Source organism: Acomys minous (assembly GCF_964271855.1).
Source record: "Acomys minous genome assembly, chromosome: 16".
NCBI classification, from domain to species: domain Eukaryota; kingdom Metazoa; phylum Chordata; class Mammalia; order Rodentia; family Muridae; genus Acomys; species Acomys minous.
In genome coordinates, this window is record NC_140498.1 from 68,385,247 (window position 1) to 68,498,891 (window position 113,645).

General features: G+C 52.0%; 3 protein-coding genes across 25 annotated transcripts; 1 reads left to right on the plus strand and 2 right to left on the minus strand.

The window, feature by feature from the left end:
- Positions 1–9,303: 9,303 nt before the first annotated feature.
- AMZ1 (archaelysin family metallopeptidase 1) lies at positions 9,304–46,741 on the minus strand. Of its 5 annotated transcripts, none has more exons than XM_084763920.1 (8): positions 40,026–46,741; positions 39,723–39,819; positions 21,205–21,725; positions 17,485–17,652; positions 13,227–13,355; positions 12,771–12,937; positions 12,244–12,420; positions 9,304–10,645 (listed from the first exon to the last, which is right to left on the minus strand). In XM_084763920.1, exons 3-8 carry the CDS (start codon positions 21,506–21,508, stop codon positions 10,088–10,090), a joined length of 1,503 nt encoding a protein of 500 aa, XP_084620046.1. In that variant the 5' UTR covers positions 21,509–21,725; positions 39,723–39,819; positions 40,026–46,741; the 3' UTR covers positions 9,304–10,087. The 5 variants fall into 5 exon arrangements, with proteins under 5 accessions (XP_084620046.1, XP_084620042.1, XP_084620044.1 ...); XM_084763916.1 differs by having other exon boundaries at positions 12,771–12,940; XM_084763918.1 differs by lacking the exons at positions 39,723–39,819; positions 40,026–46,741 and adding exons at positions 26,883–27,260; positions 29,162–29,182 and having other exon boundaries at positions 12,771–12,940.
- A 134-nt stretch (positions 46,742–46,875) lies between these two features.
- Positions 46,876–63,360, minus strand: BRAT1 (BRCA1 associated ATM activator 1). Of its 3 annotated transcripts, none has more exons than XM_084763906.1 (14): positions 63,103–63,360; positions 62,345–62,488; positions 55,931–56,085; positions 54,397–54,541; positions 53,410–53,782; positions 53,117–53,236; positions 51,441–51,532; positions 51,138–51,256; positions 50,876–51,062; positions 50,636–50,709; positions 49,631–49,733; positions 49,409–49,507; positions 49,104–49,279; positions 46,876–48,303 (listed from the first exon to the last, which is right to left on the minus strand). In XM_084763906.1, the coding sequence occupies exons 2-14, from the start codon at positions 62,469–62,471 to the stop codon at positions 47,608–47,610; spliced, it is 2,466 nt and encodes an 821-aa protein (XP_084620032.1). In that variant the 5' UTR covers positions 62,472–62,488; positions 63,103–63,360; the 3' UTR covers positions 46,876–47,607. The 3 variants fall into 3 exon arrangements, with proteins under 3 accessions (XP_084620032.1, XP_084620031.1, XP_084620033.1); XM_084763905.1 differs by having other exon boundaries at positions 54,397–54,544; positions 63,103–63,359; XM_084763907.1 differs by lacking the exons at positions 54,397–54,541; positions 62,345–62,488; positions 63,103–63,360 and having other exon boundaries at positions 55,931–56,057.
- A 1,804-nt stretch (positions 63,361–65,164) lies between these two features.
- Positions 65,165–107,665, plus strand: IQCE (IQ motif containing E). 17 transcript variants are annotated; one of them, XM_084764241.1, is made up of 27 exons: positions 65,440–65,567; positions 68,130–68,177; positions 70,991–71,036; positions 71,899–71,983; positions 75,055–75,183; positions 75,709–75,843; positions 77,063–77,133; positions 78,468–78,599; positions 78,696–78,746; positions 80,733–80,803; positions 82,876–82,948; positions 83,180–83,229; positions 86,251–86,414; positions 87,414–87,469; positions 89,198–89,409; positions 91,854–91,958; positions 92,191–92,283; positions 92,902–92,992; positions 94,593–94,760; positions 95,330–95,518; positions 96,915–96,938; positions 99,656–99,775; positions 100,119–100,246; positions 100,886–100,986; positions 102,351–102,434; positions 104,874–105,122; positions 105,680–107,665. In XM_084764241.1, the coding sequence occupies exons 5-27, from the start codon at positions 75,120–75,122 to the stop codon at positions 105,811–105,813; spliced, it is 2,565 nt and encodes an 854-aa protein (XP_084620367.1). In that variant the 5' UTR covers positions 65,440–65,567; positions 68,130–68,177; positions 70,991–71,036; positions 71,899–71,983; positions 75,055–75,119; the 3' UTR covers positions 105,814–107,665. The 17 variants fall into 17 exon arrangements, with proteins under 17 accessions (XP_084620362.1, XP_084620351.1, XP_084620361.1 ...); XM_084764225.1 differs by lacking the exons at positions 65,440–65,567; positions 71,899–71,983 and adding an exon at positions 65,166–65,334; XM_084764234.1 differs by lacking the exons at positions 65,440–65,567; positions 71,899–71,983 and adding an exon at positions 65,167–65,334 and having other exon boundaries at positions 78,486–78,599.
- Positions 107,666–113,645: the final 5,980 nt, after the last annotated feature.

The following is a 113,645-nucleotide window of genomic DNA, read 5'->3' on the forward strand; positions in this document are numbered from 1 at the left end:
GCCCCAGTAAGACAACTTGTCTCAGTAAACATGGTGGACCATGCCTGGGGAAAAGCCCCCAAGGATAACCTCCACATGCACATACTCATACAGAGATAATAATAATAGCAAGCCAAGCTGATGGCTTGCAAGTGGTGGGCTCAGGGTCTGGAACTACTTTGGTTTGTCAGGGTTTCACTGAGGCAATAGCCCAGGGCCAGCTGCTCTCCCACATCACACCTTGTTGGCACTGACGGTCTGGCTTGAGGATTTGAGCCAACATCTCTCGATGTTGGTCAAAAATGAGTCCTTGGTGTTTTTTTGCTTAGTGTAAAACATAGGTTACCACTCAGAGTTAGTACTCACTTTCTCATTTTTCCATCCCAAAGACACGGCCTTGAGGATTCACTCTGTTTGCTTATTTTATTTATGTTTGGTTTTTCGAGACAGGATTTCTCTATGTAGCTTTGACTGTCCTGGACTCGCTTTGTAGACCCAGTTGGCCTCAAACTCAAATGATCCACCTGCCTCGGCCTTCCTGAGTGCTGGGATTACAGGCTTGCACTACTGTGCATGGCCAGTTACAAATTTGAATTCCACATACCTGAGCCTGGCAGGTCAGAGAGCCATCATCAATGCCTATTTTTAAATGAAAGTCCCCAAAACACATGTGATGTAATCTGGTATATACAATTAAAATGCACCCCTATGCAGGTACAGTGTCATACACCTCGGGAGGTTGTAGGCTTTTCCAAACCTACTTTGAGGTTCTTTAATGCTTATACCTCCCTTCCAACCCACCTACCCTAGATAGAGAAAAGAGGTTAATAGGAACAGGAGAAGTAGACCTTTTTGGACTCAGATCCTGGAAGCGATTCCCCTGGCATAGTCGGCAGGATTTCAGCAGACCAGCAATACAGCCAGCATTGCTGCTGGAACCTGGAGCAGCAACCGGAACCCAGAACCCTGAAGTGTTCTCTGCAGCGGTTTAGGGGCGTCTCAAAGTGGAGCAATAAACAGCCAAACAATACCAAGACTCAAAAAAACCCCGCCTCCTGTTTTGGGCTTATATGTATATAATCTCTCAGAGTCTGTACTAAGATGTGTTTCAGCTGGCAAAAAACCAAGCCCCCACACTAGGTGGTTCATCTACTGGATAAACATCTGATCTCTCACAAGTCTGTTCCCTATCCCAACACTTGAGATTAAAACTTGTTTACATCCATTACATATCCCACACTTGGGATCAAAACAAAAACATGAGCACATCCACTACATATCCCCCTTTCTATTAAAAATAATAATAAACTATATACAATAAAAATAATTATGAAAATTAAAAGGGCCAGTCCATTTGTATTTGACAATCTTGGAGAAGTTATTCCTCTATCCTATCCTATCCTACTGAGTCTTACAGTGTCCAAAGTTTTTCTAAATCATTTTATTATAATTTACACTTATCAGCCTCTAAACATGTTTTTAGCTCTTAAACTAACACTTATAGTAATACTGTAGCTTTCTAGTCTTCAACCCAATCAGAGGCTTACGGAGCAAACATCTAACATGAAGGAAGTGCAGGCAAGCAACTTTCCAGAAGTTATAGCCAGAGCAGAGAGAACTGACTACAGTCACAGGCTTTCTCTATCATTGGGGCATCCAGTCTTCAGCCTGCTAACCAAAAATATCTGTCAGATTGTTCTGTGAAGCAGGAATTGTCTTTGGGATTGTGGGAATGTTAATTTGAGTGCCTCATTGTTATAAAAGATCCCTTTCCCATAAATTTATGGGTATGTCAGCCACATAGGGTCTCAGCTTCCCTGTTTGCACTTGTCCACCGTATACCTTGTCTTATTTGAGACAATTTACCAATTCCTATAAATTGTCTATAAACCAATACTTTTGAGAAAGGATTGTGACGTCTGCTCTTCTATCCACCAAACCTTCTATTTCAATGCCATTCATTTGTACCATTAGTTTAGGTCTCTAATCATTAACCATTATTTGCCAGAACACAGTCTTCCAGTACTCCCAAATGCACCTGCTCTTTCTACCGGAGTAGCTTTGCCCTTGATATAAGGAAACAGTAGCAGCTGAGCAATTCTATCCCCTACATCAATTTGCATCTCTTAATTTACACGTGCCATGATTTTATTTCTTCCTTACAACCCCCATCTATAATACCAGGATGCATAATAAAGCCTTGAGAAGTTAACCCACTTCTTCCCAAGATTATTCCCACTGTCCCTGAAGGAAAAGGACCATAAACACCAGTGATTATTTGTAACATTCAACCTGTGGGGATAGTGTAAGATTATCTGAGGCCAGATCCAAAGCTGCACTGCCTTCAGTAGCATGCATTAAATCTTCCCTACCTAGTCTTCATTTTCCTGCAAGTTTGTTACCTCCTGGCTGACCAAGAAAGCTAGTATTGTTTGCTGCAGGGCCTCAAGCTAACAGGCCCCTCCACTAGTTTCCCAATGGCAAGAGATTACCTTGTACACCTCTCTTGGATTGACAACCCCTAGACCAATGTTTTCCCTTCCCACAGTGGCTACAATGTCCTGGAAGTCTTGGCACATCATCACCATCATGGCCAGAAGCTCCTTGTACTCTTCTATGGGTACCATTTACTCCAAGTTAGTGCACCTGTTATTTTGAAATCCAGAACTTTTAACCTTACAGATTCTTTGTAAATGGCCTAATTTAACACAGAGCACCACATGTTTACATATCTGAGACCTCTAGCTATAGCTTGGCCTATGATATTGTTTTGATGCTCCAGAGAGCTAATATCAACTCTCTCATCCGCTCATCTAGTGGGGCTCCTCAGGCTTTTAATGGTCTAATTGCTCTCTGACATTCAGTATTTGCATTCTCATACGCCATGGTCAGTGTCAATGCCTGTCTGGTCTCAGGATCTGGTAGGGCTCTACCTACAGCTGAACCCAATCTCTGTAGAATTCTGTGAAGGCTTCTCCAGGGCCTTGAAATACCTTAGTAAACGAAGTGGTTGTCTTACCAGGCTCCTCAGCCATGTCCCAAGCTCTCAAGGACGCAACATGACACTGTTCAGTTACTACATCTTCAGATCGGGTTTGTTCTCTTAAATCAGCATAACGCCCTTCACCAAGCAATTTATCTTTAACATTTATCCCCCTTGTCATGTTTTGTTGTTCTGTTCTCCTGGCTTCATTTCTCTACCATGATAGCCACTGTAACTGTTGAACAGCTTCTAACACAGCTGACACCAATCCCTTCCAATCTTGAGGAATAAGTTTATGCTGCGTAGCCCAGTTACTTAACATTTTTTTTTAACATACTGTACAATCGCCTCTTTAAAATGCTTTAAACCTAGCATATCTACGGGACGCCATGCCATCTCATCATAAGCCTCACCACCATCATTAGCAGGGATATGTCGCACAAAGACTGGAAAAGCTGATGGTGTCTGTGTAGCCCTAGAGAATTCCTCCACTGGAGCACTCGTCTCCAAGGCCCTTTTGGCCTGTCTGCTTTCCCATTCCTCTAGAATCTTTACAGCCTCTCCGGCTTCACATTTTTCTCTGCCCCCTTCAGCACACTTGGACACCTGGCACATGGAGCCGGGTGGGGCGGCTATTGTGGGAAACACTGGCTCTCAGTTACCAGGTGTTTTCCCTTTACCAATGGCGCTTTTTGCTTTCCAAATGAAGCTTTTTGCTTCAACCTCTACCTGCAAATTCTCTACTTGTACAGCCAACTCTGCAATGCTTTCCAGAATGATAGAATTTACTGACTCTTCCAGTTTTCATCTCTTATCCATCTTTCTTCCAATCTTTTTTTAAAATGTAATACAGGGCTGGAGAGATGGCTCAGAGGTTAAGAGCACTGACCGCTCTTCCAAAGGTCATGAGTTCAATTCCCAGCAACCACATGGTGGCTCACAACCACCTATAACGAAATCTGTACACAAAATAAAAAATCTTTTTTTAAAAAATGTAATACAGTAAAAAGACAAAAAACAAAAAATTCCCTCTGGGTATAAAGCAGGAAAGAACTTTGCAACAGCAGCTGCTGTTTTGCTGACACCCTTAAAAAAAAGCATCTGTGTATCTTCAAACCCTGCATCAGCCTCCACAACATTAAAAGTTGTTACCCATTATGCCCAAAGCACCCCGGGCGCCACCTGTAGGCTTTGACCTTTTCCAAACCTACTTTATTTGAGGCTCTTTAATGCTTATACCTCCCTTCCAACCCTCCAACCCTAGATAGGAGAGAAAAGAGGTTAATGGGAACAGGAGAAGTAGACCTTTTTGGACTCAGATCCTGGGAGCGATTCCCCTGGTGTAGCCGGCAGGATTTCAGCAAAGCAGCAATTCAACCAACATTGCTGCTGGAACCTGGAACAGCAGCGGGAACCCAAAGCCCCAAAACGTTCTCTGGCGTGGTTCTCTTGAGGAGCGTCTCAAAGCGGAGCAATCAACAGGCAAACAATACCAAGACTCAGAAAGCCCTGCCTCCTGTTTTGGGCTTATATATATAATCTCTTCTCAGAGTCTATACTAAGATGTGTTTCAGCTGGCAAAAACCAAGCCCCCACATGAGGTGATTTGCCTTCTACTGAATAAACATCACCTGATCTCTCACAAGTCTGTTCCCCATCCCACAGTTGGGATCACAACAAAACCATGTTTACATCCATTACAGATCCCACACTTGGGATCAAAACAAAAATGTGTACATCCACTACAGGAGGTAGAGGCCAAAGGAGCAGAAGTTGAAGGCCATCTATTGCTGATTACACACTCAAATCCAGCCTGGGGTGCATGAGACCCTACCTCAACAATAACACACCTAAAGGCCAGAGACATGGCTCAACAGGTTAAAAGCACTTACAAACGTTAGGACCCAAGTTCAAATCCCCAGCACCCACATAAAATGTTAGCTGTGTATCCCACAGCGCTAAGGTTGCAGTCACATGCTTCTGTAACCCCAGCACTGTGGAGGACAGAGACATGAGTCACCAGTGCTTTCTGGCCCGCCCAGTGTAGCTCCTGGTGAGAGAGCCTGCCGTGTCCATCGTCTGGCCTCTTGCTCAGGCAAGTGGACATATGCGCCCCCCCCAACTAAATACCAAAGGAGTTGCTCACTTCACAGCAACACCAAGTACCATCCAAAGTGCTCCATGAGCTTACTGTAGCAGAGACATCTGCCACACCAGGTGGATTGGTGGGAAAAAAAAAAAAAACACTGGCTCCAGCCTCTGCCAGGTAGCATGGTGGTTAGGGGCTTCCTGGCAGAGCTGCCCCACAGGGCTGACGGTCTCAGTAACTGGCTTGCTCCTTTTTACTCAGTCCTTGGTGTGGTGATGGTTAGTTTTAACTGTCAACTGCACGAATCTTCGAGTCACTTAGAAAGAGTCTCAAGGGACTGTCTAGATGAAGTTGGCCTGTGGGCACTCTATTGGGAGATAAGGTCTCTACTGAACCAGGAGCTGGGCTTACAGGTATAACTGACCATGCATGGCTTTTTATGTGGGCTCGCAGGGATTTGAACTCAGGCCCTCATACTTGAGTAAACAGGGTCTCATGAGTCCCACAGACAGGCCTCTAGTTTTACGTTACTGTATAGCTGAGGATGACCTTGAAACTGCTGCTGGTCCTCTTGTCTCCATCTCCTGGGTGCTGGGATTATAGCTGGGTACCACCAGGCCTGGTTTTGTAGAACCCCAGCACTGAAAATGGAACCCAGGCCCTCCTGAGTGCTAGGCAAGCACTCTGCCAACTGAGCTACATCCCAGGCCCAAGAACCCAGCTTTTGAAATCTGCTACAAGAAACACCAAGGACCAGTGTGGATGGCGGATGGCCGCCCTTCCCTAGCTCAGTGTTCCCCAGCATCACCTCTCTTCGCCGGCTGCAGCCCAAAATAACTCAGGTTTATTTTTGAGCTCGGCTTCTTGGGTAAGAGGCAAATGAAAACAAGTTTTAAGTCAAGAGGCTTGTTTTAAAAAGGCAATTTCCAAGAAACATCTGGGGTCACCGAGGGTTCAAGCCCCTCCCGGCATGCCGCGTTCCCTGTGATAGCTGGCAGGCTACAAGCCCCCTGCTTTAGGCTGCAGAGGGAGTGATTCCCACGGGGGGGTCTTTGTTTTATTAGTATTAATTTATTATTGCATGCGTGTGCAAGTGTGCCACTGCATGTGTGTGGAGGTCAGAGGGCAGTTTTGCAGAATGGATTTTCCATATTTATGTGGGCTTGGAGGATGAAACTTGGGTTGTCAGGCTCCCACAGAAAGCCCTGTTACCCACTGAGCCCTCTCATTGCCCTGGTTTTGTTCTGCTTAAATGTTTTCACCCGAGTGTGCCTCCAGCTTCCCACCCTGTGGAAAGGGGAGTGTATGGAATCTTCCAGAAACTTCAGCAGAGCTGAGTCTGGTACAAGTCCCCAGGCATCTGTGCATCTCCTTATTCTGCCTATTTCCCCCCGCCCCGCCCCCCCGCATAAAGCATGGTGAGCAAGGTGGGGAGGGGGTGCCGGTTCAGCGCAAACAGCCTGCATTTCACTCAGCTCCGTGTTGTCGCACCTCGAGGGGTTACCACCTCGGCTTCTGCAGTCATGAAACAGGAGATGGATGGAGTGTGTGCGGCGCACACTGGCTTTCAGAAGTGAGGCTGGGCTGGCAAGATGGCCGAACAGGTGAAAGCGATTGTCACACAGGCCTGACTACCTGAGTTCAATTCCCGACTGACTTACAAGTAAACTGACTTCCAAGGTTTGTCTTCTGACATCCACACACGTAGTGGAGTACATACATGTCCCTTCAGTCACCTGCATTACACACACACACACACACACACACACACACACACACACTAAGATTCTCGTAAGAGAAGTGAGCTAGTGGACGTAACATATTCTCCTGCATTTAGAGGCTCAGGCAGGATGTGGTGTTGGAGACCTACAGTTCCTGCTCATGGGAGGCTGAGCAAGATGGCAAGTTCCAATTCAGCAAGGGGATAGATCGATACCAACTCAGGCAGTAAAGATGCTTGGGACCCAAGTTAAAAAGCTGGGGGTAGGGACTGGAGAGATGGCTCGGCAGAGGACACTTGCCAACACCTACGTGGAAGCTCACAACTGTCTGTAACCCCAGTTCCAGGGGATCCATGGCACCGGGCATGCATGTACCATGTATAGCATAGTACCTGTGCATGTAGCAAAGTATACATATGCATAAAATAAATAAATCTTGCCAGGGCAGTGGTGGCGCATACCTTTAATCCTAGCACTCAGGAGACAGAGGCTCGCAGCTCTCTGTGAGTCCAAAGCCAGCCCGCTCTACATGCCAAGTTCTAGGACAGCCAGGGTTACCCTGTCTTGGGGGGGTGGGGGTGGGACACTGGGCATGGTGGCACAGCTTGTAACCCCAGCTTCAGAGAAGTGGAAACAGGCAACTCCCTAAGGATGCACTAGCCAGCCAGTCTAGCCTACATTGCTAGTGAGAGACCCTGTCTCCAAATATCACAATGGGCACTCTTGAAAGATGTTTTGTTTTGTTTTGTTTTTCAAGACAGAATTTCTCTGTGTAGCCCTGGCTGTTCTGGACTCACTTTGTAGACCAGGCTGGCCTCGAACTCACAGCGATCCGCCTGCCTCTGCCTCCCGAGTGCTGGGATTACAGGCGTGCGCCACCACCGCCTGGCTCTTAAAGGATTTTTTAAAATTACTTTTAAAATAGAAAGGTGGGCCAGGCATGGTAGCTAGCGCACTCCTTTAATTTCAACACTGGGGAAGCACAGGCAGCTGGATCTCTGTGAATTCTAGACCAGACTGGTCTACACAGTGAGTCCCAAGAGAGCCAAGGGTATGTAGAGAGACACTGAGGCCTGCACACACAGGTATGCACACAGATACAAATGTGTTCCTTTCCCAGCCCTGTCCTTCCAGGCCATCTTGGACACAGCTGCCTGGCCCTCCAAAAGACAGGCTGTCTCAGCCTGCTGGAGCCACAGAGTGGTTCACCTTGGCGCTGCTCACAGACCTTCTGTATGTGGACATATCCTTGGGATGCTATGGCATCCCCTTCAGCCTCTGCGCAATGGAAATTTGGACTTTAGCTTTACACTGCCCCCAACTCCCCAGCTAACCCACTACATGTCTGTGTCTTTAAATATGTTGGAGGGTCTCCCCGCCCACAAAGGTCTGTGTCCCAGGGGACAGCATTCACAGGACAGCAGCCCCTCCCTGCTCATGCCCTGGCCACGGGGTGAAACTCCTTCTATCCCCAACAGAAACAGAATGCTGGCCTGCCTTCCCCTCTGATGGGAGCCTGGGCTCTGGCTAGAAGAGAGGGCATCACGGTGGCTGCAGAGGCATCCGTGGGCATGGTCCAGGCTCAGCTCTTCTCCCAATAAAGCCGGAAAGGGGAAGGAAGCACATTCTGGGTGTCCTGGCATCACAGGGCACATGGGGGACACTGCAGTAGGATGCTGAGGAGGCAGGAGGACCAGAAACTCAAGGTTGTCCTTGGCTACATAGTGAATTAGAGACCAACTTGGGCTCTATGCGATCTTATCTCAAAAAGGAAAACAAATAAACAAGCCAAAAAAAAAAAGAGGGGGAGTACTGACATGTCTTGGAGGCAGAACCTGGCTAGAAGTGATCAGCAGGAATGTTGCCTTCAAGGGTAGATAGTTCACTGCACCTTCCACTTGGCTTCCTGGCCTGTGTGAGGTGGGAAGGCATCACTGCTTCACATGCATTTCCTACACCATGACGTTCACTACAGCCTAAAAGCCATGGAGCCAGACCACCACCCGTGAGACCTCAGCTGCCACGAGCCAAGACAACCCTTCCCTTTTTAAGGTTGATTTGCTCCAGTGTTTTGTCACAGCAATGAAAAAGAAAAAAACAAAAACAAAAAAAACTGCGATCCCAGCACTCGGGAGGCAGAGGCAGGAGGATCGCTGTGAGTTCAAGGCCAGCCTGGTCTACCAAACAAGCCCAGGATAGCCAAGGCTACACAGAGAAACCCTGTCTCAAAAAAACAAAAAAACAAAAAACAAAAACAAAACAAAAAGGAAACTAACACAGCCACTCACCTACAAGACACACATTGTCCTCTGTACTTGCCTCTGTCCACAACGGAAAGAGCCGAGAGCCTGCCTCCTCCCTCCTCAGGACTGTGAGACTGGCATTGCTAACCAGCTGGGACATTCGAGAACAATGACAGTCACTTCAGGAAAACATCGTGTGTGTGTGTGTGTGTGTGTGTGTGTGTGTGTGTGTGTGTGTAAGAGCTTCAACAATACGTGACGCAGAAACAAAGAGGAAAACAGCACAGCTGTGGATAGATACTTTTAACACCCTCTGCCAGGAGTTTGTATAGAAAGACACAGGAAAAAACGTCATCGAAGACAGACGAGCTAAACCCCCACCACCACGCTGGCCTAAATGGTAGTCACAGTACGGGCAACAGCCTCGAGGTTGGAGAAGTAGCCTCTGCCCTCCACGGCCAAACCCATGAACCTGCACCCCATCACCCCCCACTTCTGTCAGAAGAAATGGGTGACCTCCTGGGACACCGATTTCTTCAGAAGCTCTCAAAGACCTGTGCCAGCCCTGATGAGCAGAAAGTCTAGCCGCAGAAAAGATCCCTCTGTGAGTGACACGAGGTCGAAATGAAACGGCACTGGAGACATGGCTCAAATATTAAAGGTGTGCTCCGCACTTAACGAGGACCTGAGTTCAATTGCAAGCACACACTTCGGGTGGCTCAGGACTTCCTGTAACGGCAGCCAGAGGTTCCTGCGCCCTCTTCTGGCCTGTGTGGGCAGCTGCATTCATGTGCGTAGACACACACACACACACACACACACACACACACACACACACACACACACACACCCCTCCTGCCTCTCAGCTTTGGCTGCAGGCCACACAACATGGGGACCCTGTGGTCAAGTACCCAAGGAGCATTTCTTCAGCTTCTGGGGAACTGTTGTTTTAACCCTGCAGACACCAGAGTACCCTCAGTCACTGGACACCCATGGTTGGTTGGTATCCTCAGTTTAAAAAAAAAAAAATGCCAGGAGCTAACCTCTGCATTAGATGGTCCATCTTACTGCCTTAGTTCTCCGCCCCCCGGCAGGAGGGGGAAGAACTGGCCTTGGCAAATCTTCTCGAGCTCAGCCTCTGCCTCAGGGAAAGGAGCTTGTCCCCCAGGACCCTGCGCAGCCCCACGTTATCCTTGCTGCAGGGCACGTGCTGCCTGGTCACCGGGAGCTGCCCTGTGAACATCTCCCACCGGCCCAGGGCATCCACGGCTGCATCCACCTGGACCAGCTCCTCTTCAGCCACCTCCCTCTCCAGGGCGTGGATGCACGCATCCAGCCACTGTCCATACTCCTCGATGGCCTGCACGGAACCTCCAAGTTTCAGCAACACTTCCGAGGCCACCAGAGAGCTCGGTCCATCCTCAGACTCCGCTTCAGGCCCATCGGGGAAGGCATGACTCCATGCATCGGGGGTGACAGGCTCTGATGGGCTGGTGACAGGCTCCGTGTCACTCTCGCAGCCCATGCCTGAGTCAGCACTGAAGGGCAGGGTGTCCTCCGACACAGATGGCTCTCCAGCCTCTTGACCAGACCACAGCTCCACCATCACCCGGGTCCAAGAGTGAAGTCTCTGTGGGAATAACCATAGGCTGAGGTTGCCGTGTTTAACCAGGGAGCTGCTGGACTTCATAAACTGGGAGGGGTGGGGCTGGGGGGAGGGGAGCAGTCGGGCGTAGTGCTGCACACCTTTAATCCCAGCACTTGGGAGGCAGAGGCAGGCGGATCGCTGTGAGTTCGAGGCCAGCCTGGTCTACAAAGCGAGTCCAGGATAGCCAAGGCTACACAGAGAAACCATGTCTCAGAAACAAAACAAAAGCCGGGCATGGTGGCGCACGCCTTTAATCCCAGCACTCAGGAGGCCGAGGCAGGTGGATCGCTGTGAGTTTGAGGCCAGCCTGGTCTACAAGGCTACACAGAGAAACCCTGTCTTGAAAAAAAACAAAACAAAAAACAAAAAACAAAACCTGGAGAAGCTGGAGCAATGGCTCGCCAGTCAAGAGCACTAGCTGTTCTTCCAAAGGCCCCAGGTTTGATTCTCAGCATCTATGTGGCAGCTGACAACCATCTGTCACTCCAGTCTCAAGAGATCTGACACCCTCTTCTGGCCTACATGGGCACCAGGCACACACATGGTGCACAGACATACATGTAGGCAAAATACCCATACACATAAAAACGAAAATATCTTTTTTCTTTTTTCTCTTTTTCCAAGACAGGGTCTCATTATGTAGCCCTGGCTGTCCTGGAACTCACTCTGTCGACCAGGCTGGCCTTGAACTCAGAGCTCCACCTGCCTTTGCCTCCGTGAATGCTGGGATTAAAGGTGTGTGCCGCCACCGCAAAATTAAATTAAAAACAAACAAACAAAACAAACCCTGGGGGGTGGGGAAAGAGAGGCTTCCCACACCGAATAAGTTGGGCCTGATACTAATTTTTATACAGACAAGAATAGCTCCTCCCTGCATTGAAAACTGTAACTTGATTCCAACCAAAGGTGGATTTCAAGAAAGAAAGGAAGGAAGAAAGGAAGAAAGAAAGAAAAAGAAAGAAAGAAAGAAAGAAAGAAAGAAAGAAAGAAAGAAAGAAAGAAAGAAAGAAAGAAAGAAAGAAAGCAGTGTGGTGTGCCTGCTTTCCCTGAGCCAAGTATTTGCAGGCAAGGCAAGCAGTTTGCAGGCAAGCCTTCCCACAGGGATAAAGATTGGGGTTTGGCTGCAGCAATACTGAATCCTGACAGCAGAGGGCGACATCCCCTCAGCCAAGCGAGGCTCCGCGGCTGGTTGCCCTTCTGGACACCAACGTTACACGCTTCCCACTTTGTCCTAGTGGCTGTACTGCCTCTGGGTACAGGATCCTCACTGTCTACCACGGACCAAAGGAGAGAAAAGAGGACATGAGGCGGCTCGGTGGCGGAGATGGGGGTAGGGTGGGGTGGACATCTGCACTTGCCCTCCCCCGCCCACCGCAGCCTGAGGTCACTGCCCCTGCCACCAGCTTGTGTGTTGTTCCATCTGCCCCAAAGGCCTGCCACGCCCCCCCTCGCCCCCATGATGGTACACACATGTCCTTTGCCTCCCTCTACCCGCCCCCCCCCCCACATACACACACAGGTCCAGCAACCTGCCCCCTCCCACTACCTCGGTGTGGCTGCCCTGTGCCCCACACACTCACCTTGTACCTCTCCAGGAGCCTGAAGCCCAGGAGGTGTTGCAGTTTCCGCAGGCATATGGGACAGAGGTCCAGGGGCCTCCGGAGCACCTCATCAAGGCTGAGAGCCCCCTGCAGGAGGCAGCGGAGCCAGCGACAGCTCCCCAGGCCCAGGAGGTGGCAAAGCTCATGGCAGGTGACCTGAAGGAAAATGGCACCGTGGTGGCCTTGCCTCACAGTCTCAGGACCCGGTAACCCCCACCCAGGGATCCCCGAGCCTGCCGGGTAACCCTAAAAGTCCAACACCGTGGTTGTGAAAGATCCCTGGACAATGATAGAGACATCCCTGTCACCTCATTCTCCCTAATGGCTCCAAGAAGCCCACACAGCATGCGGAGGCTCAGAAGTCAGCCATAGCCCAGAACCCTGCTGGGAGGGTCATGTCTTTGAGCCTTGACTTACTCATTCTGTGAAGATGGAGGCCATCCTCCCTCTACCACTGTCTGTACGGGGGACTCACATCTCTCATCCTCCCTTTACCCCGTGCTTACCTTGCAACACTGAACCATGCCCAGGGCGCTGAAGCACAGGGACTGGGCTCCCTCGTGTGGCAGCGTCTCAGGGCCATCTGCCGCTGCCTCCAGCACAGCTGGATCGGGAACACCGGGTCCGGCCTGCAGGAACTCCCCAGAGAAGCGAGCGAAGCTGCACACACCTACTTCTGGGAAGAGGCCAGAAGAAGTGGTCCAAGGGACAGCTGTAGCTCAGGGGGACCCAAGGTTCAAACCACCCCAGTACTTCCCGCAGCCCGGGGCAGTTAGAAGAGGAACAGGTCCCCTGGCCCTGCTGTGTGCAGTCGGCTCTCAGACCAGTCACTTGCCCAGGCCCAAGTTCCTGCACACACATCACCCCTCTGGGAGAGAAGGTGTACGCCATGCCCTGCGCTGGTGGGTGGGGAACCGCACCACTCTGCCTCCTAGGCAACAGTTGCTAAGACCTCGGCTCACCATGCCCCGGAAGGAACCGGCCAAAGGTGAAAGTCCAAGCATCATGGGGGTACAGGTCAGCCAGCGTGAGGCCAAGCACGCACAGTGCGTCCCCCGGCTTGTTGTTCTTCAAGAAAGACAGGATGCCGTCTGCGGGAGGAAGGCTTGGGGTCAGGGTGGGCGAACCAGCCTCCCATTCTGGCTCTTGGTCTGGGACCAGACCCTCTCAAAGCTGGATGCAGACAAGGCACATCCATGGTGAGACCCAGAACAGTTATATGATGACCAAGGACCATGGGCCTGGCCTGAGAGTCAGGCCATGGATGACCAGGGCCAGTCATTTCCTGAGTCTCTGTCTCCTGGGTGATGAGAGGCTGTCATCTTCCATGTGGGGGGGCTCAGGGGGCGGTCAGGGGCTGAGAAGATGCTACGGCAAGTAAAGTGCATGCTGTGCCAACATAGAGCCCGAGTCCGGTTCCCAGGACCCATATAAAGAGCCAGTCCCGGTGACTTATAATCCCGGCACTGGGAAGGCAGAGACAGGTAGACCCCTGGGGCTCCCTGGCCAGCCTGCCTGGCCAAATTAGTGAGTGCCGTGGCAGTGAGGGACCTGTCTCAAAAAAAACAAGGTGACTGAGGAAGACCTAATTGAGGTATTGACCTCTGGCCTACACACACACACACACACACACACATACACACACACATTCACACACACACATGCTCACATTTGCGCACTCGCACACCTACACACACACACAGATACATACACACACATGCTCACATTTGCACACTCGCACACATACACATACTCACATGCATACACACACACACACACACACACACACACACACACACACACTGCAACAAGAGCCCAGGAGGCAACGGGCAGCTGAACTAAAAAACACCCACATCCAGGTCCCTAGGCCCTGGGAACACTCCGTCAAACAACTAGAAGGGCCACACAGCTGTTGTGATTACAGGCGGGAGGGGGTGGGGGACGGACAATGGCTATGGCTCTGCCTTGTCCAGACAGTCAAGGTCAGAGCAGGGAGTCTGAACCTCTGAGGGCAGCAGGAGGGGGGATGGGGAGACCCAGGCAGTCAGTGAGGCCCAGGAAAGCCAGAAGAATGGCTGCGAAGGGTGACGGGGAAGGACACTAGAGACAAAAGAGCTGCCCAAGAGTTAGCCTGCTGTGGGAGCTGCAAGCACCTCCATGAAGACCAAGGTGGAGAAGTACACAAAACAGGGAAACAGCTGTGTCAGGGTCTGCCAGCCACTGCTAAAGAGGCATGAAGAAGAGCCTCTCCATAACCGTCACCCAGTACAGGGAGGGCGGAACAAGCAGAATGCAGGCCAGAAAGAGAGGGTGCTCTACCACTGAACCACACCCCAGCCCCTCACTGGAGGATTCTAGGCAGGCGCTCTACCACTGAGCCACACCCCAGCCCCTCACTGGGGGATTCTAGGCAGGGGCTCTACCACTGAGCCACACCCCAGCCCCTCACTGGGGGATTCTAGGCAGGGGCTCTACCACTGAGCCACACCCCAGCCCCTCACTGGGGGATTCTAGGCAGGGGCTCTACCACTGAGCCACACCCCAGCCCCTCACTGGGGGATTCTAGGCAGGGGCTCTACCACTGAGCCACACCCCAGCCCCTCACTGGGGGATTCTAGGCAGGGGCTCTACCACTGAGCCACACACCAACCCCTCACTGGGGGATTCTAGGCAGGTGCTCTACCACTGAGCCACACCCCAGCCCCTCACTGGGGGATTCTAGGCAGGGGCTCTACCACTGAGCCACACACCAACCCCTCACTGGGGGATTCTAGGCAGGGGCTCTACCACTGAGCCACACCCCAGCCCCTCACTGGGGGATTCTAGGCAGGGGCTCTACCACTGAGCCACACCCCAGCCCCTCACTGGGGGATTCTAGGCAGGGGCTCTACCACTGAGCCACACCCCAGCCCCTCACTGGGGGATTCTAGGCAGGGGCTCTACCACTGAGCCACACACCAACCCCTCACTGGGGGATTCTAGGCAGGGGCTCTACCACTGAGCCACACTCCAGCCCTCTTTATATTTGTTTTGGTTTTTTTGTTTTGTTTTGTTTTGTTTTTCCCTCTTTATTTAAAACAAGGTCTATGTAGCCTAAACTGGTCTCAAACTCACTTTGTAGCCCAGGCGTCCTAAAGCTTTAAACCCTCCAGCCTTAGCCTCTGAGGTAAGTAGGTTATGAGTCCTATACTACCTTAGCTGACCTAAGTGAACTCACCTGAACCTGCTGAGAAAGCAGCGCCAGAAGAAGATCAGCCACAATGAGATGAAGCTGAGCTGTTCCTCAAGACAGGAAACAGACTGTCAGATCTCCTTGCTGCCTTAGGGTTCTACACCCAACACAGGATGCAGACTACCCCCAAGGGTCACAGAACAGCCCAGGGGAAAAAAAATCATGCCTTTGTAGTGCATGGCTGTGCAGGGGGAAAGAAAGTCCCTCTGAAGGAAAAGTACCCCAAGACCAAGATTCTCCTGGGAAGGTTTTTCACTTTTCTTTTCTTTTCTTTCTTTATTTCTGTTTTCTTTCCCCTTTCTTTATTTCTGTTTTCACACTTTCCTGGCTCAGCAAACAGCGTGAGGGCAGCGCAGCACGTGAGGACCTGTCACAGGAACCCCAAGAACAGCTACCGGAAGTGCCCGAGTGGGTGTGGGGAACGGGGGACTGTAGGGGGAGACAGGGCTCAGGCCGGATACCCGCACCCCTGCCTTCCACACCGGGGATGGAGAGGCGCGGGGACCACTGGCAGAAGGAGAAGAGCCGCCGACATTCGCCCTGGCGCGGCTTAGACCTCCCCGCCTTGAAGAGAGCAGGAGAGCACCAATTGATCCCGCGCCCAGCCAGATGCTTTTTCAAAAAAAGCAATGGATGAATGATCAGACCTAGGACGTCTTGGGCATTGTGGTGTGAGCTCTTAATCTCAGCACTCACTCAGGAAGCAAGCTGAGGCAGGAGGATTGCAAGGTGAAAGCCAGCCTGGGCTACGTGAGCTCCTGCCTTTAAAATCTACAGAAGAGGGAGGCGCAGAAGATGTGGCTGAGTCCTGGCACCCTCATGAGTCTCCCAACCTTCCTGTAACTCCAATTCCAGAGGATGTAGTGTCCTCTGACCTCTGGCACCTGCATGCATGGGAACCACATCAGCTCACACAAGCACAAACATATACATAAAATAACTTTTATTTTTAATTTTGTTCTTTTCTTTTTTTCAGAGCTGAGGACCGAACCCAGGGCCTTGTGGTTGCTAGGCAAGAGCTCTACCACTGAGCTAAGTCCCCAACCCCTAAATAACTATTACTTTTTAAGCTAGTAGAGGGGATAGAGAAAAATAGAGCATTTAAGAGCACTAGCTGTACTGGGTGATAGTGACGCACACCTTTAAATCTCAGCACTCGGGAGGCAGAGGCAGGCAGGTCTCTGTGAGTTTGAGGCCAGCCTGGTCTACAGAGTGAGTTCCAGGACAGCCAGGGCTACACAGAGAAACCCTGTCTCAGAAGAGGGAGAGACAGACAGACAGACAGACACACAGACAGACAGACAGACAGACACAGACAGAGACACAGAGACAGAGACAGACAGAGAGCGCACTGGCTGCTTTTCAGAGGACCCAGGCTCAGTTCCCAGCACCCACATGGTAGCTCACACCAGTTGGAAACGCCAGGTCCAGGGAACCAAGACCCTCTTCTGACCTCGACAGGTGCCAGGCATGCATGTGGTGCACATCCTCACAGGCAAACTCATGCACATAAATGAAAGGGAGCAACTTTTAAAGCCTTAATTGCGTAAATAAATCAGTAGTGATAGTTTGTGATTTTTAATCCAAGCACTTGGGAGGTAGAGACAGTGGATCTCTGGGATTCACTGGCCAGTCAGACCTGCCTGCTTGGCAAGGTCCAAACCTGTTAGAGATCTTGTCTTAATAAAACAAGGTGGGCAGCTCCTGAGGACTGATATCGAAGGTTGTCCTCTAATTTACTCACGTGCGTGCACGTGCACGCGCGCACACACACACATAGACACACACAAGCACACACACACACACAAACACACGTGTGCTAATGTATAACACACCTGCATACACATATACACACACACAAAAACGCGCAAGCAATCAGAAACATTCCTTCCCTCTCCAGGCCTCCTTCCTCCCAAGTTTTCCATCCAAAAGGGTCTTTTGCTGCACAGTGGCGCCCCAGGCTGCCGCCCACAGCCTGCCTCACTCACCTGTGTGAAGCTGGTGCCCATCAGTGTCTCGACTGGGTCTCGAGGAGCAGTGGATGGAGGCAGCGGCCACGGAGGGCAAGCACTTGACACGAAGGCCCAGGAAGAAAGCCTCCGCGCAACTTTGAAGGTGGTCTAGCAGGGGCCATCCTGCCAGCCCCTCGCTCAGATCTAAAGGCACAGGAGCCCATCAGCCTGCTGGGAGCTCCCGCCCAGCGAGCCCCACCCACGCTGGCCCCTTGGGTGAAAAAGGCCAGTTTCCCGACAGGGTAGATATGACAGTCCTGCGTGGGGAAAGGCATCCAAGCGGAGCAGAAGAAGGCAGCTGACATGGGTAGAAACTAACAGGTCCCAGCCCAAGAGACAGGCTGCCCGGCTAGGGCGGAGGCACTCCAGCTGACAGCTTTGAGCCAGGGCACCTGGGGCAGGGAGGGCACAAGCTCATCCTAGTTGGACAGGGCACAGACCGAGGATGGAAACAAGGAGCAAGTGATTGCAGGGTCCCCAAAGAGGTTAGAAACGCAGCATCAGTTCAGGGCTAGGGGTGTGGCTCAGTCCGTAGAATGCTTACCAAGCAAGCATAAGACTCTGGATTCCGTCCCTGTCACTGCAAAAGCAGGCATGGCAGTGCACACCTCTAATCACTGCGCTCAAGAGGTGGAGGCAGGAGGATCAGGGGGGGTCGGGAGCTTAAGGTCATCTTTGGCTAAATAATAAATTCAGGGCTAGCCCAGACTACATGAGAAGCCCCCTCCCATATCATAAAATATATATAATAAGAGGGCTGGAGAGAGGGTTCAACAGTAGAGAGCACACACACTGTTCTTGAAGGAGGACCCAAGTTCAATTCCCACCACCCACCATTGGGCAGCCTACAACTGCTTCTAGCTCCAGCTCCAAGGGGATCAGACATCTCTGGCCTCTGAGGCCACATGTACTCACATGCACGAATGCATACTCAGACACAGATACACATACTAAAAACAAGAAACAGGAGGGCTGGGCGTGGTGGCGCATGCCTTTAATCCCAGCCCTCGGGAGGCAGAGGCAGGCGGATTGCTGTGAGTTTGAAGCCAGCCTGGTCTATAAAGTGAGACAAGGACAGCCAAGGCTACCCAGAGAAACCTTGTGAAAGAAAGGAAGAAAGGAAGGAAGGAAGGAAGGAAGGACGGAAGGAAGAGGGCCAGGCAGTTGTGACATATGTCTTTTTAATCCCAGCACTTTGGAGGTAAAGTCAAGTGGATCTCTGTGAGTTCGAGGCCAGCCTGGTCTACAGAATGAGTTCTAGGACAGCCAGAGATAGAACAGAGAAACCCTGTCTCAAAGAAAGAAAGAAAGAGAGAAAGAGAAAAGAAGGAAGGGAGGTGAGAAGGATAGGCAGGAGGGAGGGGGGAAGAAACAGTGGCTGTAAATCAGGCATGAGCAGTCTGCAGGCTGTGGGGCGCTGGTCCTAAGCAGCAATGAAAAACGCGGAGAAAAACGAAGCTGGCCCCTGAGGTGCCATTCTAAGGGGCAGGTTACAGCAGGATACGTCAATGTCTTGGACACTCGGTACCATCTGTCCTCCATTCTGAAGCTAATAGCCACGAGTGCCCTGTGTGTCCCTCTGCCAGGTAGGGACCCCCCCCCCCAACTGGTATACTGAGAACACAGGGGCCAAGCTAGTCCCTCCTTCCTCCCTAGCATCTGGCTGAGCCATTTTCTCAGCCCTGGTTGCCCGACCACCTCCAGTTTCTTCCTGATGAGGAGACCTGAAAGACTCATTGGGGACCCCCCATGTCCCCTCCATGCTCAGTCCGGTGACTTCTGTCGGGAGATGGTCAGGAGATGGTCTTGTACAGTGTGTGTTCAGATGCTGGTTCCCGTACCCACCCCCGCCCCACCCCCGAGAGCAGGCACAGAGTGTCCCTCCTGTATCAATGTTTTCTAAACATTTGCTCCCAGCTCTCACTGGTTAACAAAGAAGCTGAACCGCCTATAGTGGGCAGGAGAGTCAAGGCAAGACTTCCGGTCCCAGGCTGGGGGGGTGGGGTCCCAGGTTGGGGGAGGGAGAGAAAAGGGGTTGCAGGGCCATGAGAAGGTCACCAGGCCAAGAGGAGGAGGTGGCCGTGGGAGAGTTGCCACCAGGAGGACAGAGATGAAGCCGCAGGCGGCCAGGGCGAGACTGAAGGTCGGGTAACAGGCACACATGGCTGAGATCAGTTAGAATAGATGAGAATGGGTCCAGATAGTGTTTTAAGGCTTATTAATAAATGAGACAGGTCTCCATCTCATTATTTTGGGAGCTAGAGCAGCCATAGAAAAAAACCTTAGGGGTGGAGAGATGGCTCAGGGGTTAAGAGCACTGGCTGCTCTTCCAGAGGTCCTGAGTTCAATTCCCAGCAACAACATGGTGGCTCACAACCATCTATAATGTGATTTGATGTCCTCTTCTGGCCTGCAGGTGTACATGCAGAGAGTACTCATTACATTAAATAAATAAATCGTTTAAAAAAAAAAAAAGCAACAAAGAAAGAGCCGGGCGTGGTGGCAACGCCTTTAATCCCAGCACTCGGGAGGCAGAGGCAGGCGGATCGCTGTGAGTTCGAGGCCAGCCTGGTCTACAAAGTGAGTCCAGGATGGCCAGGGCTACACAGAGAAACCCTGTCTCAAAAACCAAAAAAGAAAGAAACCTTAATTCATCAATCTTCTAAGAGTAGATTTGCCTTCAAATCTTACCTCATCCAGGCAAACCAGCATCATCTCCAACCTCAGCTTCCCAGCCAGTAAAATGAGCATTCCCTGCCCTCAGCACCCAGACACCCCTGAGTACCCAGCACAGGGCCTACCAGGACCATGAGCAAACACCTCAAGAGCCGGAACAGACAGAGTGAGGGAATTCTAAAAGGGCAAGCCGCTCTCTGCCCATCTGTGTGCCTAGCTGACCCCAACCATCTCTGTCAAACCAGTTCTGCCTGAGGTTGTTTCCTACTAGGAGATTCTAGGTGAGTGTTATATCACTGAGCCATACCCCTAGCCCCTCACTGGGGGATTCTAGGCAGGTGCTCTACCACTGAGCCACACCCCAGACCTTCACTGGGGGATTCTAGGCAGGGGCTCTACCACTGAGCCACACCCCAGCCCCTCACTGGGGGATTCTAGGCAGGTGCTCTACCACTGAGTCACACCCCAGCCCCTCACTGGGGGATTCTAGGCAGGGGCTCTACCACTGAACCACACCCCAGCCCCTCACTGGGGGATTCTAGGCAGGTGCTCTACCACTGAGCCACACCCCAGCCCCTCACTGGAGGATTCTAGGCAGGGGCTCTACCACTGAGCCACACCCCAGCCCCTCACTGGGGGATTCTAGGCAGGTGCTCTACCACTGAGCCACACCCCAGCCCCTCACTGGGGGATTCTTGGCAGGTACTCTACCACTGAGCCACACCCCAGCCCCTCACTGGGGGATTCTAGGCAGGTGCTCTACCACTGAGCCACACCCCAGCCCCTCACTGGGGGATTCTAGGCAGGTGCTCTACCACTGAGCCACACCCCAGCCCCTCACTGGGGGATTCTAGGCAGGTGCTCTACCACTGAGCCACACCCCAGCCCTTCACTGGGGGATTCTAGGCAGGTGCTCTACCACTGAGCCACACCCCAGCCCCTCACTGGGGGATTCTTGGCAGGTACTCTACCACTGAGCCACATCCCCAGGACCTGATGGCTCCAGCCTAGCTCTCATACCTATGGGCTGCAGGTAAATGTGTTTCCTAGGCAGGCTCTGCTTCCGGGGCTCCAGGGAAGCATGGAAGGTCTCAAAATCCTCAGGGGCCTCTGGGCGACTCAGGAGCCAGTCAAAGGCTGAGTGGATGAGCAGTGTGCTGAAGAGCGTCCGGTGAGGGTTATAGGCCTCAGACAGGAAGAGCCGCTCCGATGGGGAGAAGGATGAGGTGTAGAGCTGCCTCAGGGCCAAATCGCAGGAGATGAGCGCATCCTTCAGGGCCCGGGGCCCGAAGCTGAGCTCCTGGGGCGGTCTGCACTGCAGCATGGTGCGCGTCTGGCTTCTGGCCCCTCCTTCGGGTTCCTTTTCAGAGCCATGAATCTCCCAGGGGACAGCCACGGTTTCTTCTAGAACCTTCCCTCAGGCTGATAGAGCAGCTGCTCAGGGCTCCCAGGAGATTGGAGACTGGACTGAGAGACTGGATGGCTCAATCCTGCCTTGTTCTGGAACTTCTCAGCAAGGTGAGCAAAAGCCTGCTGACACCCTGTGGAGGACACATGAGGCTCCATGGTCACTGTTCTCAACACATGTGGCTGTCTCTCAGACAAGAGACAGATTTCCTGTAAACTGGAATCGGAGCCCATCTACACTAGAAGGCAGCATTCCCCAAATCAAGTCAGAAGAGGTGTGCATGCACTTGTGCGTGCGTGCGTGCGTGCGTGCGTGCGTGCGTGCGTGCGTGCAGGTGTGGCATGTGCATGAGTGTGTGCATTTGTAGCATCTACATGCATGTATATGCATGCATGTGTGTGTGCAATGTGTGGCATGTGCATGTGTGCATGCATGTGTGGTATCTGCATGTTGTGTGCATTGTGTGACATGTGCATGTGTGTGCGTGCATGCATTCGTGTGTATGCACGCATGTGCGTGTGTGGTATCTGTGCACATGTGTGCATGCATGCATGTGCAATGTTTGGCATCTGCATGCGCGTGTGTGTGTGCAGGTGTATGTGCTTGTGCGTGTGTGCTTGTGCGTGTGTGTGTGTGTGTGTGTGTGTGTACACTCCAGAGGCTGACATTAAGTCTAACACTCTCCACCTTATTTTGAAAAAAGAGCCTCTCACTGAACGAGGATCTTAAACATTCAACCAGGCTAGCCGGCCATCAAGCCCACAGCCCTGCCACCTCAGTTTTCCACATGGGTGTTAGGAAGTCAAAGTCAGATCCCCATGCTTGTGTGGTAAGTGCTCTACCCACTGAGCAATCCCCCCATCCCAGGACTGAGCAAGGAGGTGTCTTTCTCCTCTCACAGAGGTATGCTTCCATAGGGCCCCCAGCTCTGCTTTGATCGCTCAGAAGCAAGGGGCATGTAAGGAGGCCTCTACCCTTCAAGGCTGGGAGTGCTCCTCCAGAGAGCCACCCAGATCCTCCTCCCTGTGTGCACCCAGGGGCTGCCCAGGCCAGTGTCTCCCAGACCCTGTTTTCTAGATTATTAACATGGCTGTAAGGTACACATCTAACAGTTAGGAGCCAGCATGCGAGCCGGCCACAGCAAATTGTAACTGGAGGCAGGCAGCTGGGCAGAGTGGCAGAGCTGTTGGAAGCTGTGGTAGTCACTGTGCGCCAGGGTCCTCCCTCCTTGGGAGTGGAGACTGCCATGTGAGTGCTTGGCTCTGGCAACAGGCAGCTCTGGACTTCATTTTGCAGCTCAGTGCACAGTGGTCAACTCAGGCAGGAACACAGAATACAGATCACAGGAGAGCACAGTGCTGCTTGCCACCGCCCCCTACCCCCGCCGCCCATGGTCCGCTCCCCGAGGGGAGGAGGTGCGCAGCCATAGAGGCCCCCCCCTGCTCCCTCCCCCAGGCAGGCTGTTAAGCACCTGACTCCTCGCACATCTCACCAACCTATTTTTGTTTCTGGCTGCCAATCACACCACCTGCTTAGACTCCTTGCTCTGCCCCAGACCTGCACACAAACCTAGCACCCCAAGCTGGAGCCAGGATCCCCGCTGTCTCACAGTGACCTCTGATTATGCTTCAAGGCGTAGCTACTTCAGCTTTTCTTTCTTTCAGTGCTATGGATGAAACCTGTGTCCTGATGCAGGCTGAGTAAAACCCTATCCCTGAGCCACACCCCAGCCCCTCACTGGGGGATTCTAGGCAGGGGCTCTACCATTGAGCCACACCCCAGTCCCTCACTGGGGGATTCTAGGCAGGGGCTCTACCACTGAGCCACACCCCAGCCCCTCACTGGGGGATTCTAGACAGGTGCTCTACCACTGAGCCACACCCCAGCCCCTCACTGGGGGATTCTAGGCAGGTGCTCTACCACTGAGCCACACCCCAGCCCCTCACTGGGGGATTCTAGGCAGGGGCTCTACCACTGAGCCACACCCCAGTCCCTCACTGGGGGATTCTAGACAGGGGCTCTACCACTGAGCCACACCCCAGCCCCTCACTGGGGGATTCTGGGCAGGGGCTCTACCACTGAGCCACACCCCAGCCCCTCACTGGGGGATTCTGAGTGGGGCAGGTGCTCTACCACTGAGCCACAATGCTAGTGCTAGAATTGCCCAGTCTGTAACTGGAACTGATCTATATGTCATATCTCTGGAGAAGTCCAGCTTCCTCCAGAGAAGAAAAAAAGGGAGACTCCTGGTATCATAGACACCCTGAACCACTCTGATTAACATCTTGCCCATTTCCTCTGCCGTTCTGAAAATCCCTTAGGAGCGAGAGGAGGTGGTGGCACACACCTTCAATTCCAGCACTTGGGAGGCAGAGGCAGGCAGGTCTCTGAGTTCCAGGACAGTCTGGTCTACACAAGAAAACCCTGTCTTGGAGGCTGGAGAGATGACTCAGAGGTTAAAACCATTGGCTGCTCTTCCAAAGGCCCTGAGTTCAATTACTACCAACCAAATGGTGGCTCACAGCCATCTATAATGAGATCTGGTGCCGTCTTCTGGTGTGCAGGCCTACATGTAGGCAAAGCACTGTATACGTAATAAATAAATCTTTTTTTAAAAAAAAGAAGAAGAAAGAAGGGGAAACTGAAGAGATAGCTTAGTGGTTAAGAGTGCTGTCTGCTCCTCCAGAGGACTTGAGTTCAATTCCCAGAAACTGCATGGTGGCTCACAACCATCTATAATGTGATCTGATGCCCTCTTCTGACCTGCAGGTGTACATGCAGGCAGAGCACTGTATACATAATAATTAATAAATAAATCTTTAAAAAGAAAGGAAGAAAAAGATAAGAAATCTGTCTTGAAAAACCAGGGGGGAGTAAAGTAATAAAAAGAAAGAAGCTGGGCATGGTGACACACGCCTTTAATCCTAGCACTCAGGGAGGCAGAGGCAGAAGCAGGCGGATCTCTGTGAGTTTGAGGCCAGCCTGGTCTCCAAAGAGAGTCCAGACCACCCAAGGCTACACAGAGAACCCCTGTCTTGAGAAAGAAAAAAAGAAAGAAAGAAAGAAGAAAATCCCTTAGGATCACTTTGTGAATAAGAGTGGGCTGTGGGTGGGTGTGCACACGCATGTATGCACAAGCGCGTGTGCCATAGGTCAATATCGGGGAATCCTCTTCAATCACAGTCCATGTTACTTTTGGAGGCAGGGTGTCTCATTGAGCCTGACCTCACTAGTTCAGCTAGATGGGGTGTCCAGTGAGCTCTGAGGATCCTCCTGTCTCTGCCTCCCCGCAGCAGTGCTGCGGTTACAGACATGGACCACTATACCTGGACCTTTTACATGGTCTAATACCCACTGAGCCATCTCCCAGGCCTAAGGCCATTTCTCTTTTTGTTTTTTTAATGTATATGAGTGCTCTGCCTGCATGTACACCTGCAGGTCAGAAGAGGGCATCAGATCACATTATAGATGGTCGTGAGCCACCATGTGGTTGCTGGGAATTGAACTCAGGACCTCTGGAGGAGCAGCCAGGGCTCTTAACTGTTGAGCCATCTCTCTAGCCCCCAAGACCTTTTTGTTTGTTTGTTTGTTTGTTCACTTTTTGTTTGTTTTGGTTTCTGTTTGTTTGTTTTGTTGTTGTTGGGTTTTGTTTTGTTTTGTTGGTTTTTCCGAGACAGGGTTTCTTTGTGTAGCCTTGGTTGTCCTGGACTTACTTTGTAGACCAGGCTTGCCTTGAACTCACGTCGATCTGCCTGCCTCTGCCTCCCGAGTGCTGGGATTAAAGGTGTGTGCCACCATGCCCGGCTCCCCGAGACCATTTTTAATCCAACACTTCATTCAGCTTCTATGACCACCTTAAAAGTGTGGTTATCAATATTTACCCATCTTTTTAAAAACAATTTATTTATTTTTCTGTTTGTTTGTTTGTTTGTTTTTGCTGGGATTGAAGGTGTGTGCCACTATGCTTGGCTATTTATTTCTATTTTTGTTCATTGGTGTTTTGCCTGAATGTATGTCTACATGAAGGTGTCAGATCTTAGAATTACAGTTGTGAGCTGCCATATACGTGCTGGGGATTGAACCTGGATGCTCTGGAAAAACAGGGCTCTTAACTGCTGAGCCAACTCTCCACCCCTATTTACCCATCTTATTGCCCAATAAACTGAGGCTCAGAAAGGCAAAGCCATTTGTCCAGAGTTGCACGGCTTGCCTGCATCCTATGTACTGATTTAGTTCCATCCCTCTATTCTTTTTTTTTTAAAGATGTACTATGTATACAATGTTCTGCCTGCATGTACACTTGCACACCAGAAGAGGGCACCAGATCTCATTATAGATGGTTATGAGCCACCATGTGGTTGCTGGGAATAGAACTAGGATCTTTGGAAGAGCAGCCAGTGCTCTTAACCTCTGAGCTATCTCTCCAGCACCTGCCATCCCTCTATTCTTGACTTGGGGAACCTCTCCTGCCCATAGGGTCTTCTTCCCTGTGAGCACCCCAATTCCTGACTTCCCCTCCACACACACATACTAGTCAGGCTCTTGGCTGCTGCCAAACACCCTCCCCCTTCCCTGCTCAGGCAAGGCCACAGGAAATGGTAAATGTTTGTTGTCAACAAGACAGTGTCTCACTAGGTAGCCCAGGCCTGGGTCGAGAGCCTCCTAAGGGCTGGGGCTACACATGTTCCGCACACCCAGTTGACAAGGCCTTGCTTTTTACCAAAAGTTCAGTGGTTCAGCCATGTGCATCCTAGTCAAAGCTGCTCAAGGACTATCCTCCCACCCCCAACCCTCCACCCCCAAATCCTACCCCAGAGAGCCGCTCGTGTACCCACAGGCAAGCTCAGAGCACCTCGCCAGGAGGAAGCCAGACCAGAGAAACACCCTGGCACCTGCTCCGTGTGGAACGCCATGGCACATCCCTTCCCCACACCCAGGGATTGGAAGAACAGGACACACCAGCTCCAGATGACACTGGGTGCTACCTGTCATGCCTGAAAATCCAATACTTGTGTGGCTGAGGCAGGAGGATCACCATGAGTTCGAGGCCAGTCTGGGCTATATAATGAAACACACACCTCTCTCTCTCTGTCTCTCTCTGTCTCTCTCTGTCTGTCTCTGTCTCTGTCTCTCTCTCTCTCTCTCACACACACACACACTCTCACACACACACACACAAAAAAAACAAAACAAAAAAACCTAGACGAAAACAAAAGCAAGACAAGTAGGAAAACAAATGGCCACCAGGCATGAGAGGATACAGGGAGGGGGGTGAGGACCAAAGACTCACCTTCCACCATGGACTGGAGGTTAGTTTAACAAGGTCTGAGTTGGGCGCCAGAGTAGGCAAGCCCCTCTGTCCCCCTCATGTCCTTCTCTGAGGTCTGGTAGCCCGGATGTCTACACAGACAGCATTTCCTCTCAGGCAGCCCTTGCGGCCATCTTCATCTTCTGGGGCTCTTAGATGGTGAGCGCCTCTATCCCCACTCTCGGCCACTATCTCAGTTTTTCCACCTTGCACGTCAAGTCTTCGCAAGACCACACTTAGTGCAGGGACGGACGCTGCAGGAGGGGAAGTGGTCCCGGCAGCCAAAGCAGCCACAGAAGAAACTGCAGGGTCTGTAAGAGCCACCCTGCCTCTCCCACCCCTTCTCTCTGCTGAGTCCTCCTCAGAAAAAAACAAAAACAAAAACAAACAAACAAACAAACAAACCAAAACTACAAGATGGCCTGCCACCATTCCCTGCTAATCCTTATGATAGTAGCCTGCCCACGCCCCACAAGCCTTGAGATCTCACAGAGCTAGAGATACTATTGTTTCATATAGGGAAACTGAGGCACAGAAACACTACTGATTGGTCATGGGTCACAGGGAGAGACAAGAGGTCCTGGTATCCCAGCCATGAACACACAGCATAATAATGACGTTCTAGGCCAGGGGTTCTCAACCAATGGGAGGTGAACCCCAAAGGGCCACATATCAGCTATCCTGCATCCTGATTCAAAACAGTAGCAGTTATGAAGCAGCAACAAAAGTAATTTTTTGGCCGGGTGTAGGGCGTGGTGGCACACGCCTTTAATCCCAGCACTTGGGAGGCAGAGGCAGACGAATTGCTGTGAGTTCAAGGCCAGCCTGGTCTACAAAGAGAGTCCAAGACAGCCAAGGCTACACAGAGAGACCCTAAAAAAAACTAATAATAATAATAAATAATAATAATAATAATAATAATAATAATAATAATAATAATAATTTATGGTTGGAGGGTCACCACAACATGAGGAGCTGTATTTAAGGATCACTGCATTAGGGAGGTTGAGAACTACAGGTCTAGACAAAAGCCAAGCACCACCCTCTCCAAAGAAACGGCTTCTCTCCTCTGCGGCTTTAACGTGATTCCCTTCCTCTGTGTTGCCTCCCCTCCATCCTCTTTTGCTCAAAGCCTGGAACAGCATGCATATACCCTTGCTCGGCCTCTAGCTCCCCAGAGGGTGAAGGCAGCCTGAATGAGGGGACCAAGATCAGGTCCCCTAAACTCCAGGATAAACATTTACCTCTCTTGTTTATATTTTTTATTACGAGGCAGGGACTTATCCCATAGCTTGGGCTGGCCTCAAACTCGCAGCAATCCTCCTGCCTCAGCCTCCCAATTGCCAGGATGACAGGTGTGCATCAGAACACCCAGCAGAAGACTGGCCTTGGAACAAGAACCAGCCTCTGTTTCTTGTTATTCTGGAGACTTAGAGAAAACGCCCAGCAGCTGCAGCGGTTGGTTCATTTACTTGGGGCCAAATCTTCAAGGTGGATTGAACAGCCCCAGGGAGATGGAAATACAAGATGAGAAAGGTTTGGGGAAGGGAAACAGGGCTTTCACGGCACAGGGAGGATCCCCCCCCCCGCGCGCGCGCGCGCCTACTCGCCGTGCAGACCCCACTCTCGCTTGTGAACCCCAAATTCCAACCCAATTTCCTTCCAGGCAGTGAAGTGGCTAAGCTTTGGAAAAGTTCGGGAGTCTCCCCTCCTTTCACCAGCTGTTTGGATTGACAGGTGGCCTGTCGCTCTAGCCCCTCCCAGACACAGGTTAGGGAGCAGCCCTGGTAGCCATAGACTTTGCTTCTCTGGGGACACCCCACAAAAACAAGCCGGTCCTAGCTGGGAAATGCGTTCCTTTGGTCGCTTTCCTCAAGCCTGACCGCTCCCCCCCCCCCCCCCCGACTCCCAAATCTGAAGATGACAAGACTGTTGCCGGCACCTGGGGAGCAGCCGCTGGAGGGGAGTGGGCACCCTGCCCCTTGGGAACCCAGCTCCGAGCTGACTGGAAATCTGACCACCAGCGTGACATATATCAAATCCCGGTCGCGCGCTCACCCAAACCTCTATCCAAGTCTACCCCGCGCATCCCCCGGTTCCCCGGCACAGGGGCACGCCGCCACCACCACCCAGACGTCCCCCTGGCTTGAGCTGGCTGGAACCCCTCAACTCCGCGCAGCCACCCGCACCCACCCCGGTCATCAGGTCCCGGTCAGATTCTTTCCTGCTCCCTGTGGCTAATGTCCGCGCGCGCCTCCTACCTCACAGCCCTCCGGAGCTGTCCCAGAGAAGCTTGGTGTGCGGTCACAGGGACCAAACCGGTCCTGGTGTGACGTCAGCGCGCGCGGCAGTGACTGGAGCGGGATCCGGTGGAAAGTGCGAGAGGGCGGCAGTAGGAAACGGTGCCACGCCCTCCCCAGTGGCTCTCAGACTTCTGATGTCTGCTCGGGAACACGTGGGACACTGACACTCTTAGCAACGAGTGCTTCAGAGCTCATCTCATGGCCGAGGAGAGGAAGCCAGTACATCCCTGGCCAGCCTAGGGGCGGGGTGGGGGACTGATGTGGGGAGGGACATTCCTGTAATCCTACAACCGATGCTAAGGCAGGAGGATTGAGGACTCCGGGGCAATCTGAGCTATGTATAGTGAGAAGCTGTCTCAAACACAGCCAAAGCCAAAGCCAACTAAACAAACACACAAGCAAAACCATAAAACAACTGCCAGGCTGTGGTGCAGGCCTTTAATCCCAGCACTCGGGAGGCAGAGGCAGGCGGATCTTTGTGAGTTCGAGGCCAGCCTGGTCTACAAAGCGAGTCCAGGACAGTCAAGGCTACACAGAGAAACCCTGTCTTGAACCCCCCCCCAAAAAAAACAACAACGACAACAACAAAACAAAAAACACACTCACAAGAACCCAGGCAAGAAGGCCCGCCTACCTACATATACAGGGACCCAGGCTGTAAGCACGCTGTGGTAGTGCACGCCTGTAACCCAAGGCCTCCAACTCACTAAGCAGCCAAGGATGACCTCGAACACCTGCCTCTACCTCCTGAGGGCTGGGGTTACAGGGTTACCCCATCACACCCATTTCTGCAGTGCTGGGGTTTGAAGCTAGGACCGGGATATATGCTGGGCAAGTATGCCACCACATCTCTAGCCCCAGGCAGCATTCCAAATGTTTCCAGAACATTCTTACCACAGTCACCTACAAACTTGTTTGTTCCCTTTCTTTTGATGAAAAACCTGAGGGGTAAGCAGGAAAAAAAAAAAAAAGAAAATGACAGAGACACGGCCTAGATGCCCAGCTAGGGGCCTCCCAAGCTCATCCGGCTCTTGTGATCTTTCTAGTTCTCTTCAAGAACATTCTTCCCCCCCCCCCAAATACATTGCTCTGACAGGGACCTCAGAAGGCTTCCTCAACCTCCTGCAGCACCTGTTACTCCTCATGGATGCTACATCAGGAGTTTGCCTCCCTCCCTCCCCCCCCACCCCCCACATGCACACTTCTTGTTTTTCAAGTCCATGCCCTGGACCAAAAAAAAAAAAGGGGGGGGCCTGGCAGAAAGCAGGCGTTGCATACATACTGGCCAAGTGCAAAGACATAACCTGCCAAAAAGATCATCTGAAGCTGGAATAGAGCATTTGTTGATGGCCTCGTGGAACTGTTTAGTCATTTACCAAACGTTGCCAATGCTGCCAAGACAGGGAGAGAGAGAGAGAAGGTTCCTATGGGAACCAAGTGTTACCCCAGGGACCAGAGGACAAGGGGAAGCTACAACCATTTTGGGGTCACATTGGATCTTGGGCTCTTCTCTGAGACGGGCCATCTAGGTTGTCCCTGGGTGTGTCCTTAAGGAGCCTCAAAGCTGCTGGCCACCCTGTGAGGTGCTAGCACATTCTAGCAGTGAGTCTCTTGTTCCCTTCCCACGGCCCAACAGCAATGTCACTGAAGCCTGGGGCCTGATGCCTGGCCTAGGCCCCACTCCCTGCTCCAAAGCCAGGCTTGGAGTTAGCTTTGTCCACTTGGCGCAGTTGATCACCTAGGATCGCCTAGGAAGAGTCTCCATGAGGGCTTGCCTACACTGAGTTGGCCTGTGGGGGGATGGTTTTATGAATTGATTGATGCAGAGGGACCTAGCCCTGTGTGGGCGGTGCCATTCCCTAGGCAGGGAGTCCTGAGCTGTGTCAGAGTTAAGGCCAAGCAAGCAAGCAAGCACCTATGTACTACCAGTGTACTGATTCCTTCTGCCCATGGCTGAGGTCAAGTAAGGTGTGACCAGCGGCTTTTAAGTTCCAACTCTGACTTTCCCTTCTATGGTATACTGTGTAACCTGGAACTGTCAACTGAGAAACACTGCCACCCCCACCCTCCAAGCTCTACACTGTGGTTTTGTTTTTTGTTTTGTTTTGCTTTGTTTTGTCAGGACATTTTATCACAGCAACAGAAACAAAACTAGAACAGAGTTTTGGGAGGGTCCCTGTTTTGTCTCCAGGCCTGGGAACTCTGATTATAAACTGGGGACGGGAGAAGGGGACTGATACTTTGTTTCTTGGAGAAGAGGACTGATATTTTGTTTCTTTGTTCCAAGACAGAGTTTCTCTATACAGCTCTGGCTGTCCTGGAAATTACGCTGTAGACCAGGCTGGTCTTTATAATAATTATTTTGTTTTAAAGATTTATTTATTTAATGTATGAATGTGATGTACACCCACAGGCCAGAGGAGGGCACCAGATCACATTATAGATGGTTGTGAGCCACCATGTGGTTGCTGGGAATTGAACTCAGGACCTTTGGAAGAGCAGCCAGTGCTCTTAACCACTGAGCCATCTCTCCAGCCCAGGCTGGTCTTGAACTCAGAGATCCACCTGCCTTTGCCTCCTGAGTGTTGGGATTAAAGTTGTGCGCAGCCACCACCTGGCTGGAAGGCTGCTGTTTATCAGATGTGTTTCGGGTGGAATTGAGGCAGAGCAGGCAGGTGGAGTGAGAAAAATACACTGGCGGGACTAGGGAGACGGCAAAAGTGCTTGCCACTAAAAGCAGGCAACCCAGGTTAGAGCTCTAGGACCCATATAAAGACGGCGAGAGTGAGCTGACTCCACAAAGGTGTTCTCTGACCTCCATACATATACTGTCTCTCATCCCCACCTCCACACACACATACCACACACACACACACACACACACTTTTAAAAATTAAAAAAAAAAGAAATATACCAGACACCCATGCCATAGGGTATAAAGCCGGATAGCCACCTCGGAGGGGACACTGACCCCGGTGCCGGAAGCCCACAGCCTCTGTTCCATTTTATCCAACCCAGGGGAGGACTCAGAAACCAAGCCCTGGGAGAATGCTCTCACAGGGGTCAAGGGTCAAAGAGGCCACCTGGAAGCAGTAGCTCTCACACCACATCTTCCTATCCTGGGCCCTCAGGGGCTGCTGACGTGCGACAAACTGAGCGTCAGTCCTGCAGTGGACTTGCTCACCCAGGGATCTCAGGGAATTCTTCCCATAAACGCAGTTCAAAGGTGCCCTCGGGTGTGTGTTCCCTAAGGTCAGGGGACCTCACATGACCTCTGAGCCTCCACTGGGTCTCCATCCCCACAGGCCTCAGTCAGGCTGGGTACCTCAGCCCCTCCCCTCCTATAAGATAGCAGATGAAACAAGCAGAGCCCAACTCAGGCAGACAGGAGCTAGAGGGATGGTCTGCAGTCAAGAGCCAGTGTTCTTGCAGAGTTTAGTTCCCAGCACCCAGCACGCACAACCTGTTAACTCCAGCTCCAGGGGAACCAACGCCCTCTTCTGGCCTCTGTGGGTACTGCATGTACTTGCACATACCCCAGCCGTACCCAACACACATACACATAAGTAAAAATAAATATTTAAAACATTAAAACACACACACACACAACAGCACCAGGTGTGGCACACGCCTTTAATCCCAGCACTCAGAAGGCAGAGGCAGGCGGATCTCTGTGAGTTTGAGGCCAGCCTGGTCTACAGTGAAAGTTCCAGGACAGCCAGGACTACATACAGAAATCCTAAGAAGAAGAAGAAGAAGAAGAAGAAGAAGAAGAAGAAGAAGAAGAAGAAGAAGAAGAAGAAGAAGAAGAAAGAGGAGGAGGAGGAGAAGAAGGAGAAGAAAGTGGGGGGAGGGGCCGCTGTTTCTCCCTCCCTAATATCATCAAGGGTTAGGCAGGCTGGTGGCACCAGCGAGAGCAGGGGAACTTGGGGAATGTGCATTTCCAGGCCTCGGATTCATGCCTACTTCCCACAGATGTTCAACGGCCTCTTATTTGTGTCCTTAGCCCCTGCCAGCCACTCCAGAGGTGGAATGACCCTAGGTGCAGGGCCAGGCCCGCCTCAGCCATGAGGTGCCCTTGTTGCTACTGTTGATGGAATTCTGCGTCTCGATTGATAGGGTCTGCGTCTGTGCTGCTTCAGCCTCCAGAGAGCAGGGCTTGCGGGCTTGCACCATCATGCCCAGCTTGGGTGTCTGCCTTTTCCCAAATTCCCCTTTCTCCTTGGGTATCTCTGGCATAACAGATTCCTTTGTGATGGGACACTGCCGGCCACCTCGGGACCTTTGCAGGCAGCCGGTCCTCTCCAGCCATATTCTTTGGAACACCTCCAGCTCTCAGCAGCCCCCATGAATGTCTGAGCCATGCATCGCTATCATTTCCACAGAGCAAAGGAATTTTCCTTAAGAAAATAATGATTAAGAAATGATTCGAGCCGGGCGTGGTGGCGCACGCCTTTAATCCCAGCACTCGGGAGGCAGAGGCAGGCAGATCTCTGTGAGTTCAAGGCCAGCCTGGTCTACAAAGTGAGTCCAGGACAGCCAAGGCTACACAGAGAGACCCTGTCTCGAAAAACCAAAAATAAAAAATAAAAAATAAAAAAATAAAAAAGAAAGAATGATTCTGGGGCTGGAGAGATGGCTCAGAGGTTAAGAGCAACTGTCTGCTCTTCCAGAGGTCCTGAGTTCCATTCCCGGCAACTACATGGTGGCTCACAACCATCTAAGGTGAGATCTACTGCCCTCTTCTGGCGGGCAGGCGCACATGCAGGCAGAATGTTGTAAACATAATAAATAAATCTTTAAAAAAAGAAAAAGAAAGAAAGAAAGAAAGATTCTGAGCTGGAGAGATAGCTCAGCGCTTAAGTGCACTGGCTGTTCCTCCAGAGGACCCAGGTTCAATTCCCAGTACCTATATGGCAGCTCATGACTGTCTGTAACGCCAAGAGCTGACACCCTCACACAGACAAGCATCAGGCAAAACACCAGTGCACATAAAAGGAAAACAAATCATTTTAAAAAAGAAATAATGACAGCCGGGTGTGGTGGCGCACGCCTTTAATCCCAGCACTCAGGAGGCAGAGGCGGGCGGATCGCTGTGAGTTTGAGGCCAGCCTGGTCTACAAAGTGAGTCCAGGACAGCCAAGGCTAACACAGAGAGACCCTGTCTCGAAAAACCAAAAAAATAAAAAAAATAAAAAAATAAATAATGATTCTACCATAAACATCCAATGTAGAAAATGTGGGAAATTCTAAAAAAAAAAAAAAAAGCAAAGGGGGACCTCATAATCCCAGAACCAATCTCCCTTCTAACTTCTGATTTATATTTTTCCCCTCAGCATTTAAAACCTCTCTCTCTCCCTCTCTCCCTCTCTCTCTCTCTCTCTCTCTCTCTCTCTCTGTTTTTCGAGACAGAGAGATGTATCTATGTATCCTTAGCTATCCTGGACTCCATCTGTAGACCAGGCTGGCTTTGAACTCACTGAGATCCACCTGCCTCTGCCTCCCGAGTGCTGGAATCAAAGTCATGCACCACCACACCCTGCTTGAATGAGGCCTTTTTTATGGAAAGGGGAAAAGGGTTTCATGGACTTCAGGGTGGTCTTAAGCTTACTATACAGCTGAAGAGGACCTTGAAATGATTATTAGTGTGGGGGGTGTGGGGGCGGGGAGGTACAAGCCTGCTATGGTGCATGTTTAGAAGTGAGAAGGCAACATGTGAAGGAGTAAGTGCTTCCCTTCACCATGTGGGTCCTGGGGATTGAACTCAGGTCCTCAGGCTTGGTGGCAAGCACCTTTATTTGCTGAGCCATGTCACTGACCCATCCCTTGAAGGTCTGATCCTCCTGCCTCCACCTCCTGAGTGCTGTGCTTGCACACACACACACACACACACACACACACACACACACACACACACCATCAGACCCACTGTTTGTGTTGCCGGGATGGGCCCCAAGGCCTCATGCATATTGGCTTAGTGCTCCACATCTCAACCAAGCCAAGGAGTCTTTGTCAGACAGGAAGTAGCAACCACAGTAACAGGAGGGAGCAAACCCTAAGTGAGGGCTAGATGCATGGCTCAGTGGTAGAATATCTCCTAGAACCCACCCCCCAGTAAGGTATTAGGGGTGTGGCTCAGTGGTAGAGCAGGTGTCACTAAACTGGTCCACTTTGTTTTCCATTTGTTTTTTATTTTATTTGGGTTTTTTGTTTGTTTGTTTGTTTGTTTTGTTTTATTTTTCGAGACAGAGTTTCTCTGTGTAGCCTTGGCTGTCCTAGACTCACTTTGTAGACCAGGCTGGCCTCGAACTCCCAGCGATCTGCCTGCCTCTGCCTCCCAAGTGCTGGGATTAAAGGTGTGCGCCACCACATCTGGCTTGATTTGTTGTTTTGTTTTGTTTTGTTTTTTGAGACAGGGTTTCTTTGTGTAATAATCCTGACTGTCCTGGAACTCACTATGTAGCCCAGGCTGGCCTCAAGCTTGCAGCAGCCCTCCTGCCTCAGCCTCCCAAATGCTGGGATTACAGATGTGAGTCACCATGCCCAGCTGAACTGGTAAGACTTTAAAAAGGAGGACTCTGTGACATGTAATCCTATCTCAATACAGCTGTTCAAAGATACAGGCATAGTGGCACACACATTTAAACGTGGCACTTGCGAGGCAGAGGCAGGCAGACCTGTGTGAGTTCAAAGCCAGCCTGGTCTACCTAGGGAGGCCAAGCCAGTCAGAGCTACACAGCTGAACTCTGCAAGACGGAGAAGGATCAGTGTGGCCACAAGCAGCTGACAGGGAGGAAGGGTCCTGCTCAGCGCCTCTGGAGCAATGCTTCTCAACCTGTGGGTCACAACCGCCTTGGGGGATCACATGTCACATGTTTTGTGCACCAGATAATTTACATTATGACTCACAACCATAGCAAAATCATAGTAGTTTTATGGTTGGGGGTCAGCACATTACGAGGAACTATATTAAAGGGTCACAGCATCAGGAAGGTTGAGAGCCACTGCAGGGAAAGCACAGTGTATCCCCTCAATTCAATCTTGGACTTCTGACACCAGAAGTGACGATAACACGGGTGCTGTTGTAAGCCAGTGACAGGATTTGGCGAAGAGGAAACTGCTTCACGCAGAGCTCTGGGAGGCTCAGCGGGAGCGAGCGCTGTTCTTGGCACAGTAGTAGTCCTCAGCTGGGCAGCCCTTTGTTCAGCAGACACGGCGCGTGCCAGGTGCTGGGCTGCAGGACAGGCTGCCCCAGATACAATGCCAACAGAGGAAAGGAAGATACAGGGGAGGACAGGTCCAAGGACAGCATTTGAGACCTGTGCCACACAGATGCACAAGCACGATGGGCCAGAACCAAGGGCAGGGAAGGGTCAGGCCCTGGACAGGAGCTGGGATGAGCAAAAGCCAGAATGTGCTGGGGCTTGGGGCAGCCGGACCCGGAGCAGGTCTCCAGAGTAGTGTGGATAAGGCACAGCGCAGGTTGGACTATCAAGGGCCCTTGCACGGAGGCCATCTGACTGTGACAGGATGGTGAGGGACAGGAGCAAACAAATGACGTCGGGACGGTGGCGATGGGGACCAGCCAGGAAGTAGCAGGAAGTAGCGTGAAGCTCTGGATTCCATCCCCAGCGTGGAATAAGGCAGCCATAGTAGTATATGCCTTCAACCCAGCACTCAGGAGGTGGAAGCGAGAGGACCGACCAGGGCTTCAAGATCATCCTCAGCTACATGGAGAATTGGAGGCCAGCCTGGGTTACATGTGACCCTATCAGAGACAGACAGACAGACAGACAGACAGAGAGATAAACAGACAGAGACACAGAGACACAGAAAGAGAGACAGAGAGACACAGAGAGAGAGAGACAGAGAGAGAAAGAGAGAGAGAGACAAACAGACAGAGACACAGAGAGACAGAGAGAGACAGAGACACAGAGAGACAGAGAAACAGAGAGAGGCAAAGAGAGATAAACAGACAGAGACACAGAGGGAGAGAGAGACAGAGAGACAGAGACACAGAGAGAGACAGAGACACAGGGACAGAGAGAGACAGAGAGAGAGACAGAGAGAGAGAGAGACTGACTTAAGGTGTGCTTAAACTATGTAGAGCAGTAGTGTCCAAGACCTCTTCAAGCCACAGGGGTTGCTTCTGTTGCCCCATGCCTCCCTACCCACCAGCTTGAGAAGAGCTCTCCCCTCTACCTGATGGGGGAAGGCATTTTCCTGGAAGCCCTTTCTAGAAGGCCAGGGTCAGCTGGGACTGGGTCCCAGGAAGTTCTGTGGGTCTCCAGTCTCCACCCTGTCCTGCAACAGCTGACAACCCTCTCCTGGCCTGTGAGAGTAACAGAAGTCCCTGGGCATTCGAAAGTGTCTTGATTCAGTGACTGGGGGTGCACAGGGCTCCAAGGCAGGCCCAGCCGGCCCTGGCCAGGGTCCAGCCGTCTGCTACTGGCCTGTGAAGCTGCCCTGTGAGCCTTCCAATTAGAATTCACACCAGGTCCTCCAGTTCTGGGAGCCCTTGTTCCCGCCCCAGACAGCAGCCAGGATGACGGAGACTCTGGGAATGGGGTCTCTGTGGAAAGTTATCCTCAACAAACAGTGAAGGCCTCTTATGCCGGGGTGCATGAGATAAGGAGCTGCCAACTACAGTATGAAGACAGATCGCTGGGGCTTTCTGAGGCTAGACCAAATCTGGGGTGCAGGAGGGGCCTGGGCATTAAGATTAGGCTCTAAGTTCTCCTCTCTCTACCTTGTCTCTGCCCAGATCTGGTTCTATTAACCTTCCCCCAACTCCACTCCTCCATTTTATGTGGTCAGGGGTTAGGAGAGAGCCCACCTATTGCTCCCCAAACAGAAAGAGTACACCCCAGGCACACAGGAGGGTTTGAGGCGTGGTACTTGTGCCCACCCCATGGCCAGCAACATCTCTGCCTGCCAAGGTTCTCCTTGACTTATGACTAAAAATATCCCCACAGCCCCCACACTGGGACACTAAGAAGATAAAATGGCAAGTTGCACCCCCAGAGCAGCCTGCAGAATGAGGGATGTCCCCCACATCAGCCCCCTTACTCATTGCAGGGCCATATCTCACCCACCCTGGCAGGGTGGCATGTGGGGATGCTGGCTGACAAGGGGTCTCAGAGCTTAGCTGTGCCCTGATATGGAGAGACTTTTTTTTTTTTTTTTTTTTGGTTTTTCGAGACAGGGTTTCTCTGTGTAGCCTTGGCTGTCCTGGACTCACTTTGTAGACCAGGCTAGCCTCGAACTCACAGTGATCCACCTGCCTCTGCCTCCCGAGTGCTAGGATAAAGCTGTGCACCACCATGCCCGCCTGAGAGACCCTTCTTTTCCCCATTCGTAGGTGGGAAACACCAACCAGGGGAGGCACAGCGCGTAGTAGGAGTGGATACTAGCGAGAGACGGGTCGCCCAGAATAGCCGTTGCTCCGGAAAGGCTTGGAAAGAGCCCAGGCCTTGGCCATGCCCAGCCTGGCAGCAGCAGACCCCTGCAGCTTTGTCTAAACAGGCAGCCTGCACCCGGGGAGCATCCAGTGCGGGGAAGACTGCTGAAGGGCCTGAGGGAAGCCAGAGTCCTCTGAATGGAAAGACTTTATGAACCAGCACCGTGGTAGTCCACACGTCCTAAGCAGGGCAGGATGGGGCACAGGCAAGTCCATTCAGGGTACCCAGGAAAATTCATTCAAGACACCACAGGTACCTGCCTGGAAGCTCATGTTAACACCCTGGCCTGGGGGCTCTAAGGTACCTGAAGGGTGGGGGTCACCAAACTAGCTTCATCCCCCACATAGATAGAAGAGCCGGGAGAGGCTACAAGAACAGAGAATCAGTAGCATCCAGAGGGCCCTTAGATCCTGGAGAGGTGGCCCTGGGGACCCGAACATCCTCTCATACGGTCTCACACCGTAGAAGTTGTGTGCCTCCCAGACACTCCTCTACCGCACCCACAGGCCTATGATCACCAAGGAACATCGGGTGGACCTCCAGATGGTCCCAACTGCCCAGCCCAGCCGGCTCCACCTGACCTCCCTCACGTAAAGTCCCAGGCCCCTGCACAACGAGATCATCAAGTACCCCTCAGTCTCTTGAGAAAGCTCCGCCTTGCCCCTGGAGTTTTCAAGCTTCCTAGGCACCTGGCTCACTCCATTGCACCCTTCACCAGCTCCGTCTGTCCCAGCCATTTGCTCTCTCATTCCACATGCCACCTCGGTGGGCGCATCCTCCGGCACCCCCGACCCCCCACCCCCAACTCTAGGAAGATGGCCTTTTTAAAACTGGAGTGAGGACCACCCTTTTCCAGGCCTGCTGGCTCTCTCCTCTTTTCCAGTCTCTCTTCATTGGCCCCAGACTCTAGGCCTTTGCCCAGGCTGTCCCTTCCACCCAGAGCACCACCTTCCTCCCCTCCACCTAGCTGACTCCCATCCAATATGCAAGCTTCAAGCCCAGAAGTTGCCTCCTCCCGGAAGCCCTCCAGTCATGCACTCCCACAGGTGCACAATTACCTGAGCAGTGGCTGTCTTTGGCCAGGGAGCTGTACGTGGAAGGTGGGGACAGCAACCACAGGCCACCTTGGTCTGGTCCCTCAGCACCTCGGGATGCCTGTAATGCATACATCCCTGCCGGTCATTTATGTCCCATTTCTGTGCACACCCAGCAGCCATCACACACAGAGCACATGCACACAAACACAGTTCCCTCTGTTGACGTGCATGCACACGTATGCGCACACAAGAGCACACACGCCCGAACCACGTCTGACATGCATCACACAAGCACCCATGTGCCTACCCCAAGCCCTCACTCACCGCACACATGCCACACACCGCCAGGCACGTTCGTGTCACTTCAACGGGTGCCGGGAGCTGGGTAGTGCGAGCAGCGGCTGCTGGCTGCCTCTGCCTGCCAGCATTTGCCAAGCAGTTTCCATGGCGACACATCTTGGCGCTGACAGGAACCGGTGTGTGGGGGGAAGAGGGTCCCACAGAGGGGGCGAGATGGGAGGTCTCTATGTCCTTGGCTCCTGGCACAAATAAGGGGGTGTCCTACAAGTGCACCTCAAGAAGGGGGTTCTGAGCTGCCTGGCCCAGGAGCAGACTTAGGTCACTCAGCCATTCAACAAACCTCCTGGCATAACCACTCTGTGCTGATGACTGGGGCTGCAACGCTGCCTATAATGTAGGCTTACCAAGGACTCAAAGTCTGAGGCTCAGTGTCCCCAAAGCCCCTCAGAAGGCCATGTCCCAAGGTCAGCTGACAGCCCCTCTGTCCATCTTCTCTGAGTAGCAGCCCTCTGTCCATCTTCTCTGAGACTAGAGACTCACTCCTCATCCTACTCTTCACCCCTCTCTGAGTCACCACATCCTGCACTGTTTTCTACCTGGAGTCTTGCCGGGCATGGTGGCTCATGCCTTTAATCCCAGCACTCAGGAGGCAGAGATAGGCTGATTGCTGTGAGTTTGAGGCCAGCCTGGTCTACAAAGCGAGTCCAGGACAGCCAAGGCTAACACAGAGACTCTGTCTCGAAAAACCAAAAAAGAAGAAGTGGAGTCTTTCCCCAGCCTTCAGCCTTCAGTCTCGGCCTACTTCCTGGCTCAAGTTGGACAATAAAAGATGACAGACGTGGCCGGGCATGGTGGCCCACACTTATAATCCCAGCACTCGGGAGGCAAGCAGATCACTGTGAGTTCGAGGCCAGCCTGGTCTACACAACGAGTCCAGGACACAGGACAACCAAGGCTAAGATGGAGAAACGCTGTCTCGAAACAAAACAAAAACAAAAAACAACAAAAACAAGAGGACAGACACGTAATTCAGTCAGAAAAATGGCTTCCACATAATCATGAGGACTCCCAGCACCCACATTAAAAGCCAGATGCAGGAGGATGCCCCTCTAACTCCAGAGCCAGGGAAGCTGGGACAGGCAAATCGCTGGGGCTTGCGAGGCAGCCTTACCTAATTATGAGCTCCAGGTTCAGTTGAGAGACCCTGCCTCAAACAATAGTGTGGAGAGGCAAGAGAGATGGCTCAGAGGCTGTGTGTACGCTGCTCCTCCAGAGGACCTAAGATTCTAGCTCCTATACATGTGGGGCGCGCGCGCGCGCGCACACACACACACACACACACACACACTTTATAAAATAAAGAGATGTGTACTGAGACGTTTGGAATTTTGGTTTCTTTTAAAACACAGAAATAACACCGGCTGTGGTGGCACACGCCTTTAATCCCATCACTCAGCCAAGCAGAGGCAGGTGGATCTATTTGAGTTCGAGGCCAGCCTGGTCTACAAAGCGAGTCCAGGACAGCCAGGACAACACAGAGAAACCCTGTCTCAAACAAAACAAACGAACCAAACAAAACCAGAAATGTTTTCATTTTATTCCCGGATATGGGGATATGGGGCTGCTTCGGAGCCGCTGGCTATGATTTGCCTCATGCTCTGTCAGGGGTGTGATTTTGCCAGGCGCAGATAGTTTTCCGGGATTGTGTGATGTTTACAATTCTGGGAAATTGTCGGAGGATATATAAATGCCCTGATATTGGGTTGTTGGTTGATACTGTTGGTCTTGGCTTGTTAAGAAAAAAGAAGAAACTAGATATCCTGGGGACGGTTGAAGACCAAACTTCCCCCAAGGAGCCAATGCCCCCTGACCAGCAGGAAGTAGTCTAAAAACAATGTCACCCCCTTTCTGACCCCTGACTTTATTCAGGGATCTCTTTCCTCTCTATCCCTTTTTTTTTTCTCTGATCTAGTGTTAGGGAGTTGAAAGGGAAGAAGAAAAGGGTGGGGAAGGGTGGAAGAAAGAAGACCCCACAAAGTAGCAAACGCTGGCTGTAAAGATGAGCAGTTGAAGGAGCTCAGTGGGAACCCAAGAGCAGGGCGGGGGCAAAGACGCGCTACTGACTTCGAGGGCATCAGTACTAGCAGATGATGCTACAGTGTGTGGTGGTTTGACTGTGTTGACCATGTCCCCCAAAGGCTAGGGTGCTGCAAGCTTGGTCCCCTTGTGATCCTGGTGCAGGGGTGGCAGAGACAGGAGGAGCTCACTGGCCAGCCAGTCTAACCGAATTGATGAACTCTAGATTCAGTGAGAGAGACCTCATCTCAGAAAACAAGGTAGGGGAGCCAGGTGGTGGTGGCGCACGCCTTTAATCCCAGCACTCACTCGGGAGGCAGAGGTAGATGGATTGCTGTCAGTTTGAGGCCAGCCTGGTCTACAAAGCGAGTCCACGGCAGCCAAGGCTAACACAAAGAAACTCTGTCTCGAAACAAACAAACAAACAAACAAACAAACAAAAACAAGGTAGGGAAACTAGTTCAGTGGTTAGAGGCACTGACTGCTTCTCCAGAGGCCCCAACTTTATTTCCAACACCCACATCAGGTGGATCACAACCACCTGGGACCCCAGTTTCATGGGATACAATGATGTCTTTTGGCTTCTGTGGGTACGCACCCAAAGATGGAGGGCAGGGGGAGAAAGAGGAAGACACAACACCTGACGTCAAACTACAACCTACACATACACACACACAAACACACACACACAGGCAGAGGAGAGTGCAAATCTGGTTTTTTGCCCATGCATACGCTTTTGTTGTTTTTATTTTTGTTTGTTTGGGTTTCTTTGTTTTTTGAGACAGAGTTTCTCTGTATAGCCTTGGCTGTCCCAGACCAGGCTGGCCTCACAGAGATCCACCTGCCTCTGCCTCCCGAGTGCTGGGATTAAAGGCGTGCACCACCACTGCCCGGCGGCTTCCATGCACACGCTCTTGAAAGAAGCTGGTTCCTCCTCGGTTGAGACTCAGGTGATCCAAGACCTTCTCAGAGGCACGATGAAGGACAAAAGGAACCCAGTTCTATGACCTTGTCTAGGCGCAGACTTCACAAGGTCCAGTCTGAGGCTGGGGCCTGGCTTTGAAGAAGTTAAGCTTTCAGTTCCTGGGAACTTAGCTTTTTTCCCCTAAAGAGACTGTAGCATCCGCCTCAAGGCTTCCATATGCTTAGGCTGACAGCCTTGACATATCTTGTCCCCTTGTACAATATTGCTTTGCTAGCCTCCTGCTGACCTTGTGCCATTGTATGATGGCTTTTTGTTGACTGTCCTATTTTCCTCATAAACAGTAAGATGCTCTTCTTCTTCCTTCTTCTTCTTCCTCCTCCACCTCCTCTTCCTCCTCCTTCTCTTCTTCTAGTTTTGGCTGCCTTGAACTCGCTTTGTAGACCAGGCTGGCCTCAAATGCACAGTGATCAGCCTGCCTCTGCATCCCTAGTGCTGCGATTGATGCTGTACTTTTAAATAAACATGCTTGGCCTAAGACATAGTTTGTGAGACCCTCCTGTTCTTTCTCTGATCCCTGGCCCTTCCTCCTCAGGACCCTGCCTCAGGACCTCCAGTCCAGGTCACTTGTCCACATCCACTCTACGTCAATCAGCTACCTACCTCAGGCAGGCCTGGAGGCCATGCTGTTTGGACCTTCCAACCACCAGAAATGCTAAGGAAACCATTTTACTTTATACATTGTCTAGAATTGGGTATTCTGCTATAGCAATGCAAGAATAGAGACCCGCAGGCTATGGAGGTGGAGGTGCAGGTTCAGGCCCCCTGGTTCTGGCCTGGTATCTCAGAGTGAGATGTGCTCAATGGGTCTCAGTCAGGCCTCCCTCTCCAAGATTGCTGTTCAGGCTGGTTTTATGATAGCTTGACACAAACTCGAGTTATTTTGGAAGCGGGAACCCTAGTTACCCCTGCCAGACTGCCTTGGAGGCCAGCCTGTGGTACGTTTTCTTGATTGGCGGTTGACGTGGGAGGGCCCAGCTCAGCGTGGGCAGCGCCACCCCTGGCCAGATGGTTCTGGGTTCTGTAAGAAAGTGCCCCAAGCACGCCATGTGACACAAGGCAATGAGCAGCACTCCTCTGCTTCAGCTCCAGCCCCCAGGCTCCTGCCCTGCTTGGGATCCTGGCCAGACTCCCTTCAATGATGGACTGTGATGTGGAAGAGTAAACCAAGTAACCCCGTCCCCCTCAAGTTGCTGTGGTCAAGGTGTTTTGTCACAGCAATGGAAACCCTAGGACATCTGATGAGAGCACTCCACTTCACAGATAAGGGAGGTTCAGCCAGGCAAAGTGAGCTGCCTGAGTGGTAGGTAGCTAGCTGGGCATTAGCACCTGGAAGGCACAAGGGTCGGCCTTCTCCCTCAGTCGGCAGCCTATACAGCAGAGGACTGGAGCTGCGGGACTTGAATAAACCAGTGGGAAGGATGGGTTGAAATATCTCTCACCTTGTGAGGAACCGGGCATCCTGAACTGCCCAGGATGTTCACAATTGACTCTGCTCCCAGAAGCCCTGATCTGTGTAAGCATGCACAAAGCATCCTGACGTGAAGGGTGAAGAGTCTTGTTCCTCCCTCCACTGAGTGCAAAGGGGCCTGCTGTGAGTGCTAATACTTGTCAACGTGGCAGGCACTGTAGTCATCTCTGGGTATGTCTGGGAGGAGGTTCCTGTATTGGCTAACTGGGGTGGAAAGATTCACCCTAAATGTGGGTGACACCATCCCATGGGCTGTTACTGGATGAAAAGGAAGAAGCAAACTGAGCCCCAGCATCCATCTCTCTCTGCTTCCTGACTCTCATGACACAGGGTGTACCCTACAACTGTGAGCCAAAAACAAACAATTCCTTCTCCAGATCACCTGTTTTTCATCCCACATCACGGTAGACCAGATCATTCTTTTGTTTTTGTTCGTTTTTTGTTTTGTTTTGCTTTGTTTTTGAGACAGGGTTTCTCTGTGTAGCCTTGGTTGCCCTGGACTCGCTTTGCAGACCAGGCTAGCCTCGAACTCACATCAACCCACCCGCCTCTGCCTCTTGAGTGCTGAGAGACCAGACCATTCATTCAGAGCACCTCTACCTATGATCTCTACAAAGGGGTATCTATACTGCAAGTGATGCCTTACTGCTCAGGACATTGTTTTCCTGCATGGTTTGTCAGTCTGTTTTATCAGGCACTGAGTCGCCTTAGGACACCTTCACTTCATCAGCACACATGTGTGAAAGGGTCCCCGTGTCTGTTTCTGATGTACCCAGGACAACCCAACCATAGCTTCAAGGATGTTTAACTGCAAAGGGGCATTCTGGCCACCAGGAGACACTGCTAGCAAGATGGGGCTGACATTGTCCTCAGTCACCTAACTTGCCTACTTGGCATCATGGTGGGACAACTGTGGTGGCTTGGATGAAAACAGCCCCCATGGGGTCGTAGGGAGTGGCCCAATTAGAACGTGTGCCCTTGTTGGAGGAAGTGTGTCATTGGGGTGTGGGCTTTGAGTGCTCAAGCGAGGTTCAGTCACTCTCTCTGTTGCCTGCTGATGTAGATCTGGATGTAGAACTATACAACTCTTGGCTCTAGTATCCTGTCTGCATCACATAGGCCCAGTCAGATGGTTTTCATTGTAAGAGTTACTATGATTATGGTGTCTCTTCACCGCAACAGAAGACAAGGAACAGAACTTGGTACCAGGAGTGGGGTATCGCTGACAGACCTGACCATGCTGTTTTGAGGACTGTAGAAGTGTGTGGAACTGCAGGCTAGGAAATCCATTGAATGTTCAAAGCCTAATGGGCTGTTATGTGGGAGCTTGTAAGATAGTGTTCAAAGAAACGTAGATGATGGGTGCGTTGCTTGTGAAGTTTTAGGAGAGCAGTAAGACTATCCGGACCAATCAAGTGATAGATTTAAATCCAGAATATCTATTTCTAAGCATCCGGGGCTGAAGACTCAGCTGTGATTAGTAAGAGACCAGCACCACTGAGGTAAATCTTATGGGAAAGAATTCCTCAGGATCAACACACAGAAGCTGTGGTCTGGAGGAAGCCAGGGCTGTCATCTCAAGCTGCCAGCTGAACTTGGTAAAAAAAAAAAAAAAAAAAAAAAAAACTCTCTGCTGTGGTACTGGTGTCTTAGTCACATAAAAGCTACAAGATTAAAGCAGTCATGAAGAGAACCACTCTCGAAGAGGAGAGGCCAGTGGAAAGGTGCAGCTTCAGCTGTAGTGGAGGGCCCACCACATGTGAGATGCCAGGACTGTGCGATGAGCAGCAGGTGTGAGGTGAAGCTGGCTCAAGTCTAGAAGACCAGCTGTATGTGCTCTAGATGGCATAACTGGAAATGGAGCTGTCCAAGCCCTCTGATCACGAGTGAGTTCTAGATGTCAGGCACTGAGATGTTTACACTGCTGGATGATGGCTTCGCTTTGATTTTTACCATGCCTTGGGTCCTCCCTCTTAATAGCTAACATTTAAAAACAAATTATTTTATTAAACCCACAGTTGTGATTTTGGACTTTTTTTTAGTTTTTGGAGACAGGGTTTCTGTGTAGTCTTGGCTGTCCTGGAACTCACTCTGTAGACCAGGCTGGCGTCCAACTCTAGAGATCTGCCTGCCTCTGCCTCTCTAAATGCTGGGATTACAGGTGTGCACCACCATGCCCTGTGTGACTTTGAAATTTTAAAGTATTTGAATTCTTTAAAGATCGTGGGACTTTTAAAACCTTGGTCAACAGGTGGAATAGAGAGAGCTGAATGGCCATGTGCAAAAAGAACACAAATTGGACTTTGTTAAACCATGTACAGAATTAACTTGAAGGCTACTACCTGTTCTGAGCAGAAAACAAGCCACTTCTTTAATAACACATGAAAAGTAGGACTTTGAGGGGCCTGGGGATATGGTTCAGTGGGTAAAGTGCTTGTCATGCAAGCATGAGGACCTGAGTTCAAATCCCAGCACCCATGTAAAAATCCAGACATGGTAATACTGTATTATAATCCCAGTGCTGAGGAGGAGAGGACAGGATCCCGAGAGCCCATCACTGGCAAGCCTTGTCAGGGAGTACCAATCCCAGTGAGGGACCTTTTCTCAAGAAATAAGGTGGACAGCACTGACCCTGGAGGCTGACCTCTGCATTTGCACACAAAAAGCAGAGGTTTTTTTTTTCTCTTTTCTTTCTTTCTTTCTTTTCTTTCTTTTTGGATTTTCAAGACAGGAATTCTCTGTGTAGCCGTGCCTGTCCTGGAACTCACTCTGTAGACCAGGCTGGCCTTGAACTCACAGAGATCCACCTGCCTCTCTCTGCCTCCCCAGTGCTGGGATTACAGGTGGGCACCACAGCCACCACCACCTGGCTCCTAAGTTTTTGTTTGATTTGATTAAAAAAAAAAAAAAAAAAACCAGGGTTGCTATCTAGTAGACTGGCCAGGAATGCTCCACTCTCCTCCCTTGGTGTGTTATCATACCCGGCTTACAATGTGGGAACTCGGAGCCGCTCCCTGGAGGAGCTGGCGTGGGCTGGGGTCCTCCTGCTGCACGGGGCGGAGGGCAGGAAGACGGCCTCAGTAGCAGTCAACTTCGTTCTCTTCTATTACACCCACCGTGGCCAGCATGTCCTGCAGCAGGGACTGGGGGCTCTTCTCCACATGGTCGCTGCTCTTGGCCAGCTTGCCCTGCAGGCCTTCCAGGTCCAGGGACCGCAAGATCGCTAGCATGGCCTCAGGCTCCAGCTCCCCTAGGGGCTGGCCCTGCTCCCCTTCCTGCCATCTCTGCAGGGCAGCCTCCACTGAGACTGAGCTGGGGTTGTCCCCGGCCTCCTGGTGACTACTGCAGGGAGCCATCTTGTCCCTCAAAAAAAGGAGCAGCTCACAGGCCTTTTGAGCCACCGGTCGGTCACAGTCAAGCAAAGCACAAAAGGCAAACTCAAAAAGCGGTAGACGGCAGAGAGTCCGCAAGAATTCCAGGTGTGGGACAGGAGAGGTGGCCCAGGGCAGGCCTACTGCATAGGGACAGGGCAGGCTGGGCTGCCCCATCGCCTGGGTGAGAAACACCCACGCCAGCTCCAAGCCTTGCACTCGCACCTCCCAGTCCAGATCCCGGCTCACTGCCTGGAGCACAGTGGCCACAAACCACTCTGTGTCTCGAACCACGTCGGCGTGGCCATCCCTCAGCCACTCAGTGAAGACCCGTAAGACAGCCCTCCGAGGGAAGCCCTCTGAGTCCGTGGACAGGATATGCATGAGGTCCAGAAGTAGGCCCTGCAGGTTGGAGAGTTCCAGAGAAGTCAGCCATGTTACTGTCAACTTGACAGGACTCCAGAGTCATCTATGAGACAGACCTCTGGGAGAGGCTGTGATGGGGTGTCTAGCTAAGGCTAAAGGAGGGAAGGGCCTAGGGTCCCAGACTGTGAAGGGGGTGGGTGGGTGGGTGGGGAGTAGGGGGGGCAGTGGGACCCGCCACCTCTCTGCTTCCTGACGACAGATGCAAATTAACCAGTTGCCTCAAGCTCTTATCACGATGGAACGCACCCTCCAACTATGAGCCCCAACATACACCCCCTTCTTTACCCTTCTTTCTTCAGGGATTCTTTGTTTGTTTGTTTTTTGAGACAGGGCTTCTCTGTGTAGCCTTGGCTGTACTGGACTCACTTGTAGACCAGGCTGGCCTCGAACTCACAGAGATCTGCCTGCCTCTGCCTCCTGTGTGTTAGGATTAAAGGCATGCGCCACCACACCTGGCCTATCTTCAAGTGTTTTGATACAGCCCAAGAAATGCAACTAATACAGTGGTGAGGCAGGAAGGCTAGGACCCAGGAGACATAGGCCCATGGCCACCTGGGCTTGGGCCATGTGCTGCTCTGGCCTCTTCCCCCAACATGTTCTGTATACACTGTCCTTCATGGCTCACAGTCTCTAAGACGGAGTGTCAGGAAGAGCACAGGCACTGTGCCCTGCTGCCCCCAACTCCTTAGTGGGTCCCTCTGACCAGCACCGCTCTCAGGAGCAGTTGTTACAGATGTGACCAGTTGTTTACTGGACAGACAACAAATGGCTCCTACCTGTTGGCCCTGCGGGTTCTCGGGGCTGGCGGAGGTGGCCTGCAGACCCCGGCTGGAGAGCTGCCCAGCAGCACTCACGGCACTTGCTCGGACGTAACTCTCAGGGTCTTGGAGAAGCTGGCAGGCAAGTGCAGGCACTTCTGAGGAATGCAGTACCTCTCTGAAGTCAGCCTGCCCTGGGGTGGGGGGTGGGGCGGTCAAATGTCACAGGGCTATGATCAAAGGCCACTTAGATAGTCTGAGAGCCCCAGAGCCAGCAGGACACATAGACATAACAGACACAGCCCTGTTCCCAAGGCACTCACCTCCCCAGTGTCGGATCAGGTGTGTTAGGAACTCCAGGGCCGAGTCCCTCACCTCCCAACAGGGGCTGCACAGGCGCTTCTGTAGTATGGGGAAGAGCTCTGTACCAGGAAGGGGTAGTCAGTGACCTCTGGGGTCACACCCTGCCTTCCCTCAGTACCACCTGGCCCAGCCCCCAACTGCCTCCAGCCCACCCCTCCAGGTCTGCAAGGAGCTAGTGTTACCTCCGAGGAACAGCAGGGCGTCGGGGCTGAGATCAGAGCAGCCGGGGGTCTTGTGTGGGTTCTGGAGCCACCTGAGTGTGGCCTGGAAGGCCTTCTTTAGGACCTGCAATGGGATAGCTAGAGGGTAGGAGTGGCAGGGACCCATGTCCCTGGTCCCTGCACCTGTGCCACCCCTGCAGAGAGTCAGAAGTGCAGGTGAGTGCAGACTACACTCGCAGCCTGTGAGGCTGTAGAGGTTGCCCTCCTCGGGAGCTTTGTGATGGGATTTCACGTGGACAGGGCACCAAAAACCTCCCAAACCTCACCAGTTTTGCTTCTTTTGTCAAGGGTCTCTGCCCCCTCACAGTCTTCCTATGTAGCACCTTGGCTGTCCTGGAACTCACTTTGTAGACCATGCTGGCCACAAACACATAGAGATCTGCCTGCCTCTGCCCCTCGAGTGCTGGAACTGGGTGTGTGCAGCCACGCCCAGCTTGTCAAGTCTCTTTATAGCCCAGATTGGCCTCGAACTCAGTATCCTCTGGTCTCTACCACATATGGGGGGATTACAGGTGCGTACCACTACACCTGGCTGAAATGGTCACTCCGGGCAGTGGCTCTGTGGCCCCTACTAAAAACTTTTTCTTTTTTTTTTTTGGAATTTTTAAGACAGGGTTTCTCTGTGTAGCCTTGGCTGTCCTGAACTCACTTTGTAGACCTGGCTAGCCTCAAACTCACAGCGATCCACCTGCCTCTGCCTCCCAAGTGCTGGGATTACAGGCATGCGCCACCATGGCCGGCCTGAAAACATTCGTTTTTTCTTTTTAACTTCTTATTTTATGTGCATTGGTGTCAGCTCCCCTGTGAGTTGTGAGCTGCCATGTGGGTGCTGGGAATTGAACCCGGGTCCTTTGGAAGAGCAAACAGTACTCTTAACCCCTGAGCTATCTCTCCAGCCCTGTGAAAACATTCCTAAGTGAGAAGGGTCCCCAGCTGTGCAGGGATCCCAGAACCCATCTGTGGTACCGTGGGGCTGGACTCCGGGCTCTCAAGGGTCTTGAGGAGGACAGCGAATACCTCCAGCACCAACTCCAGGGGGCCTGAAACAAACATGAATGGAGACAGCACCCCAACTCCTACCCATAGTTTCCCGCCTTGCAGGGAGCATGGATTCCAAACCTTGGAAGCAGGGGTAAGATGCCTGAGTATGGGGCTACATGAGGGCCCAACAGAAACCCCCGGAAGAAAAGAGAAAACAGTACTTACTTGTCCCCTGAGACAGTGTCCCCAAGAAGTCGAGGGCTGCTCGCTGGACACGAACACAGCTGCCCAGAGTCCCACAGAGCCGGCCTCCCACACTGGAGCTCGGGTCTACCGAGCCATCACAGAGCCGCAGTATGGTCACTGTAGCTTGCAGCAGGGCCACCTGTGGCCAGGGTGAGGGGCACTGGGGCTGCAGAAAGGCAAAAGGTCAGTAGAGGCCTCGGGGTTGTGTGGCTCGATGGACACAGGCCAAGGCTGCACTTACCAGCACCTGTAGCTCCTCCAGGTGAGCCAGAGTCTGGCAAAGGAGCCCCACACAGGCCGACTTAGAAGACAAGAGTGCATCCACAGTCAGTGAGCTACCCGCAGTCTCTTCCAGCCAGCCTGAGACCAGAAACAACAGCATCCCTGTAGTGGTCAGCATCCAGAGCAGGAGCCAGGTCTCAAGCTCAGGGGCCAGGGCTGGTCCGGGATGCAGGGGTGGGGGCTGAGGGGGAGTGGGGAGGTGGGGACCTGGGTAGCTCAATCTTCTTTGCCTAAGGATGGGGATTGCACCCTCCCTTCATACCTGGAGGTCCAGGAGCCTGAGTGGTGGCTTTCAGGATACAGGCCAGGGGCTGCAGGAGAACTCCAAAGGCCTGGGTCCTCAGTTCCTGGGGACTGGGGGGGACACAGCGCATGGTGAGGACAATATTCTGGCTGCAATCTAAGTGTCCCCAGCGAGTCTATGATGACTCAGCACAAGCAAAGGGGCAGGCTCCCCTGAAGCAGGTCCTCTGCAAGCTACTAGTTAGGAACCAGGAGGAGACGCCTGACCAAGGCCTGTAGGCTTGGCTCTAACGCCCTCAGAAGCAGTTGCTGGGCTTCAGGGGCCTCAGAAAGGCTGGTTACTCTCCTTGATCAGAGGGACTGGGATTTCCCAGGTTCCTAGGAACCTGGGTGCACATGTCCCAAGTGTGCATATGTTGTGTTCAATAACCTAAGATGCCCTTTTGCACACTTTGTCATGGACCACCATGATCAACTGAGCCTGCTCAGACCCTTAGTGTCTTCCTCCCAGCATCCTACATGCAGCAGCCCACACCTATGCACCCATGGAGTATGCAATGGGGCTTCAGGAGCCTGACTCAGCCATACTGGAGGTCAGAAGACAGCTACAGATAGCCTAGAAGTTAGCGGTAGCTCTGGGGAAAAACACAAAAACTTTGTTTGAAATAGTTCTATCTCTTGCTCATGTGATGTGGCACATGCTGTTTAGGAGGCTGAGGTGGAGGTATACAGTTAAAGGCCAGCTTGATCTATAGTGAGTTCAAAGACAGCCTGGGAAATTCAGTGACAACTGTCTCAAAATAAGAAGAAAAAGAGGGTTGGGGATGTAGCTCAGTGGTAGAGCCCCTGCCTAGAATCCCCCAGTGAGGGGCTGGGGTGTGGCTCAGTGGTAGAGCACCTGCCTAGAATCCCCCAGTGAGGGCCTGGGGTGTGGCTCAGCGGTAGAACATCTGCCTAGAATCCTCCAGTGAGGGGGCTGGGGTGTGGCTCAGTGGTAGAGCATCTGCCTAGAATCCTCCAGTGAGGGGCTGGGGTGTGGCTCAGTGGTAGAGCCCCTGCCTAGAATCCCCCAGTGAGGGGCTGGGGTGTGGCTCAGTGGTAGAGCATCTGCCTAGAATCCCCCAGTGAGGGGCTGGAGTGTGGCTCAGTGGTAGAGCGCCTGCCTAGAATCCCACAGTGAGGGGCTGGGGTATAGCTCAGTGGTAGAGCACCTGCCTAGAATCCCCCAGTGAGGGGCTGGGGTGTGGCTCAGTGGTAGAGCATCTGCCTAGAATCCCCCAGTGAGGGGCTGGAGTGTGGCTCAGTGGTAGAGCATCTGCCTAGAATCCTCCAGTGAGGGGGCTGGGGTGTGGCTCAGTGGTAGAGCCCCTGCCTAGAATCCCCCAGTGAGGGGCTGGAGTGTGGCTCAGCGGTAGAGCACCTGCCTAGAATCCCCCAGTGAGGGGCTAGGGTGTGGCTCAGTGGTAGAGCACCTGCCTAGAATCCCTCAGTGAGGACCTGGGGTGTGGCTCAGTGGTAGAGCATTTGACTAGCAAGTGTTGAGGAAGGGAAAGCAAGAGGAAGGTTAAGAAAAGAGAAGGGAGGAAGAGAGGGACAGAAGGAAGCAACCAGTGTTTTAATACCTGCCCATCCTACCTGGCTTCCCAGTTCCCAAAGTTCCCATAACCAATAGTTTTTTAACACTCCCAATCATACCAGTGCTGAAGTTTCAGGGTCCCCAGGGCTAGAGGCCCAGCTTGTGTGGGGCTCAGGCGGCTCAGAGTCTGGCCCAGCATCTCCCATAGGCCACAGGCTGCAAAATTCACCACAGGAGACCTGAAAGAGGAAAATAAATAAATAAACCATTCTCCATCAGTGCCTAACTGGATAGCTGCAAATGTGCCCAGCCCTGCAGATGCTCTGTCCCCTGAGGGGACAATGCCAGGGTCCTCCCTGCACAACATGAGCTGCTCTGAGATGTCACCCCCAGGCCCCTGCAGCCACCTGACCTGGCTACACTGAGGAGGAGGTCCATGAGCGAGTGCACAGCTGGAATGGGGTTCCTCTCAAACAGGCAGGCGACAGGGGGACTTAGCCGTCCCCAGAGGACCCCGGTCCAGGGGCTATGGCAGCGCCCGAAGGTGCTAGTCAGGACATTCAAGGCCTGTGTGACCTGCGGGGTGGCTTTGGAATGCAAGGACTCTTCAACATGGTTCACAATCTTCTGGGCGCACACAGGCCAGGCAACAGCTTCTGGGATGGGGGACCTTGACGCTCCGCCTTGCATGGACAGAGCCAGGATGTGTACCAGGAGCTGGCTGGCTGCAGAGGCCACAAACAGGCTGGGGTCTCCCTGCAGGGAGAAGAGAGTGTCCACAGCACCTAGAGGGGACAGCAAGAGGTCAGCCTGAACGTGGACGCACACAGAGAACGCCTGCCATCTCTGTCACGCCCTTCCAGGCCTCCAGGAAAGCACCTAGACTCCCCTCTGCTCCGAAGGAAACGGAGCTGGAACCCAACACGAGCTTCAAGCATGCCGGCTTTAAAAGCAATGCTTCTTTTTTTTCGGTGGCAGGGGCGGCTTTCCGAGGCAGGGTTTTCACTGTGTAGCAGCCATGGCTGTCCTAGAACTCACTCTCTAGACCAGGCTGACTTTGAACTCACAGAGCCCTGCCTGCCTCTGTCTCCCCGGTGCTGGAATTAAAGGCGTGCGCTGCCACTGCCTGGCGCCAATGCAGTGTCTAACCAGTTCTGATTTGTCTCAGGACAAACTCCCAAGTGCCTGACAACGCACATAACCACAAGACCCACCCCAGACTACAGAGGAATCAAAGACAACGATATCCTTACAGGTACTGTGTACTTAACCTGACAACCACGATCACCAACCACCACTTCCCCAGCCGAGAAGACGGGACTTAGAGAGGTTCCCACCGCACAGGCAGAGGCAGGAAGCCCCTATAGGTGAACTGGGGCAGGGCATGGGCTACACTCACCACCGTCAGCCAGGAAATGCAGGGCACTAGGGTGTTGTGCCAGGGAGCAGAGGCCCTGGATCCAGCCGCTGCGCACACTGGGCACGCTCCAGGCTGCCCAGCTGAGGGCACCTGTCTCCCCAAAAAGCCCCAGCAACAACTCCCCCTGCTAAGAAGCAGAGAAAACATCAGGGATGCAGAGGGAGAAGGGGTGTTTTTGTTTGTTTGTTTTTCAGGACCGGTGGAGCCAGGCGTGGTGGTGCACGGCTTTCATCCCAGCACTTGGAGGCAGAAGCAGGTGGGTGCCGGAATTCTAGGTCAGCCTGGGATACATGGTGAGGCCTTCTCTCCAAAGTGAAAACAAGGGGCTGGAGAGATGGCAGCTCCGGCAGAGGAACCTGGCTCAGTCCCAGCATCTACATGATGGCCCATTTACTGTATGAATCCCAGTTCCTACAGATCTGATGCCCCCTGCTGACCTCCACAGGTACTGCATGCATGTGGTCCACAGACACACACGTAGGCAAACCGCCTGCAGTTAAAAAATAAAAGTAAACACCAGGTTTGGTGGTGCATGCCTTTAATGCCAGTACCAGGGAGGCAGAGGTGAATTCAAGGCCAGCCTGGTCTACAAAGTGAGTTTCAGGAAAGCTAAGGCTACACAGAGAGACAATCTCAGAGAATATAAACAAAATGTCTTTTTTCTCCTTTTTGTATAAGATTTTTTTTTTTTTTTGAAGACAGGGTCCCTTTGTGCAGCCTTGGCTGTCCCGGGACTCACTCTGTAGACCAGGCTGGCCTTGAACTCACAGAGATCTGCCTGCCTCTGCCTCCCAAGTGCTGGGATTAAAGGTGAGCCTACCACTGCTGGGCTTATTTTTAAATTCTTTAATCATGTGTCTGTGTACGTAAGTCTAAGTGTCTGTGGGAGCCAGAAGATGGCTTCAGGTGCCCTGGAGCTGGGTATCCTGCGTAGGGCAGGGAGTCACTTCATGCAGCCCACTCTGTTCTTCCCCCTACATGGGATCCTGCGTGATCCAAGACTGGAATAGAGAGACAAATCATCTGGGGCGCCCGAGGGTCCTCACTGCCCCTTCAGAAACAGAGGCTCAGAACGGGGAAGGGTCGCACAGCAGGTGGGATAGGGAAGCCGCCAACATCCTCCCTGGCAGTGTCCCCAAGGAGGAGCCATGTGGAATGACTCTGGAGTTAAGAATGCTAGTGCACTGGGCTGGAGAGACAGCTCAGAAGTTAAACGTACTGATTACTTCCTGCTCAGAGGTCCTGAGCTCAATTCCCAAAAACCGCATGGTGGCTCACAACCATCTACAATGTTATCTGGTGCCCTCTTCTGGCCTGGCCTGCAGGTGTACATGCAGGCAGAGCATTGTAGACATAATAAATTAATTAATTTTTAAAAAAGAAAGAAGAAGAAGAAAAAAAAAAGAATCCTGGTGCACAGACCAGACTCAGGAACAGGGCCAGCCATTGAGACCCAGGCACTAAAATGGTCCCTAATCCTCAGGGGACAAGGCCGTGGGACACAAAAGCTCACCTGGAGGTACTGGAAGCAGTCTTCCTGGGCCGCAAAGATCCCAACAAGGCGCAGAGCAAAGGAGAAGACCCTGGGGCTCACGTCCTGTGGCTTCAGCACATGGGACAGTAACTCCATTAAGCAGGGGTGGTCCTGTAGCAGCCGCAGGCTGGACTCTGTGGAGAAAGGACATCCCAAGAGAGCAGTGACCAGGGACAGCCTCTCCAGCAGTGGCTCCCACAGCCCCTTCGTTCCGGATTGAGTAGTCCGAAGAGGGAGGGGGACTCACAACAAACAGCTCCTAACTTGAGTTCATTAAGGAGCCTCTGCAAGGCAGTGACTCGATAGTCGGTAAAAGAGACAGACAAGAACAATAAAAGAGAAAAACCAGTAAAGAGCGGGGGCTAGCCGGAGAGGTGGTGACGCAACATCTTTAATCTCAGCGCTCCTGAGGCAGAGGCAGGCAGATTGATCGATCGATGTGCATTCAAGGCCAGCCTGGTCTACAAAGTAAGCCCAGGACAGCCAAGGTTACACAGAGAAACCCTGTCTCGAAAAACCAAAAAATAACTAAATAAATAAAATAATAATTAAATTAAATTTAAAAAAAAAAGAGCTAGGGCTATATAACTCCACACAAAGCACCTACCTAGAATCCCCCAGTGAGGTTCTGGGGCGCGGCTCAGTGGTAGAGCCCCTGCCTAGAATCCCCCGGTGAGGAGCTGGGGTGTGGTGGCTCAGTGGTAGAGCACCTGCCTAGAATCCCACAGTGAGGGGCTGGAGTGTGGCTCAGTGGTAGAGCCCCTGCCTAGAGTCCCCCAGTGAGGGGATAGGGTGTGGCTCAGTGGTAGAGCCCCTGCCTAGAATCCCCCAGTGAGGGGCTAGGGTGTGGTGGCTCAGTGGTAGAGCACCTGCCTAGAATCCCCCAGTGAGGGGCTGGGGTGTGGCTCAGTGATAGAGCACCTGCCTAGAATCCCCCAGTGAGGGGCTGGGGTGTGGCTCAGTGATAGAGCACCTGCCTAGAATCCCCCAGTGAGGTGCAGATGGCCTGGCTCAGCAATAAAATATTTGTCTACCTCTAGTACCGTTGAAGGAAGGGAGGGAAGGAAGGAGAGAGAGGCAGGAAGAGAAAAGACAGACAGAAAAGAAATGAAGTAAATAAGGAGCCATTAAAGACAACAGTGCAAACAAACAAAAAAAAAATCTCAGGGCAAGATTTTTACATACTTGAGAAACAATTACACGGACAGATTGCCCGAGAACACAGCACATGTGAATGGTGAAAGTCAATCTAATGAACAAGTGTGAAAACTGTTCCTTCCACCATGTGGAATGTTTTTGTTTTTTTGAGGCAGGGTCTCCTATAACCTGTTATCCTTGAATTTACGTACCTGAGGATAGCCTTGAAGTCCCGAACCTCCTGTCTCTACCTTCTAAATGCTGGGATTCTAGGCAATGTTGTACCACGTCTGGCTTTCTTTCTTTCTTTCTTTTTTTTAAAGATTTATTTTTAAAAAGATTTATTTATTTTTGTTTATTTATTGATATGAGTGCTCTATCTGCAGAAGAGGGCATCAGATCACATTATATAGATGGTTGTGACTGCTGGGAATTGAACTCAGGACCTCTGGAAGAACAGGTGGTGCTCTTAATCACTGAGCCATCTCTCCAGCCCCATGTCTGGCTTTTTTCTCTTCCCTTTCTTTCTTTTCGTTTGTTTTTGTTTGTCAGGGTTTCTCCATGTAGCCTTGATTGTTGAGGAACTCGCTCTGTACACCAGGGTGGGCCTTGAATTCACAGAGATCCATCTGACGCTGCCTCCTAAGTGCTGGGATTAAAGGTATGTAGCACTACTGTTTGGCCTTGCCTTTTTTCTTTTTAAATATTTATTTCTTTATTATATATATATATATAGTGTTCTGCCGGCAGGCCAGATCCCATAGATGGTTTGAGCCACCATGTGGTTGCTGGGAATTGAACTCTGGACCTTTGAAAGAGCAGCCAGTGTTCTAAATCTCTGAGCCATCTCTCCAGCCTGCCTTTTTTTTTTTCTTTTGGTGTGGGAAGCAGGGCCTGTGCTAAGGTTTCATGCACAGTAGGCAAGTACTCTCCCACTCAGACACACCCCAGCCCTTCTTTTTGGTTGCTGTTTTTGTTTTTTGAAACAAGGTCCAGGTTAGCCTTGAATTTGCCACGTGGCCGAGGCTGACCACGAACTCCTGATCGTCCTGCCTTTGCCTCCCAAGTGCTCTGCCACATCTGGCTGCCACCCCAATTTTCTAATAGGCTCTTACTAAGTTGCCTTGAACTCACTGTGTAGCTGGGACCATACACTCACAATCCTCCTGCCTCAGCCCCGAGTAGCTGGGCTAACAGGCTTGCGCCAACAGTCACGGCGCCATTACATCATGTAGGACATTTTTTAAATGGCTTGAGGGACTAGAGAGATGGCTCAGTGGTTAAAAGCACTGACTATTCTTCCAGAGGACCCGGGGTTCAACTGCTAGCACCCACATGGCAGCTCACAACTGTCTATAACTCCAACATCCTCACAGAGATATAGATGTAAGCTAAACACCAATACACATACAATTAAGATAAATAAATAAACATTTTTTTTGTTTTTCGTGACAGGGTTTCTCTGTGTAGCCTTGGTTGTCCTGGACTCACTTTGTAGACCAGGCTGGCCTCGAACTTACAGCGATCTACCTGCCTCTGCCTCCCAAGTGCTGGGATTAAAGGCGTGCACCACCATACCCAGTGTTAAAATGAATAAAAATTTAAAGCTAGCTTAAAAATGGCTTGAAACTGGGAGAGAGGTGGAAGGAGTACCTACCCAAAACCACCTAGCTATGGGGGAGTGGGCAAAAGTTACAAGGAGAGACTGCATGCCCGCCCCCCAAACCAACTAGAACCCACTGAATTGACACACATCCATTTATTTTATTCTATATACATTTTCGAGATAGGGCATCCTTCTGTAACCCCGGCTGGCCCTCAACTCACTATGTAGCCCAGGCTGGCCTCAAGCTTGCAGCAGCCCTCCCGCCTCAGCCTCCCAAATGCTGGAATTACAGATGTGAGTCACCATGCCCAGCTGAACTGGTAAGACTTTAAAAGGAAGGACTCTGTGGCATGTAATCGTATCTCAATACAGCTGTTTTAAAATACCTGCAAGTCAGGCATAGTGGTACACGCATTTAAACACGGCACTTGCGAGACAGAGGCAGGCAGACCTGTGCGAGTTCAAAGCCAGCCTGGTCTACATAAGGAGGCCAGGCCAGCCAGGGCTAAATGGACAATAATAAACCAAACTGGTGAACCAGGCTGGGGAGATGGTTCAGTGGGTAAGGGTGCCTGTTCAGCAAGCATGAGGACCTGAGTTCAAATCCCGAGCACTCACATAAAAGACAGGGCATGGTTGCGCAGGCTTCTAATCCTAGAGTTGGGGAGGGGTGGGGAACAGCTGATCCCAAGAGCTTCCTGGGCAGCCCTTTCTCCTCTCAGGTCAGGTTCAGTAATAACAAGGTTCAGGCAATAACAAGGAGACTGATGGAAGAAGATGGCTAATATCCTGCTCTAATCTTTATGTGTAGATGCCGGACAGACAGACAGACAGACACACACACACACAATTCTGTAAAGCTACTTGCCAACACTTGACTGAAAACTAAACCTAAAGGGCTGGGGAACGGCTTGAAGGGTAAAGCTTTCTCTGCAGGACTAGAATTCAGCTCCCTAGAAGCAACATGAATGCAGGGCAGGCAGCACCCCAGAGGCACAGATGAAGGGCCCATAGCTGTCCTGCTGGATAGCCAAGTTGGCAAGCTCTGAGTTCAAGTGAAAGAGACCTCGCTTCAATATGTAAGGTAGAAAGTGATTGAAAAGACACCCAGTGAGTCAGGCGTGGTGGTGCACATCCGTAATCCCAGCACTCGGGAGGCAGAGGCAGGCGGATTTCTGTGAGTTAGAGGCCAGCCTGGTCTACAAAGCCAGGGCAGCCAGGGTTCTTGTTACAGAGGGGAAGAAGAAGAAAAGACACTCAGTGTCAACCTTTGACCTCCACACTCCTGAGCAATTTTGGGTACATATAAACACACATGTATGTCACACATATACAAAGAACTAGGCCAGGCATACTTACGCATGGCTTTACTCATAGCACTCAAGAGGCAGAGGCAGGCGGATCTCTTGAGTTTGAGGTTTTGAGGCCAGCCAGGTCTACAGAGAGAGAGAGCCTGAACAGCCAGGGCTAAACAGAGAAATACTGTCTTAGAACCAAACCAAACCAAACCAACCAAACAAAAAACCCTAAATGGCAAACGTGCCATGCAGAAAAACTCGTGGGATTCAACTAACGTGTTGCTTTCACAGGCTCCATCCATCCTTAGCATCCAACAAGAACAGGGTGTGAGAGTACACACCTATGATCTCGGGGGCTCAGACCAGAGGCTCAAGGTCAGCCTTGCCTCAAAAGAAAACAACAGAGTAAAACAAGGAAGAAATGAACGTAAGTATTTGTAGCTGGTCTTTGCTACTTTGTGGGTTTTCCTACGCTTTATCTGCCCCTCCCCCTGCCCCATTTTCACCCCCTAACACTAGATAGAAGAGAAACAAAGATAGAGGGGAAAGAGGAGTTAGGAAAAAAACCCTGAATGTAATTTATTTCCTTTTACTGCTGCTGCTTTCTTCTTCTTCTCCTCCTCCTTCTTCTTCTGGAGTTTTTCGAGACAGGGTTTCTCTGTGTAGCCTTGGCTGTCCTGGACTCACTTGGTAGACTAGGCTGGCCTTGAACTCAGAGATCCGCCTGCCTCTGCCTCCCAAGTGCTGGGATTAAAGGCGTGCACCACCACCGCCTGGCCTCTTGTTTCTTCTTTCACCATGGCTACTAACAAATCACAATCAACCTCCCTAAGTGACCAACAACACCACACCCCGCTCAGGGCCCTCACACTTATGTATCCTCTGAAAAGTTCCCAGAATTCCAAACATCACACAATCGCAGAAACTATCTGCAGCTGGCAAAAAACCACGCTTCTGCTAGAGCACGAGGCAAAGAATAGCTGGCTGTTGCCGACAGTCCGAAGCAGCCCCGTGTCCCCACACCTGGGATTAAAATGGAAGTACATTCTTATAATACGTCTGTGTTTTGTTTGTATTTTTGTTTTTTGTTTTGTTTTTTTTCTGAGACAGGGTATCTCTGTGTATCCTTCGCTGTCCCGGATTTGCTTTGTTGACCAAGTTAGCCTCAAACTCACAGCAATCCGCCTGACTCTTGACTCTTGGCAATATTTCTGTTATTTAACAAAACCAAAATTCTCACAAATTAGTGGGTCAGATATATTGGGCCAGAAGGCTGAAGATGATGCTCCAACGTTACAGAGAGTTATGGGTGACTGTTCAGGTAGCAAACTGTCTCTGTCATTTTTTTTTTTTTTTTCCAATTTGGAAGCTGCTAACCTGCACTTCCTGTTTTTACTCAGGTAATTAATTTTATTCCTTCTCAAATCTCTGATGGGGTTGAAGACCAAATAGGTTAGTTTCACAATTAAGCTTAAGTTGTTTAAGGGTTAAGATGTTTTTAGGTCTAGATAGATGTTTTAAATTGATAGAGATGAAATACGAAAGATATTGACTTACATTCAGAATTTTAGAATGTTTTCTTCAAGGCTGCCAAATACAAATAGCCAAAACACTATGAATGTAACTTTAATATAACTGCTGATTGTTGCGTGGTTCTTTTTGCTCTATGTAGCTTATTTTATATATATATATAAAGAAACCAAACTCCAGAATTCTCAAAAATATCACTACAGGTATTAATGACAAAAACAGGGCCATGAAACCTGTTAGAAGACAATGAGAGGTTGCCAGGGAACTTATACTCAAAAAATACAGCACTATTTATAGGAATAATAAATAAAAATTTTAAAAATTGGGCCAGGCGTGGTGGCACACTCCTTTAATCCCAGTACTCAGGAGGCAGAGGCAAGCAGATCTCTGAGATCAAGGCCAGCTTGGTCTACAGATCGTGTTCCAGGGCTTCACGGAGAAACCCTGCCTCCCGGAAACAACTAGAAACACAAACAACAAGGCCAAGTGATTAAATGAAGGTCTCCCACACAGTAAGGGATTATCACTCAGGCTGGCCTTGAACTCAATACGCAATGCTGGCTGCCCAGGAAGTTAAGATCCTCTTGTCCCAGCTCCTAGATGACATGTTCCACCGTATCCACCCAGAGATCTAACTTCAAGACCAGCCAAGTACCCACGACAACGGCAGAACAGCCTAGGCATGCGCCCTGCAAATACCCGGTGTGAATCCAACAGCGGACGGAAGTCCTCCATGTTGACTCTCCCAGATCAGCTACACAAGCCTCAGGGAGGTGGAGACACCAGATGGGTGGGCAATTCAATAAAAGCCATGGCCCTCACCTGCCTCTGTCACTGTTTTAAACCAGTCCAGCAGTTTCTCCAAGCAGGTGTCATCTGCCACCAGCTGTCTGGGATCTGCCAGGACAGCACAGAGAGCCGGGAGGAGCCTGGAGCACTCTGGGTCCATGATCAGGCCAGCAGTTCCTACAGAGGAAGCAAAGAGATCAACATATCTGGCTTCGGACGCCCGCCACCCTGGTTACTACAGCGCCTGCTAGGGTGGAAGAGGGACCCGGAAAACTTCAAGTGGACCAGAACTCTGAGCCCACAAAGATGCTAGCTAAGCTCAGTCCAGGGGAACCTGGGCGATCGAGGGTCGAATCCTGGTAGCTGTACTGTGAGTGAGGCCAGGTTACAGAACCCCAAGGCCTTCGGTGTCAAAAGTCGATCAGTTTGGGTGTCTGGTGGAGTGGGGTGGAGGGTGCAGCTGCCTACTGACCTAGCTGCGAAGAAAACAGAGTCAAGGGATCAGACGGGAGTGCAGCCACACCTGTCCATCCAGGCACCGGATCCCAAAGTCTGTTCCCAATGGCCAAGAGAAACCTACATGAGACAGCCCTCAGCCCACCCAGGAGTGCAGAGGAAGGTGTGTGTCACTGACCAGGTCGGTAAAGGCTTGCAAGCGACAAACAACCCCGCGGCCTGCACGGCTAAGTGTTCCCCCGTCAGGACGGAAATGTGCATCTTGGAGGGCAATGATGTCGGAGTATGCCGGCCCTGCAAGATTCTGTCTGAATCCCGACATCCGTAGCCCTTACCTCCCGAATCCGGGTAAGAGGTGCGCTCTCCGCGATTGAGAGTTAGCCTGGGGTTCTAATCCTGCTCAGCGTCTCTCCGCTAAGGGAACTAGGCCCGGGTAGTGCAACCACCAGGCCCTAAGTGCCGGGCCGGAGCTCAAACTCCGACTTCCCGGGATCTCGACTACCGTCGGCGTGCGTCTCTCCCGCGGCGGTTCCGGTGTCTGAGGCAAGCCCCGCCCGCGCCTCCGCAAATTCCTCCTCAAGCCCGCCCAGGATCCGCCCCTCTTCAGGTCGCTCTACGCAGCCGCAAGCCCCGCCCATACATCACAAGCCCCGCCCCTCAACGGGACTTGGCTCCGCCCTGCCTTCTTCAAGCCCCAGCAGAGTTCGCATCTGGCAGCCGAGGCCCCGCCCCCTGAGTCCCGACCCTCGACGCAAGTTCCTTTCCACGTGGGTTCTACGACTTCACCAGGGCCCCGCCCTAAGTCAGTGCCACGTGACGGACACGGGGGAGAAAGAGTGGGGTCGACACGCTTGGAGAGCGATGATGACCCTGACTGCCGCTCCTCGGATCGCTTCTAAGGCTCAAAACCCTGTAAATGCACTCCATCTGGGTGCAGCTTGGGATTTTTCACACTATACCAAAGCTCTCTGAACTATCAACCCCCCCACAGGGCACTCGATGGTACATGTCCACGCAGGCAGTGGGCGGAGCGTGGGCGTGGTTATTCACTGGAAGGCGGGTCCCCGCTCGCTTCAGGCCACCTGTCTAGGTTTTTACCGTCCTAGGCTTCCAGCTTCTGGGAAAGGTGTAGGGAGCAGTGTAGGGGAGCAGCTGGCCGTTCTGAATACGATCTCCCGTGCTGAAAACCTCAGAGCCTACAGCGGGTAGCGCTAAACTCCGGAGTCTAGAATGTCAGGACTCCTCGGTCACCAAAGCTTGCATTTCATTTAAAACTTAAACTTTATTATAAGTTACACAGATTACATCCCCATCTTTATCCCCTCGCTTGTATCTCAAAGCTTGCATTTCTATGGCTCTTCACCGCTTCAGCCCACTCTGCTGATGATACAGATAGGCAAGTGGGGTAGGGGTGGTGAGGTTTAAAGAGATGGTTTAATGTTTAGGAGTAACTCTTACTCTTGCGTGCCTGTCTCTAAATAATTCTTTAAAGAAAAAAATTAATTTTCAAGTAGGTAAGGAAAAAAAAAAGCTGGACATAGCGGAGCACGCTTTTAATCCCAGACAGAGGCAGGCAGATCTCTTTGAGTTCGAGGCCAGCCTGGTCTACAAAGCGAGTCCTGGACAGCCAAGGCTACACAGAGAAACCCTGTCTCGAAAAACCGAAAGGAAAAAGACCGCTCCAGTGAAGCCATGTAGTGAGCTGAATGTCTGCAGAGGGCTGTTTACTTAAGAACTGAACGCGGGCTGGGAACAGTTACTAAGCTACTTCAGCGCTTTCTTTGCAAACGTTAGGACCTCAATTCGGTCGCCAGAATCCATGCAGAAGATGGGGCGGAGCAGAAAAATGAAAAAAAGAACAAACTGGGGCCGCTGGTATACTCTTGTAATCCCAGCACTAGGGAGACAGAGACCGGATGGATGATGCTGAGGCAGAGGAGACACTGTATATGCTCCTATTGCCTGCTGAGGCACAAGTGTTCCCCATCTGGCCTAGGCGGGAAAAGCCACACGGGGCCTGGAGAGTTCATGGAGGCTTGTGATAGCAAACAGTCAGCTGAGGGCATATAGCAGTTGGTGCTGGTCCATGGACGGTCACGTCGTGGACTGTCTTTTCCTCAGGGCGCCAGACCCGAGGTCTAACAATTAGGAACTCACCTTGGCCCCCAACATCTCCATATTTAGAAGAAAATTAAACATTTAAATGGGTGCCTATAGTGAACGACTGTGCCTTGCGCTCTGTCCCCTGTGTCCACTCAGCATAGTGACCCTCGGCATCACGAGAAACCAACCCCCTCACGCCAGGAGATCAGGTGTGGTTGCGCAGTGCTATCCCGGGAGAGTGCATTCTTTGGCCCCCATGCCCGCGCTCACACCGTGCGCGTGCACAGGATTCGTTGGGCTCCGGAGGCAGGACCACATCCGGGGCCTTGTGGCCGCGGCACGGTTGCCATGGTAGCAGAGCGGTTGGCGGACCTCCCACGCTGAAGGCCAAACTCGCAGCGCCGGGGAGGCCGCGCAACTCCGCCACTATGAGCCAGAGCACCGTGGATGCGGTCTCGGAAACGGTAAGGAGGCTTGGGGCAGAGGGAGGACGAACGCATGGAGGCAGCTAAGCCGATTGTTACCGCACAAGCGCCAACCCCGGGCGTCGGCCGGCCACTGTGCCCGCGCCCAGCAGCCTGTAGCTCCCGCCAGCGCTCCCGGAGGTCACTGCTTCCAGGAAGCCTCCGGGACTGTGCCCACCCGCACACGGTGCTGCGGGTCTGAGGCCGTAGCCGGCTGCTAACGAGTTCACCTTGTAAGTGCTGCTACAGATTGCCCTCCGGTGACGTTCCAGAGGGAGCCCGAGCAAGGAAGAAGGCCTCCCTTCTTCCTTGGCTACCCCCAATCCCACCCTCGTGGCTAGCACTGCACGGGTCCCTGAGGCATCTCTGGAAGAGGCGCCCCCGTTCTAGTTCTCTGGGTACGGGGTAGACCCTGTGGCCCTCAGTATGTGCCGGTACCCAGTCAGCTTTGTGCATTCTAGTGGGGGCTGTAGGACAGGGCTGATGTCCCCAATCTCAAAGACAAGTAGGAAGCAGTGTGGTACAGGTTTAGGGCCAGCGGGAACAGCAAATGCAAAGGTCTCCAGGTGGGAAAGTGGCGTCCCAGGGACCAAAAACCAAGCCCTCTTTAATAGATTGAGAAGGGGACTGATGGGAGGTAGGCAGGGACCTGGCCAGGGTGGAAATGACTTATCAAGGGTCCAAGGGACGCCAGTGGGAGGGTCCACGTAGACTGAGGAACTGTGGTTTTGGTCAGCCGAGAACAACTGGGATTGTATACTTGTCCATGCAGTGGAGGTTGGCCGAGTCCTGACTCGTTTCTCAACACTTGTCTTTAGTAGTAACTGTCCCATCATCTCCTCGCTTGGTTTTGGGTGTTACTGGGGACTGAAACTCTCATGCCAGGTCAGAGCGCTACAGATCAGCGTCCCCAACTCTGGTCACTGGGGGATTTCAGGCAAGTCCTTCACTGCTGAGTCAGATCCCCAGCCTGGCCAAGTGCTCTACCACTGAGCCACGCCCCCAGCCCCTCACTGGGCCCTCCCACCAAACTCCTTTAATGCCAACATTTGAAGGCAGAGCAGGCGCATGTCTGTGAGTTCGAGGCCAGTCTGGTCTGCAAAGTGAGTTCGAGGACAGCCAGAACACAGAGAAACCCAGTCTCAAAAAAAAAAAAAAAAAATTAAAGCCTTCTTGTGTTGTGATTACAAAGACAACCCATTACTTTCTCAGTACATCTGGCTAATTATCTATATCCTGGCCATCTACAGGAACCCAGTTAATGAATCTTGTGTTTCTCATATGCATCCTTTCCGCATGTGTTTTAAAAACAGATCATTACTTTTACTGTTTAGTAACTTTTTACCATGAACTTTGTTGCTAGCACTTTCTGTAGCTTTAAAGAATGGTCTGGTTTCGTATGTAGGCCAGGCTGGCCTCAAACTCAGCATCCTTCTGCCTCAGCTTGCCAGATCCTAGGATTATGGGCCTGCCCTACCAGGAGGTTTATGTTTTTCAAAATGTAACCAAGGACTGGGAAGAAGGCTCAGTGGGTGAAACGCTTGCCTACACTAGGATTAGGAGTTAGGACCTGCAGAACCCACCTAAAAGCCACGTGGGTATTGACCACAGAGGCTCCCCCTGGGCAGCTCTGGGGTCAGCAAGAGAGCGTGTGTCAAAGTGGAAAAGGGGTGTGTGTCAGTCCTCCACAAGCATGCATACACAAACACATGAACAGCCATGCACAAGTGAACATACCAGAGGTGTATACACATAAATAAAAATAAAGCATTTGGGGGGTGGGGGCTGGAGAGATAACTTAGTGGCTAAGCGCAGTTGTTACTCTTACAGAGTACTAGAGTTTAGTTCCCAGCACCCGGGTCAGGCAGTTCACAATTGCCTGTCGCCTCCAGGGGATCTGGCACCCTCTTCTGGCATCCACAGGCACCTACATGCATGTACACACACACACACACACACACACACACACACACACACACACGCACCCATGTACGCACGCGCAGAAACAAATAAGTTCAATTTTTTTTTTTTTTTTTTTTTTGGTTTTTGGTTTTGAAGACAGGGTCTCTCTGTGTAGCCTTGGCTATCCAGGACTTGCTTTGTAGATCAGGCTAGCCTCGAAGTTCAAATATCGTTAAACAATGAAAAATGAACTTAAAATGTATGTTTGCAAAACTGCTCTGCTCTGCCAGGAGATGAGCAGAGAAAGTCATCCTGTGTGGGTGAAGATAAGTCAGAATGCTGAAACAGTGAACAGTGCAGCGCTTCTCTCGAGCTGAGACCTCTGTCAGAGGCACACACTGGACCTGAGGACCCACCACACCTCGATGCATATGGAGTCACGTGGCCAGGCAAAAACTTTGGTTCATGCGCCCACCACCACCACTCTCCCCTCTTCCTGCATGTCCTTAGGAATGGAGGCAGAGGAATGTCACAGGCATCATCCGCACACACCTCTTTTTTTGAGGGAGGGTCTCACACCGGCCTAGAATGCATTAGATAGACTAGGCTGGCTGGCTAGTGACCCCAGAGATTTACCTGTCCCTAACCACCCCCCAGCACTTGACACTTGATCAGCAAGCATTTTTCCAACTGAGGCAATCCCCTTGCTCCCACACCACCTTCCTGACTATCAGAGTACGCTGGCTGCTGCAGGATGGAGCTGTCCCGGGCGCCCTGTGCTGTCCCGTGGGATGTGCTGGCTTCTGGTGCAGCAGCTTGGACAAGCAGTGTGTAAACGGGACTGGTGATCCTGAGCAGATGCCTTCCAGTGACTTTGTGTGCATTTCTTCCAGGGAGATGATAGTCTGTCTGCAATTACCTTTGATTCTGACATTGAGACGGTAAGTACAAATAGGGGTTGCAGTCCCCAGGTCAGTGTTCCTGGGATGTGTGTGTGAAACAGTTATCCCCGGGTGTGGGTAGATCCAGAGCACAGGTGTCCACAGGTGCTTTTGGTGTGGAAGTTTCAGTCTTGTTAGTTAAGTTTAAGTAACTGAGATTATCATTTTTAAACATTTATTTACTTATGTATTAGAAATCAACTTCAAGGACTGGGAACGTGGCTTAGTTGGTAGAGTGCTCACCTAGCAGGCGTGAGACCCCGGGTTCCACCTCTTAACACTGCATAAACCCAGCATTATGGTACATACCTGTGATCCTAGCATTTGTAAGTGGAGGCAGGGGGATCATTTTAATCCCAGCACTCGGGAGGCAGAGGCAGGCGGATCGCTATGAGTTCGAGGCCAGCTTTGTCCACAAAGTGAGTCCAGGACAGCCAAGGCTACACAGAAAGACCCTGTCTCGAAAAAACAAAGCAAAACAAAACAAAAAGATCGTCCTCTGCAACTATGTGTGATCAGGGCCAGCCTGGCCTGTACATTGTCTCAAACAACAACAGCTGCAGCAACAACAAAATAACAACTGAGATGATCATTTTAAAACTCATTTTAGAAGCTGGGCAGTGGTGGCACACGTCTTAATCGCTCGCTCGGGGAGGCAGAGGCCAGCCCAGTCCACAGAGCAAATTCCAGGATAGCCAGGGCTGTTAGACAGAAAAACCCTGTCTCAAAAAAACCAAAACCAAAACCAAAACAAAACAAAAAACAAAACTAGTCTTAGAGATTAATTGTGAAGATCTAGAGAGATGGCATTCGCTGATCTTGCAGCGTACACGGATGCAAGTCCCTGTGCCCACATAGCAGCTCACGCTGGACCCCCAGAGTGCTGGCAACTAGTCAGGAAAACTGGCACTTGTGTACCGATGAGCCATGCCCCGTCCCCCTCACTGGGGGATTCTAGGTAGACACTCTCCATTAGAACTCCACTCCCCAGGCCCCCTGGGGATTAGCTTCGCTTCTTGGGTCCTTTGCATAGCAATGGAAGTGTGCTAAGTGCTCTCTTAGCGGATAAGCCAAAGAATTAAGCTTAAGTGTAGACTGGATTCCATCTACACACAAGCTCTGAAGGGACCCAACACGAGAAGCCTCAGCTGCACTTAGGGAGCCTCACCTGCCCGTGGTCCCTAAGGAGGGACCACTGTGTTATTCTCTCTGTGCAGAGAGAAACCCTGTCTTGAAGGAAAAAACAAACAAAAAGATCCCACAGAGGTGATCCTAATGCCACTGGCTGTGGGAGGAGCCACCCAACAAGTTCCAGTAGAGTCCAGTCTCTCAGAGGCATAGAAAATAGTGTTTCTACCAGAGGGGTCGCAAGGACTCCACATGCTGCAGCCCTCACACCCGGCCTGAAGCTGCAGCAACACTGCTTAGAAGGGCAGGTCACTCTCCACAGCCCAGCCTGAAGCTGCAGCAACACTGCTTGGAAGGGCAGGTCACTCTCCACTGCCCAGCCTGAAGCTGCAGCAACACTGCTTGAAAGGGCAGGTCACTCTCCACAGCCCAGCCTGAAGCTGCAGCAACACTGCTTAGAAGGGCAGGTCACTCTCCACAGCCCAGCCTGAAGCTGCAGCAACACTGGAAGGGCAGGTCACTCTCCACTGCCCAGCCTGAAGCTGCAGCAACACTGCTTGGAAGGGCAGGTCACTCTCCACAGCCCAGCCTGAAGCTGCAGCAACACTGGAAGGGCAGGTCACTCTCCACTGCCCAGCCTGAAGCTGCAGCAACACTGGAAGGGCAGGTCACTCTCCACAGCCCAGCCTGAAGCTGCAGAACTTTGTTCTCACCGAACTGCAAAGGCATTTGGTTGCCATGGAGACTGTCTTCCACACAGGCTCCTTCTCTTCCTTAATGGGGGACCTGCTGTGGACTAACTTACAAGGGATTCCACTTACCACATCTGCTGTAGGCACGCAGGTAACTCACTGGCGTGAACAGGCGTGGAAATAATATGGGAGACAGGCATTCTCCCTTTTTTAATTTTTGTTTGCTTGCTTTTTTTTCCTTTTTTAAAATGATTTCTTTATTCTGCCTGCATTTACACCTGCATTTACACCTGAATCAAACTCAGGCCCTCTGGAAGAGCAGCCAGTGCTTTTAACCTCTGAGCCACCTCTCCAGCCCTTTTTTCTTCTTTTAATTGGTTTAATTAATTTATTTATGGGGTTGGGGATTTAGCTCAGTGGTAGAGCACTTGCTTAGTAAGCACAAGGCCCTGGGTTCGGTCCTCAGCTCTGGAAAAAAAATTAATTTTATTTGTGTTTTATGTACATTGATGCCATGCCTGCATGTATGTGTGAGGATGTCCAATCGTCAAGAAGAGGAGTTATAGACAGTTGTGAGTGGCATGTGGGTGTTGAGACTTGAACCTGGGTCCTCTGGAAGAGCAGCCAGTGCTCTTAACTGCTGAGCCATCTCTTTAGCCCTATGTTTGTTTGTTTAAAGACAAGGTTTCCTTATGTAGCCCTGGCTGTTCTGAAACTCATTCTGTAGACCAGAGTGGCCTTGAACTCAGAGATCTGCCTGCCTCTGCCTCCTAAGGGCTGGGGTTCTGCCTCCTGAGCCAGTCCTGGATTTCCCATATATAAGACCCACACTCTGGAGGACCTCAGACCTCCAAGAGGTCGGCCCCGGCCAGGGTCTCCATCAGGGCCTGTCGTCTCTCTCTGCCCTCTTGACTATGATGAGCTTTTCCAACAAGGTCACTGACATCTCTCGGGAATCCCAGCACACTTCACATTGCTGCTTCTCTCTTTCAGAAAACAAAAAGAAAAGGTTCCTACAAACCTCCCTCCACTTCTCCAAGTAAGTATGACCAGACAGACCCTCTGTCCCCTCATCTTAACGTGACTGTGCAGTGTGACAGGGATGTGTCCCAGCGAGAGTGAAGGATGTTGCTTTTCTGCTGCGGTTGGGGGAGGGGACTGAGTAGTGTCAGGATTGGCTGCCCTTGGTTTGGGACCCCTGTCCCAGGCTGCTGAGCTGCCCCAGAACACCATGCAGGTGTCCGGCCCACTGAGCTTCCCGTTTGCACCCGTATTCACATGTGCACGCCGAAGGCCCTACGCCATGTCATCGTTGTTCCTTGCGTAGAGTCCATCTTATTTTCTGACACAAGTCCAGAGCTTGCTGGGCATGGTGGCACACGCCTGTATTCCCAGCACTCAGGAAGGCAGAGGCAGGCGATCACTGTGAGTTCGAGGACAGCCTAGACTACAAAGTGAGTCTAGGACAGCCAAGGCTACACAGAGATACCCTGCCTCAAAAAAAAAAACAAAAAACAAAAAAACAAAACAAAACAAAACAAAACAAAAAACCCTAACAATAACGATGATGTCTGGAGCTCACCAGTTAGGTTAGGCTAGCTGTCCAGTGAGTCCCCAGCACTGGATTGCAGGGGTGTATTACCACGCCTAGCTTCCGTGTGGGCTCCAGGGATCCAGCTCAGAACCTTGTGCTTGTGAGGCAAGCACTACTTTACTGACTGAGCCATCTCCCCAGCCCTGGAGAAGGATGCTTCTGACCTAGGATTGCTCTCCCAGCGGCACCCACCCATGGTGGGAAGGGATGTGTATGCTCCAGGTGGGAGGGACAGATAGGTGTCTTTTATCCCTGTAGATTTCTGGGTTTGTTCTGCTAAGGAAGCCTTTCTCTTCCTCATCCCCAGAAGGACAAGCACAGCTTTGTCCCTGCCCCTAGCAGTGGCTCAAGGAGGCAGCATTGATTTATCAGGACAACAATGCTTGAATAAGGTTGGTCCCAGTACCAGTAGGGCCTCCTAGTGTTGTCTGTCAGTGTCACAGCGCTCTAGGCCCAGTGGCTCCTGTGTCAGTCTGTGCAGGAGTCTCTGAACATACGTGAAGCCCTACATTTGTTGCCCATACCTATAGGGACTTGACCTGTTCCCGTGTGTGTGTGTGTGTGTGTGTGTGTGTGTGTGTGTGTGTGTGTGTGTGTGTGTGTGTGTTTTCTCTGTTTTTGTTGAGACAGTCTCATAGCTCAGGCTGGCCTCAAAATCACTTGTAGCTGAGGCTGACAGAACTCCCAATCTTCCTGCCTCAGCCTTCTGAGCGCTGGGCTAACAGGCACAGGCCCAGCTCATTGCTCCTTTAAACATATAAAAATGTTACATGAACACCTTTATTTTTTTTTATGAATTCGTGTTTTCTTACATAATTAAAGATGTGAGATTCTCAAAAAAAATAATTTTAGGGGATGGAGAAGTGGTTCAGTCATTAAGAGCACTCACTGGCTGCTCTTTCGGGGGACCCGGGTTCAGTTCCCAGCACCCACATGGCAGCTCGCAACTGTCTGTAACTCCAGTGCCAAGGGATCTGTCACCTTCACACATGCAGACAGAACACCAGTGCACATAAAATAAAATAGTGAATTATATAAAAATTTGAAAAATAATTTTGGAACATTTCTCTCATTATGACAAATGTCCTGGGAAATTTTTTTCTTGTTTCTTCTCTATAAAGATTAAAATAATGAGCTGGAGACTTATCTCAGCCATTAAAAGCTAGACTTATGACCAAAAATATAATATTAAAATATTTTTATTTGCGTGGTGCAGTGGCACACACCTTTAATAGCAGCACTTGGGAGACAGAGGCAGATGGATCTCTGGAGTTCAAAGCCAACTTGTTCTACAAAGTGAGTTCAGGACAGCCAGGGTGGTTAGGAAACTCTGTCTCAAAAAAGCCAAAAGAAAACCTAATAATAAAATAAAATAATATTCTTTCTTTGACCATCCTGTGGCAACATGAGGAAGTCAGTGCTTAAGGAGTAAAACCATATGTCTGCTATGGTCCTGGCTATGCAAAAATGTCCATGTATTGAAGTTGAACTGGGCAGTACGTGTCATAGCATGTCAGAATTATATCTTCAGTAGAAATTTTCACATTTTCAAATTCCCCTTCTAACAAAACAGCAGTGCTTTACACTTAACCATTTGTGTGTATGTGTGTGAGCAACCCATGTGCCATGGCATACATGTGGGGGTCAGAGAATAACTCCTACACACGCCTGTGCACACGCAAGAAAGCCCAAAGAGGGCATTGGCTCCGAGCTGGAGTTGTTGCTTGCTGTTTAGTTTGTTACATGGGTGCTGAGATCTGAACTCTGGTCCTCATGACTGCGCTGCAGGCATGCATAACTACTGCGCCACCTCTCCAGCCCCTGCACGTTCTTTATGGTAAGAATTAAAAGAAGAGAGCTAGAGGCATGGCTCAGAGGTTAAGAGCACTGGCTGTTCTTCCAGAGGTCCTGAGTTCAATTCACTGCAACTACATGGCGGCTTATAACCATCTATAATGAGATCTGGTGCCCTCTTCTAGCCTACAGGCATACATGCAGGCAGAGTGCTGTATACATAATAAATAAATACATCTCTTTTAAAAAATTAAGAGGAGTGAGATTGTATGTGTATGTTGTGTGTATAAATGTATATTTGTGAACAGATTAATTTTTTGTGTCTATGTATATTATGTGTACATATGTACATATAATGTAAAACAAGGTATGATGACTTGCATCTATAGTTTTGGCTAAATACAATAGGCCAGACTGCGGATATTGCTCAATTAGAGCACCTGCCTAGAATCCCCCAGTGAGGGGCTGGGGTGTGGCTCAGTGGTAGAGCCCCTGCCTAGAATCCTCCAGTGAGGGGCTGGGGTGTGGCTCAGTGGTAGAGCCCCTGCCTAGAATCCCCCAGTGAGGGGCTGGGGTGTGGCTCAGTGGTAGAGCACCTGCCTAGAATCCCCCAGTGAGGGGCTGGGGTGTGGCTCAGTGGTAGAGCCCCTGCCTAGAATCCCCCAGTGAGGGGTTGGGGTGTGGCTCAGTGGTAGAGCCCCTGCCTAGAATCCTCCAGTGAGGGGCTGGGGTGTGGCTCAGTGGTAGAGCCCTTGCCTAGAATCCCCCAGTGAGGGGCTGGGGTGTGGCTCAGTGGTAGAGCACCTGCCTAGAATTCCCCAGTGAAGGGCTGGGGTATGGCTCAGTGGTAGAGCACCTACCTAGAATTCCCCAGTGAGGGGCTGGGATGTGGCTCAGTGGGAGAGCACCTGCCTAGAATCCCCCAGTGAGGGGTTGAGGTGTGGCTCAGTGGTAGAGCACCTGCCTAGAATTCCCCAGTGAAGGGCTGGGGTGTGGCTCAGTGGTAGAGCACCTACCTAGAATTCCCCAGTGAGGGGCTGGGTGTGGCTCAGTGGTAGAACCCCTGCCTAGAATCCCCCAGTGAGGGGCTGGGGTGTGGCTCTGTGGGAGAGCCCCTGCCTAGAATCCTCCAGTGATGGGCTGTGGTGTGGTTCATTACCTAACATGTATAAGCCCCTGGGTTCCATCCCCAAGTTAAAATGAAATAAAATAGTCTTGCTTAGACAAGACTATCTCTTGAGGGCCTAGATCAATGACTCCATGGTAAAATACATTTTCTGCTCTTCCAGAGAACCTGGATTTCGTTTTCAGCATCCACTTACTACCATTTGTAACTCCCAACTGCAGAGGATCTGATGCTTCTGCCACTGTCATCACCTGTGCTCAACACACACACACACACACACACACACACACACACACACACACATACACACACTTTAAAATAACAAAACAAAATCTTAAAAAACAAAAAAAGAGGGTCGCTTGAACCCCCAGGTTTCTAGCCTGGCCTGGCAATATAGTAAGATCCCATTTCAAAGTCAGGGCATGTTTGTCCTTGGGTCAGCACACCCTTTGAACATTGCATTTGACTCTTTTTTACCTTTGTGAAGTGAAGGTGTTGAGGCACATCGATTGCACAGCTCTAACCCTCATGTTGCCTTCCTAGAGTCACCGTACTACTCCAAGCCCAGAAAAGGGGCATCCTGGCGATCTCTGAAGACAGTGGGGAGCATGCCTCTGAGTAGCCGAATGTCTTTGACCCCACAGAAGCTGTGGCTAGGCGCCTCAAAACAGGGTACGTGGCTCTCTTGTGGACGGTGCTCTGGCTTGAGACAGAGTTTGGGATATTGCAAATGGTTTGAGATCGAGTGTGTGACGCAGCTAGTTGCCTTCGATCGTCTCAAAGACATCCAACATGTCACTGGTGGTCTTGGCTTTCCCAGTGCCACCTGAAGACACTCTAGTGCCTTCTGATTGAGGTTACCTCAGCACTGCCCTGCAGCACAGGTGTGATGGAGCCAGTTCCTACCAGCTTGCAGGAGACATCCGTTAATGTTCCTGTGAGTCGGTATTAGTCACACCGGAAACCTGACAGGAATGCTTACACCAGGGGAATGGCACAAGTGACAGATCAGGGCTCCCTGGGGCGATCTCTGCAAGCTTCTTGTTAGGCATTTAGCGGTGCACACGCACACGCACACGCACACATGCGTACACCTATCTGCTGGCATCCTTAAACCCCGGCAGCTTGATGAGAAACAGAGCTTCCAAGATTGTGTACTTGTACCTGTCCTATTAAACCCATGCACATTCAAACCAGGAAGTGTGACCCAACCCCTGAGCTCCACACTCACCTCGGAGCACGCGTGGACCCACCCCCTCAGCTGCACTCCTGACTACCTGACAGAAGCCATAAGAGTGAAGAGGGCAGACCTCAGGCGTGCTGGCAGCCATGGTGAGCATGCTCCCCGGGACAAAACCAGGAGAGCAGAAAGGAAAGCCTCTAGCAATTGAGGGGTGAGATGTGTGTGTGTGTTTTAGTTTGGCTTTATGCACGAGCTCTTATCAGTAGGACATTCTAGAATGCCCTGAGGGAGAATGACTCACAAAGAGCGTCTCAAAGCCAAGCCATTGTGTCACCCTCCTTAGAGTTACATTTAAATTCTTTCATTATGGGTGGGCTGCACACATGCGGTGGCCCACAGGTGGAGGACAGAGGACAACCGGTGAAGTCGCTTCTCTCATACCACGGTTTGGGTCCTTGGGATTGAAGTCAGGTCATCAGGCCTCCTGACAGGAGCTTTTACCTGCCAAGCCCCCTTGCTCGTTCCTTGTTTGTTCCTTATTTCTTCCTTCCTAGTCTCTGTCCATGGGGCCTGTTGGCCTCTCTGAGGCTTAGCAAGGTGGCATAGTGACAGAACCAAATTTACTGCTTAGGATTCCGGTTTAGGTTTATTTGGATATTTTGGATTTATAACCTGTTAAATGTCTTTAAAACCTCCTTAAGTAGCCAGTCATGCCTGTAATCTCAGCACTCAGGAGGCAAAGGCAGGCACATCTCTGTGAGTTCGAGGATAGCCTGGTCTACAAAGCAAATCCAGGACAACCAGGGCTACACAGAGAAAACCCTGCCTTGAAAAATCAAAATCAAAACCAGATCAAACCAAACAAGCAAAAAACCCCTCTATAAGTGGAGAGATGGCTCGGGCGGTAAGAGCCAGGTGTGACCCCTGCACTGTGGTAGGCAGACTGGAAGATCATGATGGCGTGCTCGTTCCCACCCTAGCTTTAGGTTCAGTGAGAGATCCTGTCTCAAAGGAATAAGGCCAAGAGAGCGATAGAGAAAGACTCCCAATGTCCTCTTCCGGCCTCTACGTGAAAGCAGGCTCACACCATGCATGTCTACAAACACACACACACACACACACACACACACACACACACGCGCGCGCGCGCTTACCCTCAGTAAACCAAGCTGGAGGGCGCAGTCTCGTCTCCCCAGCGCTCAGAAGCATCTTGAGCTCCAGGCAGTCAGGTTATAGAGTGGCACTCATCTTAGAAAACAAACAAGCAAGTTAGCACAGCTTTATTAACTTTCAGGGTTCCCCTCAGGTATAATCAGGGGTCCTTTCTACTGTCCCACCATGTCCTAAGAGGTGTGTGCCTTCCTCCAGGTCACATCTCTGGGACTTCCATCTACAGAGAGAAAGAGGACATGTATGATGAGATCATCGGACTGAAGAAGGTAGGGTCCGTTCTGCTCCTTTCTGATTGCCAGTGCTTTCTCTCTCTCTGGTCAGCAGCGTGGCATTGTCCTTCTCTAACTTGACTACATGTCAGTGTCATGCTGGGCATCGTCAGTCACGTGGAGTCCATGCCCTGGCACCCGGCCATATGAACTGTCCACCACTGCAGAAGAGGCAATGGGCTTGCCGGGCATGGCGATGCCTGCCTGTCCTCCCAGCACCGGGGCGGTAGAGGCAGGAGAGGAAAGAGTTCAAGGCCAGGGCACTCATGGATACCCAGGGCTCCATGGGATCCTGTCTCCAAAATGCAAACTAGCCAGCTTGTGCAGCATCAGAAGGGCGCCATAGAGGACTGCAGCCCGTCCGTGGACAGACCAGGTGTGCTAAGCTGCCCTTGGAAGCAGTGCACAGGGGTTCCCACTCTGCCTGGATGCAGAGAGCCCTCAGGGAGGGACCTGAAGCGCTGGTACCAGTGGTGCCTGGGAGCCATATTTCTGAACTAGAAATAAGCCTCTAAGAAAACGAACCTGACTATGCACACTCAGCATTGTAAGTTTTTGGAGATCTGCCTGAAGGGAGTTAGAGACACAGTAGGAGAGTACTTCCTAGAATGTGTGTGGCCCAGTGTTCTGTAATAGAACAGCAGAGTGCTATATAGAATCAGTCCCCCATGAGGACCTGGGGTGTGGCTCAGTGGTAGAGCCCCTGCCTAGAATTCCCCAGTGAGGGGCTGGAGTGTGGCTCAGTGGTAGAGAGCCTGCCTAGAATCCCCCAGTGAGGGGTTGGGGTGTAGCTCAGTGGTAGAGCCCCTGCCTAGAATCCCCCATGAGGGCCTTAATGTCCCCATGACACCCAGGGCTTTAAAAACAAAAACAAGAACAAAACAAAACAAAGAAACTTTTAAAATCAAGTGTGACTGTAATCCCACCAGTTGAGAAGTGAGGCAGGGGAATTGTTACAAAATCTAGGCTAACCTGGGTTACAGAGTAAAACTCTAAAGACAAGAAAAGTGAGTGGAGAAGGGAGTGCCTCCTCAATTCGGGGAGGCACTGTACATGCAGACCTTGTATGAGTGTTCTTTGTTTTCAGTTGGTTAGTTGGTTGCTTGGGTTGGGTTGCGTTTTGTCTTGTTTTTGTTGTTGTTTTGCTTTGTTTTGTTTTTGTTGTTGTTTTGTTTTGTTCATACACATTTATTTTGTGAGTGCATAAAGGTCAGAGAACAGTGGTTCTCCCCTTCCACCACGTGTAGGTGGGGGTGGGTCGGGGGTGGGGATTGAATTCAGATCATCACGCTTGGTGGCAAGCTCCCTTACATGCTGAGCCATCTTGCCAGCCTCCTTTTCTTCTCCAGTCCTTACACATGCAGAAAAGCGACGTGGATCTGATGCGGACAAAGCTTAGGCGCTTGGAAGAGGAGAACAGCAGGAAGGACCGGCAGATAGAGCAGCTTTTGGATCGAGGTCGAGTAAGTCCCGCACCCACAGAGGTCCTCCTGCCAAGCAGCGACTCCCTGCAAAGCAGGAGGGAGGGAGAGCTTAGTGTCTCCATCTGCTTCCCACAGGGCCCAGACTTTGTGCGAACGCTGGCAGAGAAGAGACCTGATACTGGCTGGGTGAGTGGAGCCTCCTGCTCCAAGGAGAGCCTCCCACTGAGATCATAGAGCGGTGTGGGAAGGGGCATGGGCGTAGAACTTTCTAGAACTGTTGCTTGTAGAGCCATAGGGATCACACAGTGGTATGTCAGGGGCCAGCAGGTTTAGCAGAGGCTAAACCAAAGGTAGACCAAAGGTCAGGCAGTCACAGTGAGGCCGAGCGGGGAGAGTGTGCGGGAACCCTTCACTTCAAGCTCCAGAGCAGGGCCAGGGCAGGAGCACAAGTTTAATAATTAAAAAAAAAAATGTAGAAGTTGTCACTTGAGAGTTCAAGACCAGCCTCTGCTACATAGAGTTAGAGGCTAGCCTAGACTACATGAGACCCTGTCTTGGGATATAAAAACAAACAAACAAAACAATAACACAGAAAAACCAGAGTCTCGGTGTACAGTTGGGGGACTACATCCAAACCAGTTTCTGCTTTAAAACGGGGGTGGGGTAGGCGTATGGGACGTGTCACTGTCACCCCATGAGTCAAGGAAGTGCAAGGAATAAGATAGAAAAGGTTAATGGGCTTGGTGGCCTAAAGAAATGTACAGTAAAGCTCAGGACCAAAAGGAGAACTGAAAGAATGCCACAAAAGGGGAGGACTGTGCCAAGTATGGCCTGGCTCACTACAGATGCCCTAGACCAGCGAGGACTGGGGTCAAGGCACAAGAAAATACTGTTTCCTTAGACAGGGTCTTGCTTGGTCCCAGGCAATCCCCAGCCTCAGCCTCCCAAGTACTGGGACGCAGGCACATGGTTCTGCTGGCTCAGGAAAATGCCATGTGTTTTGTCTTGTTTTTCTCTGTGTAGCCTTGGCTGTCCTGGAATCACTTTGTAGACCAGGCTGGCCTCGAACTCACAGAGATCCGCCTGCCTCTGCCTCCGGAGTGCTGAGATTAAAGGCGTGTGCCACCATGTCCAGATAAAGTGTCCTTTAGAAAACAACAAATCCCAAAGTCATGCACATGTGTGTGACTTCATCTCATGTTTTACAAGAGGGACCTCTCCGTAGTGCGAGTGTGCCCGCCTGCTATGGCTGCTCTGCCTCCACCTCCCCAGTGCTGAGGCATACAGTGACATGGCTGGCTCCTTATGCGGGTGCAGGGGACCCAAATTCAGGTTCTTACGCTTGTACAAAGAGCACTCGAGCTACTGAGCTGTCTCCCCAGCACCCCCAGCTTTACAAGCAGTGGAGTGAGGTTTACCTCAGTCTGCCCCCTCCCTGCTGCTTCCAGGCCCAGGGAAGGGAAGGAGGGTGGTTGTAGTAGACTTGGCTTCTCTTCTCACCAGCACTGCATACTGGGAGGAAAAGAAATTATTTTAAGTTCCTCTGAGTAAAGCCTTACCCCATAAAGCAACAAGATTAGCAAGTCTGGTGCAAACCAGATTTGGCAAGGCCTAGCTAAAAACACGAGTACTCAGAGCAGCGTGTTGACTCTGGCAGGCCTGCTGTGTACTTCTCTTGATTGTCCCCCTCTCCTGACCACCTGCCCAGGGACGAAAGGGACGATTAGAGAGCTGCCCAGGTCAGCAGTTTGCAAAGCCATGCAGTATGAGTCATAGCAGCCTCAAAACTATTTGTGTTCATTGAGAAGTATCTTTATATTTATCTAGTTACTTGGAGGGGGTACTCACATACTAGGGCGCACATGCAGTGTCAGAGGACAGTTTGTGGGAGTCCATTCTGTCCTTCCTCCGTGTGGGTTCCAAGGAGCTCTGCCCTCTGGCCCTGCATCTCGCTGGCCCCCTTAACTCAGTACTACTCAGTGAGGGAGCAAGTTCGGGGCACTTAGTCATCACCGGGGATGCACTAAGGAAGAAAGGAGAGGATGCTTGTGTAAGAATCCTGGTAGAGAAAAAAAGCTCAGTGTCTGTAGGGTGGCCTAGGAGAGGATGCCCGCCTGTCCTGGGGACAGGCAAGCTGGCAACTGTGCTGAGGTGATGGCCCTCTCCTGGCAGGTCATCACCGGGCTCAAACAAAGGATCTTCAGGCTGGAGCAGCAATGCAGAGACAAGGACAACACTATCAAGTACGACCTGAGAGGGGCTGGTGGTGGGAGGTCCCCGGTGTCTGTTGGGGCCTGCGCTGGGCCAGCGAAGAATGACCTTCTCCGTTCACTTTTTCCATGTTTGGTTTGCTTTGCCTTCTTGCTACATTTCTGTTCGACTTAAAACTATGAGAAATGTTAGCTTCTACTTCCCCTGTATGCCATAGAAGATGCGGGGTGGGGAGTTTAGGGGGGCAGTGGCAAGCACTCTACCACTAGGCAGGGGCTCTACCACTGAGCCACACCCCAACCCCTCACTGGGGGATTCTAGGCAGGGGCTCTACCACTGAGCCACACCCTAACCCCTCACTGTGGGATTCTAGGCAGGGGCTCTACCACTGAGCCACACCCCAACCCCTCACTGGGGGATTCTAGGCAGGTGCTCTACCACTGAGCCACACCCCAGCCCCTTACTGGGGGATTCTAGGCAGGTGCTCTACCACTGAGCCACACCACAGCCCCTCACTGGGGAATTCTAGGCAGGTGCTCTCCCACTGAGCCACACCCCAGCCCCTCACTGGGGGATTCTAGGCAGGTACTCTCCCACTGAGCCACACCCCAGCCCCTCACTGGGGGATTCTAGGCAGGTGCTCTCCCACTGAGCCACACCCCAGCCCCTCACTGGGGGATTCTAGGCAGGGGCTCTCCCACTGAGCCACACCCCAGCCCCTCACCGGGGGGATTCTAGACAGGTGCTGTACCACTGAGCCATACCCCAGCCCCTCACTGGGGGATTCTAGGCAGGTGCTCTACCACTGAACCACAACCCTAGCCCCTCACTGGGGGATTCTAGGCAGGTGCTCTACCACTGAGCCACAACCCAGCCCCTCACTGGGGGATTCTAGGCAGGTGCTCTACTACTGAGCCACATCTCAGTCCTGTTTTCACTTTTAATTTTGAGACAAGGTGTCCTTGAATTGACCAGGCAGTCGGGCCTTGAACTTTCAGACCTCCTGTCTCAGATCCTGAGGATCCTGTATGGCAGGACTGCATGTTTCGGCTCAGCTTTCTGTTTAATTCTAATTCCCTCCAAACTTTGTTAGGAAACAGCATTTCTCATGATTTTTCACTCCCACCCCCATCCCTATCAGTTTGCAGGTCACCTCTAATCTCCGGTGTGAACCTTCTGGGCCTGGATTCCAAGGCCTCTCAGTAGGCAGTGTGCACATGCACACACATGCATGAGTACTCACATACTTACACGGCCCTCACTGCTTGTGGCACACACACATATACACATGGCCCTTGCTGTTTACACACACACACACACACACACACACACACACACACACACACACACACACGGTCCTTGCTCCTCCTTTCTGGTCTCTCTAGGATAAGGGGTAATCTTAGATGCTGTTAAGTCGATTTCAGGAAAACTGAGGCAACCTGTCTGTGCCCACATCCCGACTCCTATGGCATTTCTGCCCCTCACTTGTTTCTTGATGAAATTAGGTAGCACAGCCTGGGTGCATGCCAATCTCCTCTTGTGTGCCCTGTGCTCTGCTTCCTCCTGTGCCTTCTTTCTGAAGCTTGTGACACGTTAAGGGCAAGGTGACAGCGCTGATGGTGGCGGAGGAGCAAAGGGTTTGCTTCTATTTTTCTTCCCATCTTGTGTTAAGACAGTGTCACGCTATGTAGCCCAGGCTGAGCTTGAATTAACAGTCCTTATGCACCGGCCTTCTGAGTGCTGGGATGACGTGAGCGTGTCAGCACACCTGCCGCTCCAGTTCTTGGCTATAAAGCTGGCTGTTGTGCTCAGAGGGAGGGTAGCCCAGAGTCCTCTGGCCTGGCCCAGTACTTCAGGGCAGCCTTGTTTAGAGAAAAGCCGTAAATCAGTGGTCTGTGGGCTCAACTAAGGGGAGGATGGCTGGTGCCACCCAGGACACTGTCTGGTGTGATCGTTGCAGAAGTCTGGACTCAATGTGGTCGAAACCAATGCTAGACATCTCTCTCCTATTGCTGCTCCCTCTCTTCCTTCTGGGAGTCCCTCCTCTGCCTGTCCCCCGGGGGCTGGTCCCACCACCATGCTCACTCTGAACTTGGGTTTCCAGCAAACTGCAGACAGACATGAAGACCACCAACCTGGAGGAGATGCGCATTGCCGTGGAGACATACTATGAAGAGGTGTGTGTGCCCCCTGAAATGCCGGTGGGGAGGAGCCTCATGCTGCTGTTCTGAAACCCGCAACTGGGCCTGCATTCAGGTTCAGAGGGCGTGCGGAGGTCGCCTGGCCCAGCCGTGGTGTAGTGTTGGATCCCTGCACAAAGCCAGAATTGGGAAGCTGACTGTAGATGCCGGGAAAGCAGTCCGTCCCTTCTCCTGTGTTTCTGACGCCTTCTCTTTGGACCCTCACAGATCCATCGTCTGCAGACCCTCTTGGCAAGTTCTGAAGCCATGGGAAAGAAGTACGATGTCACGTGGGGCCTGTGTCACGCTTCCTTGTGCTGTCAAGGCTGCTCTGAAGGCTGAGTGGTCTTTACCTGCCGCTGCCTCGCTCTGCCTTTTCTTGGCAGCTGTGCAATGCTTACTGTGGGGGGGATGGGGGGGCATGGTTACATTCATGTACCTATTCATATGTATATGAACATGTGTGTACGTGTGGAGACCACCAGTCAACCTCAGGGGTCTTCCTCTATTGATGTCTCTCCACCCTATTTTCTGAAGCAGTCTCTCACTGAGCCTGGAGCCCCTGGTACCCTCCTGTCTGTGTCTCCTCAGTGCTGGGATTACAGGCCTGCACTGCCAGGGCCTGACTTGTGAGCTCAGGTGCTGCAGCCCTCATGGTTGTATAATGAGAGCTTTCCCATTGAGCTTTCCACCAAGCCCTTCCCACATGCTCCTGACGGCCACATCGATGCATAGCTATTGGCTTTGTTACAGCATCATTCATTCTGCCTGCTGACAGCCACACGCGTCTGTGCTCCGAGAGAGAGAGAGAGAGATAGGAGGGGGGCCCATAGCTGCTTCCAGTTTAGAACTGGAGAATGCCAATTTTCAGAGCAGCTCCACTTTACTTGTTTGAAAGAAGCTCTCTCTCTCTCTCTTTCTCTCTCTCTCTCTCTCTCTCTCTCTCTCTTTTTAATGCTTGCTTAAGTTTTTTCAAATTAAAGTCTCTTAACTGTGTAGGTTGCATCTTATCTTTTCCAAACAATACAATACCAAAGCGTGGTGGCGCATGCCTTTAATCCTAGCGCTTGGGAGGCAGAGGCAGGCAGATCACTGTGACAGGCCAGCCAGGTCTACAAAGCGAGGCCAGGACAGCCAAGGCTACACAGAGAAGCCTTGTCTCGAAAAACCAAAAGAGCAAAACAAAACATATTATATATATATGTATATATGTATATATATGTGTGTATGTATACACACACACACACACATATGACAGAGCTGCCCATACATAAGCCTCTGTGACATTGCCAGCACCAGGTATGGCTGTGCTTTTTCTCCTTTGCCCACAGTCACTCCAAACAGCAGTTGGAAAGCATTCTCTTAAAAAGCCAGATAGAGCTGAAGAGGTGGCTCCATGGTAAAACATTAGTCTGACGTGCAAAAGCAAGTCGAGACACAGCCGCACACGGACCTGTAATCCCAGCACTGTGGGGGTGGGTGATGGGTAAGTCCAGGGGGCCAGAGGATGACACCGTAGAGAGATCCATGAGACTTGCTGGCTGCCAGCTTAGCTCTAGGTTCTGTGATGGACCCTATCTCCAGGGAGGAGGGTGGAGAGTGGCAGAACAGGCCACCTTCCTTTAGTGCCATACCCCGTGCACACATGCACATACACCGTACACACCCATGTACACAAACACCAGACAAGTGGAATCGTTTCTGTTCTTTACAGAAAGTAAATATCCTGTGACATCCTAGGGGCTCAGAATTAGTAAATACTGAACCACTGCTCCTGGGCCAGTGGATTCAGGCTTGGGTCCTTAGGGTAACTGGTCACATGGCCAACAAAGATGAGATGGAGACTGGTTTTGAGTGTATTCCTCTTTAAAAGACTTTGAACCAGAGGCCAACAGAGCTGCACTGCAGCCTTGGGCCCACTAGGGGGCACTTGGCACCATGCTGTACAACCACTTTTATTTTAGTGTCTTATTTATTTACCCGTGTACTGGGTAAGAATTTTAACAACAGTTATGTCCCAAACTCATTCCAGGGCCACTTTATACACCAGCACAAAATGCAAAAAAATAATAAAATAGATGTGGGCACACCTGTCTCAATGCAGTATGCAGGAAATGGGGTTCCAGGAGAGCCTGGGGTATATATGGGGACCCAGTCTCAAAAGTGGGGAGCACTGAGGACAGTTGGTAAAGTGCTTGCCTGACATTCAGGCAACGCTGGGTTCTGTCCCAACACTGCATAAACTGGTCATGGTGGTACACACCTGTAGTCCCTGCCCTCACGGAGGTAGAGGAGAAAGGTCAGAAATTCAAGGTTATTCTGTCCTCTGTAGTTCAAGGCTAACCTCAGATGTGTAAAACCCTGTGCCAAAAAGAAAATAAAGTGAGCCAGGCACGGTGGTGCGCGCCTCAGCACACTACAGAAGTCTCAGCACACTACAGAAGTGAGTCCAGGATAGCCAGGACTCATACACAAAGGACCCCTGTCTTGAAAAAACAAAAATTACATGAAAAGAGTGGAATTGATCCTGTTGTTGGAGCTAGCACGTCACTGATGTGGGGGTACAGTTAGTTTCCTGTCTGATAGGATTCATGTGCATGGGCCAGTCTGACCTCAGAACCTGGTAAGAAGCTGTCTTCCTGTTTGAGATGTTGCTGAGTCAGTTTAGAAGTGTGACCCTCAGCCTGTCTCTCGCTTGCCCCTGTGACCCTCAGCCTGTCTCTCGCTTACCCATGACCCTCAGACTGTCTCTCACCCCAGTGACCCTCACCTGTCTCTCACTTACCCCAGTGACCCTCACCTGTCTCTCGCTTACCCCAGTGACCCTCACCTGTCTCTCGCTTACCCCAGTGACCCTCACCTGTCTCTCGCTTACCCCAGTGACCCTCACCTGTCTCTCGCTTACCCCAGTGACCCTCACCTGTCTCTCACTTACCCCAGTGACCCTCACCTGTCTCTCGCTTACGTCAGTGACCCTCACCTGTCTCTCGCTTACCCCAGTGACCCTCACCTGTCTCTCACTTACCCAGTGACCCTCACCTGTCTCTCGCTTACCCCAGTGACCCTCACCTGTCTCTCGCTTACCCCAGTGACCCTCACCTGTCTCTCGCTTACCCCAGTGACCCTCACCTGTCTCTCCCTTACCCAGTGACCCTCACCTGTCTCTCGCTTACCCCAGTGACCCTCACCTGTCTCTCGCTTACCCCAGTGACCCTCACCTGTCTCTCGCTTACCCCAGTGACCCTCACCTGTCTCTCGCTTACCCCAGTGACCCTCACCTGTCTCTCGCTTACCCCCAGGCCCATAATGGAGAAGAAGATGGGTGTAAAGAGGCAGAAGAAGATGAGCAGTGCCCTGCTGAACTTGACCCGGAGTGTGCAGGAGCTGACAGAGGAGAACCAGAGCCTCAAGGAGGACCTGGATCGCATGCTGAGCAATTCTCCCACAGTCTCCAAAATGAAGGGTATCTTCCCACAGGCCACTCACACAGGGAGGCACAAGGAGGAGCCAAGTCATGGCTTGTTCTGTGGTACAAGATAGGAAGGGGACCCCATTCAAAAATGGAGACCTAGGTCACAGGCCTCATAGCAGACATATGCCCTTACCTGTGCAAAAGGGATTGTCAGTCGAACTGAACAGTGGTCCAGGGAGAGTCCAAGTGGCCTGGAAGCACGCCTAGGAGAGCTGTAAGTTCTGGGGCGCTTGCTTTGTGCAGCAGGACTGGGGATGGAACCCTACTGTGGATTGGGGGGTACTCTACTCCTGATGCACCCCAGACCCTAAGACCAGGGCTTTTTATGTGTGCTATGGAGGGGACAGAGTTGACATTTTGGGGAGGAGGAGGAATGGTTGAGGTCTGAGGCAGGTACCAGCCATGCTGGAGAGGTGGATATGCTGGTCCTGGGCAGAGAGACAGAGGCAAGTGAAGGTGCCCTGCAAGGTGGGCACTGGAGAAGGGCAGCGGAGTCTTCAGCCTACGGGCATTCAGAAGATTGGCCAGTGAGGGCCAGCTAGTAGCGCATGCTCAGCAGCGGCCAGTGAGGCAGTTTCAAAGCCTCCAGTCTCAGGTCTAAAGAGGGAGGGTAGAGTTTGGAGTCTAGCAAACCAGAAATCAGTTAGGCTGGGGGTGTAGCTCAGCTGGGAGAGTGCTTGCCCAGCATGTGTGGAGCCCTGAGTTTGATTCCCCGTCACTGCGTAAACCAGGCGTGATAGTGCTTGTATCTCGGCACACAGGAGATGGAGGCAGAAGGATTAGAAGTTCAAGGTCCTGCTCAGTTATATAGTAAGTTCAAAGCCAGCCTGGCCTACGTGAGCTAAGGAACCCTCAGGTGACAAGCACCTGCCCCACTGGGGTCTGTGGCTTGCCTGTCAGCCTGGGGAGGCTATGAATCCATGCCCGAGACAAGTGGTCCTGCTACAGGGCCTGTGGGCACTGTCTTGTAAACCCCATTGCTCTCCGTAGGTTACGTAGACTGGAGCAAGCCCCGGCTGCTGAGACGCATTGCAGAGCTAGAAAAGGTAAGTGCAGGTAGCTCTAATGTCCCCTTACTCAGGGTCCACCCAGGCCAACGAACTGGTACTGTCTGGTTTAGTGGGGGATACATCGTTGCAGAGTGAGCTAAGTCACTCTACACAGGGTGCTCCCCACCAGGGAAGACCATGCACCTTGCATGTCTGGGCAAGACATGAAATTGTATCGTCTACAGGCCTCAATTTATAGAGGGCCAAGCCCAAGAACCCATAGCTAGGCTTTTTGTAACCACAAGTGGACATGTATGACCATGAAACACATGCGGTCTAGCCTGGTGCATGCACACGTCTTCTAAACTTTTATATAATACTCAGATTCTTAGCAGTCTCTTCATCTACACTGCTGACCAGCAGACCCTGGAGGCTAGCTAGCAGTTCCTCATCCCCCACCCCGCACCAGCCCCACGGAGGCAGCTGATTCTAGGGAACCTGTCTGTCCTGTAAGGGTCTTAAGATAGTATGCCAGGGATGTAACTTAGTGACATAGCGCCCACCTGGAGTCTAGGTAAGGAGAAGGGACCTGGCTCAGTAATAGAGCACCTGCTAAGAGACCACAGTAAGAGAGAGACTGGGTTGTGGCTCAGTGGCAGAGTATGTGCCTGGAATGCTTCCTCGAGGGCCTAGATTGCTCCAGTGAGGGCCTGGGGGTGTGGCCAAACCTAGATTGCTCCAGTGAGGGCCTGGGGGTGTGGCTAAGCCTAGATTGCTCCAGTGAGGGCCTGGGGGTGTGGCTAAGCCTAGATTGCTCCAGTGAGGGCCTGGGGGTGTGGCTAAGCCTAGATTGCTCCAGTGAGGGCCTGGGGGTGTGGCTAAGCCTAGATTGCTCCAGTGAGGGCCTGGGGGTGTGGCTAAACCTAGATTGCTCCAGTGAGGGCCTGGGGGTGTGCCTAGATTGCTCCAGTGAGGGCCTGGGGGTGTGGCTAAACCTAGATTGCTCCAGTTAGGGCCTGGGGGTGTGGCTCAGCACTAAAGTGCCTGCTGTTGGAGGAGCAGGTGTGTGACTTGGTACAGGGCTTGCCCAGCATGGGTTGCATCCCCAGTATTGAAAGAAAATAAGTTGTAAACCAGAGTCCCCTGGGTGTGCAGAGCCTAAGGGAGAAAGAATATCTTAAATACAGTCACGCCGCGCACGGTGGCACACACCTGCAATCCCAGCATTTAGGAGGCAGAGGCAGGCAGATCTCTGTGAGTTAGAGGCCAGCCTTATCTACAAAGTGAATCTAGGACAGCCAAGTCTACACAGAAAGACCTTGTCTCAAAAAGAAACAAACAAACAACAACAACAAAAAAACCAAAACAAAAACAAAAACCAAAATACAGTAACAGAGAGAAAGCAAAAGAAGTTTCTGTGTTGGGGAAATTCTTTATAAGGAAAGCATGCTGGGAAATACAGGAAACCCAGATACATATGGAGGCCCAATAGGAAAGGCCTAGGGAGACAGGAGTTGTTTTCAGTCAGTTGAAGGTCAAACACAAGGGTTGGAAATAGTCCTCCTCACCTTCCTACCACCTTCCTGATAGTGTCGCCATGTCCCACCTCTGGGCCTGGCCAGCACTCTCCCACTTTGGGTTTTGGCTGCTGGGAAGGGTACTTTTCCAGTGTAGTGGTCCTGCTGACTCTGCATCCACTGTGAAGCTTTTCCCATACACCCAGGCTGCCCCTGGGTCTCAAACAGGGGTAATGTTTAAAAAAAAAAATGCCTTTGTTGCCCACAGAAAGTGAATTCCTCAGAAAGCCCAAAGCCGTCTACTTCAGAGCTGGTCAAGTCAAGTCCCCTGCCCGGCTCCTCGTCCAGCAGCTCAGTGCAAAAGCAGCCAAAAGGGGACCAGCCCAAAGGGGATCCGCCGGAGGACCAAGAGCATCTCCGAACCGTGATGAGCCTGAAAGCGGAGCGGAGCGCACTGCAGTCACAGCTGCTGGAGAAGGAGTAAGTGTCTGCGGACCTGTGACTTGTAGAAAGTGCTCAGCCTGTGTACCCCACATCCCGTGCCACTAAACACCTGTGTACCCCACATCCCGTGCCACTAAACACCTGTGTGACAGGTAGGGCAGCACTTGCCTGCCATCTCAGCACTTAAAGGGGTGTAGGCAAGATAGATGACAAGTTCAAGGCCAGCCTCTGTGACTTAGTTTACTTTTAAATTGCTGTGATAAAGCCATGACCGAGGCCACCAGCCCTGACTACCCGGAAACTTGTTGGAAATGATGGGCCGCAGGCCCCACCCACATGGAAGCTGCTGTGGGAAGCAAAGCCTATGGCCCCTGCCTGGGAACTCCCAGGGCCCCCCATGCACGCCCCACTCACCTGGATGCTGCTTGGGAATGCAGGCCTCCCCCCCTCCCCCAAACCCACCCTTCTCCCTCACACTCTGCCCTGCCCTGCCTGACCTGAGGCTGGTTGAGAGGTTAGCATTTGGGGCCCTGCCCACCTCTGGTTCTGTCCACTTGAGAGCTGGTTGGGAGATGCAGGACTTCGGGCTCTGCCCGCCCCGAGCTAGTTAGGGTTGTAGTGTTGGATGCCCTGCTTAGCTGGAGAGCTTAGGAATGAAGGCCCCGGCCACTGCAAGGCAAGGCAGAGAAGCAGATCCTTCCCAGCTGTGGCATACAGCTGGAATCCCAGCACATGAGAAGCTGAGGCAGGAGAATATCTAGTTTGAGGTAAGACAGGCTACATAGTGAAACTCAAAACCCCAAGATCTGAGGATGTAATCCAGTGGTCCAGTAATCACCTGGCATGTGGGCTGTAATCCAGTGGCCCAGTAGTCGCCCGGCATGTGGGCTGTAATCCAGTGGTCCAGTAGTCGCCCGGCATGTGGGCTGTAATCCAGTGGTCCAGTAGTCGCCCGGCATGTGGGCTGTAATCCAGTGGTCCAGTAGTCGCCCGGCATGTGGGCTGTAATCCAGTGGTCCAGTAGTCGCCCGGCATGTGGGCTGTAATCCAGTGGCCCAGTAGTCGCCCGGCATGTGGGCTGTAATCCAGTGGTCCAGTAGTCGCCCGCATGTGGGCTGTAATCCAGTGGTCCAGTAGTCGCCGGGCATGTGGGCTGTAATCCAGTGGTCCAGTAGTCGCCCGGCATGTGGGCTGTAATCCAGTGGTCCAGTAGTCGCCCGGCATGTGGGCTGTAATCCAGTGGTCCAGTAGTCGCCGGGCATGTGGGCTGTAATTCAGTGGTCCAGTAGTCGCCCGGCATGTGGGCTGTAATCCAGTGGTCCAGTAGTCGCCCGGCATGTGGGCTGTAATTCAGTGGTCCAGTAGTCGCCGGGCATGTGGGCTGTAATCCAGTGGTCCAGTAGTCGCCCGGCATGTGGGCTGTAATCCAGTGGTCCAGTAGTCGCCCGGCATGTGGGCTGTAATTCAGTGGTCCGGTAGTTGCTGGGCATGTGAGCCATCTTAAATTCAAGCCCTAGAACCATGGGATTGGGAGAAAGCAAAATAAAAGTTCAGAGCTGCCAGACCTGCACACTGTGACCATGTATGGACCAGGGTCCCTAGCTGCTTCCTGGCCTACTTTCATATACATGAATAAAATTGATGGTGGCTTCCTAGTGAAAAATGGCATTTCATGAGTGCAGGGATTAAAGGCGTGCACCACCATGCCTAGCTTTTTTAAGTGTTTTTAATGTTTTGGGTTTGGGGTTTTGTGTGTGTATGTGGTTTGTTTTTGTTTGTTTGTTTGTTTGTTTGTTTTTGTTTTTTGAGACAGAGTTTCTCTGTGTAGCCTTGGCTGTCCTGGACTCGCTTTGTAGACCAGGCTGGCCTCGAACTCACAGAGATCCACCTGCCTCTGCCTCCCGAGTACTGGGATTAAAGGCGTGTGCCCTTGCTATGTGACAGTCACCTTGCTACACACTCAAGGAAGTGCTCATTTAACGTGGAGATTTTAATCCTAGGGGCCTGGAGAGGTGGGGTCACCAGCAGTAAGTGGCAGGTCTGAGTTTCGAACAGTCTCATCCAAGGCCCCTAGGCGTGGTGCCACCCATACCTTGGTGCCACACCTGCCCAGGGTGTAGTGTAAGCAGTGTCCCAGTCTAGACCAGAGCAAAGCAAGCCCTTCCTGCGCTCAGATACTGCACTGAGGAAGGTGCTGTGTCACTTATGTGTCCTTTAGGTCTCCGTCTCAGGGGAGGATCTTACCTGCTTTTGTTTCTGTTGACCCCACCCGGTGACAGTCCCTTCACAGGCGTCTGCAGCGCTGCAGCGCAGTCAGCGCACTCAGAGATGCCCTGGCACTGTCATTAGAACCACAGGCCCATCAAGGTCCACTGTGAAGGAAGGATGCAGGGTCTCGTGGTCCAGGAAGCATCCCTCAGCTTGCATTAATTAGCCTTGGGTCTTGTGGCCAAGGAAACGTCTCTGCTTTTGTCTCTCAGCCTAGAGATGAAGCAGCTGCTACAGGCCAAGATCGGCTTGCAGAAGGAGCTGGAGATGGCCAGGGAAAGCGAGGAGGAGAGACGGGAGCGGGAGCAGGCTTTGAGGTAAGTACTCTCGAGTGTTAAGTAGCATTTTGACCTTTTGGTTTTGTCTCCGTTTGTTTGACCCGGGATTGCCCTGTGTCATGCAAACTGGCCTCAGTTTGCATTTTGCCAGCTTCACCTTCTCAGTTGTCAGAACCACATTTGCAGGGTCGCGTGGTCCAGAAAGCATCCCTTAGCTTGCCTTAGCCCTGGGTCTCATGGCAAAGGAAACTTCTCTGCTTGTGTCTCTCAGCCTAGAGATAAAGCAGCTGCTACAGGCCAAGATTGGCTTGCAGAAGGAGCTGGAGCTGGCCAGGGAAAGGGACGAGGAGAGACGGGCTTTGAGGTAAGTACTCTGGGTGGTAAGTAGCATTTTGACCTTTTGGTTTTGTCTCGGTTTATTTGACCCCGGATCGCCCTGTGTCGTGCAAACTAACCTGTTTGCACTTTGCCAGTTTCACCTTGCCAGTTGTCAGAACCACATTTGCTGAGATCACAAGTGTGTGCCTGTGCCCCGGGATACCCTGGGTTTGTTTATGACAGGGTTCCATGTACTCGACTCTGGCTCTGAACTTGTTATGTCGCCAAGAATGACCTTGAACTTCTTAAAGCCTTCTGCCTCCAACCTGCAAGGCCTAGGCTTATCAGTGTGTGCTACCACACTGTTTTCTGGGCTTCTAGAGATAGGCCAGGCAGGCGCTCTACCACAGACCAGCATCTCACCCACCTTTTCCAACTCTGATGGCATTTCAGGAATGGTGCTGAGCCCAGCTGCCCTCAGCCCTGCCCTTGCAGGCTCTCAGGACACAGGTGACAGCTTAGAAAGGCCCAGCAGGGGTGGTCCTGGTGGCCATCAGAGCTGGAGCCTGTAGTTCTCCTCATCATCTGTCCCCATGCGGCACTGCCCATACCACTGCGTCACCCAGTGACAACTAAGGTGTCACCTTTTCCCTTTGCACTTTAGAGAGAAAATTGAAGCACTCACCAACAAATGTCAAGAGCTGGAAGAAGCTAAGAGACAAGAGAGAGACTCTTCGGAGGCAGTGACTCCTGAGGTACCATGTGGCTGTGTTTCCTTGACTTGAGGCACCACAGGGCTTGTCACCATTGTCTTCACAGGCAACTCCTCCATGGTCCTGCATCTGTCACCTGCCCTAATGGTCTCTGTAACCCGGTGATCTGTGTAGAAGCCTCAGGCTGGCCTTGGGTCTTAGGCAGTTTGGATGTGGTAGATGCAGCTCTGAGGAGGGGAGAGAAACAGCCCAGTTCTAACCTGCATAGATGTGAGTTCCAGAACATGCTACCTAGGCAGGAATCCTGCTGCACCCTCACTGTCCCTCCCCAAACCCCAAACCCCATTATTTGTTTTATTGGTTTTGTAGGGCTAGATAGAACCTGGCAGCTCTACCACTGAGCCACACCCCAGCCCCTCACTGGGGGATTCTAGGCAGGTGCCTTTACCACTGAGCCACACCCCAGCCCCTCACTGGGGGATTCTAGGCAGGTGCTCTACCACTGAGCCACACCCCAGCCCCTCACTGGGGGATTCTAGGCAGGGGCTCTACCACTGAGCCACACCCCAGCCCCTCACTGGGGGATTCTAGGCAGGGGCTCTACCACTGAGCCACACCCCAAGCCCCTCACTGGGGGATTCTAGGCAGGTGCTCTACCACCAAACTGTACTCCTAGCCTTCTTACTAAGTGTTATTTTCAGACAGGGTCTCACCTAGTCACCTAAGCTGACCTTGAATTTAGGATTCTCCTGCCTCAGCTTCTTGAATGCTGAGATTATATAGGCCTGTGCCATCAGGCTTCCCCTCTTTTTCTTTCTCAGGACTTGCTGTCAAGTAAGGCTTTGTGGTTGTAAAGGTCCCCTCAGTATTGTCTACCTCCAAAGGTCTGTGAGAGGCTCTCTGGTCCCTGTTCTCCAGGCTGTCACCACCTGCATATCCAGGAGCTAGGCTGCACCCCTTGTGGGGGCACCTGACACAAGCACAGGTGGAAAGTAGTACCTTGGGGCCTAAACTCCTGTGTCCACTCCATGCTCCAGGAGGGCCTGGTATGTGAATGCATAATAAGTAAACCTTTGGGTGCCATATGCATGGTGGTGTAGGCAGAGGCAGGAGGATGGAGAGTTCAAGGCCCACCTGGGGGTGCCCAAGGAGATGATTCAGTAGGTAATAACACTCTTATTACAGATGCATCATGGTAAGTTGGTAACAGAAACCGGGGCTTGCTGGCTACCAGTCTACATGCAGATCCAGTGAGGGATTTTTTTTTTTGAGAGACTAAAGCAGAAAGCGATAGAGCAGCACACCTGACGCCCTCCTCTGGCCTCTAGCTTACACATACAATAAATAGACAGAGTGAACGGGATGCATGCATTTGGGCAGGAAGCTGTCACAAGAGAGCCGAGGCCTTCACTGTGAGCAGGGCAGGACATGAAGAGCAGGTGGCTCAGAATGAAGTCGGCTGGTTTGAACAGTTGTGGTGACCTCTGACCTCCAAGCCACGGGGCATCCTAGTTGCTAGATACCTGGTCCTGGGTGACGGAGAAGAAAATACACCATCTTGGTGCCTGAAAGGGTGGAGTGTGGCTGGGCCTGTGAGTTGGCTGCGCTGCCTCCCTCACGGGAGCATCCTTCTTGTCCTCAGGTCTGTCCTATCTGCCCAGGGCCAGCCAGGCCACCCATGTCAGAACACCTTAAAGTAGAGCAGATGAAGATGTCGGTTTGGATGCTGACTTGCACAGTTGATGTGCGCGTGTCATGTGGCTGGGAAGGCTGTGCGGCAGCATGTTTCTCCACTGACTCTGCCTTTAATGTATGTGGTGGGGTACACATGGACAAGCAGGCAGGGCTGGCTGGCCAGGGAGCCCCAGGGATCTGCCTGTCTCTGCCTTCCCAGTGCTGAGATTACAAGCATATGCTGCCATACCTGGCTTTTTACACAGATGCTAAGCATCAAGCACAGGTCCTCATGTTTGTGAGGCTAGCCATATTACCGACTGAGCCAGCTCCCCAGCCTTGAGCCTGCCTTTTGATGTGAGAAAAAATATCCCAATAATTTTTAATTTTATTGAGAGGAGCCCTGGTGGGTGGCAGATTTCAAGGGCTCTACCTAGAAATCAGCGGTGTTTCAATGGTACAGTTCCTGCCTTTTCCTACCAAAAACCACATAGGAAGTGGTTCCAAATGCCATTTTTATCATACCGCATTAATCTTTAAAAAGAGCCCCCCCAAAATGACTGCCACCGCTCCAGGCTCAGACTTTGTTTCATTAAGTCTTCTGTCTGATGAGTGAGGCCTGCGAGGTAATATCCTGGTTAATATCCTGTCTGCTAGCGGCGGCTGACATCTCTGTAGAAGCCTGCCCCCTTTCATTTCCTGCAGGCCAACCCAGAGCTCCACGCATCCTCACCCTGCAGCAGGCACTCCGAGCCAGACTCCAACAATGAGCCCGACTCCCACAGCAGTGCCAGTGAGGGGGATGGCTCTCAGACCCCCACCCCGTGCTCTGAAGAGAGGAGAGAGGCTGCCATCAGGACCCTGCAAGCCCAGTGGAAAGCCCACAGGCACAAGGTGAGCTTCCTGGTCCATCCAGCTGCAGAAAACATCTGGTGTTCGTGTGCTCCATTCCCCGGTGTGTTCAGCACAGCCACCCAGTGCATTCCCCACCACCAGTGGTGCTCAAGCAGGATGGCTCTCGGAAGGTGAGGCTGCTAGCCTGGCCTTGAAGAAGGAGAGAGGGTGCATGCCTGTAAATCCAGAGGACCAGGAGTTGAAGGTCACCCTAACTGCATGAGACCATCTCCTAAAACTAACTAGTGCCAGTCCAGTGGACTGCCCTTGGCCATCTTGAGTGGCCACAGGACTGTGTTTTGAGTTGCAGTTTCACTGGTGTAAGTAGCATTTGCTCAGCATTGGCCATGGGTCCAGGTGCCCCTAAGGAGACAGGGCAAGGCTTATTTTTAGGTAGATAGCAGTTTCAGAGCAAGGACTTGTTGAATGACCCTCCCTCTAGCAGAATACAGGAGCCCCTCCCTTCTGCCTTCACTATGGGCTCAGATTCTCTTATTTATTGAATCTCATAAAAAGTTAGTTGCAGTCACTCAGTATTCAAATTGCCCCAGGTCTGGTCACAAGAGCCCCTCTGCTCTGGCCTTTGTGGCTGTTGTCTTACGGAGCCCGTCATTGGTTTCTGGGGAAAGAAGGCTCCCAGACCACTCTGTGCCATATGTGCCTGGACCTTGTCATTAGCATCTTAGAAGCCACTTGTCTACTCGTGCCACTCGTCAGCCCTGCTGGCCATTGTAGAAACTGGGGCGATGCAAGAGCGGATGGGAGTGGGCTGGATGCCATCGAAGTGCAGCCTAAGCGCGAAACATCACCCCGGCGAGTGCACACCCTCAGCTGGGTCGGATCTATCAACCAGAAGCAGCTCTAAGGACAGAAAGGCTGATGTGGGCTCCCAGCTCATGTCTCATGTCGTGACAGCAGGAGCATGAGGCAGCTGGTCACACCATGTCCCCAGCCAGGCAGCAGGGAGACTTGGTTCCAGCGCCCAGTCCATGGCGTGGTGCCACCTTAGGCTGGATCTTCCCAAACAATTAACTCAGTCTAAAGAGCCTCTCCCTGACATACCCAAAGGTATGTTTCCATGGTGGTCTAAACCAGTTTCATTATGGCGATTAACTGTCACATACTCTAGTGAGAAGGTTTTTTAATTGTTGGTTTTTTGTTAATTTTTTGGTTTTTCAAGACATGGCTTCTCTATGTAGCCTTGGCTGTCATGGACAATCTTTGTAGACCAGGCTGGCCTCGAACTCACAGAGATCTGCCTGCATCCGCCTCCCGAGTGCTGGGATTAAAGGCGTGCGCCACTGCACCGGGCTGTGAGATTCTTTGAGGGAATGGGAACCGTCATTGAGACTTCGCTCTGCTCACATTAATTCATTTCTCAACTTCCTTATTTCAGAAAAGGAAAGCAGCTCTGGATGAGGTAAGCCTTTCTTTAACTGTGGTGTAAAGTAACCTAGGAGCAGTGAGGGTGTGTGGAGGGTGTGAGAGCGTGGTGTACACACCCCTGTGTAGGGGATGCCCCTGCCCATGTGGTGGAGGTCCGAGGAAGAAGGTGGAGCCTGCTCTGTCACTTTTAGGATACTCCCCTAAGACAGGGCCCACCACTGAACCTGAAACAAGGCTGGCTGCAGCACTAGAGCAGCCATCCAGCAGCCCAGGTGATCCCATGGGACATGTGGGGAAGGACAGCAGGGTTCTCCCCACAGGAGAGCTGGCAGGAAGGAGAAGCAGGTTCTGGTGAGTGTGAGATTGGAATAAGACTCTAGTATTTGTTACTGGGGTTCTACCACTGAGGCACACCCCAGCCCCTCACTGGAGGATTCTAGGCAGGTGCTCTACCACTAAGCCACGCCCCAGCCCCTCACTGGGGGATTCTAGGCAGGTGCTCTACCACTGAGCCCCAACCATAGCCCCTCACTGGGGGAGTCTAGGTAGGGGCTCTACCACTGAGCCACACCCCGGCCCCTCACTGGGGGATTCTAGGCAGGGGTTCTACCACTGAGCCACACCCCAGCCCCTCACTGGGGGATTCTAGGCAGGTGCTCTACCACTGAGCCCCAACCATAGCCCCTCACTGGGGGAGTCTAGGTAGGGGCTCTACCACTGAGCCACACCCCAACCCCTCACTGGGGGATTCTAGGCAGGTGCTCTACCACTGAGCCACGCCCCAGCCCTCACTGGGGGATTCTAGGCAGGTGCTCTACCACAGAGCCACACCCCAGCCCCTCACTGGGGAAGTCTAGGCAGGGGCTCTACCACAGAGCCTTACCCCAGCCCCTCACTGGAGAATTCTAGGCAGGGGCTCTACCACTGAGTCACACCCCAGCCCCTCACTAGGGGATTCTAGGCAGGTGCTCTACCACTGAGCCACACCCCAGCCCCTCACTGGGGGATTCTAGGCAGGTGCTCTACCACAGAGCCACACCCCAGCCCCTCACTGGGGAAGTCTAGGCAGGGGCTCTACCACAGAGCCTTACCCCAGCCCCTCACTGGAGAATTCTAGGCAGGGGCTCTACCACTGAGTCACACCCCAGCCCCTCACTAGGGGATTCTAGGCAGGTGCTCTACCACTGAGCCACACTCCAGCCTCTTACTGGGGGATTATAGGCAGGGGCTCTACCACAGAGCCACACCCCCAGCCTCTAACTGGAGGATTCTAGGCAGGTGCTCTACCATTGAGCCATGTTCCCAGATGCAGATATGACACCATGAAGTTTCCGCCCCATGCCTGCTCATATCTCTTGGGGCCTGTGCTTTGAAGGTGAATGGACAGCCATGTACACAATGACCAATGAGCCAAAGTGAAGGGCAGTAACCGAGGCCAGAGACATCCAGCCCTAGCTGTAGGCTGAGCTCTGGCCCTGGCTGTATGTAAGAACACATAGTGTCCAGGTTGAAACCTAGCCCCAGGAGAGCTAATCTAAGTGGCAAGCCGAAGAGCAAAAATGAACATCTGGGCAGGAAAAGCCACAAGGAGGAGGACTTGACAGTACACGACTGCTATCAGCTACTTCAGACTGAAGCTGGAGAGAGGAGACGTACAAACATGTTCAGGGCTAGCCTGGACAATGTGGCAAAAACCTGGTCTCAAAATGAAAATACAGAAAAGGCTGCAAGCATAGTTTAGCAATAGAGCATCAGCCTAGAATCCTCCAGTGAGGGCCTGGGGTGTGGCTCAGTGGTAGAGCCCCTGCCTAGAATCCCCCAGTGAGGGGCTGGGGTGTGGCTCAGTGGTAGAGCCCCTGCCTAGAATCCCCCAGTGAGGGGCTGGGGTGTGGCTCAGTGGTAGAGAACCTGCCTAGAATCCCCCAGTGAGGGGCTGGGGGTGTGGCTCAGTGGTAGAGCCCCTGCCTAGAATCCCCCAGTGAGGGGCTTGGGTGTGGCTCAGTGGTAGAGAACCTGCCTAGAATCCCCCAGTGAGGGGCTGGGGTATGGCTCAGTGGTAGAGCACCTGCCTAGAATCCCCCAGTGAGGGGCTGGGGTGTGGCTCAGTGGTAGAGAACCTGCCTAGAATCCCCCAGTGAGGGGCTGGGGTGTGGCTCAGTGGTAGAGTGCTTACCCAGCATGCACAAGGCCCTGGGTTCAGATTCAATACTTAAAGACAGAAGAATATCTTGCTGTAGCTTTTATGACTGAAGTATGTGTGTGTGCGCGTGCGTGCGTGCGTGCATGCATGCATGCGTGTAGGAAGTAGATAAAGCATATGAAAGCATCTATGGAAGCCATACCAGCATGTAAAGTGTAGAGGGCAGACACTGTGGCACACATCTGTAATTCCAGCACTTGGGGCAGAAACAGGAGGTTTAACCCACCAGAGCTAAATAGCAAGACCCTGACTCAAAACAGCCGAACAATGGGTAAAGGCTGACCTGACATTAGCAGCAACTGTAACTGAGCTCAGTCAGTGGTTCAGCTTTGTTCAGGGCTGGTTTACTCAGGCGGCCAGCATGTGCCTTCCGCTGCCTCCGGGACAGGCAGGTGCACAAGCATGCGGGTTTAGGAGGAGCAGCGGGGTGGGGGAGTCACTGTGACATGCCCCTGAGGTTATGGGCCAGGAAGAGGAATTTTCTCCATTCCTCTGAATCTCCACCCAGTACTGTCTTCTAGAAACTGAGTCCTTCCCTCTTTTCCTGCCAGGCAGCAACTGTGCTCCAGGCAGCCTTCAGGGGACACCTAGCTCGCTCAAAGCTGGTACACAGCAAAGCCCCAGCCTCCAGGTCTCCAAGCCTGCCGGGCCTTCCCAGCAGTCCCCACCAGGTATCTGGATAGATGGACACTAGCTGCTCAGCGCCTCACACTGCTTCAACAGTGGAATCTCAAGCCCTTTCCAGCCCCCTAGCCTTCCTGGCTGGACAGATACATCTATTGCCCCACCCATCCATCGACGGGGACAGCCCAGCACTGACCCCTCTGACATATCCTGGGTGGAGTTAGCCTTGAAATCCCAAGCTAGCATGCCTCACAGTGACTGCAGTGGCTGATGGGGAACACTATTGGGGGTGCACCTGGGGGGCCCCCACCCCTCCTGGCCTGGACATTGCATGCTGCATTTGGAGACATCAGGGTGGACCCACACAGGTCTCTCTTCTGTTGTCATTAGCTGCAGAGCTCTCCCACATCCCGTGTCCCAAGCCCCGTCTCCCTGCCTGAAGACAGCCCAGCACTAGAGGAGGCCATCACTGTCATCCAGTCCGTCCTCCGGGGATACATGGCTCAGGCCAGGTTCATGTGAGTGGGGCCACAGGCACCTTTGTGCTGTTATGTCGGGGGGTGGCGGGGGGGACACCCATTTTAGAGCCCACCAGGACTCCAGCTGGACCCATTACAATGTGTTGTCATGACACTTGCTGTGTGACCATGGCCTTAGCAACTGTTAGGCCTTTTGGGACATCCTTGCCTCACTTCAGGTATTGTGTGGGCCATAGGCTCTCACCCTCTGGAGAAGACCATTCTAGAATGTGTCTTCATGATGTGGGGGTAGCTTGGCGCAGCGGCACACTCCTCTCACCCCAGCACTCCAGAGGCTGGAAAGCAGAAATATGAGTTCGAGATCAGCCCGGGCTGTATAAAAACCTGAGCTGTATGGTGAGTTCCAAGCTAGTCTGGGCTACAGAGTGAGTTTGCAGCCAGCTGAGGTTACTTAGCAAGACAGTCTAGACTGAGCACCCTGAGCTCACAGGGGCCTTGAGGCCTGAACCGAGGGTACAAGACTCTCAGGGCCAGCAGTGTCAGGGCCCAAGGCACACTTGCGTAGTGTCTCACCTGTGGAAGTGGCTGCGGCCCTGTGCGTCAGAGTGCCGCGGCAGGCAGGCCAGGGTGGCCCGAGTTCTCCAGCCCCTGCCTCAGCCAGAGCTTCCTGTCTTCCAGTGCCAGCGGCTGCAGAGGGATCACTGCCTCAGCTCAGAAGGAAGCTGCTTTAGCCAGGCCCTGGACGCCCGCCTCTCCAACCTGCCTTGCAGCTTCTCGCGGTAATTTCATTCACTTGGGTCTGCTACAAGGGGAAGGTAGCCCTCTAAGGGTTAAGCCAAAAGAAGGCTAGGTAAGAATGCAATGGGCGGGCTGGAGAGATGGCTCAGAGGTTAAGAGCACTGGCTGCTCTTCCAGAGGTCCTGAGTTCAATTCCCAGCAACCACATGGTGGCTCATAGCCATCTAAAATGAGATCTAGTGCCCTCTTCTGGTGTACGGGTGTACTTGCAGGTAGAACACTGTATACATAATAATAAATAAATCTTTCAAACAAACAAACAAAGAATGCAGTGGGCTTTGTCCCCAGTGTTAGGGGCCTCAACCAACCTAAGTTCATATATGCCAGAAGACCCACTCGTCTCTGTTGCAGTAGACTCCATTGGTGATGGCAGTGGCACGCGCCCCGTGTCCCTGGTACCCACAAGCTGTGTGGTCAGAGCTATTCTGGCTTTTGTTTCTTCCGGGCTCCTGATTGCTTATTTTAGGGACCATTGCTTACATTGCCTTTTCAGCTCCATTAAAGTCCCAAAGCTGGTTGAGGATGTAACTTAATGGTTTAGGGGCTTACATATGAATGTATACACATACACACACACACACACACACACACACACACACACACACACACACACACAATTATAGAACCAAAAATAAGCCAGGCGGTGATGGCAACACATGCCTGTAATCCCAGAACTTGGAGGCAGACGAAAGCGGATCTCTGTGAGTTCCAAGTCAGCCTGGTCCACAAAGTGAGTTCAGGACAGCCAAGGCTACACAGAGGAACCCTGTCTTGAAAAACCAAGAGGAAAAAAAAAAGAGACAAAACAAACAGCACCTGAGAAATGATACCTAAAGTTAACTCTGGCTTTTGCCCACACACAAACACATGCACACATACACAAGCACGCACACATGACGCTCTGTCACTGGCTAAGAATTCTGGCCCGCACTGAGGTGCAAGCCCTGGAGGCTCCCGCTTTGGGGCATCTCTCCTTACGAGTGAAGACCTGGGCTAGATACCCCAGCAGTCCACTGGCACGTGCGTCCTGCGGCTCTGTGGATGTGCCTGCGACTTCTGCCTTAGCCACAGCAGTGGCTCCCTGTGACTGGCATTGATGAGGATGAGCAAGAGGCTGCTAGGGACTTGGGTCATGTTACATGTAGAAGTTCACCTGAGGGTCCCCGCATGCACGTGACACCCCAGGGAGCTGAGTCCACTGGGACTTTGCAGAAACGGCTGTGTACTGAGCCCCTGGGTGTCGGGTAGAACTGAAAAGGGCTGATAGGTGCTGGTTGCTTGGAACAAGAGAGGTGGGTAGTCCTGCCTAGGACTGGCGTGCCTTACACAGAATGGGGTCCTTCAGGCATGGACAGCCAGGAGAGCAGTGGGGAGACTGCCAAGGATGAAGATGAGGCAGAGGAGCCGGCAGCCCTGCAGCCCTGCTCAGGTAAATGTGTGGCAGTGGTGGTCAGGGTGGCACCTTCCCAAGCAAGCCCCAACTCTGATGACAGGACAGGTAAACAGTGAAGGCAAGGCTATGACTGTGACTCCAACCTCACCCAGATACTGTGGCTGACTGACCCACAGACTGACTAGTAGCTTTCTCTACTGTTTTTGTTGTCTTTTGGGGGTGCTTGAGATGGAACCCAGGGCCTTAATCATGCTAGATAAGTGATCTGTTGAGCCACACCCCAGCCCCTCACTAGGACATTCTGGGTAGGTGTTCTACCCCCAAGCCACACCCCAGCCCCTCACTGGGGGATTCTAGGCAGGGGCTCTACCACTGAGCCACACCCCAGCCCCTCACTGGGGGATTCTAGGCAGGTGCTCTACCACTGAGCCACATCCCAGCCCCTCACTGGGGGATTCTAGGCAGGTACTTTACCACTGAGCCACACCTTAGCCCCTCACTGGGGAATTCTAGGCAGGGGCTCTACCACTGAGCCACACCCCAGCCACTCACTGGGGGATTCTAGGCAGGTGTTCTACCACTGAGCCACACCCCAGCCTCTCACTGGGGGATTCTAGGCAGGGGCTCTACCACTGAGCCACACCCCAGCCCCTCACTGGGGGATTCTAGGCAGGTACTTTACCACTGAGCCACACCTTAGCCCCTCACTGGGGAATTCTAGGCAGGGGCTCCACCACTGAACCACACCCCAGCCCCTCACAGGGGGATTCTAGGCAGGGGCTCTACCCCTGAGCCACACTTCAGCCCCTACAATAAGGGATGCTCTGCCATTGATGCATTCTCAGCTTTTCCATGGGGTGCAGTTGGGGCATTGTAGACATATACTGTACAGCTGAGCCATATTCCCAACCCTTAGCTGGTTTTGACTGGATCAATCACTCCCCTTCAGGTCCCAGGGGCCCCACAGCAGCCTATTTAGGGGAACCTCCTGCCACACCAGGCTTAACCTGTTGTCACATTTGACTCACATCCACTTCAGCTGTCACTTTCCAAGCTGTGCCGGAGTTCTAAAACTGTGAGCTTTGCTGTTGTCTCCAAATCCTTGCCTGCACAGTGCAGTGAGCCAAGACAGAAGCCTTCAGATTTTAGAGAAGGCAGGCACACAGACAACAGAACCCCAAAGCCACCGCCAGCCTGCCGGCCCCTAGGCAGGCCCCCAAAGGCTCTAGACTGTTCTTCCACAAAGCCATCTGTGCTGAGCTCACCAGGTCCGCTGTCTGCTGACCTTTAAATTATTTGGTCAGGCTTTCTGTTTATGCTGCCCTTTCCTCCTCTTGTCAATTGGAATTTTAAAATGGCAGATCCATCACCTGTATAGACTGGCCCAGACGTAGCCACTGCCCAGCAGGCACTGACCCCGGGGTGCGCATTCATGTGAGAAGAACAAGTGATGCCCTGGTCTGAGCCGACAGTGTTGAGATGTTCATTGGTTGGTTTGTTGTTGTGACAGGATCTCACTCCATGGCCCAGGGCAGCCCTTAGCTGACAGTCTTCCTTGTCCGTCCCTCCCAAGGCGTAACAGGCATTACAGGCATAAGAGCCGCATGCAGCCCCTGCTTGTGCTTTTAAAGAAAACCGAATGCAGCCTGGGAGCAGTGGCACACACCAGCTGTCCTGGACTCGCTTTGTAGACCAGGCTGGCCTCGAACTCACAGCAATGCGCCTGCCTCTGTCTCTCGAGTGCTGGGATTAATGGCGTGCGCCACCACGCCCAGCAGTTTTCTTTTTTTTTTTTTTTAAGTATAGTGGAGGGGAGGGAAGAAGAGGACATGAGAACGAGAAAGAGGAAAGAGGAGAGAGAGCAGAAGAAGGAAGGAGGAAGAAAAGGAAAATAAACAATAAAGCCTAGTGCCACAAGCTAAAATTGCAGGATTCCAGAAGCTGAGGCAGAAAATCGTAACTTAAGGCTCACCAGGGCTACATAGCAAGACCCTATCTCAAAACCAAACCAAAACACAAACGGTTATGGAAAGAGATTCAGGGCAAGTGTCAGTGGGTGAGGCGCTTGTTGCACATGAGGACCTGTCCACAGCACTGTGTAAAGCAAGGCACATTGGGGGCGTAAACCCAGAACTCTCCTGTGAGGACATGGAGGAGGGGAGATGCAGCATCGAGCCACAGAAACCCTGCTGCAGACAAGATGGAAGGTGAGGACCCCCACCCGAGGTGGTCCTTGCACCTCTGCATCGGCACCATGGTACACAGATAGATGCCTACACACAGAGAGATCATGAAATAGAATAAAAGGAAATAAGGTTAGTAGCAGGCATTGCTTCCTGAGGTTGCAGTGTATCTAAACTGTGGGGGGAGCTGTGAAGGTGAGGTGGGGGGCAGCCATAGCATCTGTTTGATGGTTGGGTTGGAATCTTCTTTTTAAATCTCATCGATAACTTGCCATTTCCCCCTCATCTTTAGGAGCAACAACAGTGGGGCTCTCTGCCAAGGAGGAGCTGAGGGAGCCCTCTGAAGCTGAACCTGCCCCCTCCTCACCACCACCCTCAGTCCCCCAAGAGACCACCTCGGCCTCCGCCCAAGGTGGCCATTGGGACTGCCCATCCCCATCCAGTCTGGAGGCTGTGTCTCTGTCCAGTGTGAAGGATGTGACGTGTTCAGGTGTGTGCGAGGAAAGGAGCATCAGCACCGGAAGTACAAGACTGTCCCTAGGTACGTCCCTTGTGCCTCATCTCCGCTCCCCACCAGACAGGGCAGGTACCACGGGTGTGGGGGAGGGGATCATCCAAGGACCTGCTTATGCACAGTGGCTCTGATTCCTTCTGCATGTTTTTTGTTTCCTGAGCTAAGCTTGCTCTGTAGTCCAGGCTGGCCTTAAACTCGATGGGTGGCCCGGCAAGCCTCGAATTTGTCATCCTTGTCCCTTGTCCTTTGGCCTCCCAAGTGCTGGCATTACAGGGGTGCACCACCATGCCCAGCTTGCCAAGTGTTTGAATGTCAGCAGCTGCCGGACTGTCACAAGAGAAGGGACTAACCAGAGGCCACACAGTGGTGTGCTGGTGGGCCCTTGGCTGTGTGGGTGGGGCTTCAGGAACTGATGATGGCCCTATGTGCAGCTCACAGCCTGTCTACACCCTGTCGCTGAGAAACCCTGTCTTGGAAAACCCAAAACAAAACAAAACAAAAACAACAACAAAAAAAAAAAAAAACCCAAAAGCCCTGTCACTGTCTCCAGGTGGCTGACTGCCCTCTCTGATTAATTTCAACAGAGCTCTCTCCCCAAGGACTGGAGCCCGAGTCACCACCACCTGAAGAGGACAACTGCTCCGATGACTCTGATGACTCCGATGACATTATCTTTTCACCATTTCTGCCCAGGAAGAAAAGCCCCTCCCCATTCTAGGTCCCTAGTCATTGCCTCCAGGTGAGGTGGCTGTAGGCCAAGTTAGAGGACTCGCTGACAGACTTTGAGAAGATGACCTATCTTGCTAGGGAAAGAGTCCTGCCTAGGGAACACCTCAGCCATCGGTTTTCGTAACGTGTTGTGCCTGTGCCTTTGAGGGATCCTGGTGGCTCTATGCCACTCTCTGGGGAGGGTGGGTGACCACCTCCCTCTTCTATCCCTGGCTGCAGCCTGTACGGTCCCAGTGCCCATAGATACGTCCACCCCAAAGCAGGCGGCAGGCTGGAGCCCTGCAAAGATGAGAACTCTTGGAAACTGCAACTTGCTCTTGATCTTGGGGGGCCCAGCCTTCCTTCCTCATCCTGTGCTGCTCAGTGCCTTAACAGGTGACACAGCTAAGTCTCCTGTCCCTACAGCCAAATGCAGTCATACCAGAGCCAGCAAGAAGCTATGGTCATCAGGGTCCACAACTGAGCCCCTGTCCCATGGGCTCCTTAAGCTCCTTATCCCCCTCCCCTCCCCCCCCTTATACCCCACCACCTCCATCACCCCCCTGGGAGAGTACCAGGCAATCTCACACAGAGTGGTACAGCTGCCACCGAGAGGCAGCCAGGGGACAGATTCCACAGGTCACCCTGTGTACCAGCAGAGAGTAGGGCCAGGAGACAGCCCGTCATCCCAGAGGAGATAAGTCTCGGGGAAGGACAATTTCTAATATGGCCCTGCCACTGGGTGTGCAGAGGCACCTGCGGACCACCAGTGTCACCTGGCCCACTCATCCTCCAGCAGCTTGAAGTGTTGGTCCCCTGTCTGTGAAATTAGCCACGATCAGTGGGTAAGAATGAGGGACTTTGGGTCTATTGCCCAAGTGTCCTCTCCAGAGTGCCTGTGGGACTGGCTGCTGGTGGTCTCACTACTTCCTGACCCCATAGGCTCTTGTCTCAGAAAAAAAAAAAAAAACTAATGTTAGAAGGTTCTTTCTTGGTCTAGACCAGTGGGGAGAGCCAAGAGGTTTGCTTTTAGGGACCATTTTAACTCATGACACCCACCTCCACAGAACACTTGCCTGACGCTGCATATAGCATGCTGGGCACAGGAAGCTCAGCAAGTAGTTAGGCTTGGCCGGTCAGGCCAGGAAGAGGAAGGCCAGCTTTGGCGTCCTGCCCCAGGAAGGGCTAAATGACCCTAATACTGTGATGGGACCAGGTACAGCTGCCCTACCCCTTCTCTCCACCAGGGGGCATAAACCAACTCTGCCAGGACCCTGGCCGTCTTAATTGGCCTGTAGGCTGCCTGACAAGTTAGTTTACTTGCCTGGGCACTGGTGGTAATTTTACCAACATGGCAGCTGACTAGAGCCCTCTGTAGATCTGCCTCCCTGTCACAACCTGGGTGTGTTCCTTGTGATTGGCTCTACCCACTAAGGCACAAAATAGTGGCTACAAGTGGCCCTTGTGTGCCTGTACCTTCCTGGGGGGCCAGGGCACCGCATGTAGCTCCTCTGTCCCCTCTTATCTAACAGGAGCCATTTGTGTTTTGAGTGTTCTGAGAAGGAGCAGTCACGAGTTTGGGTGATGAAGGGGCTCTCCATCTTGAGCTGCCCTACCTCAGAAAAGGGGCTATGCAAGATGTCACCCCAGCTGCAGGGCAGGGTGTGCATATCTCCAGGCCAACCTGTGCACCCAGCCTGGCCAGAGCAGTGAGGTCAAGATCTGCCCCCTGCCCTTAAGCTGTTTGAGAACATGAGCTCCCCCTACCCCCACCGAAAACAGGAAAGCTGTAAAAACTTCTGTTCTTTGGTGCAGCCACTAATCCTGTCTCAAAGCTGCCTCAGTAAATGACAGTGCCTAAAGCCTCTGCCTTTGCCTGTGTCCTGTGCTCCCCACCCCACACCATGTTGCTAGTGCAGACTGCCCATTTCTCTGCATCTAGGTTGGGGGAGGAGGCCATCTAGGGTCTAGGGGCAGTACAGAGAATCCCCCCACCCCCCTGGGTTCTCCAGGAGTGGATGTGGGAACTGGGAGTTCCGCCAACCAGTTCAGCTTTGAACTTCGGCTGATCCATAAGACAGATTTTTTTTGTGCTTGGCTTGGCTTTATAGGTGCAAGCCTTCCCCCACCCCTACCCCCCAACACCTGGCTGGCCAGCCAGGGCCATTGGCAACATCAAAACTATAAGGACTGTGGGAGGGGTGAGGTGAAAGCCAGTCACCAGGGGCTGTGGGCTGGGCCAAGCCTTCTGGGCGTGTGATGGGTCTGGAACCCTGCTAGCTGTGGTCTGTGGACTGTAAGTGGGGCTGTAGGAAGCAGTAAAATTCATCCCTGGGAGAGAGTAGGAGTAGAGACCTTTCCAGAAGGAAGGGACCTCAGACCTCAGGACCAAAGCGAGCCCAGGTATGTGCACTTGAGACCGGTAAGTGCCGTCACTCTGCCTTGATTTTCACGGCAACACCTCCACACCACCGTGAGCTTAAACAGCAGCCGTGAGATTCCCATGTAGGTTGGTAGGTGGTTCATCTTTAAAAGAATCCATGCTTTCTTTGTGCAAGCACTAACACGAAAAGGTAGACTGTGACTCCACCCCCTGGACAGTAGACAGCTGGCTGATCTCACACACACACACACACACACACACACACACACACGCCACTACTGCAGTTGACCTGTGGAGAGATGAAACCGGGGGTACTTGTGGGAGACCTTGCACATCTCTGCAGATGCCACCTGGCCTTGAGACACCGTGTCACAGGGACCCTATGGGATGCTGCTGTTCCTCTTCCCTCAAAAGGCTGAAGATGCCATCCTGGTGAAAAAGCAAAATCCAGGAAACCCCACAGCCCTTGGTGCCCTTGATTCACCTCCGCCCAGCAGATGCAGCCGAGCAGTGCAGAGAGGGGGCTGGTAGAAGCCAGGCTTCCCCCCAAACCAGCAAAAGAGGCAGCAATGAGCTGTGTGTGGGTGGGGGGCGGACTCAGACTCCAGAGCGGGCTCCTGTACGGCACTGGGTCCTTGTGTATGCTAGGCAAGGGGTCTACCACCGAGCCACACCTCCAGCCCCTACAGTGCAGTCTTAATGCATACCGCATTGGGAGCCAGGACCGCAGTCCCTACAGGCCTCCTGATGGGTGACCAGAACTCAACAGCCAGGACTGTGTGCCTGGTGTTTGTATAAAGCCCCACAGTACGTTGGGAGCCTTTTGTAGGGCCATTTATTTGGGCACCAAGGAAGGACGGGCTGAATGACCCAGCCCGCAGGTTCTGGCTCTTTTCCGTCTGATAAATGTCTATTTTTGTCTCCTGATGAGGGGGGTGAGGCCTGTGCCTTCAGTCTCACAGACTCAGAGCCCCCTTTGTGAAGAGACCGAACATTAGAAAAGAACGAAGATAACAGCAGAACAGATGTCTTTCAAGCTATAAATACCTTCCCAGGAAAGCTCTCTTAACCTTTGAGATCTAAATAAAAATTCCATTATATCCTGGTCAAACTAATTGCAAATTCCTCCTTGGAGGGGGAAGCAGTATACGTTCCCACGTGGCTCGGAGACTTGGCAAACACAGCTGAGATGGACCCAGGCTGACCCTTGAGGTTCCCACCTCCCTAGGGTCACAGGGTGGGGGCCGAGGGCTGCGTACAGCAGCTTTGCTGTAACTGACTAGCCTGTCTAGTGCAGGCCTGGCATCTGTTAATGTGAGGGACAAAACTGTCACTGTCACTCCCCAATTCTTTTTTTTTCTTTTTTTTTTTCTGCTTTTCAGACAGGGTCTCTGTGTAGCCTTGGCTGTCCTGAACTTGCTTTGTAGACCAAGCTGGCCTTGAACTCAGCTGCCTCTGCCTCCCTGAGTGCAGGGATTACATGTGTGCACCACTGCACCCAGCAGCTCCTCAGTTTTTTAGTTTTTGGTTGGGGTTTTTTTGGTTTTTTGTTTTGTTTTTTCGAGCCAGGGTTTCTTTGTGTTAGGCTTGGCTGTCCTGGACTCACTTTGTAGACCAGGCTGGCCTCGAATTCACAGCAATCTGCCTGCCTCTGCTCCCGTGTGCTGGGATTAAAGATGTGCACCACCACACCCGCCCCTGCCCAGTTTTTTAATGGGAAAAACAAAAAATCAAGGCACAACGTGAAATGTCATCCAGGCTGGCCTTGAACTCAGCCTGTAGCTTAGACATACCTTGAATGTGAGGTCTTCCCTCAACATCCCAAGGAGCTAGGAATAGAAGCTTGCACCGCCAGGCCTGGCTCACACATACTTTCTTAACGCCTGGGGAGACAGACTCCATGTCTGGCCGGGGGACCGTTTTAAATACGCCATTTCCCCAAGTCCTCAAGGAATGAGGAAAAAAAAAATTTTTTTTAAATGCCTCATTCCTTTTGGCAGCACTGTCGGGTTCCGAATATGAATGATGAAGGTGAGGGCAGGCTGGCCTGTCTGCACAGGCACCCACAAACGGCCTGCGGCTAGGGTGCCTTCCAATGGCTTCCTTCAAGCTGGACCCAGTTACAGCTGGAGGGACGGCCCCATTAGGACGGTGCCTGCCTGCGGACCCTGGAAGAGGTTTCCATGGTGCTGGGGCTCTCTGTGAATAAGGAGAATGGGTTGCCCCTGAGCTCCTCGTTAATTAAGCCCAGAACAGCCAGGATTCAAAGAACAGTCCAGTGTGTATGCCAGGGCTCCTGGGGGGCCATTCATGGGACCCAGCCTGGGGCTTTCTTCCTCTCGGCCCCTCTCTTCCCAGGCCCGGCTTCTAAGAGATGAAAGCAGAGAGGCTGTGGCGTGGGCGGGGGGGGGGGGGGGGCACCGCTGACATAATACGTGAGAAAGGCTGTTCGCTGCCAGTGCCCCATCCGCCCACTCCTTGGGCATAGCTGCTACTTCCCTTGGACCAGGCCGGCTGAGGAGCCAGAGCTGCTGACCCACCTGGATCTGCCTCATCACTCCCCTCCCACAGTTTCCTCTAGCCCTCCGCGCAACTCTTTCCTCTGTTAAGGGAGGTGCTCACAGGCTCTGCCCCTTGGATATCTGGGGGGGCCTCAACACATACAGTACTCCAATCCAGCTCAGGCTAGGCCCCAATCCTGCTGCTCCTGATCCTATGAATGGCACCGAAAGCCAGATCCTGAGGTCACCTGTTAGTTTTCCCCTCCCTCTAAAACACTCCCACACCTGTCAGGTCCTGTGAGGAACTGTACAACCGCACAAACACCTCCAGGGGAGACCCAAGCAGCTCTCCCCACAGGCTCCAGGGCAAAACTCCCATCCTGAAGAGGCTGTCCTGCCATGGGCACACACACAAGACACTTGCAACACCCAGGAATGTACAGATGTATAAACCTCCATGTGAATACATGCATGCGCATGGCGTGTGCAACATGTATGTATGTGCACAAATGGGCACATGGTCATAAAACCATAGCATACTCAACAAGAATACACATGCACAAACATGTATGCAAAAAAAAAACACATGCCGGCTGAGGATGTGCCCCAGTAGGTGGTTAGCCAAGCAAGCAGGAGGACGTGACTTCAATTCCTAGGAATGTACATTAGAAAAAAACAAAAAACAAAATCTGGGCTGGAGAGATGGTTGCTCAGTGGTTAAGAGCATTGACTGTTCTTCCAGAGGACTGAAGTTCAAATGCCAGCACCCACATGGCAGCTGACAACTGTAACTCCAGAATCTGACACCCTCACACAGACATGCTTGCAGGCAAACCACCAATGAACACTAAAAACAACAACAACAACAACAACAGCTAGCCAGGAATGGTGGACCATCCCTTTAATTCCAGTACTTGAAAGGTGGAGGGAAGCGGATCTCTGTCATTTTGAGACCAGGACAGCCAGGGCTACATAGTAAGACCCTGTCTCCAAAACCAAAACAACGAAGAAAGCTGAGTGGCACACACTGGCAACCCCAGTGCCAGGGAGGCGGAGACAGGCAGATCCCTGAGGCTTAATGACCAACCAGCCTCACTCACTTGGCCAGCTCCAGGCTAGTGAGAGACCCTGTCTCAAAAAAACAAGGTGGATGGTGAAGTCGACCTCTGGCTTCCACATGCACATGCATGCACACACACACATGTACACAAATGCCCAGGTGCAAATATAGCTCAGGTTCCTTTGTTTTGTTGTTGTTGTTGTTTTAAAAACAAACTCCAGGCAGTGGTGGCACACACTTTAATCCCAGCACCCAGGATGTAGAGGCAGGCAGATCTCTGAGTTCGAGGCCTGCCTCATCTACAGAGGGAGTTCCAGAACAGCCAGGGTTATATAAGGAAACCTTTTGTGTCAAAAACAAAAAAACCACAACAAAACCTCACAGAAACACAGAAAGCTAGATATGGTGGTCTACAGTGCCAGCACCTGGGAGGCTGAAGCAGAAGAAACAAGAATTACAGCCTGGCCAGGCGGTGGTGGCGCGCGCCTTTAATCCCAGCACTCGGGAGGCAGAGGCAGGTGGATCGCTGTGAGTTCGAGGCCAGCCTGGTCTACAAAGTGAGTCCAGGACAGCCAAGGCTACACAGAGAAACCCTGTCTCAAAATAAAATAAAATAAAATAAAATAAAATAAAATAAAATAAAATAAAATAAAAAAAAATAAAAAATAATAATATTATTATTTATTACAGCCTGGCTGCTTGAGGAGAGTTTTCTTGAGGAACATGCCACCTCCCCGCACCTTCCCAATCCCTGCTCCCACCCAGTGGGTGGCTTCACACCCATGCACACAAGGGCAGCCGTAACTGGACTCAGTGGGTTAGAACGAAAAGGAAGAGCACGTGAAACTGGGAGGGCAACCTGGTGAGGGGATCTGGGAGCGGGGAGGGGAGAGTGGAGGGCGGGTCTAGTCAGTACACGATGTACATTCTCAATAAAGTTTAAATATAGGAGGAAGAAGTCCAACCTGGCCTACATAATAAGAACCCTGTCTCCCCCACTCCACCCCACCCCCCAAAAAAGCAAACACCTCTGTTGCGGGGGGTGGGGGGTGGGGGGGTGGTTACGGTGTAGTCAGGACCTCCTGTCTCGGGACCGCCCACAGAGGTGGCTGTGGCTTCTGTTCGCAACCCATCACAAGTTCTGGCTGCAAGTTCTGAGTGGCTTTTAAAACCCGGTGCACAATGATAGCCAGTCTGTCCCGAACCGCAATGAAGGCTGAGTTCTGGTCCACATTCACCTGCTGTTGCTTGGCACTGCAGACATGTCGGCCATCTCTGTTGCCAGGCTCTGCTCTTCCACCTTCCCAAGATGCCGAGAGATAGAGAGTAGGTAGCTAGCCAGCCACTGTATGCTGTGGGACACCTTGGAAGGTCTCAAGTAAGGCACCTCCTCTCCCTGGGGAATCGGAGAGATGCCTCGGTGGCTAAGAGCACCGGCTGCTCTGCCAGACGACCTGGGTTCCATTCCTAGCACCCCACATGGTTGCTCACAACAGTCTGTAACTCTAGCTGCTGCCCGCCCCCTGCAGGCACTGGGCATGCATGTAGTGCACAGACACACATGCAGATGAAACTCACATAAAAATTAAATATCTTTCAATTGAAATACTGTTGGTATTTCCTGAATATAATTACAGACACCGTCTTCCTTTATGTATGGGTGCGTGCAAGAGGGAGGGATGGAGCATCTGTGACCAGAGATGGATAACTATGGATGACGGATGGGTGGGTGGATGGCATTGGCTAACAGACAGCATAGATGATGGATGGGTCCATGTACAGATGGGTGGATAGGCCTGTGGAAGGGTAGGTGGCATTCTGATAGAGGGATGGGCAAATAGGTGGACGACAATACGTTCGATTAATGACTGGATGGAAAAGAATGGAGAGTACGGGGC

What these genes read in the sequence shown, in the direction of transcription:
- IQCE (XM_084764225.1), top strand. Translation starts at nt 65,299, where the DNA reads ATGAGCCAGAGCACCGTGGATGCGGTCTCGGAAACG. An exon ending in AGAGACCTGATACTGGCTGG is followed by an intron (nt 78,747 to 80,732) that starts GTGAGTGGAGCC and finishes CTCTCCTGGCAG; the next exon opens with GTCATCACCGGGCTCAAACA. An exon ending in TGGAGACATACTATGAAGAG is followed by an intron (nt 82,949 to 83,179) that starts GTGTGTGTGCCC and finishes GGACCCTCACAG; the next exon opens with ATCCATCGTCTGCAGACCCT.
- AMZ1 (XM_084763916.1), bottom strand. Translation starts at nt 21,508, where the DNA reads ATGCTGCAGTGCAGACCGCCCCAGGAGCTCAGCTTCGGGCCCCGGGCC. An exon ending in CATTTACCTGCAGCCCATAG is followed by an intron (nt 17,653 to 21,204) that starts GTATGAGAGCTA and finishes CTGTGCCTTTAG; the next exon opens with ATCTGAGCGAGGGGCTGGCA. An exon ending in CCGGTTCCTTCCGGGGCATG is followed by an intron (nt 12,941 to 13,226) that starts GTGAGCCGAGGT and finishes GCCTCTTCCCAG; the next exon opens with AAGTAGGTGTGTGCAGCTTC.
- BRAT1 (XM_084763905.1), bottom strand. Translation starts at nt 62,471, where the DNA reads ATGGACCCAGAGTGCTCCAGGCTCCTCCCGGCTCTCTGTGCTGTCCTG. An exon ending in TAAAACAGTGACAGAGGCAG is followed by an intron (nt 56,086 to 62,344) that starts GTGAGGGCCATG and finishes CTTTCTCCACAG; the next exon opens with AGTCCAGCCTGCGGCTGCTA. An exon ending in GACACTGTCTCAGGGGACAA is followed by an intron (nt 50,710 to 50,875) that starts GTAAGTACTGTT and finishes TGTTTGTTTCAG; the next exon opens with GCCCCCTGGAGTTGGTGCTG.